This window comes from Pinus tabuliformis, chromosome Q (assembly GCF_031772625.1).
Source record: "Pinus tabuliformis cultivar Carrire ecotype Pingquan chromosome Q, CPIR1, whole genome shotgun sequence".
Lineage (NCBI taxonomy): Eukaryota > Viridiplantae > Streptophyta > Pinopsida > Pinales > Pinaceae > Pinus > Pinus tabuliformis.
The window spans coordinates 370253112-370397290 of NC_142296.1; the positions used below are offsets into that span (position 1 = coordinate 370253112).

General features: G+C 38.5%; 1 protein-coding gene across 1 annotated transcript; it reads right to left on the reverse strand.

Annotated features, from left to right (window-relative positions):
• Window positions 1–28217: 28217 nt before the first annotated feature.
• LOC149219713 (14-3-3 protein 7-like) lies at window positions 28218–98232 on the reverse strand. The gene is made up of 7 exons (XM_089384458.1): window positions 97923–98232; window positions 95657–95963; window positions 94472–94559; window positions 94203–94312; window positions 93816–93964; window positions 28954–29000; window positions 28218–28768 (listed from the first exon to the last, which is right to left on the reverse strand). Exons 1-7 carry the CDS (start codon window positions 97993–97995, stop codon window positions 28763–28765), a joined length of 780 nt encoding a protein of 259 aa, XP_089240584.1. The 5' UTR covers window positions 97996–98232; the 3' UTR covers window positions 28218–28762.
• Between the last annotated feature and the right edge of the window lie 45947 nt (window positions 98233–144179).

A 144179-nucleotide genomic window follows, 5' to 3' on the forward strand; every position in this document is an offset into this window, starting at 1 on the left:
AGGATCCAAGAGGATAACCCTAAGGTAGAGGACCATCTCAGTACCACATGAACCTAGAAGAGGAGATACCCTTCAAGCCCATAATGGTCCTGTAAAAGGAAAAGTTTCACAACACCAAATATGAAATTCATCCTTCATTCTTTTATTTGGTATTTTCCTTTATGTGTGGCTATTTCTGAGGTCAACTTAAAAGAGATCTTGTATTTTCTTTTATTGGCAACCAATGTGCCTTTGTTCGTAAAGAATATGAAAAACCAACAGCTCCTAAGAAACCACTCCTACCTTTAAGATTTCTAGTTTTGCCTCTACTCTATTTCCTCATACATATAATTTTGCCTTTCATTCTTGTTGCTTCCAACAGGTAACTAAGAGATCTTTGCTTCTTACTCTTTCACCATATAAATTGCTTCCTTTTCTTATACTTTAGATAAATCAACCACACATGAGATCCTTATAGATGTATGACACCGCCAAAGAAAAATCCCCTAACCTAATGACATCGTCGCCACTCTCCCAATAAAAGAGTTGTTGTGTTGATCATTTTCCAAGGAAAGGTATTTAAGAAACATTATTTAGATCATATAAGAAGGAGACAGCAGTAGTAGCAAAGAAGGACACAACGTTTACTGAGTAAGTCACTATAATCCATATACATTTCTCTTAAGGGCAAGGTGCGTTAGGAAATATTTTCAATTTCCAGTCAGTCGTTAATTAACCTAACCTAGAAATTTTGATTTTACTAGTTGGATTAATGTTGGTTGTTGTTTTAACGGTTTTTTGGCATAACATAATAGATTCCTAAGCCTAGGTAAACTGAGTCAATTGGACTCGCTCCAATACTCAAATTTCAACTCCAATGTATATTTGGCCAAAGGTTCCATTTAATAGGGGATTTTGAATAGTGACAGTCGTATTTCCATAAAATAAAAAATCAAACCATACGACCCAGGGGCCTATCCATTTCCTTTATTCTACTTCCCAAACAAAAACCCTAACAGAAAATGTTGCATTGATTACATTACGAGATTTTCCCTTTCTTCGGCAGTTTCTAACCTTAGATCCTAAAAAAGTTGTTGCAAAAACACATTCTATAGCTGAAGGTGGGGTTTCACAGATAGCCAATAACCAAGCATGTGAAATGAATGGCAGTATAGGGTCATGCACATATTATGGTTAGATGAGTTAAGTATCTTTCTTTCTCCATATGGTCGGGTTTTCATGGGCCCTATCCCTTCACATGCCGAGTAGGCCAGAAATAAATCCATATCAGGCTATGACCAGGTTACCTCTTAGTCTCACTTTAAGGCAAGCAAGTTATTGGCAGATAACTTATTGGTGGATATATTATCTTTTGATAACTTATCTGTTGATAACTTATTCTTCCAGCAACTTATTTATGTTGAGAAATCTAGGGCATGAATAGTTAAAATATTTCTTTTCTTGATAATTTCTTGTGATACACTTTTACTTCTTAGCTTATAGTATTTTCTTTGTTATGTTATTATTGTGTTCTTTTCGTCAAGACAACTACAAATACGCACAATAAAAGGCAAGTGGCACAGTATGTAGGCTTGTTATCCAAGGCCAAAACCTCTCACCTCTTGAGAGGAAAAACCGATCAAAATTCTTCTTCTAGATCTTCAATTGATGAGTACCAAGACCATGAAAAAGACCCTTGACTACAGTATCCTCCCAAGAACCTTATCACTAACCTTGATGCTCTACCTATTCTCTTTCTCTACTTTCTCCTTGATCTTTAATTTCTCTTCTCCTCGACTCCTTCTAGAGAAATTCGGTCTTTATACTTCACACTACTTCTTCTCGACTTCTCCTAGAGAAACTTGGTCTCTATGATCTCACTAGCTTTCTCTAGAGAATATTGATCTCTAAATATTTATCTTGTCTACCTAGAACAAGTATCCAAGAAGAAACATCCTTCGTTTCCCTAGAAGAAACCTCTTTCGCTGCCCCAGAAGAAACCTTCTTCGCTATGCCCAGAACAATCCTCCTTTGCTTGCCTAGAAGAATATATATCTTCACACTTTCCTTTTTAGCCTCTTCTTCGCACTACTTCTTCAACTCTTCTTCACACTTCTTCTTTACCTATTCTTCACACTTCTGCTTGTCAAGATGCTTGTCGAGTTGCTTGCTTTCAAGTGAGGCCAAGTTAGGATTTATATACACCTCATCTCATTTATTTAGGCTGACATGATCACTAGAGGTTAGGCCGACTTCTTCTAGAATGTTCTTCTACTGTTATAAGCCGACTTGAAGAGGATAAGTGACAAGGTCTTCGAGGATACTTTACATAGACAATGTTGACCTTTTACAAAGTGTAACATGACTTCATTACATGACAATGACTCTATCATTTTATGACTAGATGACAAATAATTCCTAAAGAATATCAATGGGATTCTTGACTCAAAATAAAATATCTTTCTCATGAAACCCATGAAGCAAGCAATACAATAAATTTATTTTTCTTCTTTACATCACATTACATAAAATATAATTACATGTCATTATGAAGACCAAATCTAGTTACACTTTTCAAAACTCCCTCTGAATTAGGGAGTTATTCATAATGGTACTTGGTATTTCTCAATCTGAAGAATTTCTCATAAGAATAATTTGGATTGGTAACTCATTTTTATAGCCTCATATCAACCAACATTGTTACATAGCAATTCCTTGTCTAACAGCTCCTTATCTCCACAAGATCTGAGCTCAATGTTGGAGATACCAATGATTTATAGAGACTATCATCATTTTCTCTCTCAAAACATCTCCTACCTGAGTACTCAAGGTGTGTTCCGAGAGGACTATTCTTATCTTGGACTCCCCAACCCTCAAAGAATATCGGTCCTTCATGACTACTATTATGTTGGATGCCCTATCTCATCCTCAAAGAGTATCAGATGCCAAATGATTACCCAATCCTACATTCTGCCTTTCTGGGTAAAGACCAAAATGACATGTCTATCTCTCCCTCTCAAATAGGGAGGACATATTCCAATGAAGGAATGTACTCATTCCTACCAAAAAGGAATGTACCTAAGCTCCCTCTTGGCTTAGGAATTTCCAAGTTTCTTCCAAGTAAGAAACATATTTCCAAGCTCCCTCTTAACTAGGGACCTACAACAGCTCCTCATGTGGAACAACAAGCTACTTGAAGAACTCCTCTCTTCTTTGATGTCATAAATTTCTTTTGTCATGGAGTCTTCATCTTTCGGGGACTTATTCATAGGGCATAGACCATCCATCACTTTCATCCATGAGTTAGTCATGTCTTCATTTCATCGGAAAATGATCCATTAGTTTTCCATCTAGCTTTGCTTCATGTCATTCTGCTTTTATGCCATATTTTCTGGAAGGATCTTACATCCTTCAATATGGTCATCTTGGAAGTCATCCACAGATCTTCCCTTTGGAAGTCCTACATAAGCCCATCTAGATATTAGTTCAAAAATAAGAAATGAACACTTAAAGCAAACATTACCTTTGTGATGGTCTTTTATCATGACGTATTCTTGTAGGCATCAACATCCTACATTTAGATTGACACATATCCCAAATATATCCATTTTCAAGGGTATTTATCTTTTTTTGAATTCCATTACAGTCTTCATATCATTCCGGGAGATATTCTAGTTAAATATTCTTAGTCTCAGATGTTGAATGCCTTCTAACTTTTTTGCATAGTTTCACAATATCTTCCTTTATTTTCACACTTCATTCCCATGAGCTTCCAATCAGAGATCCTAAATTGTAGTTATATTCCTCACGATTCATATGAGAACATATTATGTTGATTTCATCTAGTGTGACTTATGCTTTTCTGCAATCTTCAAGAGGAGGAGACCCTTTCTTCTTTTGATCATGTTTCCTAAGATGGAAATAGTGATCCAAATTATCTGCAAGCATATGACATGACTTTCATAATAACCTATGTAAGCATACACACCTCATCTTTTCTTTCGGTCATCCAGACTTCCTGTAGCAGCTTCATTTGAACGAAATAACTTTATCCTTTAGACCTTATTTCTTGCTATGTCATCATACCATCATCCCTTGAATCCCAGAGTTGGAATTCCTGATGAAACTCTTGCTTCCTTTCTAAATCGGTGAATACTTTGATATCAGAGAAACTTGAGGATGTTTCATATCCTTACCTAGCAGATGTTTCCTTATTGACTATAGTATGAGGATCTCAGTCGACGATGACCTCTACTTCTTTCTATAAATATTGCTGGAGATTTCAATGAGGTTTTCAAGATAACTTATTCAATAGAATTATTCTAGACATTCTTCCTACTTCCCATGTCAAGATCTCTTACTTCTAATGCTTATATCATGACGCTACTTTCTAATCTAATGCATCATATATTATTTTCATTGCTTCCTATCTATAAATTACAACTGAAAATTACCTTCTAGTGAAGAAGATCATCTCAGTCATAGTAGAGATCTTTTATTTCTTCATTATTATGCTTCTTTGTCTCAGGCTCTTTCCCTTCTTTAGTAATGTGGGCTTCTTCCCTATCCCTCTTATCCATAATACGTTTAAGAAAATATCTTATATAGTGCCCAAGTTTTTGACATCCATAGCATCTTACCGTATCCATGTTCTTCCTTTTCTTTTGAGGACCGAAATTTCCAAATTTCCCTTTTCTTCTTGCCATAGCAACATATGCTTGATTCTATTCATTTGGTCTGACATCAACCTTTGCCTTCATGTTACAAAATTATATATATTATAGAGCAATGGAACACATAAAATATTGCAGAAACGCAAACACAGAAAATGAATAAAACAAGAGAGACAAATATATACGTGGTTCACCCAATTTGGGCTACGTCCACGGAGAAACAACCAATTCTTCCTTTATATTATCCAAAAAAATGAAGAGATACAACTTACATCAGATCTGTTGTAATTCCCTCTTCGCTCTAACACAATATCCTCTCTCTTTTGTCGCTCAGAATACACTTCTCCGCAGCTGCAATACAATTCCCTCATATATAGCGAGGGGTTGCCTTCTAGGGCAAAAAAACCTAAATTAAACATAACTTCTACCACCAAATCATTTGCCTAATGAACAGCTCAGATTGACTACGAAATTGCAATATTTTACAAGGCAATTTTACATCTATTTTAGCTTCAGTGGCGCTACCCCTGAACCCCCGCCAGGGGGAGGCTCATAAAAATCGTCGTCGCCCCCCCGGCGGAGAACAAATGGGTGGCGTTTCTGCCCCATACGAACTAGGGTCCAATATAGTGATCCCTCTAAATAAAGAAGATAATTAGGCTCCACACCGAACAATCTCCCACTTGGAGACTGATTATAGCAACTCCATCATTGCTTCATTTGCTGGACAATGACTCCACTTTGGACCTAGTTGTTTCTTATCTTCATATCATACTTGAATACCAATTGAAACCAAGCATAATTTTAGTTTCTCCCAGGTTACAAATTTTGTTAACATATCTACAGGATTTTGGTTAGTGTGTATCTTTTCCAGCTTCAACTGTCCATCTTCCAACACTAACCATATGAAATGGTACTTGAGTTGTATATGTTTAGTCTTGGAATGAAATGCATAGTTCTTTGCAAGATCAATGGCACTCTGGATGTCATTATATAACCTGCCCAACTGCTGCTTCTTACCCAATTCATCCAACAACCTTTGTAACCAATTCATTTCTTTACTAGCCTCTGTAGCAACAACATTCTCTGGTTTCATTGTTGAGAGTGCAACAACACTTTGCAATTTTGAAAACCAACTGACAGTTGTTCCACCTACAGTAAACACATACCTTGTGGTGCTCCTCTTGTTATCTCTATTACCTGGAATATCTACATCAACATATCCATGTAGAGAAATATTTGAACCACCAAAGAATAACAATTGATATGTGGTATCTCTCAAATACCTGAGAATCCACTTCACTGCCAACCAATGTTCTTTTCCTGGATTGTTCATGTACCTGCTTACAACTCCCACTGCATGTGTAATATCAGGGCTTGTGCAGACCATTACATACATTAATCTTCCAATCATTGATGTGTATGGAACTTTAGACATATAATCCATCTATTCCTGAGTCTTGGGACACATCTCCTTACTTAGTTTGAAATGGCTAGCCAAAGGTGTAGTAACTGGTTTTGTGCTCTGCATATTAAATATTTTCAACACCTTTTGTATATACTCACTCTAAGACAATGTTAATTTGCGATTTTTCCTATCTCTAGTTATTCTCATACCAAGGATTTGTTTTGCAGCACCCAAATCCTTCATTTCAAATGAATTTGCCAATTTTCCTTTGAGCACATTTATTTCCTGCATGTTAGACCCTGCAACAAGCATGTCATCTACATACAATAACAATATAATATAATTGCCATCATTTTTCCTTTTGAGATAAACACAATTATCAGAGTGACATCTAGTATAACCTTGTTCAGGCATAAATTTGTCAAATTTTAGATACCACTCCCTTGGAGCCTGTTTTAATCCATATAAGCTCTTCTTCAACCTGCACACTATTTTCTCCTTCCCTTTGACCTCATATCCTTGTGGCTGTTGCATATGGATATCTTCCTCCAAATCCCCATGGAGAAAGGTCGTCTTTACATCTAAATGCTCAAGATGTAAATCTTCAGCTGCTACTAGACTTAAAATAGTTCTGATTGAAGTCATTTTAACAACAGGAGGAAATATATCATCAAAGTCTATACCTTTTTTCAGTGCAAACCCCTTCACCACAAGTCTATCTTTATACCTTTTTCTACTTCCATCTTCTTCCTTCAACTTGTAAACCCATTTATTCTGCAATGATGTTTTACCTGTAGGCAACCTGACTAAGTCCCAAGTCTAGTTATGTACCAAGGAGTCCATCTCTTCTTTCATGGCTAGCTCCCACTTCTTCCTGGATTCTACCTGCACTTCTTCTTCATAACATTCTGGTTCACCAGAATCAATGAACAATACATAATATAATGAAGGAGAGTATCGTTCAGGGGTCTACTTCTCCTGGTGGATCTTCTAACACGACTTTCAGGTGTTTGAGCTGCATGTTGTTGTTGTGGTTGTTGTGGTTGTTGTTGTTGTTATAGTTGTTGATCATTATGATTTTCAGACACCTTTACTTTTTTTGTGATCTCATCAAGCACTGTGTATTTTTTGTTTTCTTTTTTCTATTTCTTTTCTTGCATTTAATCCTTATTCAAAACCTTTTCATTAAATATGACATCTATGCTCCTAATTATTTTGTGATTTTCATAATCATATAAGCAATAACTAAAATCATTAACACCATATCCAATAAAAGTACATTTCTTTGATTTTTCCTCGAGATTTATTCTATTTTCGTTATTAATGTTGACAAATGCTTCACAACCAAAAGTCTTTAAAAATGAGTAGTTTACCTTTTTACCTGTCCATGCCTCCTCTGGAATACCTCCATCCAAGGAAATTGAAGGCCCTCTATTTATTATATAAACAGTAGTATCTACAGCATCTGCCCAAAATTGTAAAGGAATTCCTGCATGCCATCTCATGCACCTTGCACGCTCCCTGATTTCCCTATTCATCCTTTCTGAAACACGATTTTCTTGTGGTGTTCCTGGAACTGTCTTCTCTCTACGAATTCCATGCTCTGAACAGTACTTATCAAACTCTTTTTTGCAATATTCACCTCCATTGTCTGATCTGAGACACTTCAAGCTTTTTCCTATTTCATTCTCAACCAAATCTTTCCATTTCTTGAAAGTATCAAATACATCTAATTTATTTTGAATACAATAAATCTAGGATTTTTTGGTTGCATCATCAATAAAACTAACATAATAGTGAGAGATGATACCTGAGAAGGCCCCCATACATCTGTATGCACAAGCTCTAATTTTTCTCTCTTCTTTTCTTTCCCAACTCTGAGGAATCTGACTCTATTCTGTTTTCCATAAACACAATTCTCACAGAATTTCAAATCAACATGCTTCAAGCCTCACAACAAATTTCTTGAGTGAAGAATATTCATCCCCTTATCACTCATGTGCCTAAGCCTATGATGCCACAATGTTGTATTTGCTCCTGTATAAGTTAAAGTGTTAATGGAATTAGAAATAACATTGCATAAATATAATGTACCAACCTTTTCTCCTTTTGCTATTATCGGGGCTCCTTTAGTAACCTTCCAGATTTTATGTGTAAAAGTAGTTACACAAACTTCACATCCCATTTTCCCTGTTGAAATTAGATTTTTCTTCAGAACTGGAACATGCCTTATCTCCTCCAATATCCATTGGTTTCCATTATGTTGTTTTATGAAACCTTTAACCATTCCAATGATTTTACAGGGTTTATCATCACCCAAACGAACTTGTCCAAAATCTCCTTGAACACAATCATGAAAAATTTTCCTATCGGGTGTGTCATGGAATGAGGCCCCTGAACATACACCCAGGCATCAATTGAATATTTTCTAAAGAAATAATCATAGCATCTTTCAACGCATCACCTATCACATTCGCTTCATGATTTTTTTCTTGTTGCGCGTCTCCTTCTTTTCCCTTCCGAGACTTACAATCTTTCTTTAGGTGTCCTTTCTTCCCACATTTCTAGCACACTATCCCCTATCTGGACTTGGATCCTCCTTTCCTTGAATTACTGTGATATCCTAGGCTCTTTCCTCTTTCCATTTTTCTTCCCCTATTCTCTGCAGTCAAAGCATTACCTGATGTCTCACAGGAGATTTTCTGTCGCATTTCCTCGCTAAGGATTGCACTGACAACATCATCAAACTTTTAAGTACTAGATCTAGAGACAAAGTTACTAATTGCCATAACTAAACCATTCTAGCTTTCTATCAATAAGCACATAAATAACAGATCCATAACTTCACCATCAAAAGTTACCCCTACAGAACTTAACTGACTTGTAACCATATTAAATTCATTTAAATGATCAGCAGCAGATCCACCTTCTAACATCTTCATATTAAATAAACGCTTCATAATAAATACCTTATTTGAGGCTAAGATTTTTTCATATAGTTTGGACAATTCCGACATTAGTTGTTTCCTTTGAAATATTAAAGGCTACGGATGCCACTAAGCACAGTCGTATTGTTCCAAGTGCCTTTTTATCAAGAACATCCCATTTTGGGTTTGTCATACTCGTCGGCTTCTTTGTCTTTCCACTCAATAGTAGGTACAGATCTTTTTGATACAAATAATCTTCCATCTACATCTTCCACAACTAGTAGTTTTGGCCATTAAATTTTTCGACCCTAAACCTACCATCTTCCGCCATTTCTCCCACTCGAACCAGGAACCTTTCTCTCTTGCGAGTTTATCAGCCAAATAGACCATCGTCTCTGATACTAGTTGTTATAAAGTTATATATATTACAGAGAAATGGAACACATAAAATATTACAGAATGCCAACACAGAAAACGCATAAAACAAGAGAGACATAGATATACATGGTTCACCCAATTTGGGCTACGTCCATGAAGAAACAACCAGTCCTTCCTTTATAGTATCCAACAAAATGAAGAGAAACAACCTACAGCAAATCTGTTGTAATTCCCTCTTCACTCTCACACAACCTCCTCTCTCTTTGGTTGCTCATAATACACATCTCCATAGTTGCAATACAATTCCCTCATATATAGCGAGGGGTTACCTTCTAGGGAAAAAAACCTTAAATTAAACATAACTTCTACCATCAGATCATCCGCCTAATGAGCAACTCAGATTGACTACGAAATTACAATATTTTACAAGGAAATTTTATATTTATTTTAGCTTCGGGGGAACTACCCCCGAACCCCCACCAAGGCGGGCTCATAAAAATCATCGTCGCCCCCCCCCCCCCCACCTCCCCCCCGAGCAACATTGTCACCCCATTACAAACTTGGGTCCAATGCGGTGATACCTCTTAATAAAGAAGATAATCAGGCTCCACACCCAACACTTCAGTCTAGTTTCTTCGATCTTACAAAGTGACCATAGATCTTGAAATGGAGTAGTCTCTTTCTTCCATATAAACTTGAAGTGAAGTTACCCCCATTCTTCTGGCAGTGCATTCAGTACCACTTTGGTCATCTCTCTATCAGACATGACTTCTCCTAGCTATTTTAGTTGATTTCTAATTTCTAATATCCTAATAAAGTATGAGACTATTCCATATTCCTTTGATATCTTCGGTTTGTATAGTTCTTGCCTTAATGAGATTACTTCTTCTGCAGTACTTACGAAAACAAAACAAAACAAAAAAAACTCTACCAATTTTTCATATATAGCTTTTGCAGTTTCCAACTTTGCTACATATGGGAATAGAGAGTCTTTTATATATTCTATAAGAATCCTCTGGGCTCTCACTTCTCCCTTCATGAATCTAGCATGTGCTTGAGTATCTTCCTTTGTAGGTTGGGTTATTGATCCCTTGATGTGATCCATTACCTCATTCTCAATAAGATTTAGGTCTGTCCTTTTCTTCCATGCAAGGAAATTTGCAGCCCCAACCAATTTATTGCTTTCCTTGCAAAAAAAGATTTTGTTATTATCAGATATATTCAGAGACTTACTTGAGAGAGTGATGCTTGTTTCCTCCTTAATCTTGATGTTGATAAAGTATTTTCTTCTTGAGAGATTGATAAGAGAGAGCTTGATTCACGATCCTTGTTAAATGATTTAGTCTTCCTTCTTTCTTGAAGATGATTTCAAGACTCTTGTTGGTGTAGATTTCTAGGGTTTTGAAGATCTTGACCTTTGTGGCCTTTGAATCTGCTATGATCCTTCTTCCACTACTTTATGTCTTCTTAATTGGATGCCCCTTCTTGAATTCATCACCTTAGCTCTGATACCATGTTGAGAAATCTAGGGCGTGAATATTTCAAATATTTCTCTGCTTGATAATTGCTTGTGATACACTTTTGCTTCTTAGCTTATAGTATTTTCTTCGTTATGTTATTATTGTGTTCTTTTCATCAAGACAATTACGAATATTCACAACAAAATACAAGTGATAGTATGTAGGCTTGTTAGCCAAGGCCAAAACCTCTCACCTCATGAGAGGAAAACCCAATCAAAATTCTTCTTCTAGATCTTCAATTGATGATTACCAAGACCATGACAAAGACCCTTGACTCTAGTATCCTCCAAAGAACCTTGTCACTAACCTTGATTCTCCGCCTCTTATTTTTCTCGACTTTCTCCTTGATCTCGAACTGCTGTCCTCGGCTCCTTCTAGAGAAACTCGGTCTCTATACTTCACATTGCTTCCTCTAGACTTCTCCTAGAGAAACTCAGTCTCTATGATGTCACTCGCTTCCTCTAGAGAATCTCGGTCTCTAGATATTTATCTTGGCTACCCATAACACGTATCCCAAAAGAAACCTCCTTCATTTCCCTAGAAGAAAGCTCCTTCACTACCCCAAAAGAAATCTATTCTTTGTTGCCCCAGAAGAATCTCTTTTCCGCTGCCCTAGAAGAAACCTTCTTCGCTATGCCCAAAAGAATCCTCCTTCGCTTGCCCAGAATAATGTATCTTCGCACTTTCCTTTTTAGCCTCTTCTTTTCACTACTTCTTTACCTCTTCTTTACCTCTTCTTCGCACTTCTGCTTGTCGAGTTGCTTGCTTTCAAGTGAGGTCCAGTTAGACTTTATATACACCTCATCTCATGTCTTTTAGGCCGACATGATCACTATAGGTTAGGTCAACTTCTTCTAGCATGTTCTTCCATCATTGTAGGCCAACTTGAAGAGGATAAGTGACAAGGTCTTGGATACTTTACATAGACAATGTTGACCTTTTACAAAGTGTAACATGACTTCATTACATGACAATGACTCTATCATTTTATGACTAGATGAAAAATAATTCCTAAAGACACTCAATGAGAATCTTCTCTCAAAAATAAAATCTCTTGCTCATGAAACCCATGAAGCAAGAAATAAAATAAATTTATTTCTCTTCTTTACATCACATTACATAAAATCATAATTACATGTCATTATGAAGACCGAACCTAGTTACACTTTTCAACAATTTGTTTATAATTTATTTGTTGGGTGTGTGTTATATTATTTCCACGACTACCCCACGCGTGGGGGGGTCACAAGGGGGGCAGGTAGTTCCCCCTGTACATTGTGTCGAGCGCAATAGGGTGGTCACAGGGGGGGCAGCTGCCCCCCTGCATAGGGTTCGAGGCAGCACCTCGGGAAAAAAAAATTGGGACCCTATATTAGGTGGGTAGACCTACATATGGTTTTTTGCATGGATTTCGCACATGGTTTTGGGCATGATGTTTTTCTGTCCATGGTATTTTGTAGATCTAGTCAAGGGAACTACGGTTATGTTCTAATCCAGGGTTAATGGATTAGGGTTTATGGATTCTTTGGCATGTATATATCTGTATTGTAACATTGAAAGGAATATAATGAAAAATCAATTTGGTAGACCTAGTTTTGAGATCAAGGGGAAAATCTCTTTGCATATATATTTTATGTTTTATGCTCTCACTATTGTTTATTTTATGTTTTTAGAATTCGTATGCAGGTAATTTCTATACGGGATTAAAACCTTCATTATCCATCTATAATTTATCCATAGATAAGTTATCAGAAGATAAATTATCCACCAATAAGTTATATGCTTATAACTTTTCAACAAATAACTTATCAACTAATAATTTATCTTTAGATAACTTATCTACTGAAAAATTATTTGTTGATAACTTATTAGTAGATAACTTATTGGAAAATAACTTATTGTTTGATCAATTATCCACCAATAAGTTATCAACAAATAACTTATTTTCCCATAAGTTTTTGAATACTGGAGCCAAATGTATCTTCACGAAATGCAATGATAGCAGGTTAGTGTTGGTGTGGTCTTTTGGTAATGCACCGATGGGAGAGGATTTCAACATCTATCAATTATAATGGAGGAATTATCATTGAGGAGCTAGATTTACAACCTATATTCAACCTCAAGAACGAATTATTTCTTGAATTTGAATCCCACAATCGATTTTTTTATGAAGTGTTGTTGTCAAATGTGTTTATTAAGGGCTCGGACCCTCTTCCCTAGTTGTTTATCAATGGAAAAGATAAGAAATACTTGTTTTTCTCATTAGGTGGCCATACTGTAGTGTATTTAGAATTGGCTCAGATGGGAAGAGGGTTCATAGCCAGGGTTCTGTTGGTAAAGGTTTTTTTTCAAAATAAGAGTGATTTTCTTAGCCCTAATGTGATTTTTCTGGAACCGCAAGAGGGGTTCATCTTCTATTTATCACCCTTCATGCTATGATATTGTTGTTGCTACGAAAATAAGGGGGAAAGTGGTTTTGTAGGGGTTGGGGAAATTAATGGACACTAGGTCAAAGAGCTCGGTCTTGATTCCTTGGGTGATGCACACCATGTGCTTGACAAAATGTCTAAACAAAATCTTGTATCATGGACATTTATGATCACAGGATATGCCCACCATGGTAGTGGGAAAGAGGCATTGTTACTATTTTGTGGGAAAGAAGCATTGTTGCTATTTTGTCAAATTCATACTGTAGGGGAGAAGCCAAATTAATTTACTTTTGGTAGTGTTCTTTTTTGCTTCCCAAGGGAATGCACTCTCACGAAAGATTCTAACATCAATGACAGCATAATTCAACATTATCTCCCCTTGACAGCTTCTATCCCTATCATGTTTGCTTAACAATCCATTGTGAGTCTGCCTTCCCAAATCAAATTTCCTAAAGGGTAGATCTTCAAATTTGTAACAGCTGCCACATAGACTCCCCTCTTCAACATTCACAAGATTAGGAATCTCCAAGCTAGATTTGCTCAGAATGATATATGAACCTACTCTTCTGCAAGATCATTTTGAACCTTGAAATTTTCCTTTATACCTAGAGATTCATCATGATCTTGCGACTTTACAAATCCTATGAGCATGACCTCTAGGATTTCTTCATTCACATGTTCCTGTTGCTTTTATGGTCTTCTTAAAACCTTCTTGTACCTAATATCATTGTTCTCCCTCATTGAAGACTTCATCATGCTTCTACAATCACGAGTTATGTGTCCATATTTATGGCATATGTAACACCCAATGTGGTACCTGAATGATAGAGAAATTGACATATACTTTATGTTGTTGAAACCATTTGGATATTCACCTCATGTTCCTGCAAATTTGCTTCTAGGGTTTTGATAACATCTTTGACAATTGTACCCATCATAATCTTTGCAATACCTAGCCTTATGCCCAAAGTTAGTACATGAAAAACAATAACCACAAAATATACTAGGGTGCATGGATGTGGGAAATCCTCTAAGTGGTGTAGTTATATGGAAACCATCTTCTTGAGTTTTCTTCATTGTTGGTTGTCGATTTCGAGTTCTCTTGATTGAATAATCTTGAAAATTCTCTTTTGAGGGCATGGATTCTTCCTTCTTGATAGGTTCCTTGATGACATCTGCATAATTCTTTTGTTCATTTTATTTTCCTGTCATTATGGAACTTGATCCCTTCTCATCATAAGTTAGTTGGTATCCTAACTCAGATTTATTGTCGCATGGCCTTTGACTGTTGATAATCTCAATCAACATTTTATTTTTGTTTATGAAATTTTTTTGAACGTTTTTCTTTTGAACTTCCTTTCTTAGTGAACTATATCTGCTTCCAAACTCTACTTCAATTTAGGATTTTTTTCCAACTGGTTTTTGAGCCTTTCTTTGATTACTATAGCTTCCTCTAGCTAGACTTTCAAACTGATGATGGTCTTCTCTAATTCTTTAGATTATTTGTTCAAGTTCTTAGAATTCTCTTTTATTTCACTTACCTCTTTCTTCAGTGCCTTCACTTTCTTCCTTTCTAATTTTAGATCTTTTAAAGCACTGACCAGTTCCCTTTCAAGATCTACCACTCCCTTGAATTTTTCTTCTTGATTCCCTATTGACAAGAATAAGTTACACCCTTTCTTAGTCACTGTCATTGTTGCTTTCCTCATCAAGTGAATAGTTGCCTTCTTTTGAGTATAAACTTTTTTGGGAGATTTTTCTTTTACTATTGTTCCTTGTCTCTTTTCTGGTTTTTCTTTTCTTTCTTAGGAGCTTCTTCTTCTTCATCACTATCAAACATTTTGCATAAGGATATTTCGAAGAAAAATGACCAATTTCACTACAATTATAACATTTCAAAGGAAGCTTACCTTTGTACTTTCCAATTCCTTTCTTCAACTTCCTCACAAAGTTGGTTATCTCTTCATCTAAAACATCACTACAGCTACAACTAGAGCTAGACTTTGATTGTTGCTTGTTCTTTCTTGTATTCTTTGATGCCTTGAAAGTTGCTTCTCTTTTAGATGGATTTTCTTGTTCTATTTTCATTTCATAAGTTGTAAGTATACCTTGAAACTCATCCATATTTAATGTGGCAAGATTTGATCTTTATTCTAGAACTGAGACCTTAGAATCAATTCTCATCGAAAGAGATCTTGGAAACTTTCGAACAATTGCTTTGTTCTCCATTTGTTCTCTCAATCCTTACAAAGAATTTACTATTTTATCTACATGGAGGAAGTAGGCTACAATATTTTTGTCTTCCATAATTTTCAGTTGCTCAAATTGCACTCTGAATATTTGAATTTTGGCCTCTTTGAATTTCTGATCCCCTTCATATATGCTTTGAAACTTGTCCCAAACCTCTTTTGCAAATTTGCAATGCATTACATTAACATAAATTGGACCTACTAGGCCATTTAAAATAGCATTCTTGGATTTTGCATTGCTTTCATAAAGTTTTTTACCAACATCATCTATTGGAGGAGCAGGAGGTTTAGTGTACCCACTTACTACAGAGTGTCAGACATCAAATCCCTTAGCTTGCACATACGCTTTCATTCTTCCACTCCAAAGTGCATAGTTTTGTCCATCAAATAATGGAGTTCCATTTTTGGTGCAATCCATGATCTCCCTTCTAGTGGTTAGACTGCTTATGAAAGAACCTCCTCTGAAACCAATTGTTGGAAATACTGAGAGGGGGGGAGGTGAGTTTGTATTTCACATTAATTAGTTAATTTTATACTTTAGACCATTAAATATCATTAACATCAATGAAATAAGATAATCAGCAACACATCACATCACATGAACAGAACACGTGAATTTTTAGGCGGAAACCCTTCCGAGAGAAAAACCATTTATTCTCTACCTACAACTCGAAGGAGGCTCCAACCCCAATTTATCAGCTCCAATTGAAAGGATGTACCAACACCCTGGTTTACCAGCTCCAATTGTAAGGAGTATCCAACCCCCTGGTTTTATCAGCTCCACCTAAAAGGATGCTCCAATGCCCTGCAAGCTCTAACTTGCCCTAGCACCACCCTACCACCCTGAATATAAAATATAGAATAATAAATGTGAGCCCCCATACCAGGTACAATGACCCACTTACAATGATTTTCCAAATAAACCCTTTATGTTGATGTATGCTCCAGATATGCAATAATGGTGTGCCAAACTTTATCAAACTTCATAATTGTTTCTTCTATATTGCCTTAGGTCTTCTATCCAACTCTTACCTCAAAAAAAACTTAATCATAAACTGAACAATTTACAAAACTTGTTTCATGCCTCAATTAAGTTTGTTGATGAGGGATGTACCTTTTTTGCTCCTGATTGCCAAGTATTATGCCCTTGGATATGCCTTTTACCAGTCCTTACGTTTCGTCAAATTATACCTCTGATAAATCACCCTTCTTCGATCAAGGATTGGCATAAGACACTCCTCAATCTATGCATATTGTGCACCCCCTTTTTCGATGGAAATGACAATCCAACTTGGGACAATTTAAACTTGGTTGCAATATCAAGCCTTTAATTTAGCCTTCAACAGTCCTCAAGTGATTGGAATTTCTTATTGTCTATGAAAAACTTAGATTTATTGATGATCCATCCCTGGTTGGGTCACAAAATGCTTCAGATTTAATTGTGAAAACAAAATTAGATTTGACCTTCAACCTAATCACTGAAGTCACGCCTTTGAAACAGCTTCGAGATGCTTTTGAAAAGTCGTTGAACCTCAATCTCAGTTGTGCCTTGTTTAGGCCTCAAGGGGGGCAAAGTAAACCTTAGAATCAGTGCAAGAAGACCAAGAGATAGACCTCTGAAAATGTCACAAGAGGGTCAAAGCAAGGCCTCAGACATATGTTGAATTAATACACAAAAGGACTTAGAAGCAGTAAGAAACGATGTCACAAAGATCTAGCCCAAAATAGGTTTGTCCAACATCAGGAAAAGTATTCAAAAGTAAGAAGTGCCTCGTATCAAGAGTGAGAAAGTGGCCTCGGAAATTTGCCAAAAGGAGGGGTCGAATAGGCCTCAAAAACAAGTTTGTTTTGCCACAAAAATAGCCTCGTAATATGGCCTTGCCTCAAAAAGAAGGGTATTGTCTAAAACAGAACAAAACTCACAAAAATGATAACACAAAGACTCAGTGTAACTACTCTGGCCTATTGAAATCATAACAATAGATAGATATTTGCGTGAAAGAAATGATGCTTTTGGATGGGACCGAATCACCTTATTTATACTAGTTGGGGGATCTTAGAAGAGAGGTTGACTAACCCTCAAACCATAGAGCTAACCTTAACAAAAAATAAAATTTGAATTTTAAAATTCATAGTTTATGGAGCCGACCTGAAATCCAAATTTTGAATTATTTTCTCAATAAAAAACCTTTGACATAATCCTCCTTGGCAAGTTAATCTTAGGCTAGAAAAAACCCTATTTAGAGGTTGTTTGGTTAACATAGATCATTCAATGATTTCCTTAATATTAATGCTATATTTGACCAATAATATCATTGCCTTTAACACCTTAGAGTGGGCACCTTCACCATACCATTTGAGGCTCCAATTTTGACAAGACATATCTCCTCAACCGTGAGGAGTTATGAGGTGTGTCACCTACCATTAGAAACGGCATGACAAGCACTATCATCCTATGACGGTCTTGATTTCCAATTCATGGATCTTCCCATTCAAAATATTTATCGAATGCGGGGCTTATTATGGTTATTGCTTGGGTTGACATTAATGAAAACCAAATTCCAATAGGTTAGAGAAGGAAAAGGACATGAGATTTTCATCTTGCCTTATAGGACATAGAGCTTCATGAATATTTAGTGGGATCACTTCACCTTGGTATTATGTGTGTGAAAGAGTGACTTTCATCTAGGTCTTTTATGAAGGTAGTTGTGAAGCTTTTAAAATAATTACAACCTCTTGTATTGAGCTAGTGATTCCATTTTTCTTCATAATATCAAATTGAAGGATGAGAATTCAAGCTTCTTAGTTTTAATCCAACGAGGTGCCTCACCAAATTTGGGAATTTGTTTTCTTCAAATTATTGTGGAATATGCCATTAAATGTTTTGGAAGCCCTTGATGATGCATGTTTTGAACTAGTCTCAGTAAGTCATACAAATATTGTGACAATCCGACAAGGAAGTCGTTTTTGTTAATAAGGACAATAGAATTGTGGGTATTAAGACTCCACTTCATTATGTTAGACTGATATTTCCAAAGTATTCCCAGGATCAAAGGTCCCAGTTGATGGAATAGTAATGTGGGGTTCTAGCCATGTCAATCAAAGTATAATTACTGGTGAGTCAGCTCCTTTTTCGAAGGAGAGTCTCTATTTTACAGATGGATCAGTGGGCAGGTACAAGTGTCTAGGGCATGATAAAACAAAAGAAAAGACATGTTAGCTATGCATGACAAGAATTATTAAGTTTGAATCACCTCTTATTTAGTGCAGACCTTGTGGTGCATGCATCAAGAACAATACAACCATATAGATAAGTATTTATTTCTAATGTAAAATTTATTTCTGAGTAATTATTACATTTCGAAGTTGAACACTCTTGAACATAATATAAATTTCTCATGATGATGATTATAACATATCCTTTTTTATGGATAATCAAGAATAATTGAAGAACAAAGGCATGCAATTAGTTCCTAGCTAGAAACAAAGCTTCAAGCTAAAGGATTTTGATGTTACATGGCATATAATGAACTGAGGAAAGTGCATAAATAAGGGGGGTGGGAATGTAATACCCTCAAAACAGAACCTTGAATGGTATTGTAAATGTACATATGATAATTAGGTTGGCGAGCTAATATACGTAATTAGGTTGGTGAGACGGGTTTTATTAAGGTTTGTGTACCTTTCTGTGTATAGACATGTTAGGTTAGTGGGCCAGAATACTAGCATGATTTAAGGTTAGTGTGCCTATCTAGACGAGTCTGTAACCCTGTATTGTGCAAAGTACACAAGTATTAAAAATAACACCATGGCTACATACCAAAGGATGAAAAGAGTATGAGGAGGGGGGATGGGACTCCACAATTAGACATGTTTGACACATTATAATATTATAATCTAAGTCACCATGTTCAGTGAAATTTATTGATCAAGTTCAAAGTTTGTTGAACATCATCCCACGCTGAATTTGTTTGATTAAGTTTGGCGAACTTCAATCTGAACCTCATGCCTAACCCGAATTCAAACTCAAATATGAATAAACTTTTCACATTCACTTAACATTCGTTAGAAAAATCGTCTCAACTCTCACACAGAAGATTCTAGAAGTTTTGTATTTAAAAACGAAAACAAAATAAAACAAAAAAAAAACCTTAATCTACCTGCCCACTCTAGCCCTAAAACCTCACACATCAGCACTATTACAGCTCACACTCACAAGTTATGCCGCTACAACACAGTGAGCAGTTGCAAGTCAACCCTTAATGACGCAAGCATAGTTGTGTAAGTCATGCGCCTCGGTCCTCATCCACTAGTTTGGTGGTTAGGTTTTGATTCTCAATAAATAAGCTTTTCAATTGAGGAATGTATAGTGTATACCATGTTTGAAAGCCAAGATCTAGTTCTACTATTAAAATACAAGTGTGAAAGTGTTCCCAATAGCATTCGAGGAGCGTTCAACGCGGGATTTGAATTTTGTTAACAATAAATATAGGAGTAGACTTCAATATTGAATTATATATATTCAAATTTCTAGTATGTTGAACTTAGTGAACATAGTGCCGAATTTTATCTCCAGAATTTGAACTGTCAAACTTTTGTCGAATTTCTAAGTTGTCGAACTGGAACACAAACATGAATTAGGTGACATAGATTATAATATATTATTAGAAATATAAAAGTAAGAGGTACCATGCCTATAAAAAGGTAGTTTCCCTATTTAGTTGGACATGGATCAGCAGGGACAAGTCGGCCTAGAGGGTATCTATTGACCCCTAAGGGTAGCATGAACTCTTGGAGCCATAGTGCTCTAGACATCCCTAGTCAGTTGAGTTGGTCATCTTAGAGGTAGTGGCATAGCTTGGGGGACTACGGGTGTAGAAAAGCGAGTGCACTACTTGGGTGTGGGGCTGATAGGGGATGTGAGCTTGTCGGTTGGAGGTTATTGGGGTTTGATATTTTGACCCTGTTGTGTTCAGTATTGGATATGTACCTAGCTTGAGAAATTGATGACAAAGTGGAGTCACTGCCCCAGTTCGGGGGTGACCAGCTGTAAAGAGAATTAGAGTAGCACAATCCATATCATTGGGTGGCAAGTCCCATGCCTACAGCCAGTTGCAAAATTTTCATAGATAAGTTCCTAAAACCTTTTTTTATGCATGCCATTGTTTATGTTGCATGCTATTCAATTATCAATTTCCCTGAGAATCATACCGACATCTTGTTTGTGCTGAGATCAATATATGTCAAGGCACTAAAGTTGCTCATCTCCCTAGGAATCTTACCAAAAAGTCTATTCTTGTTGAAATCAATATGTACCAAAGCACTCAAGTTTATCTCCCTAGGAATCTTCCCAGAAATTATGTTCTTGCTGAAATTGATATGTTCAAATTTACCCAAACAAGCTATCAAAAGGAACATTACCAGAAAACCTGATATCAATGTATATCAAAACACTGAGGGTGTGAATCTCTTAACTCTCCTCCTGATGACAATGATGCCATCAACGAACTAAGTGGAGATTATCTCACAACTCTGATTGTTCTTCTAACAATATTCAGTTTCTACGCCTTGGAGACCACAACTGGCATACTCAACAAAAAGATCAGAAGCGGAGGATTCAGGAAGGTATACAAAGGAATTTTACCCGATGGTACTAAGGTAGTTGTGAAATGTCTGCTCAATCGAGAAAGGAAAGGATAGAGGGAATTTTGTGGCCAAACCACCATCCTATTATGAGAGTAATTTGTGATTTGTTGCTTTGTGTTAGCATTTCCTCAGATTTCCAAAACACCTACCTTTTTTTGGGCTTTATATCCTCCCATTTCTGCTAGAGGTTGCAACTATTATGTTTTTCTAATTTTTGTTTTTGTTTTTGTTAAATTCAAAAAGGATAAGGAGAAGTTATGTAACAGAGCAAATTAAATTAATAATTTAAATTTTAAAAAGATTGTACATATTGAGGTAGGTAATTTTTATTATGCTTTTCTAATTTTTCTTTATGGTTTTGTTAAATTCATTAAAGATGTGTTAAATTCAATAAGGATAAGAAGAAGATATATAATGTTCCAAATTAAATTAATAAATTAAAATTTAGAAAGATTTTAGATATTTAAGAAAGTAATTTTTATATTATTTTACACCGCAGTTTATTGTAATTTTAATTTATAAGAAAATTAAAATGTATTTTATATATTAATTTGAAGTTTAAATTTTTTTATCATTATTATTTTATATTTTCATTATTATTATATTACTTTATTTTATAATAAATTAATTTTTTTATATTCATGTTAATAAAAACTTTTTTAAGTATTTATAATACATGAATATATAATTTCCATATTCTAATTATCTTAAAAAAAAATCAAATAGGAATAAGAAATTATTAACAATGAAAATAATTAGTTAAATATATCTATATATAATTATATTACTAGAAAATTATAGGTATTAATTATTACTTTGAAAATTACTTTACAAATATACTTGCCAATTTTAAATGAAATATTGTTTATTTTTTTAATAATAATTAGCTGATATTTTTCATTTATATAAGCTTTTATTTAAACTTTTCTTGTGTAAATCAAAAAATTCTATCACTACATCAAATTACATTGTTTTAAGACATCTCAAAAGTATGTTAGTCTCACTCTTACTAGATTTTTTGGCCAACGGTCCAAAATATATAGTGAATTGCCAGAGTGACTATAATAGACATACATTAACCAGCAACCGTTGTCAAAATACTAAAACACAAAACAACCAACATTCATCAAGCATTGTTAGAGTTTACCGGGACAAGATTATATGAAGATGAACCAGGGGATGCTGGGTTTCAAATTCACAATGGATGTGACCCTCCAGATATGTCAACCAAGATTCCAACCTGTCGATTTTCTCTTGGATATGTCGTTGTCCGCACCATAGACTAACCAGTGGATTGTGCTTCTCCCACAAATTGTGTTGGAGGTGGTCCATGAAGTCAAGGATATCATTATGATCATCTTAACAAACCTAAATGAGATGGTCAAGCGATCTATGCATCTAGTGAAGAATGTTCATGATATCTACCATAGAAGGGGCAATTTCCACTATAGGGAGGGAGTGAGGGGATGGAGGATCTTCTATTTCTATGTAACTCCAACCCTCGGTTTGCCCTTGCCATTATGGGCATCCATGTTGCATGCCCTGCCATTATGCGCATCCATGTTCTCCTTCTCTCATGTAGCCAATGTTTCCTCCAAAAACATCCTTTTAAAATACCCACTGGGTTTAGTGATTTGATAATAAAAATTTCTTAACCCACTCAATCCCCGACCACCCCTAGCTCCCTTTGTGCGTAGAACAGACCACTATGAGGTACCTTGGACACCACATAACAGAGCAAGGAGGGTCAACTCTCCCTAACCCGTTCTATACCCCCCCCCCCCCCCCGGGCACTTCACACACAACAAGGAACCAACAAGTTCACAGACAAGGCACATGACAATTAGTAAAACAAAACTACCAAAGGAACTCACAGACCCAATACTAGCCAACGTGACCCCGGAGGAGAAAAAATATACTCGCCCCTTCACACAAGTAAAGGAACCAGCAAATTTGAGAACGTGGGGCGCTACAATTAGCATAATAATTACTAAAAGAATTCATAGACCCATAATAATTATGAGGGTGACTCTCCCCGGTACGACCAGGCTTCCTCCTGCACTTGACAAACAACCACCCACTGGACCAATTAAACATCCAACTAAGGATCCTTGGACCCCTCCACCTTACCAAAGCAACGAGAGAAGGGAAGCTAAAAATTGTTATCTTCGTAACAGACCACCAATTCAACACACCCAGCTTTCTTGGTATTACCAAAGATGAAAATAGCCAGTGCATAAACAAAGACAAAGATAGAAGTTTTGAGTATAGTGTGAACTACCCAGAGGTGCTTCGAGAGCACACTGTGCTTATCTGGAACCTCAATATGTCTTGATTGACTCGTCACTTGTCTCTTGTCTCCTAGCGCTTTGTTGAATAGCAGTCTAAGCAAAGTGCCATGCATGCTCAAAGTCTCAAGTCGAATACCCTTCCATGAATCCCTCGCCAACCCAAAACGAAGATATAGGCATTGGCTCCTCAAGCCCTCCCCACTCAATGTTGCATAGACAAACCAAGACGAAATTCCTTCCTCTAAATGCCTCGAGATACTCAACAGTCATCCCTTTGACCACCAACCTTGTGTCTGGTACAATAATGATGCGATGAAGGTTAATGCCATTAATTGATTTTTATTGATGAAGTAATGAGAATTGTAGGAGACTAAGAGGGTGTTAGGAAGTCATGAAGAAACCAACCCATCGAAGGTAGCAAAAATGATATTATGACAACTACAAGAAGAATTAAGAAACAAAACAATCAAGGAACCCCCCAAATTGTTGTAGTAATGGGAACTTTGGTTAATTCAAACATCAAATCACTTTTTCAAAAGTGAAATGTAATATGCTTTGCACTATGGTTATCTATTCAAAATGGATCAGTTAGGTGCATCTAATCAAGAGCAAGCTATTGATTAGTGGATCATACTCTACCAACTCTCAAACAACACAAAAATTATTATAGTGGATCATACTCTACCACAACTCAAGATGATGCAGCGAACCAACATACTTTTTGTTAGAATTGTATAATTTATAAAGAGGCTAGTTTTCTAGGCCAATTGTGTAGAATACTATGCACCCGGATTGTTTTGCTGAGTATATATTCTTCAAATATAACTTACCAAAAAAAGAGTACAAAAGTCGAACAATGGGAGTGTAAATAAATAATCCCGTGTGCAAATAATGTAAATATGATTGTATAGATCGTTGGTTGAAATCTCAATGCTAAAAGCCAAGGTCCAACTCATATGAGTGTAAATAAACCAGCCTAGATCCATCTTAACATTGGATCTATAAAGTGTCGAGAGGAATCAAATCTCTCGAGGTGCAAACCTCTTTTTAAAGTGCAAAACTCGAGCAAACCTCCTTTTTAAGTGCAAAACTCGAGGAAAGCTTTGCACCTCGAGAGATTTTATCCCTCTCAAAACTTTATAAATCTAGAGTTAAAATGGATCTAGGGTTGTTTAATAATTAATAATTAATCATTATAATTATTAATTTTTTAATTTAACTTTTATTTTTATGTAATTTCACAAAGCCAAAATGTTTAATTAATAATTATAGTTACTAAATTTATATTTTTATTTTTATGTAATTTGATAAGTCAATCTCTTCCATACTAGGTGGAGAGTGTGCCTCAAGACAAAAAATAATAAAATTAAATTAAAATATATATATATATATATATTGATTGTGAAATGAGAAATGGTTTTTGGGCATGTGGTATTGATGAACCATGGTATTAGCCCATGGTATTGTAGCAATCTATACACAAGTTAATAATATCCATGCTTTAAAAGCGTTATATTATAATTATTAAGATTTTATGTGCTTATTAATGAAATTTAAATATCGTTACGAAATTACTATTTTAGTTTAAATGATAAAATGGATTTTAATTTATTACTATTTATAACTTATATATTTTAATGTGATAAAGGGTTTAGATATATCTCCAAAATAATTATAATTTGTTTGCTTTTAGATTTAATTGTTGAATTGAGGCTTCTGTGATCCATATCAAGTTTACTATAGATTTTTCACCGTAAATCACATGGCATTTCATTTGTCGACTTGTTTCAAACTAACTAGTGTGGTCATCGTCAAGACAAGTTGAATGAACAGATCTTGTTTTGTGTATTAAATAGATAAAGCAGAACCTCCAACTGGTAAATCTCATGACCATTTGCGTATTAAATAGATAAAGCAGAGCCTCCAACGGGTAAATCTCATGACCATTTGCGTATTAAATAGATAAAGCAGAACCTCCAACGGGTAAATCTCATGACCAGGGAACGGCTAAATAGTAATAGTAATCTCATGACCAGGGTACGGCTAAATAGACAACGGTTAGATTTCCCGATATAGGGGTAAATTTTTTTTTTTAAATAAGTTAATTATGCTATATTTATTTTTAAAATGTTATAAAATTATATTCAAATAATTTATTTATAAAATATTTTGATTGTAAAATTAGGATTTTTTTTGGGCATGTAATATTGATGAGCCATGGGATTGTAAGAAAGCTTATTTACAAGTTAATAATGTATGAACGTGAATATCCATTGTTAAAAATATTGTTATATTGCAAGTTTATTGTAAGTATTAAAATTTTTAATACTTATATACAGTGCTTATATGTTATATATTTTAATGTATTATATATATTATGATTTTATTTATTTAAAAAGGTACTACTTTTAACTTTTTACCGGCATTACATCATCTACCCCATTCAGAGCTCTATAATACTTTTACATTTTACTATTATTTAATTGAGTCAAAATCTAAATGTTTACAAATCTTTAAAGCCTTATAAATTCAACATATTGAGCTCACAAGTAAAAATGTTTACATATTTCCTTACATTACACCTCCACATTTCCCCTATACCAGGATGTTTAACATATCTCGACGCAGTAAACATGTTTACATATTTTCTTACATTACACTTACACATCTCCCCTATAATAGATTAGATTGTAAAGCACCTCTAAACATCTTGTGTACAAATAATGTAAATGTACTTCTATAGATCCTTGGTTTAAAACCCAACACTAAGGCCAAGGTCCAATGCATAAATGGCTACGTGTGCAATTGTGGTATTGGTATATATACAGTGAAACCCAATTCACAAGAAGAACCAGTCTTCATTCCCCACCATCCCATTAGTCTTTATGCCAATCTTTACACTCCATCTTCATCCCAAACACTGCGATATGATTTGTTTCATTTGTTTCCTGTGATAGAATCAATCAAGTCAAGCATTCAATCAACGGATGCATATTGCCTCACTCCCAATTCAATGGTGGAGATCTCCCTTAACAAGAAAATCATTTGAAGCCAATTCAAGTACAATTATCAATCCGTCAATTCCTTTTTCACAATCCCTGTTAATTTTGAGGAGTGATTTATATATTTTCACTTGTAGACACAACAGTGTAATCCTCTTTTAATTAAACTAGTTAAGACAACCGTTGCTGAAATTCCACTATCAAGAATAAATATATTTGACTCTAAATGGAAAAATGCATAGATATGGCCAATAGTAGATACATTGGTTATTTTACAAGATCCCCCTTGTACATGCTCTCGCAAATTGTTAAGTAAGCTCAATTATAGTTGAAGAAACCAAAAACTCCCCTACATTGGAAGGAAAAGATTTAGGGGGAGACCATGTTATGCCTGTGAACCAAGATTACAGAACTATGGGTAGGCTATATGAACCCATATTATAGAACTATGTTTATTTTGTGTCATCTACCACATTCTAGAAAGATTATATAAAAATATAGTTAGGATATTCGTAAAATCTGCAAGCATTCACCATCTTCATAAAACTTGTATAATTCTTGTAGTTTTTCAATAAAAGGATTTTTTTGGATCATCAAATATCACAGACAGCTACCCATATACAACCAATTATGCCCTTCACATAATATCAATAACTATCTGAAAATTTAAGGTACATAAAACAGAGTAGAGAGTGAATCTTCATCAAAATGAGAGAATTGATATTCATCATGGTGAACCAACACAGTTGGTTTACTTGAGTGACCTACCTGATATTAAATAGTTTAGAACATTACATTATTTTTATGGGGAATATATAGTTGATGGTGGTTGTCAAGTTTATCGAAATCTAAAATCATGTGCAGCAATCAATGTTGATTTCTTTACTGTTATGTGAGGAAACAAAAAATAGCAGTGAATAGTTGGGAAGCGGTCAGCAAAACAAGAGTAAGCACATTTGAAATTATATATTGGACCTTGCATACTAAAGCTACAAACTACACAAAACGGATCAAGAAGAATAGAGTTATTTCTAGTCCTGTTGACAACAATTTAAGGTGTTCGATTATCACAAATTTTAGTCGATCTCAAATCAAACTTTTTGAATTATTTTCACCAGTTAATTTCTCATTTTCTGACAATCATCTTTCAAATTTGGTTAAGTATGCATGTTATCACTAATCATGAAAATGCCCTGAAACATAATAACTTGCGATTTGTATAACTTCCAGCGATTTACAAAAACGACAGTGCCGATTCACTTCACAACTTAATGGGAAAAAATGCGGCTACAATTAAAACAGCGGTTGAAAACATTGTGAGTTGCATTTCAAAGATCTTATTTGTACATACAAGGCAGCCGATTTACACAAACCCGTGAACTTGCACTTCAGAAAGGTCCTTGTATTGAAGGGAACAAAACTGTTGTTTGTTAAAAACTAAACTAATGTTTCATTTCCATATCAACGTGAAAAGACCGTTAGAAGAATGATGTAGCCCATAATGCGCATAATCATGTCAGAAATAGTTAAAAATTAACCATCAAGGACATTTTTCACTTGGCCGGGAATAATAACTGCCAACTAAGGAATCACCAAAGGACAATTAAACAAAACCCTAAAAGATTTTTATGGTAGCCAGCTAGCCTACTACTGCCATCATTAATTAATTATTCAATGCCCTAAAATGGATCCACAAAAGCCTCGTAACGCAACAGTTAGAAATTGAAATTTATAATCATAAGAAATAGTTACCATCCAACCCAACTATTTATAAAAGCCAACTTCGAAGTTAACTCGCCGACTAACGACGTTTACTGGCCAATTAACAAACTTTAAATTTTCTAATTATGCTCACCATAGCTTTGGTTCTGGTAAAGCAGATTCAATTCTTAACCAAATAACCAGGAACAAAACTGAAATAAAAAAATGTCCCGAAGATCTTCATAGCCATCACTAGAAAATGGTGCAGCTTTCCTCAAGGATCTATGCTATAGAGAAACACTCGAAGGATTTGAAAATCTTGCAGGGAAAGCCAACACAAATGAAGTACCAGTTACCATACATATTAATGCTTTATTTGAGCCCACGTACTTTGAAGGACCAACGAAGGATGTCAATCTAGAAAATGCAAGTGAAACTGTATTGCATCAAAGTGATATATACATCCACTCAAAACAAAAAGACTGAGGAAGTACGCCAGGAAGAATATCAAAAATCCTCAAAGCAATCAAACTGCCGAAGAAACGCTATTGCAACAAAATTAGGGCTGCAAAAATTAGTAAACGGAAAAGATGTCAGTTCTTCTGATTTGCATGTCGAACAACAAATTGCCAGAAATTGTTTATATGCACAACTCCAACAGTGTAGAGCCCCAGAAAACAGGTTACAAGACACTAAATCAGGTAACACACGCTAGTAAGAAATTTACAAGAAAACATTCATATTACTTACTTCCCCATCTTCCACCTTCGTCTCTTCTCCTTTAGGCTGATCATCCCCTGTCAATCCAAATCCAATCATTTACTGTTTTAATAACACTTGAAACAAGTCTAGAAAAGTGACACTAAAAGACAGAGCTAGTAATAAAAACAAGATACAAACAAACTCTAAGGAGTAGAGGCTTCCAGAAAAATAACTCCTCCAGAGAACTTTCTCCTTTCCTGTTACTTCCTTCCCTATGTCTAATGTAGAGAGAATAACCCATAGCATAGGGCAACAGTGACTGATTGTTGCAGCTTCTGGTTACAACTCCAAAACCTAGAGTGAACACTGAAGGTCTATGACATTGACTGGCAAATGGTAAACTTTTAAAATTAATCCAACCGTGTTACCTTGGACATGACGACAATACAGAATCCATGCAATACAAAGGCAATAAAGACAAATTGGTAGGGTAAAAAGGTTGCACAGAAACGAAAACATCAGGGTTGCAAAGAATATTCATGTCCCGTGAAGTTAGGTTAAAAAAGACACATGCTCCACACCACACTAAATAAGGTGGAAAGATGTAGTACTGGATGGTTTATTCCAAATCTTGTTAGGGAAGTTGCTCTAGAAAGACATTTGAAAAAGGATGGAAAATGAGGGAGGAATGTTTCAACCACGGAAAAAATAAAGATTGGATCTCAGAAAGGGGTGATGCTTGTTAAAATATCCTAAAACCAGCTATCTAAGCAAACAGATCAGATCTAGTTACTTGCGGGTGATATTAACTTCTGCATGTCACTTCTTCTCGTGCATCGTTCATAGACAATGGAGCATCCTGCCATATGACCGGAGTTAGAGAGCACTTCACGAGCCTTTTGGAGATTGTGCTTGGCGACAACTCCAAAGTCAAGGCGACAGGTATGGGGACAGTTTCATTTCAGAGGGAGTCATCACCTCCTCTAAAGGTGACAGATGTTCTTTATGTTCCAGGGTTGAAGAAGAGTTTGATATCAGTCTCTAGCTTGGAGGACAGGGGTATGAGGTACTGTTCCAAAAGGGACAAGTGTTGATATATCCTAGAGGATCCAGTGTCGAGTCTGCTCGTGTGATTGGAGCTCGCAGTGGGAGACTATACAGACTTATATTTCAGCCTCTTCGAGCTATGGTAGCAGTGATTTATGTGAGTTGTGGCACATGAGGATGGCCCACTTGCACCATGGAGCTTTCAGGATGTTGAGGGAGATGGTTACAGGGTTGCCTGACTTCAGCACAGAGCATCATGGTGTGTGCAAGGGGTGTGCTCTGGGAAAGTATACCAAGGCACCTTTCCAGAGTGGTGACAACAGAGCTGCAGGTATCCTTTGATTTAATTCATTCTGACGTATGTGGTCCTATGTCCCATGTTTCATTGAGTCGATATGGGTACTATGTGACATTCATTGATGACCACTCCAGGAGGACCTGGATTTACATCCTGAAGACCAAGGATGAGGTCTTCCGGCGATTCCAAGAGTTTAAGGCTCTTGTGGAGAACCAAACTAGGAGGCACATCAGGGCGTTGAGATCAGACAACAGGGATGAGTACACTTCTGCAGAGATGAGGGATTTTTGTGGAAGTGTTGGCATCAAGAAAGGGTTCATTATGCCTTATAGCCCTCAGCGGAATGGGGTAACGGAGAGGAAGAACAGGGCCATTGTCGGTGCAGCTAAAGTCATGTTGCATGATCAGAGTGTACCTTTCTTCTTGTGGGCCAAGGTGTGTTACATTGTTGTCTATTTGCAGAACAGGAGCCCACACAAAGTCTTGGGGAGCAAGACTCTTGAGGAGATATATATCGGCAAGAAGCCAGAAGTTGGGCACATCAAGATATTTGGGTGCCTTACATATTCACACGTCCCTAAGGAGAAGGGGGCGAAGTTGGAACCCATTGCAAAGAGGGGTATCCCAGTGGGTTATAGTGAGACCAGCAATGCTTACCACATATATCTTCCTGCACAGAGGAAGATTGTCCTCAGGAGTAATGTGACATTTGAGGAGAGGGCTTTGAAGAGGTCTCGGGGGGTTGATCAAGTAGAGCAGCAGGCTCCTCAACAGGGGACCACACCACAGGTTTCAGGTGCATCAGGTGGTACATCAAGACCAGAAGGTTCACCTTCTTCAGGTGTGATAGGTTCACAGGACACATTTTCCCCTGGTACCAGTTCACCTGTTGCAGGTTCATCAGGCATTGTATCTCAGAGGTCAGGATCTCCTTTGGTCATTTCAGAGCCTTCCTCACCTAAAGGAGAGGCACCAATTGAGGATTTTCCCATACCACCACAGGAGACTATTACAGGGAAGAGGAAGCCAAGATGGCTTCTAGAGACCTTGAAGGAGGCTCAAGAGGCACTAGGGAGACCTAAGTGGTCAGTGAGGAGAGTAGACCTCCAGAGAGGTTGGGTGGATTTGTGGTAGATGTTGTGGAGACAGAAACAACTAGTTTTGAGGAGGCCACTAGACAGCAGATCTGGAGGAATGCCATGGTGGAGGAGTATGCCTCTATCATGAAGAATGATGTCTAGGAGGTAGTGTCGTGTCCTGATGGGATGTCAGATGTGACTTCCAAGTGGCTCTACAAGGTCAAACATGCTACGGATGGAAGCGTTGAGAAGTTCAAAGCTTGGTTTGTGGCACGGGGGTTCTCATAGGTAGAGGGAGTTGACTATGAGGAGACCTTTGCACCAGTTGCTTGTTATACTTCCATTAGAGCAGTGATATCTATAGCAGTTGAGATGGGATGGAGGATTCACCAGATGGATGTGAAGACCACCTTTCTCAATGGTGTTATACAAGAGTAGGCGTACATTGAGCAGCTTGAGGGTAGTTACATGGGAGGGAGTCTCATGTTTGTGGGCTGAAGAAAGCCTTGTATGGACTGAAGCAGGCACCGAGGGCATGGTACGAGAGGATAGATGCCTACTTGCAGCAGATGGGTTTCCAGAAGAGTGATGCAGATCTGAACCTATACTTTATCTTGGTAGGTGATGATCCACTCATTCTGGTATTGTATGTGGATGACTTGTTTATTACAGGGGAGGAGAGTCTCATCCAGCACTGCAAGAGAGATCTTACTTCAGAGTTTGATTTGACTGATATGGGTCTGATGCATTACTTTTTGGGGTTGGAGGTTTGGCAAGAGGATGGGAACCTCTTTGTGGGCAAGGGAAGCTATGCAAGAGATACCTTGACAAGATTTTGTATGGATGGTTGCAGGCCTATGGCTACTCCTATGATCACCAACTGGAAGAAGCTCCATGATGTTGATTCCGAGTTGGTGGATCCCACTTTGCATCGTCCGCTGATTAGTTCATTGATGTATCTGAGCAACACTAGACATGATATTTGTTTTGCAGTCAACAAATTGATTCAGTTTATGATGGAGACCAAGAGAGTACACTGGGTGGCTGCAAAACATGTGTTGAGGTACTTACAGGGCACAGTGGATAATGGTTTGGACTATGTCAGATGTGATGGGGTCAGATTGATTGGTTGCACAAACTCCGATTGGGTTGGCAATGTCAGTGACCGGAAGAGCACTTTTCGGATGTTGTTTCTCATTGGGCTCAGCAGTTGTGTCATGGTTCAGCAGGAAACAAAAGTCAATGGCATTGGGCAGCATAGAGGCAGAGTATATGGCAGCGAGTCAGGCAGGGTGCGAGGCATTATGGCTTCGCAAGATGCTTCATCAATTATTTGGTCAGACGCTAAGACCAACTACGATTTACTATGACAATCAGAGTTGTAATAAACTCTCTAAGAATCCAGTGTTTCACGATCGGTCAAAGCATATAGAGATCAGATACAACTTCATCAGAGATTGGGTTGAGAGAGGCACAGTGAAGCTTGAGTATATATCCACTGATGAGCAAGTAGCAGACATTCTCACCAAGTCTTTTCCAAAAGGCAAGCATGTTTACTTTAGAGACAGGAAGGGAGCGGCGAGCAACGCCTTCCTCAAAAAAAGGGAGTGTTGGAAATAGTACCAAGGAGAGGTGTTACTAAGCATTTATCGCTTTTAGCCTAGTAGACACATTAATGACTTTTGTCTTGGTGATATTTATGAGTTATATTAATGTCATGGTTGGAAAAGGGTACTTAAAAGTGTTGTACCATGTACTTTTCAAATATTAAAGTCATTTGTAATTTATAAAGTCACAGTGACTTGTAAAGTACATAGTGTACTTTTCTAATATTAACGTGAGGTGAAAAATCACTTTACGAAAAAAATCTATGTTACCGGATCCGTCAACCTTGGGGGCTGGATTCGCGGATCGGATCTGATCCGGATCCGGATCCGGATTCGCTTGGATACGCCTAGGAACCGGTTTAAAAATGTTTCCTTCGTTGTAACACGCATGGTGATTTTTGGTTTTTTACAGGTCCACTGTGTTGTTTCATGGCTCGTGAACTCTCCCATTTGTTTTCGGCATCTCGCATGACCCGCATTATATATATTAATTAAGCTTTATTATATTTTAACGTTACTTTTTATATTTAGATATTAATTAAACTTTGTTATATTTTAAAGTTACTTTTATATTTATATATTAATTATTATATTTTAACGTTACTTTTTATATTTAGATATTAATTAAACTTTGTTATATTTTAAAGTTACTTTTTATATTTGTATATTAATTAAACTTTATGATATTTTAAAGTTACTTTTTACATTTATATTTATACCGTTCAAAATTTATAATTTATAATTATTATAAACTTGTCTTTTAAAAATTATAATTTAATGTTCTATTACTTATATTATAATTTGTGTTATAAACTTGTCTTTTAAAAATTATAATTTAAAATTATGTTCTATTACTTATATTATAATTTGTGTTGTAGGATAAATAGAAATATTAAAATTTATATATTTATAAAATTAAATATATTAATTTATTGTATCATATATTTAAAATATATATTAAATATTATACAAGTTATACATTTAAAATTTTGTATTTTTACAAGTTGTAATTTTTTTGACTAGCTACGGTTTATCTTCTCCGAAAGTAAGTAAACATATTAATTCCTCAAGGTCTAGAGGCATCTTGCAAGTTTGCAAGTCACCCTTGTTACAAACCACACACAACTTACAAATTATTTTTAGAGGTGGTCAATTTTGTCTACACATAATGATGTAGCGACATGTTGAGGTCTTCAGATTGTACCAATAGAGGTTAGACTAGTGACCATAAATATTGAAGCCTTTTACCTACCATGGAAAATATTTATATACTATATATACCCGCCGTTTCCCCGCCGTATCCGGATCCTGACTTTTAAAAAATCTGACGGATCCGTATCCGGATCCGCATCCGGATCCGTATCCGGATCCGAATCCTGGTAACTTAGAAAAAAATAGAAAAAGGTACACAACTTGAAAAAGGTACTAGGAGGCTTTTAAGTAATGGGGCCAAATGTATGAGGGAGGTCAATTGAGAGAGTTAATTTCAACCACATCTTGAGATTTGGAGATTAAATCTCATCCATTGGATCCTAAGTTTAGGGATTCAATCTTTTCTAAGAAACAAAAGGAGAAAAGGGAGGCTCATTCTTCACTTCACACTTGAGAGAGCATGAGGAGAAGAGGAGAAGACAAATTTCAAGGAGAATTTGCCGCAAGAGAAGGAGGGCTCGAATTTCTAGGAGAAAGGCAGCCATAGGAGGCACGATTTCCAAGGAGAGGCACAAAAATCAAGAAGACAGTCAGCACATTTTTCAAGGCAAATAGCAACACAGAAATCGAGGACAGCAGCACGATTTCGAGGTTGCTGGGCATGAATTTCAAGGATCGTTCCTACATTGACCTGGCCTGAAAATCGACGCGAAAATTTCGGGTTTGCTGCTACCAAGCAGCATGATTTTCGAGGAGGGTTACGGATGTCACCTGGCATGACTTTCGAGATTCTTCAGTCACTTCCAATGCATAAATCGAGACGGCATTTGGCACATAAATTGAGGCAGAATTTTGGGCACAAAAATCGTGGCGCTGAGCTGTGAGAAAACTGTAAAAAATTCTGGGCAAGAGATTTTGTGAAAATCTGAAAAATATCAGAGAGCACAAATTTCCAGATTTGCATTTAATGTTTCAGCTACTGAGGGAGATAAGTACTGTGATTATTTTATGTACTTAAGACTAATTTTCTCATGCAATAAAATCCTCCTTTGAAGACCAGTTTTCCCCAAGAGGCTGTGGGGTTTTTCCGGGGTCACCTTGACCAATAACTAGTGTCTCACATATGTGAATGCTTGCTAAAATTATGTATTAATTTTCAGCTGATAGGAATGTGAAAAATAGTAGAACTTTAGAAGTACTCTTTGAATGTTTACAATTAATGCATACTGATTATATCAGCATGACAAAACATGTGGGTTGGGCCTAAACAACACATGCAAACTTGTAATCTGGGTTAAGGGTGCAGATAATAATTTTTCTACACCAACTCCCAAAAATATTTGTGCGTTGAGATCATACATAGGTCTCAAGGGATATTATAGGAAACTTGCTAAAGTATTCAAGGATTCTGCAAGATTGCTTAACCTATCACATTATTGCGAAGAAATAGTGAGAAGTTCAAAAGGACACCTCACTGTGAAGAAAACTCTAGCTTCTAAATAAACATTTTACCAATGCCTTAAAAAATGCAAATCCAAATGAAGAACTCGTCATGTGCACTAATTCATGGGTATTCGAGTCCTTACCTACAATGAGTGTGTTGTACACTACGAGCATGAAAACTTAACGAGCATGAGATGAACTCTAATGTGCATGATTTAGGGCTTGTGGTGGTTATTGCACTAAAAATGCCAAGATGGTAGACGATACCTCGTTGATAGGAAGTTTGAACTAAGAGCAAGTAATAATAGTTTAAAATACCTATCCAATCAATCACATACAAGTGCCACATAGGAGACTGTGTAATTCCTCATTGATCAGAATTTTGATAATAAACATATCAATGGAAAAGAGAACAAACTTGCAAATGCACTTAGCCTAGGAATAAATCTCGGTACCATTACTACTTATGAGTTTGATGTAAAGAAACGATCACTTGAGGCTCTTATAGGAGATGAATACTATCGTCAACCAAAGAAGGATTTCTGAAGACACACAAATATTAAAAATTCAATTTGCTTAAATGGGTTTGAAACAAATGGAGGTGAAATCTGTGTTTAACTCTGAAAAGTGGAGAAAGCTTATATCAAGAGAAATTCATGATGTTCCATATGAAAGACAATCAAGTTACCAAAGGACCATTGTTATAATGACAAAACAATATTGAATATGCGACCAAATGCCCCAAGTATCAGAGGGTTATGGCAAGGCATTAGCATCCAACAACATTGCTGTTGCCTTTGTCAAATCCAAAAAGGAATTCAGAAGTGGTCACAATTGATTTCATCACAAGAACACCCAAAACATTGAAATAACATAATTTTTTCACAGTGATGGTATTATGGTGGATATGTTGATGAAGGCAACACAATTCATACTAGTGCAGCCTATCCACAAGGTAAGAAGTGATGAGAATTTGTAGTCTGCCTGATGCAATTGTATTGACCAGAGACACAAAGTTGCAGATCAAACTTCAAGAAGAGTTTTATCTTTGGCTTGTGAACATAGTGGAATCTCACCATAGCGTATTATCCGCAAATAGATGGATAACAACATGATTTATCATGTCACTGAGTTCATGTTAAAGAAGTAAGAGACCAATTGGTCATCCAAGTTCAAGGAGTACCTACACTTGGCGAACTTTGTATATAACAATGGGTGACATGTATCCTAGGGATGTGTTCATCTGATACCTTATACTTGACAAAAGATAAAATACTCCAATAAGTTGGCCCGATCCAACATATGGGATTACACAAAGGCCAAAAGATGCTTGGCGAGATGGACAAGTGGTCTGCAAAAATTAATTAGAATCTGAAGGCACACCAAGAACGGAAAAAAAGGTGTTGATTAAATAAGCAAATCCAACAAAGAATTCAAAGTGGGTGACCTTGTAGTTATTAGGGTGAAGCATAAGAAAAGTTCTTTGAGAATGGGGAGTTGTGCCAAGCTAGCTCCAAGATATTTGAAGCCTTTTGAGTTTCTTCAAAGAATAGACCCAATTTCATAGAGTTACATTGTTTGCTAAATTAGAGCACATAATGTTTGTGTGTTTCTCTACTTAGGAAGCATGTGCAAGACCCTAATCATGTGATTGATTACACTATCATTCAACTGAAACTATATGCAGAGTTCCACACCAGTCCTTCATGCAGCCCCAAAGAGAAGATGACTATGGTCTAGAATTTAGCAACACACATGCCAAGGTCCAATGCAAACAATTTGTAATGAATGAAACAACGAGGAAGAAGGGGAATGCCATGAGTACAAAGTACACATGCTTGTTCAAGTTATGAAAGTCGCATCAAGGCCAATGTTATTCCAAGGGGAACGTGAATGTAGCACATGCTTTGAGCAGCTTCTTTGTATATGGGTCATGTTAACCCAAGTAGCACTTCTTGCTACTTAAGGGTTAAGATCCAATGAGACTCGGCCACATCAGTCTCTTTCTAAGCATTTCCTAGCATAACCATTGATCAAAGGACCTTTCATATTCAGTTTCATCAATTTCAAGGAAACTGCTATATTGGGTAGTTCTACTTTTTCGAATATCCAGACATCAGGGACCCGCACATCAAACTTGACTACATTTTCTTGATCCTAGTGAAAAAGCAAGTCCAATGAGACCATTTTCATTCAAATACAAAATGGCGTATTTTCCTCTACCTTTTTACTTTTTCTTTTTTTGTAATTATGGGCCAATATGTCATTTCACCAAAACTATACTTTAGTGCTTTTTGTTTTTTGTGGAAGACTACCTTTTTTAGGCATGTCTATAATTAGTAGGTGCAGGTACTAGTCGTGGTTCCTAATGAGCAACTAAGGCATGGTTTGAGTTTCCTCTACATAGAAAAGTGAGGAATAAAGGAGCAGCATTTTGTAATTGGCTTGTCTCAAGTTGACATTTGGCGTGAATCTAAATCAAGTTTCCATGTAAATTTTCATGGATTATGATCTTAAAGTCGTGAGTGGTAAAATACTAAAATGATTGATTTATTTAATCCTCATTTAATTTACTTAATCACATAAAAAGAGGGTCGAATTAATTTAATGGTTAGGGAGCTTTTACTAAATACTGTCATTAGTAAAGCTTTTGAAAAGCTAGATGTTTCCATTTCATGTATGAGATTAGAAACACAGACTTTGTTTAATATTTCCATTCAATAAATAAGGTAAGAAAAAAGCATATTTTCTACCCTTGGTAAACAAATGCGCTAAAGGGGGAGAGGAGCTAAAGAAAAGTGAGGTGAGCATGTTGTAATCACTCGAGCAATATATAAGTGACAAGTGGCGATGAGGACAAGAAAAAAGGATATGAACTTACAACTAGCATTATGCAACGTGGGGAGAGAGAGTAGGGACATGCATCACCCTTCCATTGTATGTGACTTAAATATGAAAAGCCCTTCGAGAAGTCAACGCATCCTCATTTTCTTGTCAATCTATTATTGTGTATAACTAATACCTATGGGCATTTTGCAAAGGTTTGAATGTGGATGGTCCGTCCATAGGTGCCCCAGACATTTGTTTTGAATGTTTTCCATGAGGTAATGATTATAACAATATTTCACTTGAAGAAACTCCCATTGATGTTTATCTTTCAAGTGTGATAAAGTTTGTAACACTTACAAAAGGCACACATTGTTAGGGCATTTTGTTCGCTAATTACCTTTGGAAACCATCATTAAGGCATCTATTAAGAAGATACAAAAGACACATGGGTGCCACTATATGTCACAAGAAACATTTAGTACAAGGTCATGCAATGCATGTTACCTTATGGAAACATAGAAACATGTGTGGTGCAGCCTTGAAATGGGTTTCCAACCATACAAATGCATCCCACGTGTGGGAAATGCATTTCAAGTGACCAAAAGCATGTTTTTAAGTTGTGACTAGCATATATACAATGTATTTCTAAGTCCAACACAACATCTACCTATTTTGACTTCGTTTGACTCAATTTTTTAATAAGTTTGACCAAAAATGCAAATTTTTAATATTAGCACTAATTGTTTCAAGATGTTCGAGAGTGATTCCAACCCAACATGGGCATGAACATGCCCAAACATGCCAAGCCATCCACTCCAAATTCTTTTATGTAACAACATAACTAGTGCGCCCTTTCCTTATCGTACGGTGTACACAATAGGTAAACTAACACTCATTCTATGCAAAGAAAGTGCTCTCCCTCAAACCATGCTTCTCCCTAACCATCTCAAACTTCCCTTTGCCAAAAAATTCATCAAAATATCTCAAACCTAGAAATTTGTAGTAATGTAGCCAAGAACTGTGTGCTTAGAACGACCAAGCCAAACCGGATTCTTATATAATTTGATGCAACTTTGATGGTCGCAATAAATTGTTGTATGTTCCAACATCTAGTCAACCAACTCTGCAAAACTTGTGAAGTTAGAAGGCCTCACAACTAGCAAAACAAGTTGCCACATACTCCACTTATACTAATATAAATGCCATTGTCACCTACTTACCAAACTAGGAAATTATACCTAATCCCAGATTAAAACAAAAGTTGTATCTAGAAGTACTACTATTTGCACTTGCACTTCTTGACCAATCTAAATCAACAAATATGTGCAATAGAACTCACCATCCTCTATACATTGCATGTCATGATGGATTGTTCCCTTCATGAATCTAAGCACATGTTTTCTAGTTTTCCCATGAGCCTCGCGATGTTTGACCATAAATTGGCTCAATGGATTGACATTGTAGCATATGTCCCGCACGGTATTCATATGGTACATCACAAACACAACCAACTACTTATACAAAGTAGGGTCAACCAAATTGGGAACCTCATCACAAGTAACTTTCAAATTTGGAATCACAAGTAACTTTCAAATTTGGAACCATAGCTGCAGCTAAGGGTTTGTAATCAATCAAGTAAAATCTTTTCCAAATATTCAAAGTAAACTTCTCTTGCCCATGGAATACTTCTCCTACTCTAGCCCCAAATGTAAGGTAGTAGACCAATCTCATTCAGGTCAATGTTGCTAGCCAATTTCTGCTTGCACCACACAGTGAGCTACTCTTAACTTCCTATAAAGATTAGGTCACCTACATACTGGATCAAGATAAGTAAATCATATTTTTTATATATGTAATAAAAATTAGAATATGCACAAGTCTTAGAGAAGCCCAAGTTCAACAAGTAATTATCAATCCTTGAGGACCAAACCCATAGCACCTTCTTCAATGCACAAGGGACTTTCTTCAACTTATAAACATGGGTATCTCACCCATGCCGCTCAAAAACTCTCAATTGATTTAGGTACACTTCCTCAATCACACTATTCAAAAATAACGGTGTTTACATATGTCTAGTAATGGACCAACCAAAGCACAATGCTAAAGACATGACGATTCAAATAGAAGTATACCTTGTCACTAGAATCCTCAAGCAACAAATTTGGCATCACAAGTAACTTTCAAATTTGGAACCATAGCTGCAGCTAAGGGTTTGTAATCAATCAAGTAAAATCTTTTCCAAATATTCAAAGTAAACTTCTCTTGCCCATGGAATACTTCTCCTACTCTAGCCCCAAATGTAAGGTAGTAGACCAATCTCATTCAGGTCAATGTTGCTAGCCAATTTCTACTTGCACCACACAGTGAGCTACTCTTAACTTCCTATAAAGATTAGGTCACCTACATACTGGATCAAGATAAGTAAATCATATTTTTCATATATGTAATAAAAATTAGAATATGCACAAGTCTTAGAGAAGCCCAAGTTCAACAAGTAATTATCAATCCTTGAGGACCAAGCCCATAGCACCTTCTTCAATGCACAAGGGACTTTCTTCAACTTATAAACATGGGTATCTCACCCATGCCGCTCAAAAACTCTCAATTGATTTAGGTACACTTCCTCAATCACACTATTCAAAAATAGCGGTGTTTACATATGTCTAGTAATGGACCAACCAAAGCACAATGCTAAAGACGTGACGATTCAAATAGAAGTATACCTTGTCACTAGAATCCTCAAGCAACAAATTTGGCATTATACTTGTCAATGCTCCCATCAACTACATGTTTGATCTCGTACAACCATCTTGAATGAATCACTAATGTCCTATCAACATGAAACTATTTCCCTACAATTATTTTTGAAAATGTAATTATACTTCTTTATCATTGTATCTCACCATAGCTACTTTGCATTTGCTCCTCATATCTAGAAGGCTTGCTTAGCTTGTCACTATCATGTACTAGAGATTCATAACTTAACATATTAACAACCAACAACCAACCTGTAAAGTCATCCCTCTAGCAAACCTTTGGCCAAAACTTGACATGTTTTTGGTTGCAATCTATGATAGTGCATTGTTGATCATTGAACTTGTTGACCACTACGTGTCAACTTCCCATAGCAGTACACCCCCTTTTTTCGCAAAAGGAATAGCGCTTGAGCAACGTGTCCATGCCTATCATCATCAACGCAATCATATTGTTTTGTAAACCCAGTCTGCATGTGTAAATTGTAAATAATCTTAGCAGATCTGAGTCATGTATGTAAATTTCCTAGGTGGACCTAATTTTCTAGTGATAATCTACATTCCGGAAGGTTTTTTGCAATGTTGTGAAAATCGTGATCGGGATTAAATCGGCGCATGGAACAAATCGGAAAAAATCAGGAAAAAATCATTTGGTACAAAAATAATCATTTTTTTTCATTTTTTTCAATTTTTTTAATATCTAAACCATCTACAACATAAAATAAATACATTGACACATAAATATGATAAAAAAACTAATATATAAGATGTTTAATATCATTTCTAGCGCTAAAATCACAAATAACATTGAATCATGTCCTGAATAGTAAGTCCGGACTCCTAAGTCCCAACTCAGCCTCAAAATATCAACAAAAAATATGATAATGTATCTCATCATGTCATAATGTCATATACAATAAAATGAAAGTGTAATCCTATTGATTTCCTCTGCCCCTCTTGCAAGAAAATGCCACAGCTTTCCCTTTCCCTCTAGATGTAGATGTTGGTGCCTGTGCTGGTGGAGATGGCAGTGGAGTCTGATGTGCTCTAGAAGCTGAAGAACTAAAAGTAGGAGCTATAGGAGGTAGACCACATCCTCTAATGGTGGCAGGGGTAGCCCGGGCAAGTGGTGTCACCTGGAAACATTACAATCTCCCAATCCTGAAAACCTGAAAAACTGATAAGTCTGCTGGATTTTAAATGAAATCTAAAATTCTACTTTCTCCATATGAAATCCAGTGAGGCTGGAACCACTCTCAAACATCCTGAGCCATTTCATGGTAATGTTAAAAATTTAAGTAAAAGGATGAAAATGAAGATTAAGGAGAATGTCACTTTTACTTTAAGAATTTAACATTACCATGAATAGCATATCCATACTAGGGCCTAGACTTGATCATTAAGCTGCCCCACTCAAAAATTATTTGTTTCTTTCAAAAAAAATTGCATGAAAAAACCCAAAAAAACATTATAAAACTATGCTGTCGCGACCCCCAGCGATTTTTTTCGTTTTTATCGGGGAAACAACAACCAAAAAAAAAAAAACCGCCGATTTTTTCGTTTAATTATCGCGATTTTATCGGCAGAGGGAAAAAATCATGATTTTTTCATTTTATCGCGATTTTATTGCGATTTTCACAACATTGGTTTTTTGTCTCACCGATCCATGATCCGCAGAGTTTTCCTTCAATCTAACCCCAAAGCCGGAATGAATTTTGTCATTAGAATCTTAGAGGAATCCTAGTGTGTTGATCTGCTAGATTATATTTGGTCGCAGAACTAGGTGGTCTATGAGGGTCTTTGTCAAATGGGTTTTCCCCCTTGAGATGTAAAATTGTAAAAGTCATGATGTAAAGTGTCTTGAGGGTTAGAAAATGTTTTAATCCCCACATAAGTCCTAGGTCCTGGGTAATTTTTCCAAAGGCTAAGTTCGAGGATCCAAAAAAATAAAAATTAAAGAAATTAAAAAAAAAAATTAAAAAATAATAAAATAATAATAAAATTTAAAAATAAAATAAAATAAGAAATTTAAAAATAATAATAAGTCAAATTTTTTAGTAAATAAATGCAGAATTTTAATTTTTTTAAATTATTAAAATGCATTTAAAAATTCGACGGATGAGATTAAAAGAAATCTTGATCCTCATCGACAGTTGACATTAGTTTGACATGGATCACTCGAACTAGTGGTTGGGAATTTTTCCTTTAAATATGGTGCTAGGGGTCATTTGAGATCAGATTGGATCTGAGAGTCTGGTGCTAAAGAAAGCTCTCTTGTAGTCATTTTTGTGCAATAAAGAAAGACTTTGGGGTTGAAATCTTGCTAGTGTTACTCTTCTGAAAGTGTTGTAAGACGATTTATTTTTCTGCATAATTTTATTTTCAGCCATTGATAGTAGCTTGATGAAGATTGATTTAGGCACAGGTATCTTGTCTGATCTCTACGGTTTGAAGGATAGTTTAGATTCCAAAATATAATGGCAGGTATCTCCATCTGGATTTCTCTATCGTTTTTTCCCTCTATGTTAATGGTTGATTTTAAGTTGTGCAAGAAATCTTAGTTTTTGAGTTTACCGGGCGTTAGGGGAAGTTCTCAGCTAAACCAGCCAACCCCCGGATTGTGTTTTCTGAAAGAGCCCAGCCAGTTTTAATTCTGGGCTTATCATTTGAAATTTTCTTATGAATGCAATAAGGGTTTTCTGAAGCATCTCATATTAAGTTTAAAATTCTAAAAATATTTATGTGGCATAACGATAAATCTGGCTATTTAGAGCCTTTAATCTGTAATTACTGTAATTATTTAGCTGGTTTTCTGTTAGGGTTTTTTCCTTGTAGATTTTATTTCTGGTGTTCTGTTTTTGCCATTGCAGGTTGCAGACACAGATTTTAAAGGTTTTTCAAGGTTTCCATTAGGCAATCTGAAACGGATCGATTTAAATTTTTTTTACAATTTCTGAGGAATATTCAAGGGTTTTCCGCTGCTACCTGGAGGGTTTCTTTTTCGCAAAAGGATTTCGAGATTTTTTTCAGGTGTGCATTCTTCAAGCTGCAACACTGGCCATCAGATCTTTTATTCTCATGCTGCCGCATTTTCTTCTGGCATTCTCAGCCACCACACAAATCTCATCCGCTGCCCGCAGCATCCTTGCTTGCAGTTATTCTCTACGCTGCCAGAAAACATCAATCCTCTCCAACATTGCCTCTTTCTCCCTCATCGATCTGCTGCCACTATCCACGCAGCTCCTTTCTCCCTTTAGCAACCTGAGTCTCCTCATCGTTGCCTTCCAAATCCTCACGCAACTGCACATTGTCTTTATCTATCCACACTGCCTGTCCCTTCTTGTTTTAATTTGTAGTTCATTTTTCCTAAAAGCCGTCATCCTCTGCTCCTTGCATTCTTCTACGCTGCTCCATTTCCACGTATCTCCTTCATCGATTCCCTCCAAGCTTGCGTGCTACCCATCTCTCAACTTAACCATAGCCCTCTCCACGTTGTTTTGGTCCTTTTCCGCAGCTGTGCGCAGGTCCTTCTCCCCTCAGCCTGGCTTGTCAACTGCAAACAAACTTGCGGTTCCTTCCTCAAATCTACGTAGCCTGTCCGAGTCTCCCCATCGCTGCCTTGCTCCAGCGTTCTCCCTACCCTCGCCTGCACGCTGAAACCTCTCATCCATCGAAATAGACTCGAACTCCCTCCGCTGTCAAAGACCAAAATTGTTGCCATCCCTGTAAACCTGTCGCTGCACATACAAAACAAAACAAAAAATACGACTTCATCTTTATGCTTGGTATATGCGATTATGTTTAGAGTTAGCGTAACTTTTATTTCTAAGTTTTGATTTAGTTTTAAATAAATTTTCATTTTGTTATATGATTTTAGAATTTGAATTTTTCTTTTAGTTTAGTTTTGTTTCATTCATAAAATAAAATTACAAAATAAAAAAAGGGGCATAAAAAATTTTAATCTTTTGTTTTGTTTAGAATTGTCATTAGCTTTAAGTTTAAATTTTTAACTTAGGTCTTAGCTTTAATTTAGATATTTTCAGTTTCATAAAAGATAAAAAATTCATAAAAGGTTAAAAAGTTCCTTTTTATTTTTATTAGACTTTAGATTTAGAATTAAACCTTCTCTTTTTGATTTCATAAATTCTAGCTTTAAAATTCGAAAATTTTAGTTTTGTTTTGATTTTATAATAACAACAACAACAAAAATCTCATAAAATATTAAAACAAATAAATAAATATTAAAAAGTCCCTAAAAAGCATAAAAAGTTTTAATCTTTAGTTTTTTGTTTAAATATTGTCATTAGTTTTTTTATTTTTAACTTGGGGTTTAATTTTAAATTAGACATTTTCAGCTTCATTTAAAAAGCATAAAAAAAATATAAAATATAAAAATTTTGAATTATTTTTGTGTCGCTTTTAGTCTTAGCATATTTTGTCACGTTTCCAAATTTTGGTATATTTCGCCAAGGCTAATAAATTTTTGATGTGGGATTAATATTTATCATTTCTTTATGTGGTTAAACATGCTTAAATGTGATTAGCTATATGAATGTGATCTCTGGTTAGCATTTAAAATTACATGGTTATTTAAAGCATTTAATCTTTCGTATTTTAATTGCTGGAATATTGTTAAGTCATTGACCATTTATCGATTATCTCAAATTTGGTAAAAGTTAATCTTTGTTTGAGTTTTTTGATGGTAAATGATTGTTAATGAGCTCATATTTCTGCAAGCATTTGATAAATAATCATTCAGTCATTAACTCCATAAGGCACTGGTCTATTAACTTAATAAAATCAATTAAGTGCTTGTTTTTTCTCGTGTCTCCCAACCCAACTGGTCCACAGTTGGTCATCCATTGTCCCATAGGGTCTACAACCCTTGGCCGCGGGAGACAGGGTTAAACGGAGAAATCGGGGATTAGGGTGACAGCCCCCGGTCTGAGCGTTGTCGTGACAATCTGTGCGACAACAGAATTCAACCAAGCACTTCAAATCTGTGATTTCTCAAATTGAAAGAAGGTTCTTCGTCAAACCAGATACAAAAGGAGAATCATGTAAATCAAGAACATCACTTGACGACACCCTAAAGGCGATGGTACTCATTCTAGTTAAAGGATATGTTGCATCACCACCGAACTCCACCTGCATGCCTACATCTTGTTCATGAAACTCACTGAGGATCTACTCGTTTGATGGGGTGTAGACAGTGGAGCATCCACCTCATGACATCAAATTTGCACTAACAGAACTTCAGTGTTATAGCTGAATCTAACCTTTTGAAGTCACCTATCAATACTTTAGATCTGCAAACACCAACACGCTGTAGGCAATATTCAAGAGCACAAATAGTGCATATCAAAAGGTTAGATCATCCTAGCAGCAACCACACACTAGATCTATAAAAAATAGGAGTTTACAAATAAGGTCTGTAAATTAAATCAGCTCAGCACTGACCCAACATTAAAGATACATCAATTCTGAATACTATATAAACATGCTAAATCAGTTCAGCACCAAGGTGGTTGGTTATTACATTGGCCTACTAGATCAGCTCAACAGTAAAGAAAGATCAGAGCTGCATGCTAGAACAATAAACAATTGGTCTTTCAGGTATGGAAAATCAGATCTGCATATTCATCTGCACCAACAATCACATATCTTTCTATTACCTAATAAGATTAAATAACAAGAAATCAACTTTTCACGAGCACTCGAAAGGAAAAACAATATAATGACAAAGTACACCCCTTATACCCTTTAACAGAATTAGAGAGGGAGAAAGTTAAAAAAAAAACATTGTAGAAGGGAGCACTCCACCGAACCCTAAGGCTAGGTCCACCTTGACCCACTCATTTGCTTTCACAGAGAATATTCCCCAGCCAGTGTGCCTCACATGTGCCAAGGTAAGCAATCTTTTCACAACTTGTGCCAAGCATCTTTCTCCAAGTAACCAACTCGTGTAGTGAAGACCCCATGACTAGCATGGGTAGGAACACGCCCAGACGTGCCAAGTCACCCACTACATATTTTGATGCAGCACAACATATTTTTAGGCAACAACTTGAGCAATGCACCCTCCTAGGCCAATGTCACTACTAGGTTACAAAATAGATTAAAAAGAGGATATGAGTCAAAACACCATGATGAGATTCTCTCCCACAAATGCATCATATTCACAACAAGAATCAGACACTCTCCAATCAACCAGGAAACCATAAGGGCAATTAGCAAAGCTCCTCAAGGGTACAAGGGGCCCAACTATAAGAAAGTCAGAACTCAGCATCTCAAAAATGAGAAGGAACTTGTGGAGGATATCTTATCACCAATTCGTTCTTCCTAGAGTAGCTCTGGGGTTACCATAGTCTCAAATGGATGGACAGATACAAGGCGCATACCATTGATAAATATCATTGCCACTTCCCCCAAAGGAGAAATGTTTTTAAAGGCGGAAGACTACTCAGGAGAGGTAAAAGATCCACAGTTCATTGCTGATGTGTTATTATAAAATCTATTGAACAAATAGGGCCTAACAAGGTGGTGCAAGATATCACGGATAATGCACCAGTTTGCAAAGTTGTAGGTTTAATTATTGAGGGGAGGGGTATGACCACATCTTTTGGATACCCTGCATTGTCCATAATCTGAATCTGATCTTAGAGGAGATCGACAACAAAGTTCCATGGATAAAGGAAATCACAGGGGAAGCAAGGGAGATTGTTAAATTCATCACCAACCACCACCAATCTCGGGCAATATTTCTAGAGTACTCCAAATCGGAGTTGTTAAAAGTTGTTGAGACAAGATATGCCTCAAACTTCTTGATCTTGCGCCGCCTTGTTGAGGTTAAGCAAGCATTACTTTCTATGGTGGTGAGTCAACTTTGGGCTAAGTGGAGACAAGCAAATTCAGAGCGGGGATATATGGTGTGTAGATTGTGCCTTGATGAGGACCGGCGGAGCAAGACAGATTTCTTGCTAAAGTTCACAACCCCTGCATTTGAGCTTCTTTGGAATGATGACACTGACCAACCTTTCTTAAGAGAGGTATATGATGGCATGGATTCCATGGCTGAGAAAAATATGGAAATCATTTCTCAACAACTTTTGTTTGTAGATGATCATTTTGCTGATTTAGTCAAGAAAATCATTGTTGATAGGTGGAACAATTTCAACACTCCATTGCACACTTTAGCACATGCCTTGAACCCCAAATTTTATGATGAGGAGCTTATTGCTCAAAGCAATGGGAAGAGGAAGGCACCCCATAAGGATAGAGAGGTGGCTAATGGGGTGAAAAAAGCCCTTATGAGAATGTTTCCAGCTCATCTACACAGGGAGGTGAAGGAAGAATTTGCCAGTTTTGCTGCAGGATTAGATGATTATTCAAATATATCAACTTTGGAGGAGAGAAGCACCATGAATCCAGTTAGGTGGTGGATTTGTCATGGAGCAAATGGTGTACATTTGCAAAACCTTGCCATTCGTGTTCTTTCACAAGTGGCAAGCTCTTCATCGGTAGAAAGGAATTGAAGCACCTATGGTTTTATTCATTCTATGAAGCGCAACAGGTTGGGCTCACAGAAGGCAGAGGATCTTGTTTATGTACACTCCAACCTTTGCCTTGAATCTCGTAGGGGTCCAGAATATAGCAGTGGCCCTTCTAAAGAATGGGATGTGGATCTAGAAAGACCTGATTTGGAACTCTCTTGTTGCCTTGAATATTGAAGTCCAACCTGGAAGTGGAATTGGCCCATCATCTTCTTCAGCACCACCATCCACTGTTGAGGATATTTCTGCTTCTATTTTTTATGAGAATTATGATGATGACGATTAGTCTTTTGTCTTTATAGTACTTGCAGCCTCATAGTCTTTATTGTACTTGTAGCCTCATATCTATATATATATATATATATAAAGGCTAATTTTGCGATTTGGATATATAATAAAGGTTGATTTTGGATATTCCGACTATTTTCATTATGTGATCATTCATGAGTAAATGTGATGTAAATTTAATCATAATGTTTAAACTTTGTTAAAATTGGCAACTAGGGCCAAACTCCACCTTGGACAACTCATATGATGGAGATGATATTTTTATTGGATCCCTCTTTCCGAGAGGTGCAAGATTGATCTAAAGATCATCTCATTCTGACAAATAGAAATGGAATTATGAATTTATTTCTTCCATGGACAAATTGTCAAGGTCGGCCAGAAGTCTAATGTAAGCTCATGAATCCCAACAAACGTGTCTCTTCACCCTCAATGTCGTGTATAAATAGAAGAGGCATTTTTACACCTTAACACACATTTTTCTCTCTCCTGTCCCCATTGGTTTGTACAGCAAAGAAGCATCTCTTCTTCTTCATGCATTGACTTGGGTTAACCGAAAATTTCAGGCTAGAATTTCAACACTGTTTTTGGGCCATCTACAGAAGCGTTGAACGAGGGTCAAAACTCCACCTTTGACTACGTTTTTCAGGCAGAAAGTCTGATTTCTTTAAGCTGCATCTCTTGGCACAAAAAACGAGGTATTTGCATATTTGACCTGCGTAGACCACAAGCCCTTTGATGGCATAGTTCACTGTGCGTTGACCAGGTTTGACCAAGAATTTCAAGACTGTTTTGGGCTCATTTGGACAATCTCTGGAGGCTGCGTTGACTGGGTTTGACCGAGCTAATTTGGAGGAGACTTTCTTCGTGTTTTCTGTTGACTGCAATTTGACTGGATTATTTCACAGTGATTGGGCAAGTTTGTATATCGTACTCTCTCTCTTTGCTAAACTTTTGAAGAATAATAAGAAGATTTGATCAAGGGTTTTCCCCAAATTGGGGTTTTTTCCTGGCATCCCCCAAATATTGTGTCCTCTTGTCTTGGCTTGTCTTCTGCTTATTGTTCATATTTTATCTGCATTTACTATCAATGTTAATGTAATTGCTAATCTGGAAATTGATCGCTAATAAATTTAACATGGATTTTGTGTGTGCAGGTAAACAGGACATCACTCCAGTTATAGTTATAGCTGAAAGAAAAGATAAAGAAAAAGATGCAGGAAAGGATATGAAAGTTTTTGAAGACGGAGAAGAAAGCATTGAAACAACCTTTCAGCAATGGAGTTAAGAAGAGATTAAATTATGCTATCAAGAAATATAGCAGAAAGAAGATCAAGAATATGAAGCACAAGAAGCAAAGCAAAGTTCACAGTTTGAAGATGACGAGTTGTGGTATGAGTGAACGAATCGTTGAAAAGGAAGTTGTAGAAGACAGACTTAGAAATCTTAAATTGTTTTTCAGAACAAATACAAGAGAATTCAAAGAAAAATTGCAGTAGCAGCAAGTGAATAAATATGGAGCTTACAACAGGAAAGCGCAATTGAGAATGAAGCAATGAGGCTATAGAATTTGCAAGAAACAAAAAAGAAATCCAACATTGTAAAAATATTTTTGAGTCAATTTTTTAGTGTAAGCCTAGTTGAGACTTAGACCAGCAGGCATGTTTAAGTTATGTTGAGTCATGATTTAATTAAGGTTGAGTCATATGGTCATAATTAAGGGGAGTGTTAGAAATAGTAATTACTCCCGCATGCAAATCTAGAAAGATCCAAGTCGAGTGTGAGTTTGTTGAGTGTGTGTTTGCATGAAGTAGTTATTCGGAGAAGAGTCAAGTCTAGTTAGAGTTTGCATGAATCCATATTTAGTAAGTTTGGTGCTTATATACTCGTGGTTAGGTCATTGAAGGTATAAGCAAGAGGAGAGATGAATCGCAGCTCAGTGGATGTAATGTGAATCAAGTTTTATGAATAATACAGTAATCAAGTAGCAGCTCACGTTTTTGTGTGTATTTTATGCTTTCCTCCTTTGTCTTTCCATTAGATAAGCTCCATATTTCTTCACTTTCCATGCATTGCATGCATACGACAGTTTTATTTTAGCGGTTGTAATGAATCTGTTAAAAAGGCAAAGGAGGAAAACAAAAAAATACACACAAAAGCGTGAGATATTGCTCAATTACTCTATTAAACACAAACTTGATTCACATTAAACATCCACCGAGTTGTGGCTTGTCTCTCTTCTTTCTTCACATTACAATGACCCAACCACAGGCATATAAACACCAAACTTACTAAATATGGAATCATGCAAACTCTAACTTGACTTGACTCTTCTTTGGCTAACTACTTCTCTTATGTAAAAAATTAGTTAGTATTTAAATTTAGGTTTATTATTTAATTTTAGGTTAAATTAGATGAAAGGGCACGACCATAATATCATGCCCTTTCCCCAAAGGGTGCCCATGGCAGTATATAAGCCAGGAAACCCCATTGTAAACGGCATCATCTATCAATACATCTTTTTAATAAAATATTTATACATATAATTCTGCATATCAAAAGTTTTATGCTTCATTGGTATCAGAGCGGTTCTTTTCTCGGCAATAGCTGCACAGCTCACTGTGCCTATCAGACTAAGCTCACTCATCTTCCTGATTCATTGTACATCAATTTCTTTGTCCCTCGCATTCACTCACGCCCCACACTGCTCCTGCGCATGCATTAAAACCCCCGTCCACTGCAATCCGCTGTCTAGTCTTACCTATTCGCCTCGTGCTCCAGCCTTCCGCCAGTCATTTCTTTTTTGCAGCCATCGTGTCCCTACCTCCGTCCGCATCAGCTCATCGTGCATCCGCTCATCGGTTATCTGCTCATCGTGCATTTGCTCATCGTTTCGCTGCCTCCGTCAGAACCCGTTGTCCATCCGCTCATCGTGCCTTTGTACATCTGCTCATCGTGCAGCTGCCACCGTCCACAGCAGTAATATCGCTATTCCCTTATCAGCGGTACGATTCGGTTAAACCACCGTTGGTCTGCAGCCGTCCAAAACAGTTGAGCTTCACCACTGGCTATTGTATTCTCAATCGACTATCCTTGTAGACAATTTCAAATCAGAATCGCTATAATTACAATTCAATTCAAACCATAGTGTAGTGTCAGTTTTGCAACCCTGTTCGTAAAGGTTCATAAAACTGTAATATATGAAAAATTGGTGGTCCGCTTTAAGTTTTACATAACCATCATCTTCGTTTTTATTGATAATAGAAAAGGGAACACAAAAACATAAAACCCACCCCTCGAAAATCAATAAGTTGTGACCTTTCAAATTGGATCTTTTCAGATTCATTAGTGGTGACTACACTTAAATAAAACAAAGATAAAATTAAAAGGTTATATACACAAAGTTACTTTTACACTAAATAAATAAAGGTTTAAGAGCTTAAGAACAGCTTTAAAGGCTATTTAAAATATATATATATATATAAGGTTATAAAAGGAAGTTCCAAATAAAATTCAAAGCTTTACTATTTAGAAATTAAGAGTTCATATATCATAATTATAAGCGGAAGCAATAGAAATAAAATAAATTTCATAAAAGTTTGAGAAGTTATAAGAAGTTGTTTATATATATATATATATATATATATTATCAAGAGGGAGATTTTTTTAAAGTTTCAAGTGAATTTAAAAAAAAAAAAAAAAGAGCTATATATATACAAAATAAAAAGAGAAAAAAAAAAGAGTAGAGAGAATATATATATATATATATATAAATAAATAAATAAAAAACTTACGTTATATAATTAAATTAATTAATTTAATTTAATTTAATGATTTAAAAAAAATTAAGCTGGCAGATAAATACACGCCCCCGCAAACCCGCTCGATGTCGACAATGACAATGGCGGATTTCCAAAAAAAATTATTGGACTCGGAGCATAAGATAAATAGCAACCACGATGAGGTCAGTAAAAGATTAGATGAATTCAAGATCAAGCTTGAGGGACAGAGTGACCAAATAAAAAATCTTCAGGATACGACAAACCGAATAGAAATAAAGATGGAAAAGCAACGTGTCCAAACAGAAGCAGACATCAGAGAGGTCTTAACAATGCTGAAAATTATGTGTAAAAAGACGAATTGTACACCCGAACAACTACTAAAAGAAAATGAAGAGAATCAAGAACACGTCTCATCAAATTCAACAAAGTCAACAGACTCTCATGAAAAGGTTGAATCGCCAAAAAAATCAGCGACACCCCACCAAGAAGCGAGTAACACAGCCTTTACAAACAAGCAACTTTGGGATACCTTTACCAATCAACACCCTTTTTTCGCTCAACCATTAGCAACATACCAGCGAAGGGCAAAAGTCGAGATGCCTAAATTCGATGGAAACGAAAAAAACAATGTTGCATGGATAAACAAAGCAGAAGAATACTTTGAGATATATGACATCAATGACGATGACGAAAAGCTCAGGCATGCATCCATGAAAATGGAAGGAGAAGCATATAACTGGTATATGTGGTGGAAAAAAACAACACACGTCATTAGCTGGAGAAAATTTGAAGATGCCTTCTTTAAAAGATTCCAAGGTGTAAAAGAAGAAGAGTTCTTTTCAAAACTCATCAAGTTACGACAAAAAGGAAGTGTAGACGAATACACTCAAGAATGGGAGACCTTAGTAACATGAGTACCTGGGTTATCAGAATCTCATCTAATTCAGTCATGTGTCTCAGGATTCAAAACCCATTTACAAGCAGAACTTGAGATGCATGACATTACATCAATAGAAGTAGCAAGACGAAAAGCCAAAACAGCCGAAAAGAAATTCGAACCAATATTTTGGTCAAAAGCAGAAAAAACATATTCAAGACGAAGGATACCCTAGTATGTGGACTCAAATAATACAAGATATGTTCCACCATATCGTCGTGAAGATGAAAAATCTAATGTGGAAATACAAAGGATAAAAGAGGGTAAATGTAAACGCTATGGTGAGAAGTGGGACCCCAAACATAGATGTGCTAAAGGAAAAGAACCAAAGAACCTATATAATTGTGAAGCAACCAATGATTCAAACAGTGAAGGTTCTGACATAGAAGAAATAGAAGATGCCCCAGAATTTTTACCAAAATTAGATTACGGGAGTATTCCGCAAGTGTCATTATCAGCCATGACAGGTATATCACAACCTAAAACCTTAAAGTTAAAAGGACACATAAAGAAGAACAACGTAGTGGTTCTCATTGACTCTGGAAGCACACACAATTTTTCAGATGCAACTGTGGCAAAGAGACTCAATATCTTTTCATTCCCCTTGCCAAACATGAAAGTGATGGTAGCTAACGGTAAGAAGATTGAAAAGGTGGGGAAATGCCATAAGGTCAATTTGCAGATTCAAGACTTTAATCTAGAATCTTTGTTCTTCACGGTACCATTAGGAGGAGTAGATGTAGTCTTAGGTATCCAATGGCTACGAACTTTAGGTACTTATGCCGCTAACCATCAAGTACAATTTATAAAATTCAAAAATGAGGAGGTCAGAAGTACAAACTACACGGATTCTGGGAAAAGGAGCACCTGCTTATGTAGTACAATGTCACCAATTAGAAATGTTATCCACAAATATGACCAGTGAAGAGTCCCCAGAGGTACAAGATCTAATTCGGAAGCATGAAAAAGTATTTCAAGACCGACCTATGAAAAAGCCATACCGATATCCACATCACCAAAAAACGGAAATTGAGAGATTAATTCAAGACCTTTTAAAGTGTGGGACTTTGATCATCTTGGAATATTTGATCAAGTGGAAGGATTTACCCGAAGAAGACGCTTTCTGGGAAAATGAATCATTCTTCAACAACATCCGTCGTTACTTATGCTTTGAGGACAAAGCATGCTTTTGAGAGGAAGGCAATGTTATGTAAAAAATTAGTTAGTATTTAAATTTAGGTTTATTATTTAGTTTTAGATTAAATTAAATGAAAGGGCACGATCATAATATCATGCCCTTTTCCCAAAGGGTGCCCATGGCAGTATATAAGCCAGGAAACCCCATTGTAAACGGCATCATCTATCAATTCATCTTTTTAATAAAATATTTATATATATATTCTCTGTGTATCGAGAAGTTTTACGCTTCAACTTCATGCAAACTCACACTCAACTTGACTTATAATTAGACTCGACATGCTTTTCTTAAGATACGGGAGTAATTACTATTTCTAACAATCCCCTTTAATTACGACCGTATGACTCAACCTTAACTTAATCATGACTCAACATAACTTAAACATGCTTGTTGGTCTAAAAATCTCAGCTAAGCTTACAACAACTCAAAAAAAATACAATGTCGGATTTTCTTTTTTGATTCTTCCAAATTCTATACCCTCGAAACTACTTCATTCTCAGCTACGCTTTCTTGTTGTAAGCTCCATATTTCTTCACTTGTTGTTATCGCAATATTTCTTTGACTTCTCTCGTATTTGTCCTAAAAAACAATTTAGGCTTTCTAAGCCTTACTTCTACAGCTTCCTCTTCAAAGATTCGTTCACTCATGGAATGCTACCACAAATCTTCATCTTCAAACTATAAACTTCGCTCTGTGTCTTGAGCTTCGTATTCCTGATCTTCTTTCTGCCATATTTCTTGATAGCAAAGTTTGATTTCTTCTTGACTCGATTATTGAAAGGTTGTTTCAATGCTTTCTTTTTCGTCTTCAAAAACTTCCATGTCCTTTCCTGCATCTTTTTCTTCATCTTTTCTTTCAGTTATTATTGTAACTGGCCTATTGTCTTGTTTACCTGCACACTCAAAATCAATGTTAAAAACAACTTCATTATGTTCATGTGAGCTTCTGGAGACCTATGTGAATTCTTTGCAGAGCCCAATGTTTCAGGTGAACACTTCACCCATCTTCAGGGGCAGGAAGCAACAGATGATAGGAAGAGTGCATGACCAAAATATATATAGAGAATTCAATCCTACATCTTCCAAACCTCCAGAGGTACCACCTGTCGACAGTATTATTGGGTCAGTGACTCAAACTTCCAGTAAAGATTCTTTGAAGCAAAAATCCATTTCAACCACTGCATCCAATCCTCTTTCGAATCCCTCTCAAAATCCTGGTAAAACCTTCATTTGCTTGTCTTTTAGATGCATCGGTTATGGCGAGAACCTTTATGAGCTCTTTGAAATACTCTCGCTCTTCCTTTCGATTTATTTTCTTGGTCTGCTTCAGTCTCGCTTTGCAACCCATGATTATTGTCTGTCTTCTGCCTTCTTTCCTTATTGTGTCAGTTTTCTTTCCATATCACCCTCGAAAAAAAAAATATTGTTTTCAATATGCACCCCTGTAAGACAAAATCTTCACCAAATTCATGTATCCTTATCATACAGAGGGCTTTTTCCAAACCCAAAATAATGTCATGCTTGATAAAACAGAAAAATTTTACAAACCAACACACCTTTTCAAAGCCCTAAACTCCCTTTCCAATAAAACCACTTTAAAAAAAATTAAGAACAAAAAACCAAAAAACCTTTTTTAAACCATCATACACCTTCCATAAACTTTTATAAACCTTTCCCTTGTAATAAACCCTTTTTAAATAAGCCCCTTAAAAAAAATACCATTGCACTTCATTCATCCAAGGCATTCATGAATTACCATATGCGTAAAAAACCTTTTGAAAATCATTTCCAAACCAAAAAACTTGCCCACGTGACTTTTAAGAAGAACTTTTCTAATATTTTTTTGGAACCTTTTAAACTTGCCCACATGACTTTTAACAAGAACCTTTCTAATAATTTTTTGAAACCTTTTAAACTTGCCCACGTGCCTTGGGATGACTTTTTGTTGACTTATCGTGGTCAGTTTTGTTGGCAGTGGACGACCAACACACTTGTCAACAAAGATACCTACGACGAATTTGAAAAATGCCATGTTCGATAAGTTTTGCAATATATCATATCGCCAAACTCTCATTGCTTTAGGGTTACGTCAAGTTAAGAAATCATCACATTGTTTGTGCTTCAAGGTTGTGTCGATCCCCTTCACGATTTTTGTTTTTTAAATCTGCAGTTGGTTTTGACTGATGGCCTTCTTCTCTTGAAAGTTGATACAGTGGTGGCTTTGCAAGTTGCTCACCTCCTTCAATAAGCCTTCTCGAATCATGTAACTCAACCTTGCTTCGATACCAATCTGTTGGAAAGGCAAAGGAGGAAAACACAAAATACACACACAAAAATGTGAGTTGTTGCTCAATTACTCTATTAAACACATCTTGCCTAAGATTATTCCCCTGAAAGAAACAAGTTCTTCAAAAGGCACTTCAATCTAGATAATGTCATTACACTCTGGGAAGGCATGGAACAATTCCGCTACCTTGGCCTTCACACCCTCTTCATCAAGGTCAACTTTGAAGAAGCTTATGACAAGGTTGAGTGTCCCTCATTCTAGTGATGCTCAAAGCCCTAGTTTTAAATAAGTCCTTCCGCAAAGTGATCATGGCTCTCTTCTTCAAATCCTTAGCATTGCATGTGTATTAACAAATTTGAATTAAAGGAGGTGAGACTCTTCAAGTCCATCGAACAAGGGTTCCCTTTGGCACCAAATTTTTATGTTGTGGTAATTAACGCCCTTTGTTATCTCATCTACCACTAGATGGGTCAAGGCATGCTCAAAGGTATTTCCCTCATGAAATAAGGAGTTGGATAGTTGGTAAATGCCCATTTTGTTGATCACTCTCATTACTATCCTTAAGGACTAAACTTCTACGGAAAATACCACAAACTATCTCTACATATTTTGTGATGCTTCAAGTTCTAAGACCAATGCTACAAACAAATCCAAAAGGACATGCCTACCTAGTTTGTTGATCAAGGCCAAACCTAGATCCAAGTGCGCCATATTTTCAAGTTCCTCAAGATTTCTTTTGCATTGCAATATTTTCAAGTTCCTCAAGATTTCTTTTGCATTGCAAGCCTCTCTTAGAAGGTTTTAGGACGTGATTATCCAAAAAGTGGAGAGAGAGATTAGGAAGTGGTTGACTAAAGCCCATGGCATTCATAAAATTAAAGTCCTAGCAACGCCACATGTGTATTATTTTTCTTGTTAGGGATCTTCTACCAACATGTAGAAGAAACTTGAAAAAGCCTTACATAGCTTTCTTTGGGCTAATAATGATGAAATCAAGTAGTTTCATCAAGTTAATTGGAATTTAAATCATGCCCATAGAGAGATTGGGGAGATATGGAATACTTGAGCATTGGAAGGGAATGAAGCCTAGAGAAATCATACATGCTTTGAAACTCCCTAGGCAAAGAAGTATTGAACAAGGCTCAAGCTACAAATTATTGATGTCACACCTTTGCATGTGAAGGTGAAAGAGGCCCTTGTTGCTTGAAACATTTAGAATCCTCAAAATGCATCAAGCTCATCTTAAGTTGGAAAGGCCAAGTTCTCAAATCTAGTTCTTCTTTTGAAGACTACTCTTTCTATTGTCTCTAATTTTGCTTCAAGTTCGAAAAAAATTAGTTGAGAATTCTTAGTTCTTGACCATGAGATTTCTTAAAAGATGCATCCATGTTTCTAATAGCATTTTCAATGTCAAAACTCAAGATTGGGTGCCTTGATCCAAGTTGAGGGCAAATTTCAACTATCAAACCTAGATAGGTTAATTCTTGATAGAATTAAGGACAATAATTTTGACATTGTTTTCATTTAGTCATGCTCCTAAAACTTGGTGGAAAAATACAAATGCAACAAAGCAGAGGATTCAAAGAAATACATGGTTGTTTATGACTACATATGGCTTTGTAACAAGCCTATTTTAGATGGTCAATTGAATAAAAATTTAAAGGCTCAAACATAAATAGACTTGCTTATTGCAGCTTCACAATGTACAAATATAAATAATAAAGCCCCCTCATTCTTAGGGGCTAAGACCTTTCGTAATAAATTGACGAACTTGTGTATTTATCAAGCTAAATGCCCTTTATGTGGTAGCCCTAAAAGCCTTAAACGTCTCTAAATTTTATGGCCAATTCATCCCTACCTCCATTTCCTAGAAAACCACCTTTTTAGTAAATAAACTTCCTTGGGCAAGTGAGTTTCACACACACTGCAACTATTTTCTCATTTAGAAGAAAAGGAATGATGTTATGTTCAATAAAGCATGACGTGTTCAAAATTTCTCCCGACATGATAACTCTCTAATTTATGCCAATCTATACATGCGAGCAATTGTGCAAGTGCACAAAGTAGAGTTGGATGTGGTCCACTTGTTTGAACTCCTAGAATATTAGGAGGTGCTCCTTGCACCGCAATCCATTCGAAGCAATCCTGATTCCCAACAACCTAATGCGAGCCTCCTCATAGAGATGATCAAGCTATTCAAGAAAGGAGAGAGCATTCCCAGAACTATCCCCCAACTGTGAACACAGGCGCAATTAATTTCCACAACTCACCCTTGTGATATCTGAGATAGAGAAGCCTCCAAAAGAAACTAAGAATGGCAATGAAGGTTGGAAGCCAATCATCCCTACCCTTTGCCCGACGATAATGGACAAGCCCCCCCTCAAGTGTTGATGTTTGTAGCTCGGGCAGGTACTTCTACATAGGCCTAAGTGTTTAGGGTTGAAGAAGTCCCCCAAAGTCAACTTAAACACTTGCTCTAGTGTGAGCAAGTTGCATTTGTAGCTTGGGATAAGTTTTAACTTAGGAAAAGCACATAATTATTATGTTAGCTAATTGACTTAAATAAACATTAGAAAAAGTAAAGACTTACTTAATGTTTTAATCTCGTGCCTTGAGATTAAATGAGGTGAGATCCAATCTCGACCGTCAATCACTTTAGAGATTAGGTTTAGGGATTTAGCAAGGCTAAGGAGAGGGAGAAGACACACCATACAGCAACACAAGATTGAGAGAGACATGTCAAAGAGGAGTGTGATACTCAGATGTATTGGGTCTAAGCAAGGGGGCAACAAGGAGATCCATAACAGCTAAGGAGGGCTTGATCAGTTGGATCAAGATACAAATCCAGTTGTTGTACATGTAATTTCCTCAATTGGACAATTATTCCAAGATAGAGCCCACGTAGGTTCTGAAAATTTTTAATGAGGAATTGATTTGATTGGGCAAAATATATTAAGTCATTTTTGTGAAATTGGTTATGTTTTTATTGCTTCCACTAATTAATGTTAAGAACCTAGTTGTGCATTCACTCAACAGATCTGTAATCTACTATCTTAATGGATTGTCGAGTTCTAGGTTTGCAAGAGATTGAACATGGTATCAAAGCGACGAACTCTGAGAACCGTTCTCAAAGTGCCACGTTTGTACAAGATCGACAAAGAGCCAAGTTCGACCGCGATAATATGAGGCAAACTTATTTTAAGGCCAAAAGAATGTCGATCATATAGATTCGAACCACGAAATTTTTTAACGTGAGCGGCCCAAATTCAAAATTTTTGGTTGTAGAGGTAAAGGAGTTTCAAAAAGAAAATTCTATGGGGTGGGGGCAGCGGTGAGGGGGAGGGGGTTTGTGGTTGCCAACAGGCCAGCCAATAGCCTACCACACCTAGTCGTCACATGCAAGGGAGGACATGCTTAGCCAAACAAGAAGTTGTCTTTGGGTGCAAGCAATGTTTTAAAACTCCGACTCGGGTTCGGAAACAGCTAAGGGTCGACTTCGACTCCAACTCGGGTTCAGAACCAGCTAAGGGTCGACTCCGACTCCAACTCGGGTTCAGAACCAGCTAAGGGTCAACTCCAACTCCGACTCGGGTTCGAAACCGGCTAAGGGTCGACTCCAACTCTAACTCAATATTGACTCAACCTAGTTGACTTCAATGACTCGATCGTTGTAAAAAATACATTAAATATTTATTTTTTTATTAAAAAAACATAATTTTAAAGATTTTCATTCATGTTTCCAAACACAAAGCATTAGAATATAGAGAGAAGACAACATATGATCAAGGTAGGCTCATGAATATATACATTATATCAAAATGGCACCCAGTGTACTGTCCAAAACATACATGATATAGAGATCATAACAAAAACACATAACCAAGGAGGCTCTAAATGGCCTCTACAAAAGAAGTAAAACATCACTAGTCACTAGTCACTAATGGCTACTACTAGAGAAGCCAACATCATCTGGCTCAGACTCTAAATCTGAGTCAGACTAGGAAACCCATGGCTCCTCATCACGATCTCCAATTGCAACTATAGAAGTAGTAGCACTAGCAGGCGCAACAGCTACACACTGAGATAGACGAGCTATACGTTTGTGTCATGGCTGAGGCTTTGGGAGAGGTTAGATAAACAAGAAAAAAACCAAGTTTGGAGTCTGCTTTCCCTCCAATTTCTGTCGTTGACCGAGTTTGACTGGCTCAGCAGGTTTAAGTCGAACTTGACCGAGTTGGTCGGTCTATTACCGAACCGGCCAAGTTGGTGACCGGCTCAGCCAGTTCGGTAACAAATCTACCTTTGGCCTGGTTTTTGTACTGAGCCAACCCAAGCAAGGGTCCGGCTCGGCCGAATTTTAAAACACTAGGAACAAGCCCTTTGGGTGCATCCTCACTCTAGTACTAACATTGCCAACAGTTTCATCTTTGGCTTTGTGGTTGTTAGTTATGTGATTTTCATAATACTATCTTATTGTAGTAGCATATAATGTTGGGATTTCATCCCAAAAGTTAGCTTTGGAACGTAAGTCCCTAGGTTGATATGACAACATCCTTCTTGGGTCCAATACTAAAACCATTGATCATTCTAGTGGTGTACCTTATCAACCATCTTTGTCTTGTGTTTGTACTTTATGTGATGTGCAATACTACCTTAATGCAATGTGCAATACTATCTTAATGCAATAGCATGTCCCTATTGGAATTTTGTTCCACAATTATACTCTCCTTAACCTGTGATGAAAAAACCCTAAGGTGAGCTCTGGTTCCTCAAAAATGGCAGTTTCAAGGTGGCAGCGTCGGAAGAACCTGTCCACACATGTTGCTTAACAATGTCTAAGTGTAGACACGCGGAGGTCGGAACTATTATGGAGCAGGGGGGCGTGTTTGCGTTGTTTTCACTCTATGGGGGTTAAAATAGTTTTCTTCAGGCTCGCTCCCGATTTGGCATTTTCATTTTTTTATTGTTGTTAGGCTGACCGGAGTGCTCTGTTCTGGACTTCTGCTCCAGTTCCACTGTGCTCTTTTTATCCTTGTTTTTCTTGGGACGTTCCCCTCCAGGGAAGTCGGTTACCAGGGCGTGTATAGTTGGGGCTACTCCATTTGTCTCTGGGTTTTGGCTTGCGGGTTTTCACCGGGTTTTTATCAGTCTTTCCAATATATTTTCGTTTCTGTTTTTCTACTCACTGTGTTGAGTGATGATGAATCCGTCTGACTTCGTCGACATGGACCCGGCACCAGAGGACATTATGTCGGTGTGGGGGTTGGAACCAACAGCGAAGAACTTGGCGATAGCGAAGGGGGTTATGCCAGCTAAGTTACCACTTGGAAAAAGTTTATGTACGGAGCTGGCATGGAATTATGGCGGTGGTATAGGTTTGTTGGAAGAGTCAAAAACCCCCTCCACAAAGGCGGTTTGTGGGTTTCTGGACTCTGGAATTCATGAAGGTCTGAAAGGGGCAATTTTGGCAAGTCTCTCTGACGAGTCATCAGCAGATTTACTAGTAAGTCCCTCTTTCCCTATTGTTCTCTTGTTTTTTTAAGGTTTAACAGGTGGTTTGGAAGACATAGTAAGGAGTAGTTTAAAGAGGCAGGAAGGGCTTCATTATTGCCTTACTGATCTTCTGGGGGCTGGGAAGCCAGTCAGGGGTCCGGGTCTTTACAAAACCTTGAATTGTAAAATCCTTGTTTCGAAAAGTGCGATTAACCTATCGGAGTCTTTTCGACTAGAGGCGGAGCTTGGGATTGATGATTTGAAAACCTTTAATGGGTTTCCAGAGTTAAAATTTTCGGCGGGGTTGCCATTACAAGATTCTGATGTGAATGTTGGGTTAGGGTTCCATGATTTCACTAGCAAAGCATTGGACCAAGGTGGTTTTCCAAAGTTGGGGTCTCTAGGGTCAAGGGAGGGCGGACAACCCCTCACTAGCGGCATTGGTGGTCAGGATTTGGTTCCAGAAGGCTTGCAAAACACTCACTTTGCTTTGGATATCCTAGTGGGTGTTGAACAAGGTTTCGATAAGAAAGTGGATGAAGAAAATGCATCTGTTGCTCCGTCGGTGAACGTATTGTCCTTTGGGCAGAAGAGAAAAAAAGGGAAGGTAATAAGGAAGAAGGAGGGGAAACCTAAACTTATTTTAGGGGTGGATATCCAGATGGATGAGGCAATGGATGCAGCAGAGAGAATTCTTGTGGGTAGGGTAAAAGGTAAACAATTCTCTATTAACTATATTAAGGAATGGGTTAATAAGGAATAGGCATAGGGGCCGGAGACTTAGACGAAGGTTATCAGTCTGTCAAGGGGGTGGTTTATGGTCCGTTTCACTAATTCAGAAGTTGTTGATTGGGTTCTGGAACAGCACTAGGGTTTTGGGAAATTCCCTATTTTCTTCAAGAGATGGCACCCCTATTTGATGCGCAAAGAGAAAGATTGGGTGAGATCTCGGTGTGGGTGCGCCTCCCTTCAATTGCTCCTCAACTCTGGTCCCCAGATGTTTTTTAGGATATTGGGAACACTTTGGGTACTTTTTTGGAAACAGATATGTCCTTCCAAGTAACAAATGAAAGGAAAGTGGCTCGCATTCTGGTTTATTTGGACCCAAGGGAGTGGTTGGCGGATATGATGGATATTCAAGTGGTGGACTATACCTTGACACAGAGCCTGGATTATGAACATTTGCCATATCATTGCCACCGCTATCATAATCACAGTCACTTGGGCAATGGATTTCCCTTTGGGGTTCAGGCACAAGAGGAAGAACCGGGTGGAACTAGTTCAGGAATTTCAGGTACTGCCTGTGGATGATGAGATGGTTTTGGGTGTCTAGTCGGGGAACCAGTGGGCAGAGGTCATGTTACATAATGAAAACATTGAAAATCAGCGGGCTGCAATTGTTGTGGCAGAAGTCATGTTACATAATGAAAATAATGAAAATCTGCGGGCTACAATTGTTGTGGTCAAAGGAAGTGCTCAGGTACACGTGGTGGACGAGATGATAGCGGAGGAGGCATCTCTCCCTGCGGGTACTGCCTCTTCTCTCCCTTCCTCTCTTTCAGTTTTGGTCTCACCCTCTGTGAATCCTTGTTATGGGCCTGGTCCCTCCAGGCCTTCTATTGGTTTTCTCTCATCACATAGCAATATCTCTTTGGCCCTTGACAACATTATTACGTCCATTCCGACTCTAAACCTTTTTGGTCCTTCGATGGGGGGCTCTGTTTTTACTTCTTCCTCTGTATTGAACCCTATTAAACCTTTTTACAATCTCAGGCCCTGGGAAAAAAGACCTCACTCGGATGATCCGATGGGAGGCCTTGGTCTCTGTCAGGACTCTTGTTAGCAATATTTAATTTGCTGTAACTGATAATAAGATTCAGACAAGATTCTAAATGTATATATATATATATATATATATATATATATATATACATATACATATATTTGATAAAAATTGAATGATTAATACAAGGCTGGGGCGGTGCTCCTTAAATAGGATTTGATTGGCCACACCTAATCAGAGAGACATGTCCTTTGGGACTAATGTCTCTTCATTTAACTAATTATTTGCTAATTAACTGATTATAATTAATAATTTATTTATTTAAATAATACTTTTAATATTAATATTTTATTTAATTTGTTATGATTTTAAGTTCATAACATTGCCTTCCCCTTAAAATGCTTGTCCTCAAAGCATAGGTAGGCCTAGGTGTTGATGCATGAAATGTTCTGATTCCCAAGACGTATCCTCCTCTGGTAACCTCTTCCACTTGATGAGGTATTCCTTTATTGTCTTAGATCGTAAAACTTTTTCTCGGGTAGCAAGTATACCCTCAGGTTCAAGGATTATTCTTCCTTCTTCATCGGTCTCTGGTATTTCTGTCTGTGTTGTTTGATTTTTCCCTAATACTTTTTTGAGACTTGATACGTGAAAGGTATTATGGATTCAGCAATTGTCTGGTAACTTTAACCCATAAGCTACACTACTTATCTTTTTAATTATTTGGTATGGTCCATAATATTTAGGTGACAATTTATTCTTCCCTTGTTGTTTTAGTGATAGTTGCTTATAAGGTTGGAGTCTAACAAAGACCCAATCTCCCTCCTCGAACTCTCTTTCAAAACGATGTTGGTCAGCTTGTTATTTCATTCTATTATGGGCCATGGTTAGATCTTCTTTTAGTAAGTTGATGATTCTTTAACTTTCTCCTAAGTGATCTTTAACAGTTGGTACCCTAGAATAAAGGAATGCAAAGTCTTTCCACTTGGGTGGTTCGTAACCATATAGGGCTTGGAAGGGTGTCATCTTAGCTGACGTGTGGTATGTGGTATTATACCACCATTTGACCAGGTGTAGCCACTCTGTCCATCTGTTTTGTTTATCTGTAACAAAACAACGAAGATATGTTTCCAAGCATTTAATTAATGATTTCGGTTTGCCCATCAGTTTGGGGGTGATAGGCTAAACTCATATTAAGTGATATTCCTGCTTGGTGGCAGAAATCCTTCCAAAATTTCCCTTTAAACCTTACATCTCTATCGTTGACTATGACCTTAGGAAACCCGTGTAGTTTGTAAATGTTTTTACAAAACACATCAGGGATTTGTTTGGTTGTGTCAGTGTTTTTAATAGCCATAAAATGGGCATATTTAGTGACCCTGTCGACTACTACAAATATTTTATCCTTCCCGTCAGATGCAGGGAGTCCTTCAATAAAATCCATCGAAATCTCTTCCAACTTCTTATTTGGAATGTGTAGTGGATGTAGCAACCCTGGAGTTGGAACATTTTCGCTCTTGTTTCTTTGACAAATATCACACTCTGAAACATATTTCTGAATTTCCTTGCTCATACCCTTCCAATAGAATGACTGTCAAACATTGTAGTAAGTCTTGTAGAATCCTACATGTCCAACTGCTGGTGAATTGTGAGACTCCTTTAGTATTTTTACCTTAAAATTGGATGCAGGTGTTAGATAAATTCTCCCCTTGTACCATAAGATGTCATTTTTCCACTCGAAGCTGGTATATTGACTGATATTATTGATCATGGAGTCACAATCCTTATCCTTGGCATATTCAGCTCGTATTTCGTCCAAACATTCCAGAACGACTATCATGGCAGCACATGTTGTGTGATCATCATCCTTATGTGAGAGTGCATCAGCTACGACATTCTCCTTTCCCTTCTTGTGTAATATTTCTAAATCGAAAGTTGACAACTTCTCCATCCACTTCTATTGTTCTGTTGATAAAGTCTTTTGCTGAAGTAAGTATTGAAGGCTGTTGTGGTCAGTTCGGATTGAGAATTTACTTCTAAGCAAATATTGGCGCCATTTCGTCAAAGCATGTATGATGGTGAGCATCTCCTTTTGGTATGTTGATTTTAAGCCTTCTTGTTTATTAAGTTTCCTACTCTCAAATGCTATAGGGTGGTTGTCCTGCATCAGTACAGCTCCAATTCCAAACCCAGAAGCATCACACTCGACCACGAACGGTTTGGAGAAATCAGCAGTTGCTAGTGGTGTGGTTGACATCACTTCCTTTAATTTCTCAAAACACTTGTCTGTTTGGTCATCCCATTTAAAAGCATTTTTCTTTAACAAAATTGTCAGAGGTGCTGTCAAGTGTGCGTAGTTTTTTATAAATCTTCTGTAATACCCTGTTAAACCCAAAAATCCTCTTAGCTTAGATATGTTCTTGGGTTTTGGCCACTCTTTGATTGCCTTGATTTTGTTGGGATCCACTTGGACTCCTTCCCTTGATATAATATGACCTAGGTATTCAACTTCCTTCTACCCAAATGTACATTTTGATAGCTTGGCATAAAACTGGTTCTTTATCAAAACAGACAATACCTGTTCTAGATGTTTGAGATGTTCTTCCCACGTCTTACTGTACACTAAAATATCATCGAAGAAAACTAATCTGAACTTCCTAAGGTAAGGATGAAAGAGCTCATTCATGGTGGCTTGGAAGGTCACTGGTTCATTTGTTAATCCAAATGGCATGACCTTGAACTCATAATGCCCTTCATGAGTCCTGAATGTTGTCTTTTCGATGTCTTCTAACCTTACTCGTATCTAGTAGTAACCTGATCTTAGATCTAACTTGGAAAAATATTTTGCACCGCGTAATTCATCTAGCATTTCATCAATGAACGGAATCGGAAACTTATGCTTAATAGTGATTTTATTTAAACCTCTGTAATCTATAATAATCGAAATGATCCGTACTTCTTCCTGACCAATACTATGGGTGCAGCATATGGACTTCTACTCTTTGTAATGATTCCATGCTTCAGCAGGTCTTGAATTAAGCGCTCTATTTCCGTCTTGTGGTGATGGGGATAATGGTATGGCTTGACATTAGCTGGAGTTGAGTCGGTTTTAACTTCAATAATGTGTTCAATTTTCCTTTTTGAGGGTAACTTCATTGGTAGATCTTGGAAAACCTTCTCGTATCTCTGGATCAAGGATGAAAGCTCTGATGTTTGACGAGTCCCTTCTGTTGATAATAATTCCAAGTGCTGACATTGCGAAACAAATGTTGGTGCCCCCTTGCGAATAAGCTTCTTCATCTGTTGAGCAGAGATGACTTGTGTTGGTGGTGCCTGAAAACCGAACAACCGATATTTCCGTCCATCCCATTTGAATCTAATGAATTGTTTTATGTGGTTTGTTGAATAAATGCCTAGTGTTCTTAACCATTGTACACCTAAAACAACATCTACTCCTCCTAGGGGAACCGTATAAAAACTAGACTCTATTGTATAATCGCTTAATTGCAACTTAACTTTATGGCACTTGCCAACTCCATCTATTTGTTTTCCATCTGCTACCATAACTTTTAAGTCTGCCACTAGGTAAGCAAAGATGTTCAATCTTTTTGAAACATTGACATCTACAAAGTTGTGCATACTGACTGAGTCCACCATCACAATAACGCTTTGCTTCTTGATGTAACCTTTAAGCTTCAGTGTTTGTGGCTGAGCTATCCCTGTGATGGCTGCTATGGAAATTTGTGGCATCTCGTCTTCGGACTCTGGACTAGGATTTGCATTTTCTTCTTTGTCCTCTTCGTCGGAGCTATCTTCTAAGGAGTCCTCTTCTTGCTTAGCTTCACAGTTGTACAATTTTTGAGTTGCGCATTTGTGTCCTGGATGATACTTGTCTCCGCACTTCTAGCATTTGTCATCCTTTTTTCTTTCAACATTAAATTGTTGTTTTCCTTCACTTTGTAAGGGTGGTGGAACGTACTTACTAGTATTCTCCGACGCGGTTTTACCCGCCTTTCCTTTGAATTCGCTGTTAGTCCTGTCATTAGTGACATATGGTGGTTTGTGAAGTTTATATTTTCGCTCAATAATTATGGCTGCATGTCTCGCCTCCTCAATAGTTTTAGGTTTATGCAATTTTAATTCTTCAAGGATTTAATCTTTAAAGCCACAACGGTACATTTTTAGCAACTCCTCATTTGAAAACCCTTTCTGCCTTACTGCTAACACTTCCCAATCATGAGTGTATTCACTCACTGATCCTTTTTGCTTCAGGTGAACAAATCTCTCATAGACATCATCCTCCTCTTCGTCATGAAACCTTTTTAACAGAGCGCTTTTAAGGTTTTGCCAATTGAATGAGCAACCCGTGCATTTAGATGACCACCACAAAAACCAATCGTACGCTTCTGCTTCTAAGTAATTGGATGCAGTGACGACTTTTTCTTGTTCACCGAGCGGAGGGTTTGCTAAAAAAATTGCATCCATCTTATTTACCCATACAACGGCGCCTTTAAAGTTCTTTCCATCATACTTTGGTAATTCATTTTTGATTTTAAGATGGTTCTTTCCGGGAGAATGCGTATAATATTGGCTCCCTTCGAAGTGAATTTGGGGTATTGTTGCTTTTCACGCCTCATGAAGCCCTGCTCTAGGGAAGTCTCCCCTTCTGGAGTCTTGGGGCTTTGTGTAGCTGAAGGTGGATCAATCTCTTCAGGGTGTCGATTCATCAAGCTTTTTAAGAAGGAGATCTCGTCGGCCATCTGGTCCTACTTACTGACTTTTTGATGTTATCCATGCGTTTGCGTAACTTACTGATGTCCTCTTGGATCTTCTTCATAATGTCATTGTTGTCATTCGTCATTTTGTTCCGATTTTTTTTTTTGAAGACCTAATTTTTATTTTTTTTATTTTTTTTGTAAAAGATATTATTTTAATTAATTAATGTTACGTACATATATGTAATTTTTTAATTATATAGTTTTAATTCTATATAATTTAATTAAATATATGTATATGTTATATATGTCGCTATTTTATAACTTATTTAATTATTCGATGGACAGTCACATCCCTTACCTCACCGAAAAGTCACATTATTGTTTGACGGTCGCCCCTTCGTGCGGATATCACTAAAGAGACCACCACAACGGAACCGCAGGTCACCGCAAAGGAAAAAAAACAATGCAAACTTCCGTCGGACAAACATTGCGTGGTTTAGTTGTGGTTGTGCTACAATTTAGCGTAGCTACGTCCTGTAACCCTGCGATGGCTGCTGTTTAGCCGCAATCCATGACCACACACTCCAGGCTGAACACGCACAGCCCACACGCATTGTTGTTTTACGGAAAAACCCGTGGGGCCTGACGGCCAACAAAACTTGTGGGTGTCACCAGTCTAAAGCTGGCTCTGATACCACTGTTAGCAATATTTAATTTGTTGTAACTGATAAATAAGATTCAGACAAGATTCTGAATGTAATATTTATATATATATTTGATTAAAATTGAATGATGAATACAAGGCTGGGGCGGTGCTCTTTAAATAGGAGTTGACTGGCCACACCTAATCAAAGAGACATGTCCTTTGGGACTAATGTCTCTTCATTTAACTAATTATTTGCTAATTAATTGATTATAATTAATAATTTATTTATTTAAATAAAACTTTTAATATTAACATTTTATTTAATTTGTTATGATTTTAAGTTCATAACAACTCTGTTGGGCCCCCAAGATCCCGAGGTAGAAAATCAAACCTTTCAAAAGCCCAGCTCAAAGCCAAACTTGATATCACTGATGGCAAACAATTATCCCTAAAAGGGTCGCTTAGAGCAGGGATGACCTAATTGGTGGTTTTTCCCAATGATCTTGTTGCCCTTTAATTGTAGAGGGATTGCCAGTCCCTGAAAGAAGCTGGCATTAAAACACTTGTTTTTTAATGTGAAGTGTGATGTGATTATGATCCAAGAGACCCTGGGTTCAAGGGAGTCCGTTATAAATATTTTGGGGAAAATGTTGCCTGGGTGGTCATTTGTGGCTCTGGATGCAAATGGTCGTTCGGGGGGTTTGGTTTTAGGCACAAAAGACAGCAACTTAAAACTCTTAAACTCCTGGGGCTCGAACTCAATGTTGGGAGTGGAGGTTTACTCATCAGATTTATGTACAAACTTAACTCTTATTAACTTATATGGCCCTTGTCAAGACCGTATTTCCTTTTGGAATAAGTTGTTTGCAAAATCCCTGCTCAACTGTCCAAACCTTGTGATTGGAGGGGATCTAAATGTCTCTCTAGGGATCTCTGAGTCATGGGGACCTAATGCACAGGTGGATCCTCTGGCTGATTTTTTCTTAAATAAATTACGGATGGGGCGACTTATTGATGTTGATCTTATTAAAGAAACCCCCACCTAGAGAAATAGGAGGGTGGGTGAGGCCAGGGTTGCTAAGTGATTAGACCGCTTTCTGATAAAAGATGATTTGGTTGCTTGTATTCCTTTTTTTCACCAATGGGTTGGCACTGGGGGTGACTCAGACCACTTCCCTATTTATATGGAACTAAAAGGGGCCAGTAGGAAGCCTGGTGCGCCTTTTAAATTCAATTCTTCGTGGTTAAAAGATGTCTTTCAATAAATTAGTTTGTGAGATTTGGAGTATTCAGAATGGCTCCTCGGCTTTATCCCTTGCATAGTCCTTTATGGAGAAACTTAAAAGACTGAAGCAGGGTTCGATCTCTTGGGAAAAGGAAAAAACTATTAGGCATGAGGCTGCTCTAAAATCCATTGAATCCTAACTAAAGGTTATTGAAAGCTTGGAGGGAGATGGGTATGAGATGGAGGAAAAAAAGAAAAAGATAAAATCTATGGAGGGGGAGAGGCACAGGATCCTGAAAGAAAATGAAGAGAAATGGAGGTTGAAAAGCAGAGCCATTTGGCTTAAGGCAGGAGATGAAAACTCAAAATTTTTCCAGAACTATGCCAAGGGAAGGAAAAACTCTAATTCAATCTGGGAATTGAAAAATGATGAAGGGGAGTCGGCTTCCTCGTTCAATGAGTTATCATCTATGGGGATCATCTATGGGGATCAACCATTTTAAAAACTTGTTTAAAGCTCCTCCTGAGGCCACTATTGCTGAAGTTATCCAAGTTGCTCAAGTTTTCCATAGGTTTGTGGATGAAGATGATAATGAGACCCTGATGGGTCCGGTCACAAAGGGAGAAGTGGAGGGGGTCCTTCACACTATGCAGAAAGAGAAGAGCCCAAGTCTTGATGGTTGGACAGTGGAATTCTTCCAACACTTTTTTGATATCATTGGGGATGAGTTGGCAGGAACAGTGGAGGAATCTAGGCACAAGGGTTTTGTCCATGACCCTATTAACTCTACCTTTTTGGCCCTGATCCCAAAGTCTGATGACCCCCAATGTTTCAATGACTTCAGACCCATCTCCTTATGCAATTGCACCTACAAAATTATTGCTAAAACCATTGCTCGTCGACTAAAACCTATTCTTTCAAAAAATATTTCCATGGAATAGTTTGGCTTCCTTGAAGGTAGGCAAATTCATGAAGCCATTGGTGTGGCCCAGGAATCCTTGCACAGTATCAAAATAAATATTAAAAAAATGAATGATTGTCAAGATTGATCTCTCAAAGGCATATGATAAGATTAGTTGGATGTATTTACGTTTGCTGATGACTCACCTGGGTTTCAACATTGGCTTTATAAACTGGGTTATGGGATGTATTACCAATGTGAGCTTTGTTGTTCTTATAAATGGGGCAACTTCTCCTTTTTTTCATAGTCGGAGAGGCCTCCGACAGGGATGCCCATTATCTCCTCTTCTATTCCTTTTAGCTACGGAGGGTTTGAGTCAGCTGATTCACCTTGCCATTAGAAGGGGAGAATATAAAGACATTGAAATCGCCATAAACCTTTTTATCACACATCTCCTCTTTGTGGATGACATCTTACTTTTTTGTGATGGCTCCAAGGGGGACCTTACAAAGCTCCAATGAATTATGGAGTTATTTCTAAAAGCTACACGAATGAGTATTAATGCTAAAAAATCCTCCATTACTCACAATGGACTTTCTGAGGCCGAGCTTACTAGATCATCAACTATTTTTCCCTTTGTTGTCATGCCTTTGTTGGAAAGCCTTAAATATCTAGGGTTCCTCTTGAAGTTGGACTCCTACAAAAATCGGACTGGAAATGGTTAGTTACAAAATTGAAAAAAAAAAAAAGTCAAACACTGCAGTTTCAAGTGGCTTTCTCGGGTTGGGCGCTTGGTCCTCATCAAATCGGTTTTACAGGCTATTCCAGTCTACTAGATTTCTCTTTCATGGGTTCCAAAAGGTATCCTTTCACAAATCTGGAAGATCTGTGGTTGGTTTCTCTGGGTTGGATCAAAAGTGGAGGATGTTCTTCCTTGGGTGGCCTGGGAAAAAATTGCATGCCCTAAAGAGAAAGGGGGGTGGGGCATAAAGGACCTTCCCTATTTTTCTCGCTCATTGGCAGCAAAATCGGGTTGGAGTCTTCTAACGAAGAACAACTTATGGACTTCAGTGATAAAGAGAAAATACATTGACCCTACTGATTTGATGGTTTGGTTGAGAGATCCAGATAAGTCTCATAGAAATTCTTCGGTTATTTGGAAGGCCACGATAGACTCTTTTGATATTATTGTTGATGGGTTATCATGGTTGGTTGGCAATGGTATTAATGTTCGTGTGGGAATCGATCCTTGGGTTGGTTGTAATGAGGCTTTCATTCTTCCTAGAGGCCTGGTTGAGTCACTTGTTGTTAAGGGAATTTTTTCACTCAACCATATCTCTCATGAAGGGTCTACTACTTTTTGGAATCAGGGTTGGAAGTCTGCAAAGGCATTAGAACTTGAGCCACAGTGGATGGGGGTTTGGAGGGATTACATAAAGGAACTTCAGAGAACAAATGTTCGACTAAAGGATCGGGCTGATGATCTTCGTTGGGTAAACTCTCCTAGTGGTCTATATGCCCCGAAATATGGTTACATTTATCAAATGGGAAGAAGGTTGGGGGATGCTCGACACTGGTGGTCTAAGTCTTTGTGGAAGCTCAATTGTCCCCCTAAATCTAGACTCTTGTTCTGGTGCATTCTCAAGAACAAAGTCCCAACTTGGGATAACCTACAAAAAAGGAACAAACATGGCCCTGGTTGGTGTGCCCTGTGCAAATCCTCTAAAGAAAGATCAAATCATCTTTTCATGTCCTTCTCTTTTTCCTCTAAAACTTGGGAACATTTCTTAAATGTTGTTGGTAACACCTCAAATTGGTTTGGGAACTCTATGGAAACTGCTTAGCAAAATTGGTGGGCACACACTACTAATCCTCATTTTTGAAATTTTCCTTTGATTATCTGCTGGGGCATTTGAGTGGCTCGTTACAAAAGCATTTTCAGGGATCAGTCTTCAAACCCATATGTTACTGCTATACAATGTGCCTCCATTTATGAGTTGATCCCTCACAACATTCCTGCTACTCCCTCTCGGAATATTCAGGTTGAAACCATCAGAACTGATATTCCGTGGGCTTATTTTGATGGGGCTTCTGATGCCCACAATCATTGTGGGCGGGGATCGTCATACACTTGAATGATCAAAAAATCATTAATGCTTCTATGGGTATTGGGCCTGGTTCGAATAACTTTGTTGAATTGTTTACCTTGAAAATTCTTTTATGTTGGCTAAGGCATATGGGGGTGCTTTCTGCTCAGGTTTTTGGTGACTCTCTGAATGTGATCAATTGGGCAAATAATGTGCAGTGCTGTCAAAATCTTACTCTAATGCCTATATTAGATGAAATTTTATTTCTTAAATCATTTTTTGACAATTTATCATTTGGTCACATTTAAAAGGAAAGGAATATGGAGGCAGATCATCTCTCTAAAAAATATTTACAGCAGGCTTTGGACTCATGGCTCATAACTGACTCGGACAAGGTTGCGAGGGAGGACCCCCCCCCCCCCACGATCCAACTCCCAATTCGCGCTCTAATTGGGAGCGACTCAGGAGAGGGTCAGGAGCGCGCTCCCGAAATCACTCCCAAATCACGCTCTGATCGAGAGCGCGCTCTCGACAAAAAAAATTGGCTCCCTGTTTTTTTCGAGAGCGTCACTCCCGCCGCTCTGTGAGCGATTTTCCCAACAGGGGAGCGATCACTCCCGGCGGGCAAAAAGCAATGCCTGTGCCGCCGAGAGGGAGGCGACAACAGCTTGGAGAGGGAGGGAAAGGGAGGGAAAAGGGGAGAGAGTGAAGGAGAGGGGGGGAGGAATAAATAGACCCTCTCCCTTCCCATTATTCACTTCATCCAATTGAGAAAGTGTTAAAATTGGCAACTAGGGCCAAACTCCACATGGGTCATCTTATTTATGACAGCTGATATTTTTCTTGGATTCCTCTCTCTAAGAGGTGTAGGATTGATCTAATGATCATCTGATTCTGACATGTACAAATGAGTTATGAATTTATTTTGATTATGGACAAATTGTCAAGGTTGGTCAACAAACTCGTGTAGGCTCAAAAGCCCACAATCACGTCTATTCATCCTCAACGTTAGCCTATAAATACATGATGCCTCATCCTCATTTGGCCATCACTCATCAACACACATTCATCTTTCTCTCTCTCATTCATTAGGTACGAGTTTCTGGGCTTCTCTCTCTGTCCACATGTGCGAAGGAAAGGTTGTTTTCTTCTTGTCCTTGCATTGACCAGATTTGACCGAAAACTTCACGACGCTGTTCTGATTGTGTTGACCAGTGTTGACTGTGATTAGGGTTGATCGCAGGTTGAGTATTTGACCAGTCTTTGACAAGGATGAATTTCATTGTTTTGAGGATTGTTTCATCTTGTTTGGAGGCCGAAGTTGACCGAATCTTTGAGGGTCAAATCTGCCCTGTTTACTAGTGTTGACTTTTCTGGTTAGGGCCCTTTTGTTGCTGTCATAAATTATTAGAATTTGTAAATTGTACTATCACTCTCCGCTGAACTATTGAAGACTAAAACAAGATTTTGATCAAGGGTTTCCCCACATTGGGGTTTGTCCCTAGCTGGTGCCACATCTTGTGTCCTCGTGTCTTGGCTTGTCTTCTATTGTTTATGTTTATGTTCTATCTGCATTTTACTATCATGTTGATGTGATTGCTAAACTGGATATTGATATTGAGCTAATAAAGAAATTGAAGTAAAATTGCTCTAAAGCATAGAACATACCATTGTTGTCTAAAATTAACATGGTATTAGAGCTAAGGTGAAGGCAAAGCCCAAACAAGAGCAAAAGAGCAATCACCAAAGACAATTGGACAAGGACAAAAGACTCAATGGGTTCCTCATCCTACTTCCCCGTTGAAGACAAGATCCATGGTAAATCTGACTATCATGGATAGAAGATGTCTTTTGATTTAACCTTAGAAGAGAAGGAAGTGATGGATTATGTGTAGGGTAAAATACCTGAGCCTCATTCAAATGCACCCGCTGCTATGAAGACCAAGTATAATAAGGCAGAAGTCAAAGCGAAGAAGATTATCAAGGATTCCATTGACAAGCATCTAGTGGCCTATATCTCAGAATTGAAGACCGCCAAGGAGATATACGGCAGGTTGGTCAGCGTGTTCAAGGTTAGTAATGTTAAGCAAATTCTCTTTCTCAAGAATAAGTTGAAGGATATTAAGAAAGGCAAGGACGAGGACATTCAATCCTATTTCTTAAGGATTACGAAGAGCAAGGATGATCTACTCTCAATTGGAGAAGTCATTCCTGACAAAGAACTTACTCTCACCACCCTTGGAGGACTCCCACCTAAGTGATATGTATTTAGAACCACTATACTCAACAATGATCAAATTCTAGGGTTTGAAGAATTGATGTCGAGATGCATTCAAGAAGAAACAAGAATGGTGGAGCAAGAAATGCCTCCTAATAGAAGCAACCCTACTGCATTCTCTGCTCATGCCAAGAGGAACAACAATGCAGGTTCAAAGAAGCAAAGTCAAGGAAGACCGAGATTTAAAAATGGAAGGAAGGGAAGATGCTTTGTTTGCAATAAATTTGGCCATTATGCAAGGGAGTGTCCTAATAGAAGGGATACACCTCAAGGTGATGACAATCATAACAACTCCAAGGGTAGCTTCAACAACAACAATCAAAGGAATGGGAGGTCCAATGGCAAAGGAAAAAGGAATGTGAGACATCAAGGAAATGGTTGAACCTCCAAGAAATCAAGGAACTCTGGGTATGATTAATCCAATGTTGTTAACAATAAGCAAAAAGAGTACTATCCTATATTGGCCCTCTCCACTGCCTCTCCTACGGACACTTTGGGAAATTGGTTGATTGATAGTGGTGCCTCAAGACACTTCACTAGGTACAAGGAAGCCCTCTCTAATCTGATAGAAAAGGAGACAAACTTGGAGATCATCCTTGGAGATGATGCCACCTATCCCGTGAAGGGCGTAGGGAATATTAACCTTCAATTGAATCAAGGTAACAATATTCATTTGCAAGAAGTACTATATGTACCCGATCTCAAGAAGAACCTAGTGTCCATTTCAGTGAATGGAAGATAAAGGATTCAAGGTGGCTTTTATCGATGGAAAGGTACGTGTTGGAAAAGAAATTTCAAGGAAGCTTTTACTCTTAGGTTCAAGGTTGGCAGTTTGTATCAAGTTGGAGGAAGTCCATTGGGAGCCATGTCTTGCGACACATCTCTACAATCTAAACTATGGCACTGGAGGTTCTCCCATCTTCATTATAAGGCCCTATCCGATGTAAAACAGATGGTGACAGGTATGCCCAACTTAGAATCCAATGAATTACAAGATTATTACAAGGACGTTGGCATTAAGAGGGAGACTACAACGCCATACACTCCCGAGCAAAATGGTGTGGCTGAAAGGAAGAATCGCTCTATTGTAGAAGTTGTTTGTGCCATGCTTCATGATCAAGGCCTTCCGAAGTTCTTATGGGGTGAAGCTACAAATACCGCAGTGTATGTTCAAAATCGATGCCCTCATCAAGCATTGGACTCTAAGACTCCCGAAGAAATGTTCACTGGTAAGAAACCCAATGTCTCTCATTTTAGAATTTTTGGAAGCCCCGTATATTTTCATGTGCCGAAAGAGAAAAGAAGCAAATTGGGTGAATCTAGGATGAAAGGAATCTTTGTGGGCTATGGTGAAAATTCTAAGGGATATAGAATCTATGTGGATGGTCAAAAGGAAGTTGAGATATGTCATGATGTCACCTTTGACGAAGATATGGCCCTCACGAAGATCAACAACCTTCCCATCCTAAGGAAGGACAAAGAAGCTGACACCGGAAATCACGGTGAAAAAGAGGACGAAACAATGCCTGATGTTGATAAACCTATGGATCCTATTGATTCACTCCCTCGTGAGCCTTCCTCCTCCAAGAGGAGACCCTCATGATTTAGGGAGACTCTTAAAGATGCTGAGAGGGACATTGCACCACGGGGGACTTTCCGTGACAACAAGAAGTCGAGCAGGTATCAAGGATATTTGACCGACATGAGAACTATCATTCAAAATGAGCCTTCATCATTCGAAGAAGTCGTGAAGCAACAAGCATGGAAGGATGCTATGAATGAAGAATACGAGTCAATTATGAAGAATGATGTCTGGGATGTGGTCCCTAGACCACAAATCGATTGTCACTTCTAAGTGGCTCTACAAAATCAAGCATGGAGTTGATGGAAGTGTAGAAAAGTTCAAGCCTCGCTTTGTTTCTCGAGGCTTCTCTCAAAAGGAAGGTGTAGAATACGATGAGATATTTGCAAATGTTGCCCAATACACCACCATCTACTCGATCATAGCCCTTGTTGCCTCGCAAAGATGGAACCTACATCAGATGGATGTCAAGACCACCTTCTTGCATGGTTCAATCAAAGAGGAAGTCTATGTGGAACAACTTGAGGGTTTTGAAGTAGATGATCGAGAATCTCATGTATGCAGGTTCAAGAAAGCTCTCAATGGATTGAAGCAAGCACCCAGGGCTTGGTATGAGAGGATCAATAGCTATATGATGAAGTTGGGATTCACTAGAAGTGAAGCCGATCTAAACCTTTACTTTAAGGTTGAAAATGATAAACCTCATTGTGGTACTTTATGTGGACGACCTCTTTCTCATAGGTACAAGCCCTCTCATTCACAAATGTAAGAGGGAGTTGGCTTCTAAATTTGAAATGAAGGACCTAGGACCGATGCACTATTTCCTAGGGTTGGAGGTCTGGCAAAAGCCAAGAACCTCTCTCAAAGAAAATATGTTGTGAAGATATTCGAAAGATTTGGGATGGTGGATTGTAAGCCCGTGACTACTCCGATGGAACTTAACTTTAAGAAGTTATGTGGTGGTGTTGTTGGACCTGAATTGGGAAATGGTTCTGAGTATCGTCAACTCATAGGAGCATTGTTCTTGGTGAACTCCCGTCCTAACATATGTTTTGCAGTTAACACATTGAGCCAATACATGGTTGAGCCTCATCATATACATTGGATTGCCGCCAAGAATCTTCTGAGATATATTCAGGACAATCACTCATGGACTAAGATACACTGCCGAAAATGTAAGGTTGCATGGTTATTCTGATGTTGATTGGGCTAGCAGTGTGGTGGATCACAAGAGCACTTCTGGATGTTGTTTTTCTTTGGGTTCTGCTCCGATATCCTAGATGATCAAGACGCAGAAATCAATTGCCTTGAGCACCGCCGAGGCCGAATACATAGCTACTAGTATGGTCTCTTGTGGAGTTGTCTAGTTGAGAAAGCTCTTCAGTGCGTTGCTTGGACATGTGTTGGATACCACCGTGATCCTCTGCGACAACCAGAATGGGATTTCATTATCAAAGAATCCCATGTTTCATGATCGCTCCAAGCATATAAATATCAGGTACCACTTTATTCGGGATATGGTACAACGAGAAGCAATAAGGCTCCATCACATTGGGACTAATGAGCAAGTCGCCGATATTCTGACAAACACTGGGAAAGGTCAAATTCTTGGCCTTCCGAGAACGACTCAGAGTCGTGGAGAGACATTCTTATGAGAGTCCTGTATGAGATGGACATTGAGCTCTGGGATCTCCAGGGGGTTTGGGGTACTTCTTGGAGCGGTGAGCAACCATAGGGTGAGTGGTTCATCCTTCCCCTGTGATACCCCTTGGCGATATGTAAGCAGGACAAGTGGTTCATCCTTCTCTTGCCGAGACATCCTACCCATGCAATCTGGGACTCATGGGAAGTATCGCTCATCTGGCCAATGAGTAGGGAAATGAGGATAGGGACTATAGTACTACTGATGGACGCATCGTGTACTAACGTACTCCCTATGCTAGGGTGTCTGATATTGATCTGGGATCAATGGGAATTGACTTCGGGTCAGTAAGAGTGGTATAAGACACTCTCTTTTGATTGGAACTAACTTCGGGTCAGTAAGAGTGGTATGAGACACTCTCTTTTGACTGGAACTAACTTCGAGTCAATAAGAGTGGTATGAGACACTCTCTTTTGACTGGGACTAACTTCGGGTCAATAGAGAATGGTAGTATACATTCTCGGTTACTTTTTCTTCTTCATAGTTCAGCAAAGCAGTGCATGGATGGCAGAGATAGTACAGATTGGCAGATGGATTAGCAGATGGAATTCTACCTAGTTGAGAGGATGTGTTAAATTGACAACTAGGGCCAAACTCCACATGGGTCATATTATTTATGACAGCTGATATTTTTCTTGGATTCCTCTCTCCGAGAAGTGTAGGATTGATCTAAAGATCATCCGATTCTGACATGTACAAATGAAGTTATAAATTTATTTTGATTATGGACAAATTGTCAAGGTCGGCCAGCAAACTCATGTAGGCTCAGAAGCCCACAATCATGTCTATTCATCCTCAACGTTAGCCTATAAATACATGATGCCTCATCCTCATTTGGACATCACTCATCAACACACATTCATCTTTCTCTCTCTCTCATTGGTTGGGTACAGATTTTTGGGTTTTTCTCTCTCTCCACACGTGCGAAGGAAAGGTTGTTTTCTTGTTGTCCCTGCATTGACCAGATTTGACCGAAAACTTTAGGAGGTTTTTTTACTGTGTTGACCAACATTGATTGTGGTTACGACTGATTACAAGTTGACTGTTTGACCAGAGTTTGACTGGGCTGAATTTGATTGTTTTGAGGGTTGTTTCATCTTACTATTTGGATACGAAAGTTGACTGAAGTTGACCAAATCTTTGAGGTTCAAATCTACCCTGTTGACCAACATTGACTTTTCTGGTTAGGGCTCTTTTGTTGTTGTCATAAATTATCAGAATTTGTAAATTGTACTATCTCTCTCTGTTGAACTATTGAAGACTAAAAGAAGATTTGATCAAAGGTTTCCCCACATTGGGGATTGTCCCTCGCTGGTGCCACATCTTGTGTTCTCTTGTCTTGGCTTGTCTTCTATTGTTTTTATGTTCAATTTGCATTTTACTATCATGTTGATGTGATTGCTAAACTGGATAATGATATGGGCTAATAAAGAAATTGAAGTAAAATTGCTCTAAAGCATAGAACATACCATTGTTGTCTAGAATTAACAAAGAGCAAGAGAGTTTGGAGAGAGTTTGAAGCAAGGAGAAGAGCTTGGTGAGAGAGGAGCTTAGAGGAGTTTGAGGAGCCTTGCAAGGGGAGATTGGAGCTTGGGATTGGACGCAAAAGAGGTAGGATCTACACTATAATCTAGCATTTTTTTATGTTCATTGCTAAATAAATAAAATTCTCTATTTACCATTCCCATTCCATTTTTTTACAGATTCAAAACTTCAAATTTCAAACATGATGATTATATGGCTTGGCATTTTCTTCTTCTTGGTTCCTTTTTTGGTTATTATGGTGTTAAAAGAGTAGAAAGAGGAGGGTTGAACATGAAGAAGAGGACGAAGAAGTGGGTTATAGTGGATTTGATGAAAAACCCAGAGAGGAGTACCTTGGTGAGGAGGAGGAGAGTGAATGTGATTCAGCCCAAAAAACTAAACAAGGGCAAACCCCATTATGGAAATATGTTACTAGGTGTTAGGGTCCTATAATAATAAGATTCATAATATTGAATTGGCTATGGTTAGTCTTGTAATATTGTACATACTTTTGCTTTCTACAAAATGTTTTCCATATTAAAAAATAAAAAATGTAAAGAGGGTATGTCCTAAAAGAATAATCAAAGGACAAAAAGAAAGAAAAAAGTGAAAAAAGGTGAAAAATACGAACCCCAAAAAGAAATAAAAATAGATCATGAAAGTGTGCAAATTCAAATGCCACTACTTTTTACTTTATTATGCAAAATAAGATTGTGTGCAACTTGTCAAAAATGCCACAATCCATGATGGTCAAAAAGCTTAATCTTGACCCATTCATGCTTTAAATTTCATGTTGATAAATAGAGAATAAAAAACTAACCAAACTGTTTAACCTTGGTAGATCAGTAGTTAGGTAGAGAATAAGAATGAGCTCATCAGTTTAATTTGAGCCATTGGAAGTTATAAGGTTAGAATGAGATAGTTTGCTTGTCAAAAGAAAAGGAAATAAAGGGTTAGCAACCTCAAATGCACCCATTGAAATGAAGAAAAAATGTTGGGGTAAATAAAGGGTAGGTAGAAGACATGTTGCAAATGCACAAGCTTGCTAAGTTAAAAGCATATTTATCATGCTTAATCCTATGTTTCATGTGCAGGAGGAATTGTGAGAAAGAAAGGATATTCACCAAGCTTGTTTACTAATTTCTCTTCATTTCACTACACCCCCACATGCTTATTTGCTAATTTCCCCATTATCCCTTCATTTCTTATAAATACCCTTTCCCCTCATTTTGCCCTTTACCCCTAGGTTTCACACATTCCCCTAGAAATTACCCTTCAAAAATCATCCCCCTTCCCAAAAACCCCTTCCCCCAGTGTGAAACCCATTCCCCACTACAAATATCACTTCCCCCCCTTATTAATTTCCTTTTCCCCTTAAAAAACCCACAAAAACACCTTATCCTAAGTTTTATTTACTATGCCCCCACATTATGTAATTAACATCCCTCACTTTGTATTTCCCGACAACCCTTTTTAACACACCAACCCTTGCTGTAGTTAAAGAAAACCCCGCCATATAACCCATGGCCCCACCTTAATTAACCATTTGTTTATATTGAAAATCCCAACATTATTGGTTAATTGATTACAATTATCTGTAATTAAATCTTGAGCCCCGCCAAATCACTTTCCCTATTCCATCCGTGCAACTCAATTGCATGATATCCCTCCGATCTCCTGCCCCCAGATTCAGCGGTGTATCGCACGAATTCATAGTCCGACTGTTAACGACCCAAGAGCACGCGAGATTTGCGATTTTGGTCGAGCGTTATTTGGCTACATGGCAGCACCACGTTACATCGCGTGCTCGCAAAAAATACTACCCGCCATCCAAAAGCGGTGCGATGGCACACAAAACCACCTCCCCATCTAAACCGAAAATTGCCCATTGTTCATTTAATAATTTCCACGCCAAAATGTGACCGTTATCGATTAAAAGGCCGAAAAATCCCCAATTCGCTCTTTTCTTGCATTTTCACTGTAAACCTCTGTTAAGCCGTTTGCGACACCCTGAACCTCTGTGCGACCAAATTGACCACCTTTTGCCGCCTAAAGATGTTGTGGATACCCAATTGAAGCAGCCAATTGACAGTTGAAGCCTCAGTACCTTCTGCAGTTACCATAGAACCCCTCTGCATGCCAAACCGCCAATTTCCAGGTATTCTTGAAAAAAACCAGAACGGCCCTTGAATTTGAAAAATGCTCAGTTAAAATTGAATGGTTAATTAATTGAATTAATTAAAGAAACCTTCCTGAATTGAAAAGAAATCTGTTGTACATCCCAAGCACTATTTCACACATTGTAAATTACCCTCCCATTGTTCCAGAGCTTCCAAGCCTCACTCCTGAAACCATTGAAAGCCTAATTCATATCTGTAAACCCAATTATGGCTTCCCAAACCTCTCCGGACATAAGACCTCTGCAAACCCTTCACCTGGACATTCACCACCTTGCCTTAGCAGGCTGAGACTTTCAAAATAAGGACACTGCTTCCCCCGCCTACCTACTAAAGCTCCACTGTTGGAGTAAAGACAAATTTTTGAACCAGAATGATGACATTCACCTTTGGGAGTCCAACTTGCCTAAGTATTTGTTCCCAAAAGTACACCCATTCCTAGAAATCATCCACTTCTGCCAAGCTTGCTACATTCCCAGTCAAAGAGCAATTGTCACCCCTGACCAGCAAGTTTTATTCACCATCACTGCAGAATCCATTAACCAAATGCTGCAAGTCCAACCAAGCCCAAATGAGACCCCAGTTTCTATTGAAGACTTTCTTGACCTTTATACCAAGTTAGACCTTCCCAAGATAGCCCACATTTTTCAAAATTTCATCATAGAGGAGTGTCATACTCCAACAGATAGTCATCCATATGTTGCCACCATTTTTTCTGAGAAAAGCAGACAAATCATAAACATGCTTTCCTGCATTTTAGGCTACACCTCTGATGAGCATGTGGATGAGGTAGTTCTTGCCTTCCTTTCCATCTTTTGCACAGGCAAGCCTTCTGCTACAATGTATAACTATGCTCAGTTCATAGCAGACATAATGCATGAACAATTCATCAAACTACCAACTGAGAGAGTCTTCAAGTCCTCATCTGTATTGTTTCACATGTTTTTATATTATCAGTCAGACAAGTTTCCAATCAACATTCAGAAGTTAGACACCAAAGGAAACCCAAGATCAGTCATCTACTGGACACCATTGATCCAGAAATTCTCCATTGTTTTTTCCTACAAAGACTTCATTGATTCATTTGTCCATCCAGTTATGAATATGCTAAACAGTAGCCATCAACCCAGGATCAGTGAAGAGATTAAAAGGGTGTTACAGTTGGCAAAGAACAGTAGAGTGGGAGACTAGTATTTGTACTAGCACCACACCGAGATAAGGATATATGGATGCCAACTTGCCCCTTATAAATTGCCCAAATACCTTCCTATGAGGATATTTGCATTAGAGTACTTTAGACAGATTATAAACTCAGATGAGGTTAATTTCCTGACAGCCAAGAAGAAGACTCAATTTAAAGTGAAAAACCAATTGGGCCCCTTTATTTGTAACAATAGGGAAGCTAGACCAGAGGCCGATAAGATTCTACAACAGATGAAATTCAAGAATAGTTTTATGTGGCAATATGACCCTCATGGAGTCATAAATAAACTAAGGCTCAAAGTCAAATTGGGTCCTTTCATACATCATCCCAGGCCAGACATTGAGAGATTTGCCAACCAATCTGAATGGTTGGAAAACACTTTGATAGACATGGACAGTACTGTAGTTGATGTGGAGAATACATTAATTGATGTGGAAAAGCAGATTGATACTAGTTCCTTTCTGCAGGTTCCAGACCTAGGAGAACCAATGAATATTCCTCCTCTTTTACAGACTCCAGCAAATGAAGACAGAAATGCAAAGAGAACCAGGGAAGAAGGTTCTAGTTCAACCATGGAAACCACAGATGAACAATTTGAGATCAGTCACAAGAAGAGGCCCAAGCTTAATCCTGTAACTGAACAAGAAGACACCATTGGAACAGTGGAAATCACTGACACTGATACAATGGTGGACAGGAGCAAAGGCCCAGTAGCTTTAGAAGAAACACACCAGCCCTCTACCTCAAATACCCAACTTATTGAGAAACAGCTCAGCGTTGAGGTCTCTTTATTCACCAGGCCTGTGGATAAAGAAAAGGATATTAAAGATAGGTACAAGGAAATTAAGTTGAGGAGTGAGAATTTGAAGGTTGAGACATATGCCCAATACTTCAAGCAGACACCTGCAAATCAAAATAAATTGATGTCAGCCTTTGACATCAAAACTTAATGATGAACCTTGAAGACAAATGTCAAACCATGCAACTGGCTATAGACAGGTTCATGGTTAAGTTTGATGCTCTAAGGCAGAAAGGTGTGCCAAATCCCTTGGTGATAAATGACAAATTGATGCCACAGGAAGACTACAACAAAAGAATTACAGAAGTGGCAAGGGATCAGGCAGATACTTCCTCTATGAAGGGGATGCCTACTAGAAAGGTTCTATATCAGACATTTGAGAACCTGTTTTACCTCCAACATGAGGTAAAACACCTTTTTGTAAATAAACCCACTTTTGCCAAGTACACAGAAGTAGATGAAATTTACAGGAGGATGGTAAATATTCAATTACCAGATGCAGACACATAGGAAAATTTAAATGACCTACTGCAAAAATACACAGTAAAAGTGAAAACAGCACAGTGAAAGAAAAGTGACAGATCAACCAGATGAAAGAGTATCAGGTAAAGTGTATCAGTACAGTCAACGTGAAGACCAACAGCAAGGCAGAAAATAAACTGCAAAATATTAGAGCATAAAGACAACACAACCAAATAAATAGGGACAGCATACAGCAGTTGAACATCTATCTTTGTCTTCCTGCATGAAGATATTTCTTTCTCCTAGATTAATTCCCAAGACAGTTTGGATATTTTGTAAACTATTTTTGTATAAATACTTCATAATTTGGAGTATTTTGGGTGGATTGTTATACATTTGTAGAGTTGTATTGATCAGAAACCTAAGGGTAATTGTACCAATTTTTCAAGTCAACAGACTACACTGAGTAATAAAAAGATTGCATTACATGATTCATATGTTGAGCTATTACAGTGAAGTATTTTCTTTTGTCAAATTTGTTATCTTCTTATGTATTTCACAAACTTACATGTTACCTAAAGTGAATGAATTAACTGGAAATTTATTTCAGAATTTGATTATGTACACTCTGTCTTGAACAATTAATCATTTTTATGTTTTCTTCTGATATTCGGATCTGAGAATCCTTAATTGATCTCCCATCCCAGTTGACCTCTTTCACTTCCTTCATTATCCGGCCTAAGGAACCCTTAATTACTCCTTGGATCCGATTGAAATCAACTTCACCTTCCAGCCTTAAGATTTCAAATTACTCTACTACCTTGCCCTGTAGACACTATTTTTAGAACTTGATCCAGTCCTGTTTGTCTTGACACTTGACCCCATAGCCCAATGGTAAAAGACATCCCTCTATCCATCTAAGTCAGTGATCTCACCACCAAATCAAAATCAAAACCCAAGTACAATCATAACTAGCCTAAAATCAAATAACTAAAACAAAGTTAAATTATAAAAAGAGAGCCCTCTCTGAGCATTAGGAAGGCTAGATCCTAATCTCCAAAGTTGGTTTGTGGTTACCTCTATCATTTCTTTCATAACAATTATAAAGAAATATTGGAGTGATAACACTAGGCCTAAACCAAGGAAAGGGGGTGGAACCACTAAATTTCACTACCCCCCTTGCAGCAATAATTACATAGGTTCATACACCCATGTCAGAAGGCACCTCTGTGGGAAAAGGCCATGGGATGGAGATAAACAAATGGGAATCAAAATTTGCGCAAGTGTGTCAGTAGCAAATAGAGCCAAATACATAAGGGAAGAGGAGGAAGCCCAATGCAAATCTAAAAAATCAAAGGGTTTCTTTGAACCAAGCTCACAATCACATGCACAAAGAACTCCTTCAGTGTCCTCCCATGGCAGTGGATATGGAGGCACAGGGTCACCAAACATCTCTTTAAAGCGTAGAACCATATCAGATTTCCTTGATGAAGGGTGTAGGAATGATGTGGATTCAAAAGTTTATCAATTTCTCTATGCATGTGGGATACCATTCAATGTTCTTCACTCCCCTTTTTGGCATGAAATGGTTTTTGCCATTAATGATGCCCCTAAAGGATACAAGAGCCCTAGGTATGACAAGCCTAGAACCATTGGACTTGATCATGAAAAAGCAAAAATATCACATTCTTTGAGTAGAATGACAAATTCTTGGACTGAGCATGGGGTGTCCATTGTATCTGATGGATGGACAAATGTAAAAGGCAAGCCATTGATAAGTGTTCTTGTTGTGTCTGTTAGTGGTGCCATCTTTCTTTCAGCATATGATTACTCAGACAAGTTCAAGACCGGCATCAACATTGCAAAACCATTACTTGAAACAAATGAATGTATTGGGCCATATAATGTCATCCAAGTCATCACTGATAATGCTGCTAATTGTAAGGCGGTGGGATCAATTATTGAGGATAAATACCCCAAAATATTTTGGTCTGGGTGTTTGGTTCACACAATGAACCCTTTGATGCATGATATTATTAAGAACAAAAACCAACAATACAAATGGATTGGTGATTTGTACATGAGGCCAACAAATGATAAAATTTATTACAAATCATAGCAATACCCATGGGCTTTTCCGCAGACACTCAAGATTGGAGTTGTTGAAGATTGTGAAGACTAGATTTGCTAGTTATTACCTCACCTTCAAGCGCCTTTTGAAGGTAAGAGAGTCATTGGCTAGCATGGTATCAAGTCCACATTGGCAGGTATTAAAGGAAATGGTTACAAATGCAACGGACGAGCAAGGTTTTGAACAAATGGAGGAGACTGCTCTTGATGGTCAATTTTGGGCACATGTGAGACAAATATTAGAATTCACCCAGCCGATTAATCACATGATTTGTTTTGCAAATACAGATAAACCAGTGACTGGGGAGGTGTATGAGCAAATGGATACCATGTTGGGGCAAATAAAAGATATTGTTCAAAAAGATGATCCCAACTTGTAGACATTGATTCACAATTGTGTGTGTACACGGTGGAATAAACTTAATGTTGCACTACATGCCTTGGCGTATATCCTTATGCCAAAATACTACTCTCCAACTTGGTTGGGTCAACCTACACCTGGGGGGTGGGGTTAGGGTCAAACCCCATACAGATCCAAAGGTATCTAAAGGATATATGGAAGCATTAGACAAGTTGGTACCTGACAGGGAGGAGTGTGCTAATCTGTATCTTGAATTAGGCAGATACTTTAGTTGCACTGGTTTGTTTGGTTCTTTGCATGCAATGGAAGATAGAGACAGATTTGATGCTCTCACATGGTAGGAAGCATATGGCGCCATCGTACTTTTGCCAAAATTGGCAAAGAAAGTTCTCTCACAGGTTGTAAATACTTCTTCTGCAGAGAGGTCTTGGAGCACCTACAACTTCATAAATAATGTGAGAAGAAACATACTCAATGAAAACCAGGCAAAAAGCTTGGTTTATGTGCACCACAACTTGAAGTTGTTGAGTCATTATTGTGATCAGGCTTATGAGGATCCAACATATAAAATTTGGGACAACCACCCATAGGATGATAATTTGGAGGATGACACTATACATCTTGAAGAACTGGAAGCAAAACTTATAAGAGATGAAGATGAAGCAACAACCATGCCACCCCCACCATCCAGTAGTAGTGCTCGAGTTCCAAGTCTTGTTCCTTTGTTGTCGCCTCCTCCATGTACATCCCACATGTGGAGGGCATTTGCCTTCTGGTTCTAATCGTGGGACTATGCGGAAGGAGACTCCTAGAAGACCACCACGACCAGCTTAGAAATCAGACATTATTCGTGGTGGCAAGAGGAAGATGTAGATGATAGATTTACTTGTCTTTTCTAGTTTCTAGTATTTTTCATAATTGTTGACTCTTTCATATTTATTATGATATTTTTTGTAAACAATATATGACAATTTAAGTTTGAAGTATAAAGTTGGCAATTATAACTCATTCATTATGAATTGTGAATATGATGCTTCGTGAAAGTTGAAAGTTGTTTCATTTCATGTTAGATATTCTTTGTTGTAATGGTTACACTTAGCTTACAAGTACAATTTTGGTGATCAATGATGATATATATTGAATTTTGAAAGCTTGAAACTTTAAGATTGATGAATCATGAGACTCAATATGTTGTATGTTACTAACTTGTGGGCATGGTTGATGAAGATTATAACTTCTACATGATTGTTGTTATATGGTTCAATCTATGTTTTTATGGTTTTTTTATATCTAATTCATCATTTTACATGATTTTGTTGACATATATGTATCAAAATATAAAAAAATTAAAAATTAAAAAAAAAAAAAAATATATATATATATATATATATATGCTAGATCTAAGACTTTTGTGATCCATAATGTAGAAGACAGTCTTTTGGATTAATCACATTGTAAGGATTGGGTCGGCGTTTTGAACCAACTAATGTGGTTCATCCTTAAGGCAAGGTGAGAAATCAAACAATCTCAGAGAATAAATAGCATGGATGCATCATTGTCCAGTGTTAGCCGTTCAAAATTAGCCGTTGGTGAAATGCAATTAAAAAATTTATTTGGGATTAACTAACTAATATTTAGTTAGAAACTAATTGTTATGTAATAATTAATTATTTAATATCAATTTAAAATATAATCTAAGGAAGACTTACTTATATAATACTATAAGTTAAGGTTGACCTAATCATTAAAACTAGCCGTTATCATGATCCAATGAATTAGTTGATAATAATATTAAAAATAAATAATAATAGTTTATTTATATAATATTATAAGTTGGGGTTGACCTGTTATAGGTAGAAAACTAGTCGTTGTAATAAAAATAATTAAATTTATATAATAATATTTGGTTAAAAAAATTTATATAATAATATTTGGTTAAAAATTACTTATGTAATAAATTAGTTAATAATAATATTAAAAATAATTAGAAATATTTACCAATTCCACTACTAATATTATCTATGAATAATTTATAATATTATTAGGTAGGTTGACCTATTCAATGTGGAAAAGGTAGGAAGCTGGCGATTATGATATAATGAGTTGGTTGCTCTATATATATATATATATATATATATATATATATATAAAACGGTCCTGGAATCGCTACCAAACTGGGAGCTTCTAAAAATGTCGCTCCTGCTCCCCATTTTCGTTCCCGCTCCCAAGTAACCTTGGACTCGAACAACGGGCAGGTCACGGTTTGTGATCGGGCTCCTTACTTATAACTTCCTTATATTCTCGGTTTTTTTTTGCTCTATCGGGCCTTTTGGGGGTTGTTTATGGATATTTTGGCATCTTATTGCCTCTGTATATTTTTTGTCTGGTTTCTAGACTTGTCCTAGACTTGTTTTGGTATATTTTGGATACTGGTATGGGTTGTTTTCTCCGATTGTTTGGAGAGGCCCGTTACCCTTATTTTTCTCTGTATTTTTCATGGTTACCTATGGTGATACTTCTGTTTTGAGAAAGTGTTTTATTCACTTTCCTCATTATGTTGTTGATTTCACTCACTGTGTATGTTGATCTCTTAGACTGTTCATGAATGCTTCATTGCATCTACTTTGTAACTTTTTATTCACTTAATAAAAAGTTCGTTTTTTTCTGTGAAATTAAAAAAATAAATAAATAAAACAAAAAAAAAAACAAAAATAATAATAATAATAATCTCCTTAACCTTTTTTCTTTTTATGGATTTAATTATTTATTCATTAGATACTCGCATAAAATAAATTAATGCAAAAGGACCTAAAAGACAAAAGACAACAAGATGATAAGAAATGATACAATTAAATGATAAAAAACAAAGCATATGTAATGGCACCACAAAATTATAAAAGGGGAGTTGTCTTACAAAAGGCACCATGGAAGTTAGCCCAAGTGTGTTGATCTTAGAAAATTTTTGTTTTCCTTAATCTAAATCTTAGAATACCTCTTTTTCTTCTATACACTATAGCATTTTTCTTTTCTGGTCTAGGGTCTAAATCTTAGAATACCTCTTTTTCTTCTATACACTATAGCATTTTTCTTTTCTGGCCTAGGGTTTGAATGTTCTTTGTACAATTCCTTTGGAGATGTGACATTAAAATGTGAATCGTTACCATGAGGACAATGATTCAATATTGTACTGTACTGCACATAGCATTAAGTCATCCACCAAGGTTCGTTGTGGATGAAGTCAAGTACAAATTTCAAGGTATTTTCAAAGAATAGTTACTCCTCAAACTCGACACCTACGCCAAAAGAAGTCCGCTCTATAGGGTGTGGCCCCTTGGGGCATGTTTCTCAAAGTAATTCCAAAAAACAAAAAAGGGACAATTGTCAACAACAATGATTTGGTTGTGCTTTAGCTTGTGATGAAACTCGAGAAATGTATATTGCAGATCACACGGGTAGTATGGAACATTACTTGGGGTTGTGGTGAACTTCTCAACATCAGTTGGTAAGCTTTCATTGTACATTGAAGAAAAGTGAACCAAAATTTAACATGGGTAAATAATGTTCAAAAAAAATTGAAGATTCTATCCCTAGCACAAAACCGACACTTCATTAGAAAGGTTGATTGAAACCAACCTTGTTGGATTGACCATGACCTTAAAGGATCCTTTGCTATGCTCATGTGTGGCATAACCAGACCTTCTATCTTAGCTAAGTTCATTCAATGTCAAGGGTGAGACACAAGTAGAAACTATTTTCCACTCTTGACCTTCGCCTGAGGTAAGGGATAACCTTCTAACTCATAAAGTTAAGAGCTTTCACAACCACCATGTGATGAAAAACAAAGGGAACATTCCCTTGTTATTAGTTGACTCCTTGGCTAGGCGGGCAGATTTACTGATTCTGTAGGGGTGAGGAACCTATCTTGCTCACCTACCTGATGCTCTTGCCTTCAAGAATCACAGGTGCCCTGTCACTCACTGCATCGGTTGACAGCTAACAGAAGTATGAAATAGAATAGTAAATAAACTATTTAAACCTTCTTGCTAAAATCACTATATTAATCACATGGAATGAAGTTAACATTATTATAGGCTGTTGCACGGGTGTTATTTGCAAAAATAAGTTATTATTATCTAAATAATCTTAGAGACATGCAAGATAATAATGAGTTACTAAATTGCACAGAACTCTGCCACTTCATTGTTTATGCAGAATTTTCTCTATTGGCAATAAGCAGCGTAAAAAACATTTGAAATACTAAATAGGAGTTACTGCAAAAACTTCTAAAATGGGCTAATATAATCACAACCTAGAAGGAATGAACTAAACCAAGTCCCATCCATATATGGAATCACATTAAGAGTATGATCAAATTCTCGGATCTAAGGAATTTTAAACCATTACTATTTTCTAGAACTGAAATCAAAGTGAATTTTTGAGTTATTATCTGTGGGTGCAAAAGAATCAGGTGTAGAGGTTGATGATAAGAATAGAAAATAAAAGCACCTATCATCATTCACTCCGTTACATACCTAAAATATTTACAGTGTACACTGACTATATTTTACACCAAGCAAATTTTAGACTGATACATATCACTGTTCAACTATCATTCAAACTACATACCAAAATTCACAGCATCAAGGGATTTCATATGGGTAATAGATGTCTGACCTCTAACAATGCCACCATAGAAATTGTGAAGAACTATTGTATGAGGTACTATGTGAGGTTTGTACCATTTTATCAACAAGAAATATATCCAGTTATATTTCTAGCTGAAAAGATGTAATTTATTTGAAAGTGTGTTCTCATTTCCCGATGGAAAATAAAGATTATTTTAATATTATAATGTTTTACAATTGAAGTATAACCACTTTAACTAACAGCCTGGTTTGATTTTATCATAAGATCATAAAACTCTTGGATTGCCCTTTATTATAAGTTTATAAATTTCCATAAAATTTCCTTGGTAAGGAGACATTAGCAGATACATCTTTTCACTAACTCGATCCAATCATAAGGGTTGATGAACTTAGTATTAGACGTGATTGATAAATCAAGCTCAAAGAAACTAAGTCAATTGGCTTTAACTGTAACTCTTTAGCTAAAGCTGCATGATAATGTCAAATACACTACATAGCTGAGTATTTAGTGTTGGTGTGTGCAGTTGTTGATAGATCTGCGTGTACAAAATGAAAGGCACTAAAATTGGTTGTGGTTCCAATGTTAGCATAGCAGTTTCCTGAGTTTCCTTGAAAGGATAGACAAGAATAGGTTCCTTTTCCCTCTTGTAAAAATCATGCATTATATAATTGCAATATATTTTGTTTGAGCAAGAATTTTACAATAGCTATTAACAGATGTAAGTTAAATGACATGTTTGGGACAATATCTGAGGCACTTTTTCCCTTTAATAGATTATCAACCTGTAAATGAATGTTATAAAAGGTCCTAGCACTAATCCCCCTCAGGTTCCAAATATCTACTCGAGTTGAATTAGAATTTTTGGTCATTTTAATTTCTCACTTCGAACATGTAAAGTGAATGTGCTATCAGCCTATCTCGAAATCAACGTCTGAACTAACCTCCAAGATCTTCCAAATCAGAACTCCACAATGTAAGATTGTCTCTCAGCAATTGCATTATTAATGTGCTGTCCTTGTATGATTCTTCACTGAGAGTATCAAGCTCTGCAATGGCTTCATCAAATGCTTGTTTTGCCAAGTGACATGCTCTGCAGCAAACCAACCAAGAAAATAGATACCACACTGGACAGTTAGAAGCAATTAAACTTATGTGTGTATTCTACATAGTTGAAACATGCAAATGTAGGCACAAGATTCAACAATTTGAAACATCCAACAGAGCTTTGGAGGCACATTCCAACATTTTAGCCGTAAAGATATCAGCAAACCTAATAAAGCATTTACTATTACCAAAACTATAAGACTGCAACAACCACCTGACCTCACCTTTCAGGAGAGTTCTGAATTTCATAATAGAAAACTGAAAAGTTTAGTGCTAAGCCGAGCCTGATTGGATGTGTGGGAGGCAGATCTGTAGCTGCAGTATTTGAAGCAGCCTACAATAATACAAATTAACCTTTATTCAATATATCCAAAAACACCCATTTTTTTATATATTATTGGAGACCTTTTAGTCTTATAATTTTATCCGAGTACAATCATACAAAGAAAATATAAAGAATCTTTTCTAATACTATATATTTTCCTATCTCCACCTCGTAAGCCTTCAAAGATTGATCAGCAATCTCCTTCCTTTCATTTCCAGATTTAAATTCAGCAAGATATCGGTAGTAATCGCCTTTCCTGATATAATCATAAAGCAATATACAACTCAGAGCATGAAAAACAAAATTGAATAAACCTCTTCCTTTAACTATTATTATAATTTATGATCAGTGTCCATGGGGGCAGATCACCATTCACTGTGTTATAAAGTATGATGTAAACTATGAGATTCAAGGTTCAAATACCTTATTGATCAAACAAACAAAAAATAAAAATAAAAATCTATTAATCGGATCAAAATTTGTACAATGCAATTTACACTAACAATAAAACAGGTCTCATCAAGCAAACGACAAGAGCATCCAAATTCTCCTAAGAACCTAGAAAATAATGAACTAGCAACAAGACTGCCACTAAAGCTGCACAGAAAAACTGCCATATGGCAAGTTGCAAATGCTATAAACAAAAGAGGCCAGCTGGCAAGCAAAAAAAGAACTGGATATCATGCCATGTCCAGTGGAGGGTCATCCTTGTCCTTGGGGGTGGGCATCCTTCTGCAGCCAGCTCCAGAACAGTGATTATGGACTCCCATCATTGCACTGTTCAGGCTACAGATGGCTTTGCAGTGTAAGAAATATAAAGAGCCAACATCAGGAGCTTGTCATTCAGAAGGATGAGTCGATGGGGCAGTTGTGGTGCTTTCCTTGGCACTCTGGAACAGCTCTACCAGCATGGTAGAACAAGAAGAGATTTCAATATCCAAGAATTAAAACAAGCCTGCACGCAACAATTCATAAGCATATGGCAGACTATACAGACATACAGATCCGCCTAAAAGTCCGTCCTTCGCATGCATGCATTATAAATAACTGCAATATATTGTTCTTGAGAAAAGAAGTTGATAATGAACATAATCTAAACTCAAGGGATTGGAAAGTTCAAAAGGAAGGATTTTGGTATCTTGGCAAATGTTAAATCCTAGGTTAATTCTTCTGATACATGCCATAGCATTGTACCAAAAAGAGCTCAAATAAAGATATTCTGGAGGGGTAAATAAGACATGCCACAAGCAAAAGGTCCAACCATTGAAATGATTTAAAGCAGAAATATATGCATTCAGTTGTTAAAAACTTGTTCACACTATAAAGCAACTAAGGACTCCATAACAAACTTACATCTTATAGTAAAATACTGTGGACTCTCCTGAGGTAGAAGAAGGAAGGAGATGATCATCAATAATTGACAGAATGTCATTGCAGATTCTACAGAGTTCATCCTCCACCTTTTGTCGGTAATCCCTGATCCTTTTCGCGTTCTGCTCATTTCCCTTTGCTTCTTCTTTCTGCTCAATGGAGGACATAATCCGCCATGATGCTCTCCTGGCACCAATAACATTCTTATATCCAACAGAAAGCAAGTTTCTTTCCTCTACAGACAGCTCTAGATCCAATTTGGCAACATCCTTCATTGACTGCACCATCTCTGCAAAGAGTCATACAGTCCATAAATACAATCAATGACACCAAGCTGGCAACTGAACATGCAAAAGTAGGCCCAGAAATCGAAAGATTTTTTGACTGAATGTAACGCCATCTGACTCCATAGTCGGTCAATACATTTAAGCCACAGTAGTGATATATATAGATAAAATACGGTCACAATTTTATTAAGTTTTGGGGCGATTCAGTTACATTCACCATATACTAAATAAAGACCGCAGTCAGTTGCATGGATTCTGCATGCAAAGCTCCCAGTCCCAAGGGTGAGAATATTCTATTTGAGAAATTGGAACCTCAATTATCTATCGATCCCAGCTTATTGCATTCTTCTGGTGGCTAAATTAAATCAACTAAGCAAGGAAAACAGTCTCACATACTATTACTTTGCTCATTATTTTGATAAAGCTTTATCAACTGGAATCCACGAAACCAAATTATAGTGAACAAACTTTCTCAAAATTCAGTTCATTTTTCTTGGCCAAACAACTAATCACAAAGACACAATAAATTGTTCCCCATTGACAACTGAAAATATAAATTCAATTAAAATCTGAAAATCCAGGAGGAAATCCATCGGCATTGAACAGTATGGATCACTGCAAATAAAAATTTGGGAACAAATGTCATCCAAATCTAAACACAGAATACTGCATAAAACCAATTCCAATTTCAGGAAGGGGGATAAATGCCCCTCTTCACCTGAGTAACAAATCCCTTGGCCTGTTTCAGAATCCTAGAGGTCTGGGCCCCTTTTCTTGTAGATACATTTGCCTTTTATAATCAATTTCATGGCTAGAAATTCATGTTTTCAATCTTCAGCAGGACATGTGGCCTCACACATGCCATATGCTCAAGGCTATTGTTTTTCATCCTTGTGGCCCTTTATAAAGCCAAATGATGTATCAGAAGGTCCCTTCTTCTATACAGGACCTTTAACGTACCTTCCTTGGGTGGCTCCTACACATGAATCTGTTGTTTTCAGTCTCAAATTGGAGAATAGTACTTGATAGACTTTTTGTACAACTTTGTAGCGAGGGCCCCTGGGCACTAAGAAGGTCTTGATTCTTCATAATGTTGACTCTGTTCCAACATAATTTAGTTTATTTTCAGTCTCAATTTAGGGAATAGGCCTTCATAGCCTTTTTCTACAACTTCAAAATAGATGTCCCTAGGATCTAAGAAGGTTTGACTCTTTACATATAAGCTCTTAACTTTATAATAAAGTTTTAGGTGCAGGCTCGACAATTGTAACAGGCTATTTCTGAGAAATAAGGTCTTCGTGTACCTTGGATTCCCATGCTTTTGATCTCTGGTTTTTGCGCAGTGGCTTCGGCCACTGGGTTTGAGTTAATGGTTTTGCTAGGCCAACCCATCTGAAAATATAGGTGTGTTGTGGTCAATGTATACCAGACACTGCTTTTTATACCAACTTTTAAAACGAGTCACTTATGTTTTCCTTAGTTTGTTCTGCACCTGACATGTTCATGCATGCATTCATATCTGCAAGGCGTCTAAGTTTCTGCGGATTTGAAAATTGGTCTAATACATGTGCTGAGATCATACTATTCTTAGTTTCTGTTCAAACGATAAAACGAATGCATTATTAACTTTCAGAAGCACTGTTCGGTCTCGAGATCAAACGCCAACAAAGCATCCCATCCAAACAAAACATAACCCAACCCCTAAAGGTATCAATGGCCAATGCCCAGACTATAATACGAACCCTATGATAATCTGATAATGAAACATTAGAAAATTTAAATCCGAATCTAATTAACGATGCCAATAATAATATAAACCCTGATCCAAATAACAATGTCCATAATGACATAAACCCTAATCCAAGTACGAGGCCCATGATAACATAAACCCTAAGCCAACTTCAACAAAGAAAACAAACCAAACGAAGCAGCAAGTTTAGAGATGTCCTAAACCATCTTACCATCGTAACGCTCGGCCTGCTCGGCTAACTTGGCCATGAAAACATGGCTCTCCCTCTCTTTCTCGGCACTCATTTTCTCTGGCTAAATTAATCGAATTGAGATCGAAACTCACAGCTACTGCAGCTACCACTCACAAGGAAAACATACACGAAGCACCAACGAAAAATGGATCCATCAAATTTGCCAAATTTGCCAAAATACTCGTAAGCCCGGTCAATGTGGGTTTTAATCTTGACAGATCATGCTGACTAGATGGGAGATATCGTGTCCTGCGCGGGTATAGAATCCGCACCCCCGTCACCCACTAACGAGGAAGGAAATCCCATTGTAGGGTAGGGACATGCCACTAACGAGGAAAGCGAATAGGAAATGAAATGATATTTTATTTTAATCTAGGATAATCGGTAGGCTGCTACTATAAACTTTAAGGATGAAATGATATTTTAAGGTTCAATGACTAAAAATAGTATATGAGACTATTAATTTTTTGTTTTTGGTTTTTTGCAATTCAATCATTTTCTGATTCAAATTGATGATGAGCTGGCCTGAGCTTCCAACAATCCCTCGCTAAAAAGAAAATGCCAATAAACTGATGCTAACATGTTATCATAACTTTTTCTGATGTCTTTGAATGCATCACATTCCAAAATGAAATGTTTTTTTGATTCCACAGCCCCAGAGGTGCAAAATGTACACACCCGTTCTTCCGAAGCTTCTTTAGGCCTTTTCCACCGTCCTGTTTCACACTGAAGTTGATGTGAGTTGGTCCTTAATTGAACAATAAAAACCTTTGCCCTCCACAAAATGTTAGCTCCAATGAACTCCTTTTGTTGCAGATCACACGTAGGGTTGAATTCCTCAATATAATATTTTTTCTTTCTACCCAACTCTTTTCCCCATACCTTTTTATGAAATTTCTCCATAACAAAATCCTTTAGCTCCTTGTTATTTGTTGGACAGGCATTGCTGTAAATATTCCATTTTTGCATCCATGTGTAGTTTTGTTTCATCCATATTTTATTTCTTTCACTCATGCTTTCATTGAAGATAACATTAGACCATCTACATACTCTCATTTGCTCAATTCTTTTAGATATCTTATGAGCCTCTTAACGGCGCTGGACCCGAGGAGCTTGGCCCGGATGAGGTGGAGGGGCCACCTCGATGCCATGAAGTGCTCTAAGCATTTGTTCTCTATGATATGGTTAAATCTTAAGATATCCATGAAATATTGATTAGACAAAGTGTATGAAAGCTCATTAACAATGCTCCATGATGTATGAGACCTAGAAGGAATATAAATGACTTTCATCTATGTTGGTTGTTCATCTTGATACTCGACATTTCGAGAGTCCCCGTTGGCTTGGTTGGAAGATGGGGCTAGGTTTGCACACACATTCCAACATGTCAAGGGGATCTCTCTGGTAAGAAGTCCCAATTAGACCTCAGACCATTTGGTGTAGGAGTCCCAGCAGTGGGTCATAAGGTAATGCCTTGACCGCGATGTCGCACAGAGGCAAGTAAGATAACTCTGTCAGTAGCAAGGGTGTGACTGATGCAGTGAGTCAAGGAATGAGTATGAGAGGTTCCAACACTTCAAAGGGAGAGGAAGGTGAAGGTGAGTTCTAGGTTGAAAGGGATCAGTCCCAACTCGGCTAGGAACACACAACACAAAGGAAATGCACAGCTTCTGGTAGAGCAGTCGACATGGATGTGGCAGTCACAACATACAAGGTAAGATAACACAAACAGCACTCACGGATCAATTCGAGACGGATGTGACGGTTGATATAACAAGGTTCAGAGAAAGGTTTGTCTGGTGTCCGGCAGAGCAGTCGACATGGACAGTGACAACATTAACAACATATGCAACACATTAACAACAAGATTCATATAATTGCATACAAATCAGTTCATATACAAGTACGTAAGTTAAACAACATATATCGGTAAGGCAACCAGAGCAATCCAACTACAATAACAACATATGCATAAAAATGTGTTGGCTTTTATTATATAAAGAAGTGTAAGTCACAATCATACAATACACCATGTAAACTTGCTAGCCCCATCAGTGGAACGTTACAGCCACATACGCCTACTCCTCCAAAGAGATGTACTAGCTTCGTGCAGTGGAGAAGCCAAGGCGTGTTACAATACTTTCCAAGCCTTCTTCAAGATAGTCTTAGCAGAAACTTGGCTGACCAAAAGCCTATAAAATGACTTATGAGGGACTATTTATAGCAAAGGGTGGGGTGAGCCTTGACATTCCCTTTTGTGACAGTTCAACTACCCTCATGACTCTTCACCTACTCTATGACTGTTACATCCAACTATTGACACTCGACTTACACTTTACATGACTCAACATTACAATGCACATGTACTCATGTGAGACAACATGGCTTGAGCAAGCCTTGCAAGACATCACTGACACTCGGTCCGTTGTAATGAGACCAACTCGTTGACATGCTCGTGATGGTGGAGGTGGCGAGCTGATGCCAAGCTTGGTCGTCTGTGATGATGTGCATGCACCTCATGGTGACATCTTACTGAAGCGAACTCTTGCCTCCATTGCAACCGATGCATTGGTTTGGCCCCTTCATCCAACTCATCGGCTAACTTGCAAATGGTATTCTTAGGTATGGTTGAACTGGTAACACATTGATGCATAATGTATGTGCTAATCTCCAAGTGTGTGCTGGTGGTCATGCGCATCAACTTTCCGAAGTACATGTTCAGCCCCAATTGGACTTACTTCTTGTCTTCACCTTGGTGAGTGTGTTGAATGGGTTGGATTGCATGTGTGTGCTCAATGACATTCATGTTGTTGGGTCCCTTGCATGCGATAAACAACATTGCTCACCATGTTTGCTCTGTGTCAGCTGCTGGGATAAATCCTTAACTCGTACTTGCGCAGTTTCATCTGCGAGTGCATGTTGCACCCATTGGTGTTCTTGTTCCTGCTACAACTCATTGGACTGTCTGTGCAGCTTCATGTTCTTCCTGAGTTACTGCTTCAACACATGCAACTCCTTCTTTGTTCCATCTTCTGCCTTCGCACGATCTTCATGTCGCGCCGTCACTTCATAGCCTGAGTCTCCAAAGTTGCTTTCATTATCAGTGGATCTGCTTGATCTTGCAACTTTGCTCCGCCTCTATGTTTTCATTTGCTTCGTTCGCTGCATTCGGTATGTTGCCTTCAGTTGTTGTTCATGATGTTTCTCATTGTGATGTTGTTGCTTGATGTCCTTGTCCATGAACAACTTGATGTCTTTGTGAGTAGGTAAGCCCATGGACACTTGATCGACTGCATCCCCAAGTGTGCTCTAAACGATGTCTTCATCTCTGCTCTCTTGGAAACCATTGTACCTATACTGTTGAGAGGCAGATGAACACTTGTGATACCTGGAGACATGGCAACACTCATAGCAAGCAATTTGTCAGTCGAAAACCAAAATGAACATGAGAACTGACTTGCAACATACCTGGGTGAATGATCATGAAGGTTGTGCAATTTCGCCCAGGAGGTCAGGATGCTGACTGTCAAGATTGCACAAGGCATAGTCTGGGCTGCTGGGAGACTTACTAACTGCTGGAACTGCGCAATGCACAATCCAGTCGAGTAGTTGACTGTTGGGCTTGCACAATGAGCAACCCCAGCTAGGAAGGACTGTTGGCTCAGGGGCAGATTTGCGCAAATTTTTGGGCCAAGCAGCCACTGACCTCTAGAAATGCGCAATTCAGTCCAGGAGGCCAGTACTGGGCCAGAATGCGCAAATCTGGAGAGGAAGGTGAGCGTTCCTTCTCCAGTTTACGCAATGTAGCCTTAGTGAAGGCATAGACTGGGCCAAGGTTGGCCCGACTCGTCGACGAGCAACTGAAAGCAAGTAAGTCGATGAAATGCATGGCGACACTAAGTGATAGAAGAAGTGATAAACAGTGCATGCAAAACATGAATGGAAGATTGAGCAAATAGATCAACATGCATGTGGGTGAGGTCGTTCGTTGGTTGGGCGAACATCTGTGCAAAACAGTTTCATGCATGCGACAGCAATGAGATAGCAACAAAAATTGAAACATAGCTAGGACAAGCTAGAATATATGTAAATGACAACAAGAGTTCGAAGAAATCAAGCAAACACTACTCCCACAAGTGAAAACACAAGAAGCGATAGAAATGTAGCACAAGGCATGGGAAGCGGGCTTACCCCAAAACAACTGAGCTGAATGTGCCGATTTCTCCTAGATGTGATGTGGGATGCCAGAGCTGCAAGGTTGGTGTGAGTAATGAGCTTTGCAGCATCCAGTTAATGAGTTTTGATAACATCGAGGTTGTAACACGCATGCCACAAATCTAGGGGAAGCGACACTTGGAGGGAGGTTTTTGAATTGTTCCTTGCATGTAATCTTCAACTGCTAAACATAGATCCCTAAAACAAGGGATGCCTTTGCATGTTACCTCGGGAGAAGCAACCAATGAATGCAAGTTTGTTTTTCTTGGTTCCAGAGGGAACCGGTCAACTCAGCTGCACATGCAAGCGACTGCTCGACTGCTGGAGAAAAATGTGCATTTCTGGCTAGGAGCTAAGCTGGCTACTCAGGAGATTTACACAATCTTTGGGCTGATCTGCTGACTACTGCCCAGATTTGCATAAATCTTGGGCTGAACAACCTGTTGATGGGTAAATTTGCGCAAATCGCACTAGGAGGGTTGGCTGGCAGGATTGCGTAATCCTGGAGCCCAGCAAGTTGCCAGAGGGAATCGTGCAATTCCTGGAGGGAAGGTTGGTTGCCCTCCAGGAATGTGCAAATTTCACTAGGAAGCTGCTCAGCCTATCGTTGGACCAAGTTCGGCTGAGCAGCCAGTGACGGGAAAAGATCAAACTGTGATCGACAGGCTGTCTTTGAGCAAGAAAGACACTGAAGCTTGAGGACTTTACGAAGAAAGGCAAGTTGCTATGAAGGTTGGTAGGGAGGCTTCAAAATAGGCTAAGGCAAAATTTTGGAGGGTGGTTGTAGCCGTTACAACAGAGCCACACCATAGCAATTACTTCAATGGGAGTTGCTCTTGTTTCACTCAACATTATCTCATAAGGTACTGAACTTTTTATTTTGAACTTGCTCATGATCAAGAGCTTTTGGATTTTCTCAATTTGTTTCCATTTTGAGACAGGAGTGTTGCTAGCCCACAATTCACACCCATACAGCATCACTGGACAAACTAGGAGTCCAAAAAGCACTTTAATCGTTTTCCAATCACATAACTCTACCTCTCTACATCTATTTTGAAGAGCATATAATGCTTTCCGCCCTCCTAAAATTCTCTTCTTTCTGTAGTCCTCATAATTGAGTTTGTTGTTGAAATCAATCCCAAGGTACTTGTACTCATTTACTTCTTCAAGAATGTTGTCTTCAAAGAAGAAAGTATGTTGGCTCTACTTCCTTTTATTAGAGAAAATCATTATTTTGGTCTTGCTAGTATTGACTTGCATCCCCACTACTCTACAAAAATGCTCAAGGGCATATAAGTGCATTTGCAATCCATGGGCCGATTTAGAAATCAATACAATATCATCAACATATAAAAGAAGCTTTATCACAAACTCCCCCAACCGAACACCATCTCCACCTTGCAGATTCAGCCACTCTTCCAATTTATCAATATATAGACCAAAAAAAATAGGGGATAGAGGGCAACCTTGCTTGACTCCAATGTCACTTCTAAAGCTTTTTGAAATACTTGCTGAGGTTCTAATTTTGACTTTCACTTCTTCATAAAGTCCATGGACAGCGGCTCTATAATGCACAATAATTTCAAGTTCTTCCATTCTACGCCACAACTTATCCCTAGGTACTGTGTCAAATGCTTTTTTCAAGTCAACAAAGTAGCAAAATATTTCTTCTTTGTCCTCCCAAACCTTTTCAATAATGTGTCTCAACGTGATACCATGATCCACTGTAGAATGTTTTGGCCTAAAACTCGCTTGTCCTCTTGCCCTATTTTCTTTTTCTTCTACCCACTTACTAATTATGTCTTCTACCATGCTGCCGAAAAACTTTGCAAACAAAGGATTGATCATAATTGTTCTATAGTTGGATGGATTATTAATGTCTCCACTTTTAAAAAGGGGTATTGCTAGGCTAGTTGTCGAGTATCTTAGAAATCCTTGCTGAATGATGTTGTTGAATATTTCCATGATGTGTGGTGCAAGAGCGTTCATTCCCCATTTTAGATACTCTGCTTGAAGTTCAACCAAGTACTTTGCCTTGCCTGCTTTCAGCTTCTTAATTCCATTCTCCACCTCCTTACATGAAGAGTTTTAAATTTGTGTTGATCCTAGGGGAGAGCTCCGCCTCATATTCTTTCTCATAGAGTTGTCTTGCATATTCAAACCATTGATTGGTTGTAATATTGTTTTCAATTTGTTTCTTCTTTGGTTGCAGTTCCCGCCAGAAAAGCTTTAGGTTATTCTTGCTTAAATATATTAACTCTTCTCTCCTTGTTTGCATGAACTCATCTTTTTTCCTTTTTAGTATCTGCTTATATAACTTTACATTCTTCTTCTCATTTCCTGCCTTTTTCAAGGTTCTTATGATTTCCTATTGTTTTCTCTTTTGCACTTCTCAAGTGCACTTTGAATTATATTTGTTAACTCATGATTGTTGAAGCTTTTGAAACTAATTTTCTCCTTCTGAATTAATCTCTCTAACATTGTCTGAAAGATAGCACAATTTTCTTGTGTTAGAAGAATTTTGCCCCTTGATAGTGATTGTTGAGAGCATTGGGTTTTCCTCCTATGCCGCCTTTCTTCTAACCACGATAACCATATATAAATTGGGTTATGGTCTAATTTTAAGTCCCAAATATGCTCTCCAATATTAACTTCATCTATCTTTTCTATCAAGCTTTGTATACACATCACATAGTCAACAACACTTGCCCCATTGTATGTGTTGCAAGTGAAGTTCCCCAGACCTTGTCCATTTTCTATCTATCTAGACCATTACAAATAATTAAGTTGAAAGCCTCACACAGTGTAAGCAACTCCTCTCCAAAATGATTGCTAACTTTGTCATCTTCTGAACACCTCACTCATTGGGGATTCTCCTCCTTAGTGAACCAAATAGGATTGTTATCATCTTTGCAACAAAGAATGCTAGCTTGATTATTTGTTGTTCTAGCATTGAAATCTCCCACTAAAAGAACTTATCTGCTAAGAGTACACGACAATACCTTGTTTTGAAGTTGCATATGGATTCTTACCGTCAAGCCCCTTATTTTTGTAAGTTTTTGAGACTTGAGGGGAAAAATAACATGCTACAATTCTTATATGATTCTCATTCTCTGATATTTTCAACCATAAATATTACATCTTCTTTAATTCACTGAATGTGACAGCCTTATTTTTCTTTCACTAAAACTAGTATTCCCCCATACCCTTTGCCATTTTCTGCTACCTTGTTCCAAATTGCCAACTTCAAATAACCGTCAAACACGAATTTCGCAACCATCATGCTCATGAGTTTCCACGAGACAAATTATGTCTCTACCTTCCGCAATAGGCCCTAACCCAGGTCCCCTCCTCCAAGGGTAAACTCTACAATTCCAACAAACTAAAAGTAGGTAGACCTGGGTAGGACTTGATTGCTAAGCAGTTTGGCACATAAGACTCAAATTTGAGTCTTCACCCCTTTTCGTCCATGTTGTTCTTGTTGTTTTCGTCCCTATTATTGAATTCTTTGTTTTTTCTTTACTGCTAGTTTGCTCCATTGTTTTGCCCGGAGGCCCAAACACTGTGTTGAGATTGCAACAAGATGATGGATCTTAGTGAAAAGAGTCGCCTTCACTAAGTAGGCCCGCAAGCAAATTATGGCGCACGTTCTATTTTTGGATCCCAGCAGGGATGATCACAGCAGGAGTGACCACAACAGGGATGATCACAACAGGAGTGACCACAGCAAGGATGATCACAACAGGAGTGACCACAGCAGGAGTGATCACAGCAGGAGTGATCAAAGTCTATTTTTAGACTGGCTGTCCAAAATAAAAAAAGTCAAATATTATTGTCTCATAATAATATTTGGACTATAAACTTGATCTTATTCTCTTAGAGCACTTCAGTTTGAGCTACAGATGTGGCCCATGCAGCTGTCAGAAGGAAGTACGCTTTTCTTATGAGTTGGTTGAGTTGTTGCATGCATGACTTCAATTAGAACTCAATCAGTTGAGTTTGGTGGAGTTGATTGTGGATTTGATGGAGTTGTGTTCAATTTGACTTGGTTAAACTAGTTGTAGTTAGTCTAACTGCAAATAGACTAATGTTGAGTTGTTAAACTAATTATTAACTCATAATACAACTATAGAATACATCAGTTAACTCAGTTGCATGTCAGTGCATGTTCAGTTCAACAGGGACAACTGTTAGAGAATCAGATTGCTATCAGTTGTGACTATAGTTGTGCATGAGGATTTGCACAATCAAGGGATTGAGTATGCCAATGAGTTTGCTCATGTATTTGCCCAGTATTATAGCCTCTGCTCACGTCTAACACAGTGTGAGTGATTCTTTGGAGGTGAAATACGAGTTTGGTAAACCATTCTCATTCATTCTTGAGCAGGTATTGAGCAGTGGAGGCAGGCAAGCAGTGGAATAGATTTGGAGATCAGATCTTAGCTGTATTGTGTGTAACAAGTGGAGTTGGTACTGGATTGCTTGTGATAAGCATTGTACTTTGTAATGTTACATGGTCTCAATCATTAATATACAGATAGTTGGGGTTTTTAGCGAGATGCTTTCCCCGGGTAACATACTGTGTTAATGTGTGAATGCTCTTGATGTTTTATTGTTATTGATGCTGCTATATTGATGATCAACGTAGAGGAGCTTATGTATTGTGTATGTATTCCACAATAGTACATGATCAAGATAATCTCTGTTGAATATGTGTTAAATTATTCAAAAAATTTCTACATGGTATCAGAGCTGTTGATCATCAGATCTACTATTCAGGAAGTGTTTACATTCTATTTCTTCAGGCAGAGTCTGTAATCGGGCCAGGTAGCCTCTGGATTCATCCTTCCTTTGGAAGGTGAGATATCCGATGAATGCCCATACAGTCAATCTCTGTACGAGAAATATTGTGTTCTCACGAATCTTAGATCCAAGGCGGTTGAGTTTGGAGCTGGTGGAATCGAATTTGCAGCAGTGTTGTTGAAATGTCTTTCAACGGATTGCAAATGTTATTCCAAAGCAAGAGCGACCTGGCGCTCAAGGATAAACTCAGAAACAATAAGTGTGAGAATGGATCTTCATCAAAGGTATCTGATGAAGAGAATTGCGCTTTGGCTGCCAAAGCAAAGAAGGGGAAGAGCAAGAAAGCTTCTCAGTCTGGTGCGAAAGGCAAGAAGCAGGACATGTCCAAGGTGAAGTGTTTTCACTGTCACCAGCACGGACACTATGCCACTAATTGTCCGCAGAAGAAGAAGAACAAGCAGGCTGCTGGATCTTCAGCAGGAGAGGCTCTAGCCTCGCAGTTTGAGCTTGATTTTTCATTGATCGCATGCATGGTTTCAAGTGTGATGGGATCGGTGTGGTTCTTGGACAGTGGTGCGTCTTTTCACATGACGGGAGATAGAGATTTGTTCTTTGATCTGGAGGACAAAGATCTTAGAGTGCATATTGATATAGGCGATGATGGTAGATACAGTGCGACCGGTATTAGTACCATTTCCTTTGAGAGGGAGTCTGGTAAACCCTTCGTATTGAAGGAAGTCATGCATGTTCCAGGATTGAAGAAGAATCTTATCTCAGTGGCGATGTTAGAAGACAAGGGGTATGATGTTGTTTTCAGCGAGGGAAAGGCCTTCCTGCACAGCAAGACAACTGGTGAGACCCGGAAGATAGGGGTTCGAGTGAGGAACCTTTACTAGTTGCATGTAGATGGATGCGCAGCAATGGCAGGCAAGGCAGAAGGATTGGTGAGCCGGGATGATGGCGAGTTGTGGCACAGGAGATTGGGTCACCTTCACCATGGAGCCTTGAAGATACTGCAGCAGATCACTACAGGGCTTCCTAAAGGCACACTTGCGCAATCAGATCAGTGCAAGGGGTGTACTTGAAGTTTGTGAAAGCCACCTTTCACGAGAAGGATAGTCGCACCACGATGATCCTTGAGAGAATTCACACAGACGTGTGTGGACCTTTCTCAGTTGCTTCGACAGCAAAACACATGTATTATGTGATTTTTGTTGATGATTTCTCTCGTAAGTGCTGGATCTTCTTCATGCAGAAGAAGAGCGAGACATATTCAAAGTTCTGTGAATTCAAAGCACTGGTCGAGAAGGAGTCGGGGAAAAAGGTGAAGGCTCTTAGGAGCGATAATGGTGGTGAATACATCTCGGACGAGTTCAAGGATTTCTGCAAGGCAGAAGGGATTCGTAGAGAGCTCATAGCTCCCCAAAACCCACAACAGAACGGGGTAGCTGAGCGGAAGAACAGAACGATTGTGGGTGCTGCACGGGCAATGTTGCATGATCAGGGCCTACCCCTTCACTTGTGGGCGGAAGCATGCAATACAGCAGTTTATGTGCAGAACCATTGTCCTCATAGGATACTTGGCATGAGTACACCCGAGGAGGCTTATTCTGGTAAGAAGCCTGATCTTTCTCATTTGAGGATTTTTGGTGCTAACGTTTATATGCATGTGACGAAGGATGCCAGGAAGAAATTGGAGCCGACCGCAGAGGTTGGGATATTTGTGGGTACACTGATACGCCCCACAACTATCGTGTGTATTTGCCAGACAGTGGTAAAATTGTCGTGCGACGGGATATAAAATTTCAGGAGGAAAAAGCCATGAAGTGTTCGCTTGAGAGGGAGCTACACTTACATGCAGATGAGGAGCTATTAGTTCCTAAGGATGAGCTTCAGGACGTGGATCAGCCACAGGACGAGGTTCATGGAGTGGAAGAGACCACTCATGCAGCGCCAACCATCAGAGGGCGAAAGCGCTTGACAGAAGCTGAGCGACTGGCTCAAGATGCAAAGAAAGTTGTAGGACCACCTACAGCCCAACGCAGGCAGAGACAGTCACCTGATCGGTACATGGGATACATGGCTCTTATGAGAAAGTGTGTTGTGACTGAGCCATCCTCTTTCGAGGAAGCTGTGGAGGATCCCGCATGGGTAGACGCCATGGTGGAAGAGTATGATTCTATTGTCAGAAACAGTGCATGGGAGATTGTTCCTAGACCAGAAGGGAAATCAGTGGTGGGTTTGAGATGGATCTACAAAGTTAAGCAGGCAGCTGACGGGAGTGTAGAGAAGTACAAGGCAAGATTTGTTTCCCGAGGCTTTTCACAGATAAAGGGGATTGATTATGAGGAGACCTTTGCACCTGTCGCAAGGTATTCTTCCATACGGACGATTCTTGCTCTCTCAGCGCAGATGGGATGGCACATTCATCAGATGGATGTGAAGACTGCGTTCCTCAACGGAGTCATTGAGGAGGAGGTGTACATTGAGCAACCCGAAGGCTTTGAGGTCTTCAGAAGTGAGTCGCATGTGTGCAGGCTCAAGAGAGCGTTGTATGGGTTGAAGCAAGCACCACGTGCTTGGTACACACGGAAAGACAGCTATTTCACAGGACTTGGATTCTCCAAGAGCGAGGCGGATCCTAACCTATACCAGATTGTGGTGGAGGGTAAGTTGCTTATCATTGTACTGTATGTTGATGATTTGATTCTAACGGGTGATGAGCTGTTGATACTGTCATGCAAGAAGGATCTTGCTACAGAGTTTGAGATGAAGGATTTGGGCCTCCTTCACTATTTCCTAGGATTGGAAATATGGCAGCGCAGTGGTGGACTGTTTGTTTCTCAGGGCAAGTATGCTCGGGAGATACTGGAGAAGTTCAACATGCATGGCTGCAAGCCTGTTGATACTCCTCTTCCTGGAGGTTGGAGGAAGGAGGATGCCACTTCGGGAGAAGAAGTGGATGCCACTGTTTATCGACAGTTGGTGGGGTCGCTGATGTATTTGGTCAACACACGACCCGATCTATGCTATGCAGTTAACCAGCTTTCACAAGCTATGGTTAAGCCTACCAAGCTCTTCTGGAAGGCGGCCAAGCATGTATTGCGCTACTTGAGAGGCACATCGGGATATGGATCTTGGTACAGATAGGAGGATGCAGATTGGGCAGGGAGCTCAAGAGGCCGAGTATATGGCAGCAAGGACATCAGGTACCATCATATTAAAGATTGTGTGCAGCGGAGGATCATGTTACTTTCATACATTCCAACGGAGGATCAGGATGCTGATATTCTGACGAAGGCTCTCACCAGGAGCAAATTCGAATACCACCGAGGCAGGATAGGGGTTGCTGATAATCCATATCTTGTCGAGAGGGAGTGTTGAGATTGCAACAAGATGATGGAGCTTAGTGAAAAGAGTCACCTTCACTAAGTGGGCCCGCATGCAAATTATGGCGCAAGTTCTATTTTTGGATCCCAGCAGGGATGATCACAGCAGGAGTGACCACAGCAGGGATGATCACAGCAGGAGTGACCACAGCAGGAGTGATCACAGTAGGAGTGACCATAGCAGGAGTGATCACAGCAGGAGTGATCAAAGTCTATTTTTAGACTGGCTGTCCAAAATAGAAAAGTCAAATATTATTGTCTCATAATAATATTTGGACTATAAACTTGATCTTATTCTCTTGGAGCACTTCAGTTTGAGCTACAGATGTGGCCCATGCAGCTGTCAGAAGGAAATACGCTTTTCTTATGAGTCAGTTGAGTTGTTGCATGCATGACTTCAGTTAGAACTCAATTAGTTGAGTTTGGTGGAGTTGATTGTGGAGTTGATGGAGTTGTGTTCAGTTTGACTTGGTTAAACTAGTTGTAGTTAGTCTAACTACAAATAGACTAATGATGAATTGTTAAACTAATTATTAACTCATAATACAACTATAGAATACATCAGTTAACTCAGTTGCATGTCAGTGCATGTTCAGTTCAACAGGGACAGGTGTTAGAGAATCAGATTGCTATCAGTTGTGACTATAGTTGTGCATGAGGATTTGCACAATCAAGGGATTGAGTATGCCAATGAGTTTGCTCATGTATTTGCCCAATATTATAGCCTCTGCTCACGTCTAACATAGTGTGAGTGATTCTTTGGAGGTGAAATATGAGTTTGGTAAACCATTCTCATTCATTCTTGAGCAAGTATTGAGCAGTGGAGGCAGGCAAGCAGTGGAATAGATTTAGAGATCAAATCTTAGCTATATTATGTGTAACAGGTGGAGTTGGTACTGGATTGTTTGTGATAAGCATTGTACTTTGTAATGTTACATGGTCTCAATCATTAATATACAGATAGTTGGGGTTTTTAGCGAGATGCTTTCCCCGGGTTACATACTGTGTTAATGTGTGAATGCTCTTGATGTTTTATTGTTATTGATGCTGCTATATTGATGATCAACATAGAGGAGCTTATGTATTGTGTATGTATTCCGCAATAGTACATGATCAGGATAATCTCTGTTGAATATGTGTTAAATTATTCAAAATTTCTACACACTGCAATAACTAATTTACCATTGTACAACCATGCCCTTTTCCCTTCATTTCTTGTTGTTCTAACTTTATCCACTTCATCCCTTCTATCTTCTTGTTGTTTTTTGGTTAAATCTTCATCGAGGAAGAAGTGTGAGCCTTTCAAAAGTTTCTTTTTGCCCAAAAGCTGGTTTTTTTCGTGTACGCTTGCCATGGTAACTTTTATGGGTAAAGGCCTCTCTTCACATATCCTCCCAACCCTCCTTGCTTGGCACTTTTTTACTTTCCAATGTAGTTTCTCTTTTAGAAAGTCTCTTGTCAAATTGAGAGTACTTTCATTCTTCCCATAATCTCTTATTCCCATGATGATAAAGTTTGTTTTCCTATCCTGTCTCCCTTTGTGTTCTATTTCCAGTGCTCTACGAGCACTTGCATCTTCTTCTTCCTCTGTCCTTATGTAACCATTAGCATCTTCAACACTAGCTTTGATTTATTTTTTATCGGAATTTGGATTAGGGGCAAAAATTTTCTCTAAAATAAAAGTGCTCGGGATCGACCAAAACCTGAACGATAATGTCCGTCTTGGCGATACGATCCCAACGCAACTTGTTTCACTCAAAACGAAGTTTGTATGAGAAAGATATCACACTATGATCATTTGGTCAAACATGTGAATTTTGGTACAAGCTGACTCGGATGCTGACTAGGCATCCATACAGCCCAATCAGCAACAAGAATATTCCTTGGAATATTCCCACAGGTGGCCCAATGGCATTGCGACAAGTGTATGCATGTTATTCATTAAGGGGCATTGAGGTGGACCAATGAGATGCTGACATGTGGCAAGCTCGAAGGTCGCCACGTGCCCTCTCAAAGGTCAATCAAAAGTTTGTTTGGAGGCCGTCGGAGTTGAACCCGCGACCTCACCCGCACAAGCATCACACGCCACCGTTACACCAAAGCCATTGGACTTAACATATAATGGTCACAAATTGTATTTAAAAGCTTAAACCATGGTAGATTTGGATTTAACCACTAGCATTAACCACTAATGGTTAACCTTCGCATGTGACCACCACCACTAAACTGCCAACATTTTATGTTAACCACTAGTAGTTACATAACTGCCAAGTAACACTAACCACTAGCATTTTATGCTAACCGCTAGATTAATGTACTAAGCGGGATTAGTGCTAATTAATCCATGTTTATCATTTAATTAATGATAGATTAGGTTGGTGGAGCTTTTGGCGGATCCGACAAATCTGGAGCTAATTCCAAATTTGGTGGAGTTAACTAGAGTTTTTTCAGATTTAGTGGAGATTTCTTAGGAAAAACTAAAGAAGCCATAACTTTGGCAGTTTTCGACCAATTTTGGCTCAGAAAAAGTCATTTCTAGATGACTTGGATACTTTGAACATAATGGAATAGGTTGCAGAGGCAGAAAGACACTTTTGTACATGATTTTGGTACGTTGAAGTTTAAGGAAGCCTAGGGCCACCAGGAGAGGAGGTCAAACCTAGATCAACTAAAGTCCAATTGCAGAGCTTGGAAAGTCATTTTTGGGTCTTCTGAATCCAATGGAGTATGTTGCAAAGCCATTGGAGCACTATAGGTTCATGTAATCAGATAATTGACCACTAATCCAAAGAGGGTCTAGCCATTGAAGCAGGTCCAAGGAGATGTAGCCCATGAGGGGTGAACTCCTTTATCAGCGTCGTGTTATGAGTTTGATGTGTTTTCTTTTTCTACAATTTACTTGCTATATATGTGTTTTTAAACAGCTAATTAACCTCATACATTTCTCATAAAAGACACTCAATACTTGACACATAATCCTTCACAATTTGGTTAATTTGAGATGATCCTAAACACATTTTAAATTACTGATGAGGGAGCTTGCATAGCATTAACAAGTTTTCCCAACATTTCAAATCAAGTTGGTATCAGAGCACTGTTAGCTCATTTTAACCCTGAGATGGTTTGCCAAGGTTAGCTAGAAAATTAGCTATTGGTTTTGTATTTGTGCAAGGAGAATTTAACTGTGTGCAAGTTTATGTGATGGAAGCATCAACAAGTGATGTTTCTAATCCATCTTCCTTAGCAAAACTCTTTGATGAAGACATGTTGCAAGAGTTTATCATCATGAGAGATATGGTGCAAGAGTGGTATGAAGATAGGAAGGAGAACACTATCCTTCAAGAGCAGTTGATAGCCATGAAGGAGGACAAGCAAGAGCTTCTTGAAAAGATGCATGAGATGGAGATTCAACTCCATGATGCCAAGGAAACCCTAGCCAAGTATGTGCATGAAAATGAGGTACGCAATTCAAGTTTATCGTCAATTTCCTCTCAAAATGAACGTTTTCGTGCTTTTGAAAGACACATATAGGAATAGGGTCCAAACTATTGATGAATATGGGTTATGAAGGTAAAAGGTTAGGCAAACATGCACAAGGCATAGTTGAGCCAATTGTTGTTAAGGAAAGGCCTAGGTATTTGGGTCTTGGTTATGGACAGCATGATGGAGAATGCTCCAAAGCCAAGGAGGCACATGAAGGTGTTCCAAGAAGGACTTTCATTACATGTTCATTACCTCAAGCTTGTGAAGTTTATGTTCATGAGGAATGCAAAAGTTTTATACCCACTTTGCAAGAAGATGCTCATAAGCATGCAACTAGTGGAAATGGCAAACAAGAGGATTTGAAAGCTCTAAAGTCATTGAAACCATTGCTGGTATTCTGAAGAGGGCCACTACCTCATCAAATTCACTTCCTTAAGAAGGCGACAAAGGTGAATGTGCAATGTATAAATTTGCCTTTAATCAAGTTTCTTTTGATTATGATAAACATGGTAAATCTTCACATAAGATTTGGAGAAAATTTACATGTTCTTTTTGTGGTTTGAATAACCATACTGTTTCAAGGTGTTCGAAGAGGATAATCATACACAGGAAACTTTCAAAACAAAAGAGACAGAAAGCCAAAGGTCCATTGGATAATGGAAACCATGTTGAAAAGAATATGCAATTATTTTGCACTCATTGCCATAAGCAGGGTCATCTTGTAGACAAGTGTTGGACTTTGCATCCAACAAGTCATCCACGACATTTGAAGAAGGTGGAGAGAGATTTTGGCAAGAATGGAAAAGATGATTCCATAATTGATGTGGGTTAGGATGATACACATGATGAAGTGCAGCTGAAAGAAGTGCCATTGAAATGGTTTGGAAAGAGATGGTTAGATTTCTTAACCAATTAAGGCCTTGCATTTCTTTTGATAATTGATGCAAATATTGCCTTATTGATGCATTTCCTTGTTATTTGGATGCATTTCTTTTCTCCTGAAAGTATGTTGCATATTGCATGAAGCAAGATGTTGGAAAAGTAGAGTTATGTTGACTCACTTAGATGCAACAAAGATGGCAATTTGCAACTACAAATTTGTACACATGTTGCATTCTTGAACTTGCATGTTTATGGCAAGAAGGTGTTCGAAAGTGGAGTATGTTGACTCACTTTATTGCAACAATTTTGGTCATTTTAGCTCTTTAAGTACTCATACATACCATTGGGATTCTTGTACTTGTGATTGTACTTGTGAGAAAGTTGAAAATTGTTATACATGCATGAGAGTTTGTGTGTGTGAACAGTCAAATTTTTAATAGTTTCATTGTGCTTGAACATGCATGAGTGATTGACTTGTGTTGGTTGATTGCATTGTTAACATGTATGTTGTCAACTTGAGAATGTTGATCATTTGCACATGCTTGAGTGTCGGCTTGTGTAGTCGATTGATTGTTACATGTATGTTATATCGACTTGGAAGAGTTGATTTTGTCTCCAAAGATGAAAAGGAGATGTGACAAATTGCTTCATGAGAATGTGGAATTCTTGTTGTAAATCGTCAAGTTGTTGTACATGTTTTTGCTTGACTTGAAAGTCAGTTGTTTGAAGACGCATGTTTTGTCAACTTGTGTTCAGTAAACCATCGGCTAAACACCAAGATGGTTTATACACCAAGATGTAAGAGTACATGGTGATGTTCATATGATGTGACATTTGTTGCTTCGAAGAAGTAAAAGGAAGAGGTCGTCAAGTTATATTCTTGCATGAGTGTTTTTCAAGGAAACACCATTAACTTTGAAAGGTGTTTCTTGTGACAAGATGTTGCAGGATTTTGGAAGGTTCACGCTTGAGCAAGAGGCTCATGACTAGCCTTCATTCTCAAATCATGACATGAGTAGCATGTTAATACTAGAGGATGATGGAATCAAGAAGCAAAAGTGGACAAAAATGCCAAAAAAATTTGCAGCCCTTGTAAAATATCAAATGGTCTACAATGCAATTTGATGCGTTGATGCCAAGAAGCGAAAGAGATGGCGAATGCATTCTTTCAGATGTGAAAGTTCAAACCATGGAGGTAAAAGAATGGTCATTTCTTTTCTTGTTATCACTGATATTGGAACTCATTACTATAGTTCACTCAGATGGGCTTAACTTGGAAAAGTGGTTTCCAAGGAGAAGCTTGCATTGAATGCATGTGTTGCAAAGGAGGAACATCATTCTCAGTGGGAAAGCCATCAGTCAGCTTTCCAAACATTGAGGGATCACTTTGGTACAACAGGGTGTTTAATCAGCAAGAAACCAACAAGTGTTGGAATGGGTCAACAACAAAAGGAGAACATTGGTAGAAGTGCCAAGCCATTTGCAAGACAAGGCATGTCAGTGAACCCAAGTGGTTGTCCTGGAGATTTTTCCAGGTAGAATCATTTGATAGAACTTGGGAAGGATAAGAGTATTCATCTCTCATCATATAACAAGCTTTAGTGGGCCCAAAAGCCTGTCAGTGGGAAGGAGTGATTGGAATTTGGATTAGGGTAAAAAATTTGCTCAAAAATCAAAGTGCTCAAAATCGATTAAAACCTGAATGACAATGTTCGTCTCGGCAATACGATCCCAACCGAACTTGTTTCACTCAAAACGGAGTTCGTATGAGAAGGATATTGCGTTCTGATTGTTTAGTCAAACAAGCGAATTTTGGTACAGGATGACTGGGATGCTGACTAGGCATCCATACAGTCCAGTTAGAAAAAAAATATTCCTTGGAATATTCCTGCAGGTGGTCCAATGGCATTGTGACAAGTGTCTTCACATTATTCGTCAAGGGGAATTGAGGTGGACCACTGAGAGGCTGACACGTGGTAAGCCTAGAGGTCGCCACATGCCCTCTCAACAGTCAATCAAAAGTTTGTTTAGAGGCTGGCGAAGTTGAACCCACGACCTCACCCACACAAGCACCACACGCCACCATTACACCAAAGCCATTGGACTTAACATATAATGGTCACAAATTATATTTAAATCTTAAACCGTGGCGGATTTGGAGTTAACCACTAGCATTAACCGCTAATGGTTAACCTTCGCATGTGACCACCACCACTAAACCGCCAACATTTTATGTTAACCACTTGTGATTACGTAATTTCCAGCATGTGACCAACACCAATGCTAACTGCTAGCATTTTATGCTAATCGCCATATTAATGTGCTAAGTGGGATTAGTGCTAATTAATCTATGTTTATCATTTATTTAATGACTAATTAGGTTGGCAGAGCTTTTGGTGGATTCGACAAATCGGAGCTAACTCCAAATTTGTCGGAGTTAATTGGAGTTTTTCCAGATTTAGTGGAGATTTCATAGGAAAAATTAAAGAAGCCATAACTTTGGCAGTTTTTGACCAATTTTGGCTCAGAAAAAGTCATTCCTAGATGATTTGGTTGCTTTGAACACAATGGAACAGGTTTCAGAGGCAGAAAGACACTTTTGTATGTGATTTTTCTATGTTGAAGTTTAAGGAAGCCTAGGGCCACCAGGAGAGGAGGTCAAACCTAGATCAACTGAAGTCCAATTGCAGAGCTTGGAAAGTCATTTTTTGGGGTTTTGGGTCTTCTGAATCTAATGGAGCAGGTTGCAAAGCTATTGGAACACTATAGGGGCATGTAATCAGATAATTGACCATTAATCTAAAGAGGGCCTAGCCATTGAAGTAGGTCCAAGGAGATGTAGCCCAGGAGGGGTGAACTCCTTTATCAACTTTGTGTTATGAGTTTGATGTGTTTTATTTCTCTGCAATTTAATTATTGTCTATGTGTTTTTAAACAACTAATTAACCTCAGACATTGCTCATAAAAGACACTCAATACTTGACACGTAATCCTTCATAATTTTGTAAATTTAAGACGATCCTAAACACATTTTAAATTACTGATGAGGGAGCTTGCATAACAGTAACAAGTTTGCCCAACATTTCATATCACTTTTGGACTATCTTTCCCAATGTTCCTTTTTGCCTTCTCTTTTGAATGGCTGCTTGCTGAGATACTTGTGTATCTACCTGAGTTTGTTTAGAAATTATCACATCCTTGTTTGTTGTTATTAATTCTTTCATGCTTTGCCACTCTATCTTCATGCTATTCCATTCTTGTTTTCCTGTCTCTAGAGCCTATTGTAACATTTTTACCTGTTCTTTTAAAATTATATTACCTTCCATTACACATCGGTTTGCAATTCACTCAATGGGAGTAAATAAGTGTGATATATCATTTGACTAGGAGTGATATATTTAAATTTGGAATTTGTAAGATTTTAGGTGTTTTAGGGTTTTGATATTGTTGAAACTATTTTCACTATTAAAAACATGATTCAAACGTTCATATTGTGAGATTCTTTGAAGAAAAAAAAATTGCAAGGTTCCGACATTTTTTGTATTCGAGCACAAAAATGTATCAATAATTTTACAATAAACTATGAGTAAGGATAATTTTATCGATTTAGTGAGTGGGAGTGTAAGCCTTGTCATATCAACTCACGACTTCCCATGTGTAATTATGACTAATATATACTTGTTTACTTAAAATAAATTAATTACCAATTAATGATAAAATAGTAATTCGATACCATTTGGAAATTAAGTATTTATCAATAATTATTTATTTAGTAATAAATTGATATAATTTTATTATGGCATTGTCTAATTTATAGAAGAAATATCCTTCTTCTTTTTTTGCATCAAAATACAATTTCAAGATCTTTTGTTGTTTAAAATACATTTTTTAATACATAAATGGATTTAGCACCCTAAAAAACCCCTAGGGTACTCAAATTATGTAGTTTAAACAATTTACAATCAAGTTTTTAAAAATCTATGTCATATTTTGATTAAAATTAACCAGAAAAATGGTCGGGAAAAAAGGTCGTTTCATTTATAAGTTAGACTATGCCTCATATTATTATCCTCAATCTGAATGTTGGAATTTGCACCAAAGGAAGGGGAAGTGTATGAGTCAAGGCCTCACATTGTTATTGTTACCTTGGGAAATAAGTTGTACAAGATACTGGAGGTAGCATCGCCTACTACAAAACAATGCAGTAAGCTCATTTCTGAAACGAGGAAATGTGTTTTCCTGATGATACGCCCCTCAGGGAAAGAAGAATACGGTGGCCACGACCTCCAGAAAGGGCCCCCCCGCATGACAACAACAGATGGACAAGGTTGTGGAGGAGTATGAGGACATCTTCACCTCCCCCGCATCGGTGCCTATGCACTGTCAAGTCAAGCACTCCATCGATTTGACCCCAGGTGCGTCGTTGCCCAATGGACCAATCTATCGACTCTTTGTTTTGGAGAACGATAAAATCAAGAGGCAGATTCAGGAGATGTTGCAGAAAGGTCACAAATGGTCGAGCTCATCGCCCTGTGGGAGCCCGATCGTGTTGGTACAAAAGAAGGATGGGACTTGGAGACTCTATATTGACTATCGAGCGCTGAACAAGATCACTATCCGAAATAGGTACTCAATCCCACGGATTGATGACCTTTTGGACCAACTGAAGGGGGGGAAATATTTCAACAAGATCGAATTGAAGTCTGAAATCACGAGGTACTAATCGAACCCTCCGATGTGTGGAAGACTGCCTTCAAATCCAAGGAGGGCCTTTTCGAATGGTTGGTTATACATTTAGGGTTGACGAATGCTCTTGCAACCTTTATGAGGCTGATGGATGACATCTTGCATCCATTCACCAACTCATTTGTAGTGGTATACATGGATGACATCTTGATCTTCAACCAGAGTTGGCAAGAGCACCTCCACCACATCCGACAGGTTCTCCAAACACTATGCAACATAAGTTGTGTGCCAATTTGGAGAAATAGACTTTTGGCATGACCCAGGTTCAGTATCTGGGATACATTATTGATGAATGGGGGATGCATGTGGATCCAGCCAAGATCAAAGTCATTCGGGATTGGCCAACCCCAACCACTCTAATAGAGCTCTGCAGCTTTTTGGGTCTGGCCAATTTCTATCGCAAGTTCGTGTTGGGGTTCTCTCATATCACTTGGCCCTTGAGTCAAGTCACCAAGGGAGGAGCAAAAGCAAAATTATTTTGGTATGAAACTCAACAAAAGGCATTCACAAAGTTGAAACCTCTCCTCTACTCCGCACCAGTGCTCACATTACTAGACTTGCAACAACCATTTGAGATCGAGACAAATGCCTCTGACTATGCCATTGGGGCAGTCGTTACTCAACAGGGGCATCCAATGGCATATCACAGTGAGACACTTTCAAACACAGTCCAGAAGTATTCCACTTATGACAAAGAGATGTATTCCATTGTGCAAGCCTGCCGACGATGGAAGCATTACATTTTGGGGAAGGAAACGATCATCCACACATACCACCGACCCCTGCAGTTCATACAAACGCAAGGGGAGTTGCAGAATGATCGCCATCAGAAGTGGTCCACATACCTGCAACAATTCCATTTGAATATCAAGTACAAGAAGGACAGCACCAATAATGTTGCAGACTGCCTTAGCCGACCATCGATCACGGTGTTAACCACTGTGCTCAACTCTTGTGGGCACAAGACTTCTGATTAGCCACTTCTCTACAAAAGCAACCCAGAATTCGGCCACACATACCATATGCTCTTGGAGGGTTAGAAAGTTCCATATTTTCACCTTCAATATGTTATGTTATGCCTCTTGGGACAGCTTTGTGTTCCTTCAAGCGAGCGTGCCAAGATGATTTGGAAAGCGCACTACAGTCAGGGCACTCGACATTTCGGGGTCGAGAAAACAGTGGCAGTACTGCAGAAGTATTTTTATTGGCTGAATCTTTGACAGGATGTCAGGAAGTACATCAGATCCTACACTACATGCGTCATTGCCAAATTGACCATCAAGAATCAAGGCCTTTATACTTCGTTGCCTACCCGTAATTGACCTTGGGAATCCGTCTCCATGGATTACATGGTGGGCCTTCCTTCTACTAAGCATGGCAATGACTGTGTTTTTGTGGTCGTCGACAAATTCTCGAAGATGGCCATTATGGAGGCCTCCAAGAAGAATATCACAACAAAAGCCACTGATAAACTCTTCTTTGAATGAGTGTGGGTACACTTTGGGATCCCACAGTCTATCATCTCAGATCGGGACAACAGGTTCCTCAGTACATTTTGGTCCAATCTCTGGTCGATGTTGGACACCAAGCTCACTAAGTCCACAACTTTCCATCCCCAAACTGATGGCCAGACAGAGGTCATCAACAGGATGATCGTACACATTATGCGCATGTACAACTAAAATCATCCACGCACATGGGATGAGAGCCTCCCTTATGTCCACCACAGTTATAACTGAGCTCTCCACAGCTCGACTGGCCACAACCCTTTTCAGGTGGGCTTGGTATTCCAACCACTATGTCCCATTGATGTGGCCATACCATTTGTAGTGACTCAAGCAGATTCAATTCATGTCCAGTTCGAAGCCGATAAGGAAAATAGCTTCATTGAGCATATTCAACACATCCGCCAATAGGTCCATGACATATTGGACAAAGCCAATGCTAAGTAGAAGCAGTGGCATGATCAACATCAAGTGCCACACAAGTTCTAGGTGGGTAACAAAGTTTGGCTACATTTGCTGAAGGAGTGCGTGGCTGGGCTCCACTGTAAAATTCGCCCACTTTGATATGGTCCATACACCATCACCAAGGCTGTGGGAGATAATGCTTTTGAGCTCAACGTTCCCCCATTCCTTGGTCTGCACCCAGTGTTCAATGTGGAACACATTCGGCCATACTTTCCATCATTATTGGACACATATGACATTTTAGATAGAGGAGGAATGACCTGTTATAGAGTTTTGTGAACCCAACGTTTCGGACTACCAAGTGAGTCCATCATCAGGGGATGTGACAATAGATAATCTTCAACCTTAATGATTATCTATTGTTGCATCCCCTGATGATGGACTCACTTGGCAGTCCGAAACGTTAGGTTCACAAAACTCTATAACAGGTCATTCCTCCTCTATCTAAAACCATCCTCACCTGTATGGATTCACTATTTAACAACATCTCACATTGCTAAACAACTCACACCAACAGAGTTAAATCCAGACTACATGGAACAAGCTGCAACTGATTGGATCATGGACACGCAGATTAAGAACACTTGCCAGCAGAAGATCCAATTGTATCGAGTTGTCAAAGCCGGCCAACTCCTGCACCAAGGCAAATGGCTCATTGCTTCCTAAGGGGGGATGACTGATCCAGGTGGATATTGGTGGCCACCTATTCCACTTGGACCCTCACCATAGTTCATGTCCAGTCCGAAGCCGACAAGGCAAACAGCTTCATTGAGCATATTCAACACATTTTCCAACAGGTTCGTGACATATTAAACAAAGGCAATGCTAAGTACAAGCAACGACATGATCAACATCAGGTGCCATAGAAGTTCCAAGTGGGCGACAAAGTTTGATTACATTTGCAGAAGGAGCGCATCGTTGGGCCCCACCGCAAGATTCGCCTACATCGATATGGTCCATACACCATCACCAAGGTTGTGGGAGATAATGCTTTTGAGCTCAACATTCCCCCATTCCTTGGCCTACATCCAGTGTTCAATGTGGATCACCTTCGGCCATACTTTACAAGTGGGCTTGGGATTCCAGCCACTATGTCCCATTGATGTCGCCATACCATTTGCAGTGACTCAGGAAGATTTAGTTCATGTCCAGTCCAAAGCCGACAAGGAAAATAGCTTCATTGAGCATATTCAACACATCTGCCAACAGGTCCATGACATATTGGACAAAGCTAATGCTAAGTACAAGCAGTGGCATGATCAACATCAGGTGCCACACAAGTTCCAGGTGGGCAACAAAGTTTGGCTACATTTGCAGAAGGAGCGCGTCGCTGGGCCCCACCGTAAGATTCACTCGCTTCGATATGGTCCATACACCATCACCAAGGCTGTGGGAGATAATGCTTTTGAGCTCAAAATTTCCCCATTCCTTGGCCTGCACCTAGTGTTCAATGTGGATCACCTTCGGCCATACTTTCCACCATTACTGGACACATCCGACATTGCAGAACAACTCACACCAACAGAGTTAAATCCAGATTGCATGGAACAAACTGCAACTGATCGGATCATGGACACGTAGATCAAGAACACTCGCCGGGAGAAGATTCAACTGTATCGAGTTGTCAAAGTCGGCCAACTCCTGCACCAAGGCAAATGGCTCACCAGGGACCAAGTTCAGCAGAAGTTTCCTCATCTCATGGAGGAACTCAATGCAATGGAGATCATTGCTTCCTAAGGGGGGATGACTGATCTAGGTGGATATTGGTGGCCACCATTTCCACTTGGACCCTCACCTTTTTTCTTTTTTCTTAAGGGGGGATGACTGATCTAGGTGGATATTGGTGGCCACCATTTCCACTTGGACCCTCCTTTTTTTTTCTTTTTTCTTTTTTTAGATCATGTCCAGTCCGAAGCCAACAAGGAAAATAACTTCATTCAACATATTCAACACATCTGCCAACATGTCCATGACATATTGGACAAAGCTAATGCTAAGTACAAGCAGCGGCATGATTAACATTAGGTGCCACACAAGTTCCAGGTGGGCGACAAAATTTGGCTACATTTGCAGAAGGAGCGCGTCGCTGGCCCCACCGTAAGATTTCCCTGCTTCGATATGGTCCATACACCATCACCAAGGTTGTGGGAGATAATGCTTTTGAGCTCAAAATTCCCCCATTCCTTGGCCTGCACCCAATGTTCAATGTGGATCACCTTCGGCCATACTTTCCACCATTACTGGACACATCCGACATTGCAGAACAACTCACACCAATAGAGTTAAATCCAGACTGCATGGAACAAGCTACAACTGATCGAATCATGGACACGCAGATCAAGAACACTCGCCAATAGAAGATCCAACTGTATCGAGTTGTCAAAGCTGGCCAAATCCTGCACCAAGGAAAATGGCTCACCAGGGACCAAGTTCAGCAGAAGTTTCCTCATCTCATGGAGGAATTCAACACAACGGAGATCATTGCTTCCTAAGGGGGGATGACTGATCCAGGCCCTAAACGACGTTATTTTGGCAAAATCCATTCTCGATTTCTATGGAAATCACATTAGCAACTATAGTTCTTGGATAAATCTTTCTAACGAGGTATCATACGTGTCAAACAGAGATAATATGACCAAGTTACGACCCCAAGAAGTTGGCTACCCAACTAACCCCAATGGGGCCCATAAACTCTTGGTGTTACATCTCCTCGAGTTAGGGTTTTGGTTGTTTAGGGTTTTCACTTATTGTTCAATAATGAAAAGGCCCTTAAGCCTTATTGTAACTCAATTCAGAGGCACGTAGCCACCACATCTATTCTCAGAGATAAGCTACTATTGCCCGAGCTAGTCTTATTTCCATTTTGTTTGTAAGCATATTTCAGTATTTGATATTAATGAAATGAAGTGTCATTTCTATTGCATCTCTATATTTATGGTTATATCTGTAATTTGTTGTGTTCCTGTTTAATCTGGATCACAAACTATGATAACACTAAAGTTAAACAATGATCTATTATTTTGTATAGAAATTATTTTGAGGGCCTATCGAATTCTTCCTTAGTTTTTATGAACTTGTCGGTCGAGACCTCTTGAATGTAGTATATGAAAGTCGTACATCTGGACAAATGTACAATGCTTTCAACTCAACATTCATTTCTTTTATCCCTAAATCTGATGCCCCTTCCTCTTTTGTAGACTACTGGTTGATCTCCCTCTATAATGTCATCTATAAGATCATTGCCAACAGGCTCAAACTGATCTTCTCTCGACACATATCCCTAGAGCAATTCATCTTCTTGGAAAATTGACAAATACATGAAGCTATTGGAATTGCACAAGAAGGGATACATAGTATTAAAACTATGAAATAAAAGGGTATGATCCTCAAAATTGACCTCTCCAAGGCCTTTGACAGAGCCAACTGGCTCTTTATCTGACTACTCCTCACCCAAACTCCTTCAATTGGATCATGTGTAGTATTACGTCAAATTATTTTGCGGTATTAATCAATGGTGCTGCATCAAATTTCTTCCATGTTGAGAGAAGGCTTGGGCAGGGTTGCCCATTGTCTCCCCTGTTATTATTGTTGATCATTGAAGGACTCAGCAGATTAATCCATAGATCGATCAATCGAGGTACTCTTAAGGGGATTCGCATTGGGGGTGCAACTATCCTCTCTCATCTCTTATTCGTAGATGATGTACTGATTTTCTTGGATTGATTGTATAGTGATGTGAATGAAAGCATATCTCTCCTTGACATTTTCTGCGTTGCTACAAGTATGTCTCCAAATCAACAAAAATATACCATTACAAGTTGTGAATGTTCGGTACCTGAAATTACACATGCTTGTAATTTTTTTCCTTTCCAATCTTTGCCCCTTGAGGAAGGGATAAAATACCTAGGATTTCAGCTGAAGCCAAATGATTATATCAAGGAAGATTGGATGTGGTTAGTAGCCAAAATTGAAAATAAAATAAAATCTTGGTGTCACAAGTGGTTGTCTAGAGCTAGTAGGCTTGCACTCATCAAATGTATAATAGAAACCACTCTTGTATTTTGGATGCCCCTTTCATGGATCCCCAAAGGCATACTTAACATCACTCAAAGGATCTATTGTGGGATTTTCTGGCGGGGGGCAAAGGAAGGGTGCACATTCACATGGGTAAGATGGGACAAAATTACCCTTCCCAAATCATGGGGAGGTTGGGGCTTAAAAGATCTCCATTTATTTTCTTAAGCTTTGGTTGCCAAGGTTGGTTGGAGACTCCTCACGACACACAAACTTTGGGCCAATGTGGTACAATAAAAATATATCCATCCATTATCAATTGACGACTGGATCCAGCTCCCAAATAAAACGAGAATAAATATTTCCACCATATGGAAAGTTATTCTAAATTCCTTTCTGATCATTACCTCAGGTTTGGCATGATGTATAACCTTTGGGAACCATGTTCGGATTGGCATTCACCCCTAGTCGATTTGTAGAAACAGTCACATTCTCCCTCCATACCTAGTCACTTTTCTCACATCTCACAGGATCAAATATTTGAATCAGATTGGGGACCCGACACGATCTGATATATGGGGTCAACACTAGCTTATAGCAATGGATCTCCAGCTACATGAGCAATGGAACGATGCTTGGGGAGAGTATATCAAGGCGTTATCATCGTCACACATTCGATTAATTGATCGGACATGTGAGCTATTGTGGGCACCCTCAAAACGAGGATCTTACTCCCCAAAGGAGGGTTATCTTTTCACGATCGCCTCTAAGGAACCTGACACTCTCTGTTGGTGGTGGAGGCACCTTTGGAAATTAAAAGGGCTACAAAATACCAAATGTAATTTTGGTGTATATTGGAAAAAAAATTGTCCATAAGAGAAAATCTAAAAAAAATGATCATATTGTGGCCCCTCATGGTGTGCATTATGCAGATAATCGAAGGAAACAATTGTACACCTTTTCTTAACTTGTCAGATCACCAGTTAGGTCTGGAACAGTGTATACTAGGGGCTATCCATATCCATTAATTGGTGGAGAGGTAATATATTACAAGCTTGGGAAAACTAGTGGAATGAGTCAACAACGAATAAGCAACGAAACATCCCATTGCTCGCATGTTAGGGCCTATGGATCGGACAAAACAGGAAGATATTTCATGACTCTCCATTTTCCTCGGATCACACTTCCACACGTATCTCTACTATATACTTTCTCCTCCCAAATGATGACAATCCATCTGCTCTTCGTTATGTATCCATGTAAGCAACTGATCACTCTATCCCCTATGCACACTTTGATGGATCTTCATAGCAAGGTAGACGTGGCAGTAGAGTTGTCCTACATCTCAATAACACCCACCATTACAAACTCAAAGTAGGTTTGGGGCAGGGCACCAAAAACTTTAAAGAGTTACTTAGTCTTAAACTCCTCCTTCTTTTCACTCTTGAGAAATATTGTAGTCATATACAGGCCTTTGGTGATTCAAAAGTGGTGATTGACTGGTTCACTTTGAAATCCACATGCCACACACACTCTCATAAGTTTATTGGATGAAGTGATGCTGCTTAAATCTTGTTTTGATGCCATATCTTGTCACCATATTTACAAGGAGTGGAACCATATTGCAGATCAATTATCCAAAGAGGGCGCGCAACACACATTTGGTACTTGGCATGTGACAGAGGTGGTCGACACTAAACATTACCAATTTTATCATCGACCTCTCTTTGAGGATCACCAGGTGCCCGAGGATATTCAGGAATGACACCGGTTTTTTGATCACTTTTGGCACATCAAAGATACTTTTCTTCAGAGACATCACATTTATTGTCTTCATCGCTTTATAGATTTTGGTTTCTCCTTCTATCATATTTATCATAGTGTTATTTTCATGTATATAAACATTTCGGATGATTTTAGAGATATCACATCTATCGTCTTCAACACTTTATAGATTTTGGTTTCTCCTTCTATCATATTTACCACAATTGTATTTTCATGTATATAAACATTTCAGATGATTCTAGACAGTAGCGGTTGATATGGTCAGATCAACAATTTTGTCATTGATGACTAGATCAACAATGAAGCATAAAAATTGATAGCTTGTAGGCTTGAATGTAAAAATACACAAAAGGTATTTTGCAATAATAAGTTATTATATATAAAAATGTATAAGTGATGTTTGTTACAATGAGGACCCACATATATATACCTAAGCAGGTGTTCTTTCGTGACTGGGCATGTCTTTTGGACATGCCTTTTCACTTAACTTAATGACTATTTAACCTAATCAATATTTGATTATTTAATATTTACATTTATTTTATTTATTTTCTTGTTATGAATTATATTCATAACATAGCCCCTTTGTTCACAAGCTTTGTCCTCAAAGCTTATTGTTGGGAGTTTCCTTCAGTTTGCTTATGTCATCTTAACATATGGAACTCGACGCCATTGGCACCTTTGCCTGTATAATTCGGTCACATTGTCTTGAATCTAGGGTTATTGATTTTTTTATTTATTTTTTTAATAATACACACACACACACATTTATATTTTTCTATAACTCTAATTATTATTATTATTTTCACAACTCTCTCTCTCTCTCTATATATATATATGTATATATGTATATATATATATATATATATATATATATATATATATATTCTTTTTAGGATTGCGGGAGTTGGTAGACTGAATTGATGCGCGGGAAGCTCTGCAACTTGATCTAGGGTTAGGGTTTGACGTTGGGCACCATGGTGGGACATGCAGGGGGGTGTGTTGCTCCCTCCTACAATCAAGTAGTTACGGATAGAAGCAAGGACGCGGGAAAGCAACGTTTCAAGAAGCCTCTGGAGAAGGCAACAGTGGAAAGTAACATGGACATATTGGGAGGAAACAGACCTCATGAACAGGAAGGGGAGCAGTAGGTAGCTAGTAAGGAAAAGGAGAAAGGGGATAACAACCAAAAACCTACTTCTATAAGGACAACTTGGGTCTGCAAACCTAATTCGAACATCATTCCTCGGGTCATCTTGAGCGACCCTGCACTACAAGCGCATAGGGATCATATGATGGAACATGTGGTCATCTGCAAATTCATGGGAATATGGCCAACGGAGAGGGCGCTACATGTATGGATAAGGAGCCACTTGAAGCCAAAAGGGGAAATACACCTTCATCTGGGATCTAAGGGCTTCTTTATAGTAGTATTCACAAGCCTAGAGGACAAAGACTGAGTGTTTGAAGGAGGACCTTATTTCTATGCTGTTGCAAGCCTCTACATGCTGCCATGGATGATGAACTTTGTTCTGGAATGCGAGACATTTACATTGGTACTAGTATGGAACATACTATACTCCCTTCCTCTGGATTATTGGCTGTCGGAATCGCTAAAAATAATAGGCAACAAATTGGGCATTTTTTAAAGATCTCAGATGCGACTCTGAAAGGAAAATACACCTCCTTCGTTCAGATATGTGTGGAAATGGACTTATCTGGAGCACTTCTAAACGCGATAATTTTAGAAGTATATGATGAAGAATGGGTACAGGCAGTGGACTATGAGCACATCCCATTTAGGTGCCGCAAATGCCATGAGCATGGGCATCTATATAGAGACTTCCCAACAAACAACATTGAGAGAAATGTGAAAACCACTGTGGATAAAAATCTTGAGGGTTTTACCAAGGTTGGGGGCAAAGGGAAAGGCGGAAAGAGGCCGCAAAAGAAGATCAATGAGGAAAGACAACCGAGCCACAATAGCTTTAAGATCCTAGAAGAAGAAGAAGGAAACAAAGAAACAAACCAGGAAATGGAGAACATTATTACTGAGAAGGAAAGGGATGACAACATGGAAGATATCATAGAAAACATTATGGAGATAAATAGGGACCATGAGATGACTCCAAGTGAGGCGGGAACGGAGGACCATGAACTGCAGGAGATTCTAGATAGGGAAAATCTTGATCTAGAGAAATTTTTGGAACAAGGGACGACCAAAGGAGTGGACTCCCTGCCAAAAGAGGAATATGACAGGGTTCAACAGCTCTTCCTATGGAGATCACAATCGAAGGGAACTGGAGTAAAAAAAATCATGAAATCCAGGAACATAGAGGGGTCAAAATGATGGAGGAGACACAAGCACAGTATCTAAAGAACCCAGGTAGGAAAAGGGGAAGAAAAGACAGAAGGAGTTGCTGAACGAATGTGGGAAAACATTGATTAACTTAGGTAAGATGAAAGAGCTCACCAGTTACTCCTTTACAAACCTTTCTTAATGAAGCTCACAACTTGGAATATTAAAGGCATAGGAAATAAAAGGAAACAAAGAAATCTCAGTACTAGAATAAAAGAAGAAAAACCAGATATGGTTTTTATTTAGGAGATAAAATGTTCGATGGATAAGATTAGAGAAATTCATAATAAATGGCTAATCAAGTATGAGCATCTAGAGGTTAAAGCAAAAAACTTAGCGAGGGGGATTCTCACGCTGTGGGATCCACATAAATTTGGAATCCTGGATGCTGAGGCATCTAGGAACTATCTTTCTTTGGTTTGTCAACCTTTAGGTGATAAAGAGATATACATGATCACAAATGTCTATGGAACTCAAAAGAAAGAAGACAAACTCAAGCTTCTCACCTCCCTTGAGGAACTAAGAGCAAGACACCCTAATATGCCCTGGATTGTTGCAGGAGATTTCAATATGATAAGATATATTACAGAGAAAAAAGGCGGTATCAGACAGCTAGGCAGAGACTCCATGGCCTTCCAGAACTTCATAATGAACATGGGGTTAGTGGACATTGGAACAATAAATGGGACCTTCACCTGGAACAACAAAAGGGGAGGGGCTTCACAAGTCGTATCTAGACTAGATAGATTTATTATCTCAGAGGACCTCTTTCTCTTAGGCCCTGCCATAATAGCTTCTATTCTTCCCTTTCGAGGTTCGGATCATTGGCCTGTACAGCTGGAAGCCACTTTTATGAACACACCAAGAAACAAACCTTTCAGGTTTGAGAATGCCTGGCTCTCTTGCCCTGAATTCACCAGTAATATTGACAAATGGTGGAGAGAGGATCTAAACATTCAAGGCACTAGAATGTTCCTGCTCCAACAGAAACTTAAGCATATCAAATCCAAGCTTAAAGGTTGGAACAAAAAGGAATTTGGTAATATCTTCAAAGCTAAAATAGAAGTTGAGCAGCAACTCCAGGAGATCAATCAGATCAACATCACAAAGGGCTTTACCGAGGAACGAGAAAAGCTAGCTGATTCTTTGCAAGAAGAATGGGAAGATCGGTGCATGTAAGAGGAGATTTTCTGGAGACAGAAGTCAAGGATACAATGGATTAGAGAGGGAGAAAGAAACACTAAGTTCTTTCATAAATCCACAATGGATCACAGGGCACACAACATAATCACAAAGCTCAAAGACTCTCAAGGGAGAGAAATCGTCTCTCACAAAGACATGGAATCTCTCCTTGTACAACATTTCCTCAGTATTGCAAAGAAGCCTTTGGGGATAGATCCAGGTTCACCAACCATTTCACTCAGTATATCCCTCAGTTGGTTACCAGAGAAGATAACCACAATCTTAACAGGCCAGTGTTGGAAGAGGAGGTTAGTGAAGTGATCAATGAAATGCAAAATGGAAAAGCTCCAGGCCCGGATGGGTTCAATGTAGACTTCTTCAAAGCATGTTGGAAAACAGTCAAACAGGATATCCTTGAGGTGGTGGAAGACTCAAGAAGATCCAAAAAGGTTTTGAAGGCTTTTAATGCTTCCTTCATAGATTTGATCCCAAAACAGGAAAAAGCCATGACTCTAGATGGCTTCAGACCCATAGCTTTATGTAATGTGGTGTATAAAATTATCTCTAAGGTAATCGCCAATAGACTCAAGCCCCTTTTACCAGCTCTCATCTCAGAGGAGCAAATGGGCTATGTGGAAGGAAGACAAATCCTCAATAATATCATCTAAGCTCATGAGGTGGTTCACTCTCTCAAAAGCAACAAACAAGCTGGTATGATCATTCAACTGGACCTAGCAAAATCTTACGACAAGCTAAGTTGGTCTTATATAAGGATAGTTCCTAGAGCCTTTGGCTTCGACCAAAACTGGTTAAGATGGGTTATGGCACTAGTTACCACAACTAGTTTCTCCATCCTGCTTAATGGCACTCCTTCAAGACTCTTCACACCCTCCAGAGGGCTCAGACAAGGGGATTCACTCACACCCTTCCTCTTTGTTCACATGATGGAAGGGCTAGGTAGAGCGATTATAATGGCAAATGCTGAAGGAAGAATCCAGGGCATCAAACTCACCTTGGATGGAGTGGCTAACACTCATCAATAATTTGTGGATGACACAATGCTACAGGGCATACCCACAGTCAAGGAAGCCAGAATGATCAAACATATTTTGAATGACTTTGCTATGGCTGCTGGCATAGAGGTAAGCTTCAACAAATCAAAAGTTTTTTTTTCTTTAACACTAACATTGCTATTCAAAGAAATATCACAAGAATTCTTGGGTTTCAAAGGGACCAGCTACCTTCCAAGTATCTAGGCATACCTCTCATTGATAAACCTCTCAGCAAGGAAGTGTGGGAGCCAATTATAAATAAACTTCAAGACAATATCAGAAAATGGACATGCAGGTCTTTAAATTTGGCGGGGCACCTTGTGCTCACACAGGCTGTCCTGCAGGCCATTCCCATGTTCATGTTCTCAACTCTTCCTGATCCTAAAGGAATAATGCAACAGATCAAGAGCATACAAATGGAATTTCTATGGGGCTGAGGAGAAGAGAAAAAGAAATGGGCTTTAGTTGCCTGGGACAAGATCTGCAAACCCAAGAGCCATGGTGGCTTGGGGCTTCTTGATCCTAAAACCATAAGCAGAGTTTCAGGAGCTAAACTCTGGTGGAGGTGGATCAAGGAATCAACAACCCCCTGGGCTAAGCTTTGGAAACAAATATATGCCAAGCATTGGTAGGAGAAGGATCACATTAGAATGTCAGGGCATATTAAGGGCTCCCACATTTGGAACCTTCCCTGGGAAAATAAATGTATTATTCAGCAACATAGTTTCTGGGAAATTCGAGCTGAGAACCTAGCTCGATTTTGGGAGGACAACTGGCATCAGGAACCCAACTTGTATAAGGATGAATTAGCAGCTCTCAAGAATGACACATACAATGAAGGTCTACTTATGGTTAAAGACTTCTGGGACCAGGATAGGAACAATGGAAAATGGAGATCTTGGAAGGATCTAGGCTACAGTGAAGAGAGTCCTCTGAAGGCCCAAGTATACTCTCTTACCCAAGATCTAGAACATAGGAGGATTCTGGTATACTCCTTGCCTGACCAACTAAGATGGGGAAGAACACCGAAGGAAACTTTAACCTCAAAGAAGATAAACAGGTAGTAACATGATTTAACTATCTAAACCTGATCAAGTTTGGAAGAATCTTTGGCAGAGCCCCCACTGGATGAAAATAAAATTATTTATTTGGCTAGTTCATCAAAGGAAAATCTTAACTTGGGAGAATCTCTTGAAAAAAGGATTCACTGGACCATCCAAATGCTACCTTTGTGGCTCACAATAGGAGACGATGGATCACCTTCTCAACCTTTTCCCTTTTACCTCCACCATGTGGGAATGGGTGGCCTCAATCTTTAGGTACACTAATAGGGACAGACTCTAAATCTCAAACACTTTGAAGAATTGGAGGAAAAATTTCTCAGGGAATGAAATCATTAATAAAGCCTGGACTCTGGTTCCCAGCTTTGTCATTTGGAATGTTTGGAAAGAGCACAATAGTCGGATCTTCAAGAACAAAGCAAGCAAGCCCCAACACATAATTGACCAAATTTTAAGGCAGTTTAAAGACATAGTCAGTAGCTTGTCGAGGACACTTCCTGAGGACCCTCCTCTACCTCAAGATGCGAGTATTCTACTTCATTTGGTTATAAGCCCACAGGGCATAATCAAGGGTGTGAGCCAAAGAAATGCAGATATAAATATTTGGAAGCCTCCTCCACATGGTTTCTTAAAGGTCAATATAGACGGAGCTTCTAAGGGCAACCCAGGGTTAGCTGGTTTTGAGGGTGCTATAAGAGATGAACATGGTCAAATAAAGAAGATCTTTCATGGCCACTTGGGGAAGGTCACTAATAACATGGCGGAACTCATGGCTCTAGAGCAATGCTTGGAAATCTTGGTGGATTCAAATTCACATAATGTCATCATTGAAGCAGATTCGGAATTGATTGTTAGAGCGACCAAGAAAATATGTAATGACACATCACCGGACAAAGTGTCGAAACACTAGAGGCTAACGTAGGTCTTTCACCGTATCTACACCCACCTGCAAACCTTAAAAACTGTAAGCTTTTTCCATGTGAAAAGAAAAGATAACATGTTAGCTGATCGTTTGGTGAATGAAGGAGTGACTAACAAGGAAAGGGACACTCGACATGCTTGGGAGTTGTTACCCCCAGGTAAACTATTATAGGACTGTCTTTGTCAGGCTGCCAAAGATATGGAGCAATGGATTGACAGGATGGATCGAAGAGGATCAGGAGACAGGCGGGAGGATAGGGAAGCCTAAACTGTTTGCCTGTTGCTTGGCGGAAGAGTGCACAAATTAATTCGCTTGGCGGAAGAGTGCGCAAAGTAATTCGCGCAAAAATGGTTTCTCGAACCACAAGTGGTATTTCGGGCGGGGTCTAAGTGGTAACCGTTTTAGTCACCTCAGAGGGCTGAAGCTCTTGGGTTAGGGCCCAATCCAAGCAGCAAAGCACCTCTTGTCTTGTATTTTATGTTTTGTTTCAATTTATGAAGTAATTGTTGTTAGATAAATTTCTTTCTTAGTTAAGGATAGGTTGATTTTGGTGATTTAAAAGGTTGTTTCCATTTCAGTTTGTTGTAGCAAGTTAAATAGTGATAGGAAAAAGATACAAAAAGGCCATCAACATAGCCTTGGCCTCCTTTCCTCCCTTTGGGACCATGAACTAAGGCCAAGACCCTCTTGCTGCCACAAAAAACACAAATTTGCCTTTTCCATAGGATTTTTAGTGTTGCAGCTTGTTAGAAGGTTCATGTTTTGCTGTAGATCTATTTCACCATGCTCATTTCTATCTTTGCAATAAATTTCCTTCCATGCTTCCTTTCCATATAGCATTGTTCAGCATTTACTTTCCTAGATCAGAATTTAGCTTAGCTTGATGCAAAGTTCTATTTTTTTTGGTGTAGCTAGTTTCTTTGCTTGCTTAATCTCAGTGTTTGATTTTTAGTTCTCTGGCAGTACATCTCCACTCACAATAAGTCAACCAATCAGCCATCACCATCTCTCTTTGATCTATGTTCCACAGGTCATCCAAAGTCCCTCACAAATCTGCCTTAATTTTCTGCACTTTTCTCATAAACTTTCCTCTCTTTCTTTGAACAAGTCTAACCATCTTTCCCTTCCCTAATCCTTCTTTATGAACCCTATACACCTTAACACATCCTCCTAGCCATCAGCTACCCTTTCCACATGTTTTCCTACCTTCAAAACCCTCTAAAACAGCTCTCGGCATCCTCTTGTAGACCTCCTATAGATCCCCTGCAACCTCCTGTAGATTTTCCTGTAGGTGTCTTTTTGAAGTTTGATTGCAGGAAAAGCCTCCAGAAGGCCACCTGGGACCTCCTAGGACCCATCCACACCTTCCTACACCTCTTCAAACTCCAAAGTTGCCCTCCATAGCCACCTAATCACTGCCACATTTGCAAACAAATAAATTACATGCATGACAATTTCACCTAAAAATACATAAAAATCCAAAAAGATGTTTTTTTCTCATTTCCTTATAGAAATAGCTTGAGTAGATGTTGTTTGCTTCCTAAATTAATTAATAGCATTCATTTCATGGTTTTTCATCTCTTTTTCTACAAAAATAGGATTAGTTGGTTAATTAGGGTTTGCTAGGTTTACTTTGCATTTCAGTCTTCTTTCTCTTTCTACAAGTAGTGTAGCCTCTATAGAGTGAGCTTTCCTTTCTTTCATCACATATAAAGCTTCTTCTGGAATTCATAGAAGTTGGCTTGAGCTCCTAGTGATCTTGTGCCAGCTGACCAAGTGACAGCCTGTAATAAGAACTAGTACTTGTGCATACAGCACCGTCGCTTCCAAGTTTGTTACGAACTATCGGGTTGATAAAAGTAAAGTAGGAAGCCTAGGAGTTACCGCATTATTGCTGCAATACTGGTGCTCACCAGTAAGCCTAATTTATAAGTCAACTCATCTGTCATATAATTGTGAAAATGGGATCCATGGTCAGTGAAAATGGGTTGAGGCACTCCAAACCTGGAAATAACATGATTGAAGAGAAATTGCGCAACCATTTTACCGTTGGCTGAAAATATAGGCATCGCTTCAGCCCATTTGTTGAAGTAATCTACGGAAACGACAATATAACCATTCCCCCCAGCCGAACGAGGGTTGAATGTCATAAAATCAATGCCCCATTTGGCAAAGGGACCAACAATAATAACGGGGTGAAGGTGAGCGGGTGGGGCATGCATTTTACGCCGATAAATCTGGCACTTGTTTGCGAACAACAAGAATGCAATATTTAAATATTGAGGGCCAGAAATAACCAACGTGGAGGATATTTTGAGAAGTAGCATATCCAGATAAATGACCACCACATGCACCAAAATGGCAGTCATTTAAGACTCTTTCAGCCTCATCAAGAGTTAAACATCGACGAAGAATTGAATCAACACCAACACGGTATAAAGTATCCCCAATGATGCGGTAAGGTTGGGATTGATGTTGAATGTGTCGGTGATCATACTGGGACAATGCAGACCGGAAGGTAGAAGTTTGGAGATACACGATGATATCACCATACCAAGGATCGAGAGTGTTAATTAGAAAGAGAGTCTCATCGGGAAGCTGTTCATCAGCACCAGTAGGTAGAGAAGCATAGAGAAAAGAGTAAATCAACTCAGCAAATACAAGTGATTTCTTCGATTTGGCAGTAGTGAATACCAAATCGAATTCCTGGAGGATGACACTTGGAATATTTTCCCCCAAGTAACTAACGAGTCGGAATATAAGTCATTGGGTTGCAATCAAAAATCACAGTTGTAGTGCAAGGAGAATATAATGCCGAAGGCGTTGAACAACCTGAACAGCATGTTGAAAATGGCAACAAGAAATGCTAAAAATAGCATTGCTATAAATATCAGTTCGGGTACCAATGTTGGACATAACAACAAGGAATGAAAAATGGAAGTGCTAAAAATAGCATTTCTATAAATAGCATTTCGGGATGGATTCCAATTTTAGTTAGTCCCTGAACTAAAATAGAGAAGTAGAATTTGAATTTGATCTTAGCAGCTGTTTGTAAAATAATTAATTAATTCATCTTGAGTTAATTAGTTGTAGAAAATCAAACATGAAGTCTATGTGAGGACATGCAACAGTTATCCCATTGATTGAGGAATTTATCCCTCAGTTAAAGAGATAAGGATGAGTTGTAATTTGAGTTGTAATTAGTTAGCTCAGTTAACTAAGTTAAGTCTGGTTAGATTAGTTCTAACAGTTTGTAGAATTAATTGTGAGTTCAGTTAGTTAATGCTTGCATGCATGTAACTATTGATCTTTAGATAACTGAATTTTCTCTCATAAATAACTCACGCATGTCAGTTCAGTCAGAGACCCAGTTGAGATCAGAGGAAGGGACAATGTACTATCAGTTGGAGGAATTTTCCTATATAGGAAACTCATCCATGCAAAAGGAATTATCTGCTTCAGGATTGCGCAGTTAGATCAGAGGTTAGTGAGTGTGTGAAGAGGCCAATTCACATAGGTGGCAACACTGGACCCCAAGGAAAACTATGATAGTAAATAGGAGGCTTGGAGGGCAAAGGAGAAGGTTTCTAAGAAGCCTTTGACTGTCTATGAGCAGTAGAGGGATTACAAAGAGAGCAGGATAGCTTGTGAGCTGATTCTTTTTGTAAATATGAACATATTTCCATTTGTATGATAATACAGAGATTGGGGATTTAGGCTGAGGCTTTCCCTGGGTTATTCTTCTATGTTCATGTGTGACTGATTTCTCGTTCTCAATTATATGTGTTCTATTTGATCTTGCTCATATTTGATTAAGCTTCCGCAAAGTTTGTTGTAGAAGTAGATCTTGTATTTTGCTTTAATGGGAATTTCTACATGGTATCAGAGCAAAGGTGATCAAAGGAGAGAACAGTATACAAGAAGGGAGAAGTTCGAAGTTTGAGGTTCCTAAATATAGAAATCGAGTTCTTATCACATCTCAATTTCACCAATGGCGTTCAGCGGTTTAAGACTCGAGTATGCCCTTGATGGCAACTCGAATTATATAGCCTAGAAGGATTGCATGGAAGTAGTATTATAGGATAACGGTCTGAAGGACTTCATTGATCAAGAAGTCCCCAAGCCCGTAGTGGCTAATGCTACTGAATTGGCGGAATGGAAGAAATGTGTGGCTAGAGCAAGGAGAATCCTCTTGGAGGGAGTTCAAGACCACATTGTCTCAAGCCTCCATGGGAAGGAGACACCATTTTCAATGTGGAAAACATTGAAAGATCTATATCAGAATAGTAGCGATCAAAGGAAGCTGGCGCTAAAAGACAAGCTTCGGAAAATCAAGTGTGAAAAGGGCAACACGATATCTACATATCTGAACAAGCTCACCACCTGCAGGGATGAGCTTGGAAGTGTAGGGATCATGACAGCCGATGATGACATGGTGAGTCTTACGCTCCTCGGTCTTCCTAAGAGGTGGAATAACTACCAAGACTCTGTAAATGGAAGAGAGAAACTGCTAGATTGGGAACGACTTTGGTCGGATTTGATGCAGGAGGAGATAAGGAGAAGCACCAGAGATCGTTCTTCATCCAAGGAGGATGAAGAAAATTGTGCCTTAGCGAGTAAGGTGAAGAAAGGGAAGGAGAAGGATTCTCATCCCAAATTGAGTTCTTCCCATGGTGGGAAGAAGTTTGACAAATTGAAAGTGTGATGCTCTCGTTGTCATGAGGTGGGCCATTTTGCTACAAATTGTCCACTAAAGAAATCCAAGATGGGATCCAAGGAAGGATCTGAAGGTGAGGCATTGGCCTCATATTTCGAGTTGGATTTCACCCTCTTCGCATGCATGGTTTCATCCATGGTGGGATGTGGTTGGTTTCTTGATAGTGTAGCTTCATTCCACATGACCGGTGACAAGAGTTTGTTCAGTACCTTGGAGGAGAAAGATATCCAGATACTCATAGAGATGGGTAATGATGAAAAGTATAGTGTCTCAGGTGAAGGCACGGTTGTTTTTCAGAGGGATCATGGAGCTCGCATTACCTTGACCAATGTCAAGTATGTACCAAGGACTGAGGAAAAATTTGGTGTCGATCGCAATGCTGGAAGACAAAGGCTATGATGTAGTCTTCAGTAAAGGAAAGGTTTTCCTTCGACACATCACCACTAGACAGGTGAAGCAGATCCGTCCATGAGTCAAGAACCTATATGCTCTTGAGGTTAAAGATGCATGCAAAGCCTTGAGGAGCAAGGCAACTGTTGGAGACTTGGTGGTTGAGAGGGAGAGTAAATTACCTCTCAACATGCAGTGCCAGAAGAAGTCTTAGACAATTATGGAGGAATCACAATTGGTGAAGCAGCTTCAGGAGGTTGTGGAGCAGCCACAACTAGAGAAGCTAAGAGGAGATTGAGTAGAGACATCTGCTCATGCTGAGACCTCCAGTAGGGGGAATTTCGAGCCAAGTGGGCAGAGGGATCATGTGCATGGACCTCCAGGTCGGAGGTGGGGCGATTTGGAGTGACAGTCCCAAGAAGGCTGGAATAGGGGTAGGATCATTAAGGTACCCAACCTCTTTGATTAGATCTTGCTACAGGAACCTCGACGAGGAGTATCAGTACTAGCCAAGTGTGTAGAGACAGATGCGGATGGAGCGGCAGAGAGAGCTAGAGTGCAGGAATCCCAAGACAGTGCAGAGCGAGCTAGCTGCAACAATACGAGAGGTACAGGAGTGTTGCACCAGTGCAGGATGGAACAGAGAGGTGTGCAATGGTGCGAGAAGCATGGAGTGTTGCAGTAGCCCAGAGGTCAGAGATGGAGCACTTATCAGTGGCAGATGGAGCTTCAGCATCAAAAGATGTTTCTAGCCCAACAGGGAGGTCAGTTGGAAGTTTTTTTTGTTTCTAGAGTTGTTGGAGTAACAACACTTGGGAGAAGTGTTGCATGTTGAACATTTCAAAGGTTCAGGATCGGGTTCGAGTTGAATGCCTTTCTTGTTGAGAGGGAGTGTTGAAAATGGCAACAAGAAATGCTAAAAATAACATTGCTATAAATAGAAGTTTGGGTACCAATGTTGGGCATAGCAACAAGGAATGAAAAATGGAAGTGATAAAAATAGCATTGCTATAAATAACATTTCAGGATGGATTCCAATTTTAGTTAGTCCCTGAACTAAAATAGAGAAGTAAAATTCAAATTTGATCTTAGCAATTGTTTGTAAAATAATTAATTAATTCATCTTGATTTAATTAGTTGTAGAAAATCAAACATGAAGTCTATGTGAGGACATGCAACAGTTATACCATTGATTGAGGAATTTATCCCTCGATTAAAGAGATAAGGATGAGTTGTAATTTGAGTTATAATTAGTTAGCTCAGTTAACTGAGTTAATTCCAGTTAGATTAGTTCTAACAGTTTGTAGAATTATTTGTAAGTTCAGTTAGTTAATGCTTGCATGCATGTAACTGCTGCTCTTCAAATAACTGAATATTCTCTCATAAATAACTCATGCATGTCAGTTCAGTCAGAGACCCAGTTGAGATCAGAGGAAGGGACAATTTACTATCAGATGGAGTAATTTTCCTATAGAGGAAACTCATCCATGCAGAAGGAATTATCTCCTTCAGGATTGCACAGTTAGATTAGAGGTTAGTGAGTGTGTGAAGAGGCCAATTCACACAGGTGGCAGCACTAGACCCCAAGGAAAACTATGCGAGGAAATAGGAGGCTTAGAGGGCAGAGGAGAAGGTTTCTAAGAAGCCTTTGATTGTCTATGAGCAGCAGAGGGATTACAGAGAGAGCAGGATATCTTGTGAGCTGATTCTTTTTGTAAATCTGAACATATTTCCACTTGTATGATAATACAGACATTGGGGTTTTAGGCTGAGGCTTTCCCCAGGTTATTCTTCTATTTTCATGTGTGATTGATTTCTCATTCTGAGTTGTATGTGTTCTATTTGATCTTGCTCATATTTGATTAAGCTTCCGCAAAGTTTGTTGTAGAAGTAGATCTTGTATTTTGCTTTAGTATATTGCATAATCTGTTGACCTACAGTGGGAATTTCTACACAGCAGCCAAAGCCAATCTCGACATGAGCATAAAGGGTATTAGTATCGGGAGATTGTGCTAAGGTAATAAATGACATGTTCACGACCTTCGTCGTCATCTTGCACCAGTACCATATAAATAGTGCTAGAAGCTGCAGCTAGATAGAGGAAATAGTCACAATGATATTTTGGAGGGTGCAATAAAGGAGCATTAATGAGGATAGATTTCAAGTCATCAAAAGACTTTTGGTATATCTCATACCAAAGAAATGGAGTTCCTTACTTAAGTAATTGGGTGAACCCTGTATCTAACTCAGCATAGTTAGGCACAAAGCGACGAAGGAAATTCGCTTTCCCTTGTAGACTCTATAATTGATGCAATGAAGAGGGAGGGGCTAGATTAACTATAGCCTTGACTTTGAGAGGATCAAGATGAATACCATCCTTCGAAACAACAAAACTGAGAAGTTGTCCGGACTCAACGCAGAAGATACACTTATGCGGGTTAAGCCAAATGTTATAGTGTCTACAACAAAGAAAGATTTATCGAAGATGATCGGGATGGTCATGGCGCTTAAGTGAATGAGCAGGAAGATCATTCAGATAAAGCTGAACAATGTTTTTAATGTAAGGAAAATCATAAGACATCGCTCATTAGAAAGTATCCCCAACCTTCTTAAGGCCAAAAGGGAGCTTTTTATATTAAAAATTCCCCCACGGACAGATACAGGCGGTCTTGTGTTGATCTGTCGGGGAAATTTTTATCTGGTTATAACCAGAAAAACCATCCATAAAGGAGAAAATCTCACTCCCAGCACACTCATATATAATCTGGTCTATAAAAGGAATGGGATAATTGCCTTTCAGACAGGCACGATTAATGTCACAGTAATCAACACAGACGTGAATGGTGCCTTGTTTCTTAGTCACCAGTACGATGTTGGACACCCAATCTGTCAGAGGTATAGGATAAATAAAACCAGCTTTAAGAATTTTTTCAACCTCTACATTAATGGTGGCCATTTTTCTAGGGTGCACAGGATGAAGCCGTTGATGAACGGGGCTTCATGTTAGGGTAAGTCGGAATTTCGTGCACAACTATACTTGGGTCAATGTCAGGCATTTATTCATACGACCACTTAAAAAAAATCTCAAAACTCTTGAAAAAGGAGAGGATAAAGTTTGATCTCATCATGAGAACAAGTTTCCCCAATATGAACGTGTTCAACAATACCAAGTTTAACAGAAATGTCAATAGGCATTGTTCGAGTAATATTACCCATGTTCCCTTCCGACCAGACTTCATGGGTCATGATAGATGTTTGAAGTGGTTGGGTCAGGAAACGAGAAGAGAACTTCTCAAGACAGGTAGACATGACTTCCGGGCCAAGTAAGAATGAGGAATGATTATGAGTATCATTCCAAGGTGCTTCCTTAAGAGACATAAATTCCATGATACTTTCTTTAGTAGGAAACATCTCGATTAAGGGATCGGAAGAACCCGAAGAATCAAGCCAAGGGGATTGAGAATATGCATCAAGAGACGTACTCAAAGCAATGTGAACAATAGATGCCGAAGCTAAAACAATCTCAACATAATTAATCCTGGTGGGGCTTAATGGCATGACGTCACCCCATGAATCAACGTGATCAGGAGGGGGAATGACCCAAGGATCAGACTTAACTGAGATCATGTTGATTGAGGCAACATTCAAAGGTGGGAGAGGAAAAATACCCATTAAGGAAGGATCTTTGAAAATTCCAGCCCCCACACTCTCATATGGAGCATCGATATGCTTCACGTAAGGAACATTGCCATCCGAGGAGGAAGAGGCAAATAAAGACAATTGGTCGATTGTGATGATTTTCCCTTGATGAGGAATAAAAAGCACACGGAAAAGAGAGGAGGCCACACAATGCATAACATGGGTCCAACTCCGCCTGAGTAGAAGAGTATAGTTAAGATTTGCATCAACAATTTCTACTTCGGCATTAACTGTCTTACCTTCCAAGGTAATGGCAAGATTAGGAAGGACATGGAATGGTCGAGAATCACGTCCATCAAAGGCTTCCAATATGTTAGGCGATTGGTTCAGGGTAGGAGAACCGATTTCCTTCCAACAAGACATGGACATGATGCAAGTGGAAGCACCTTCATCAATGACAGTCCTGTGAATCTTCTTTTCATTAATTATTACCTGAATGAGAAAGGAAATTTGATGGGATAAGCGTGGAACGTGATTTTCCAGATCAAAGCAAATGAGATTGGAATCAGATGGATCAACACTTCCAATCGCCGAAAGTAATGCTTTCCGCTAAGAGGGATGGCTTTGAAGGACCTCGAGGGCAAACATAGCTGATGGTGCTTGAGCTAAATCCTCAACAATATTGTAGTGCTGAGTAGCTCGAGCGTTTGGATTATACGAGGACTTTCGCAGCACACCTCGAGAGGGTGGTCGGATAGCGGAATCAGGACTAGGTCACTCTATATGGAGAGGACTAGAGGTAGACGGGATAGAGGAGGAAGGGGTACTTTCATTCTCTTTCCCTGTCGTCAGAGGAGGGGTTTGATAATCTTTAGATCCTGTAGCCACATTTAAAGTCATATTCATCATAAACACTTGGGAACCTGCGGAAGCGAAAGACTGAGGTTGGTCTACCATTTGGGCGTGCTGGGATGGAAAGGGTTCTTTTAATACAATCGGGGTCCCTGTTGAAAATGGCAACAAGAAATGTTAAAAATAGAAGTGCTAAAATAGCACTGCTATAAATAGCAGTTTGGGTACCAGTGTTGGATTGAGAATCAGGGAATGAAAAATGGAAGTGCTAAAAATAGCATTCTATTTTTAGCAGTTCAGGATGGATTCCAATTTTAGTCAGTCCCTGGACTAAACATAGGAAGTAAAATTCGAATTTGAACTTAACAGTTGTTTGAAAATAAATAAATTAATTCACTATGAGTTAATTAGTTGTGAACAATCAAACATGAAGTCTATGTGAGGACATGCAACAATTTCTCCATTAATTGAGGAATTTATCCATCAGTTAAAGAGATAAGGATGAGTTCTAATTTGAGTTGTAATTAATTGGCTCAGTTAACTGAGTCAAGTCCAGTTAGATTGATTTAAACAGTTTGTTTAAATTAATGTGAGTTCAATTAGTTAATGCATGCTTGCATATAACTGTTGCACTTCAGATAATTGAATATTCTCTCATGAATAGCTCATGCATGTTAGTTCAGATAGAGACCCAGTTGAAATGAGAGTAGGGACAGTGTACTATCATCTGGATGAATATTTTTCCTATAAAGGAAGCTCATCCATGATGAGGATT

Coding starts and splice junctions, on each gene's coding strand:
- LOC149219713 (XM_089384458.1), bottom strand. CDS start 97,995: ATGAGTGCCGAGAAAGAGAGGGAGAGCCATGTTTTCATGGCCAAGTTA. Junction 95,964..97,922: donor GCAGGCCGAGCGTTACGATG/GTAAGATGGTTT, acceptor GACTCTTTGCAG/AGATGGTGCAGTCAATGAAG. Junction 94,313..94,471: donor AATCTTTGAAGGCTTACGAG/GTGGAGATAGGA, acceptor GTATTATTGTAG/GCTGCTTCAAATACTGCAGC.